Genomic DNA, 144,179 nt, shown 5'->3' on the forward strand with positions numbered 1-144,179 from the left:
AGACCCACACAAGTATAATCAAACAATTATAGGCAGGTCAATGGAGAAAGGATAGTCTTTCCAAAAAATGGTACTGGGAGAGCTCGAAACCCACATGCAAAAAGAAAATGAATCTATTCACAGACCTTTTATCTTTCACATACATTAACTCAAAATGGATCATAGACATAAATGTAAAATGCAAAACAATACAATTTATAGAAAACAACACACCAAAAGCCCAGTCCATGAATGAGAAAAAGTGGTAAGTTGGATTCATTAAAATTTAAAACCCTTGCTCTGCAAAAGATACTCTTAAGAGAATTAGAAAACAAGACAAACAGGTAGAAGGGATGTGGAAAACACATATATGATAAAGGACTTATATCCAAAATACAAAAGAACTCTCAAAAATCAACAGCAGGGGAAAAAAAAGCAATTACAATATGGACAAGAGATCTGGACAGACACCTCACCAAAGATGTACAGATGGCAAATAAGAATAAGAAAAGATGCTCTACATCATTTTTCATTAGAGAATTGCATATTTAAACAATGAGATACCACAACACACTTATTAGAATGGCCAAATTCCAGCAACAGTGATAATACCAAACATTGTGGAGGATGTGGCACAACAGGAACTCTCATTCACTGCTGGTAGGAATGCAAAATGGTACAACCATTTTGGAAGGCAGTCTGACAGTTTCATACAAAGCTAAACATAGGCCTACCGTTCAATTAAGCAATCACACTCTTAGTTCTTTACCCAAATAAATTGAAATTATACTCATACATAAACCTGAACACAAATGTTCATGGCAACAACGAAGATGTCCTTCAATAGATGAATGAATAAGTAAACTGTGGTACATTCATATAATGGGGTATTATTCAGTGATTTTTAAAAAAGCTCTAATTTTAAATGCATATTGTTAAGTGAAAGAAGCCAGTCTGAAAACATTACATACTGTATGATTCCAACTAATGATATTCTGGAAAAGGCAAAACTACAAAGACAGTGAAAATATCAGTGTTTGCCATGAATTCAGAAGGAGTGCAGAGAGGGATGAAAAGGTAGAGCACAGGACATTCTCAGGTCAGTGAAACTATTCTGTATGATGCTATCATGGTGGATACATGAATTTATCCATTTGTCAAAAGTCATAGAACTTTAGTTTAGTTTAGTCCTAAAACACCAAGACTAAAGTCTAAAATGAAGTATGGACTTTAATTCATAAATATCTATCAATATTGTTTCATCAACTGTAACAAATGTTTTCACATTAATGCAAGATATTAATAATAGGATGTATAGTGTATTGGGAAGGAAGAGAATAAATATATGGAAACTCCGCACTTTTAATTGCCCAATTTTTGTTTGAACTAAAACTGCTCTAAAAATGTCTATTAATTATTTTAAATGATCTCATAAGAAGTAGCACTTCAAATGGAAAATAAATTGAAATGATATGCTTTCTGTCAAAAAAATGAAAAATATGAGGATAAAGAAAAATGATATTGTAAGCCCCCCTCTTCACATTTTACTGTAAGTAAATGCAATTGGAATAAAGATTCCTGTTTTATGCTACATTGTTTTATAATAATTTTCTATTATAAATATATTTAAACTGCAATCTAGTTTAAAGTGGTATGCCAGGTCTAGTATTAAACAAATAGTAATTCATGGTATTAATTTCATTATGATGTATTTAGCAATAATTTTAAAAGAACACCTTAGCATATATAAAACATTTTATTTTTAAAGCTACTTCAAAATACAAAATGAAACAATAAATAGCATAATATCTGAAATGTTTTTTATTCTCTTCCAAAATTTTTAACTTAGGTGACCAGCAGACAAAAATCTACAATTTTCTCCTTTTAAATAATGCCATTTTTTTTGCATGTGTCAGTATATGTTTACTTCATACCTTTTACTTTAGAATAATTTTACAAAAACATCGAAAAGAAAGTTTTTTGTGTAGTTTTTACTCAGTTTCCCCTATCTTAACATCTTGCATAACCTTGGTCAAAACTCAGAAATTAATATTGGTATAATACTATTAATTAAACTTCAGATGTTATTCTTATTTTACTGGATTTTCTATTCATTTATTTTCTCTTCCAGAAAACAATCAGGATACCACATTGCATTTTTATTCATGTCTTTACATAGTCTCTTTTGATCTGCCACAGTATCTCAATTTTTCCTCATTTTTTATATTCTTGACAGTTTGAGAGAATATTAGGTATTTTTGTAGAACATCCCTCAATTTGTGTTTGTCTGATATTTTCTCATGGTTAGACTGAGGTAATAAACTTCTGGAAGAATACCCCAGAGGTGAAGTGCCCTCACCTCATGATATCAGTTGGTACATGATATCAGCATGACTCTTCGTGGTGATATTAGACTTGGCCTCTAGGTTAAAATGCTGTTTGCCTGCCAGGTTTTTCCACCATAAAACTTCTATTTTCCACTTCCATTCATTGTGTTACTTAAATGAAACCCACATCCAAGGGGAGATTTTTATATATAATTTGCAATTCTTGTATATGAAAATTTCACCCCTTGTCCCAATTTATCTATTATTTATTCAATCACTTATTTATAACAGTATGGACTCACAGATATTTACACTGTTCTTTGAGTTAGAATATATTATCATCAGTATTTATGTTCTTACTTGAATTATTCCAGTGTTGGCAATGGGAGCTCTTGCAGTTTGGCACCTGTGTCCTTCAACTATTCTCTTCTTTTTTTTTTTTAAATAGAAACTATCTCTGAAGATTATATTATATGGGTTGCACAGTTATGTTACCTTGCTATAATGTGCTAGTAGTTTACCTCAGCATGCAATTAATTTACATCATTCTGCCTACACCGTTAAGATACATTTATTGATCGATTATTTATTAGTTGATTATTTGTTTAATACATATGTATTAGGCACCTGCTGTGTGCCAGACACTGTTCTGAGCACTGTGGATAGATTAGAGGATGAGATCAGAGATATTAAAAAACGCTGATGGGGCTTCCCTGGTGGCTCAGTGGTGAGAGCCCGCCGGTCTGGGAAGATCCCACATGCTGCGGAGCGGCTGGGCCCGTGAGCCATGGCCACTGAGCCTGCGAGTCCGGAGCCTGTGCTCCGCAATGGGAGAGGCCACAACAGTGAGAGGTCCGCGTACCGCAAAAAAAAAAAAAAAAAAAATGCTGATGATGCAGAGCCTTGTAGACGTTTACAGAGAAATTTGGCTTTTTCATTACATAAAATAGGAATCCTCAAACAGTGCGTTAAGCAGATAATTGCATTACCTGTTTTAATATAAGGATTGATCACTAGCTGCTGCCTTATAAAGAGACTATAAATTGAACAATATTGACAAAGGGAGATCAGTTTGGAAAAGCAATACAGGTGAGATTGATGCTTTGAAGTTAGCTATGGAGATGGTGACAAGATTGTGTTCTGGATTTCTGATGGATTAGATCTTAGGTGTGGGAGAAAGGGAAATGTTAAGGGTAATCCCAAGTTTAAAGTCCTGAACAACTGGGGTGATAAAATTGACTGTGTGTGTGTGTGTGTGTGTGTGTGTGTGTGCGCGCGCATGCAAGTATATATACACATACATCCGTCTTCTATTTTTAATAATAAATATTGAGTGTGCTGGTGGTCTAGAGTAGGAAAATGATAACTGAACAATGTGTAAGTGAATCTCCAGCACATAATGTGTAGTCCAAATTTTTAAAACTACATTATTTTATTTAATTATAAAAGTAAAGATTAGTTTAATGTAGATATTTAGATTCCCCCATCTACTGTTGTAGCCATTTCCCTTTTCATGTTTTCATTGAAAATAACATCCCAGAATATTTTCCTGTAATATTCCTTTGAATCAGTGACACTGCAGTTTGGATTTTTGTCAGTTGTTCCTTCATCAGATTTACAGGTCTCAGAGTACCAGGAATCTTTCACAAATCCTTCTTTCTAATTTGTTTATCACTTTTCAGTGTTCATTCTGAGATTATTTGAATTTGCCATAACCTAGTTTTGTGATAAATGTGATGTTTAGTACTGATTTTGTATATAAACTTAATGATCTCCTTATGATGTAATGTGCAAAAAATGTTAAAATAAGGTTTACTTCCTTTTCCTTAAATTATAAAGTTCCTCTCTATATATTCCAATCTCATAGATGATTTGCCATTTTTCTACTCCCTGTATGGAATGAAGAACTTGTCTGCTTTCTATCAGATGTATATGTGTGCATTCAAAACATGGCGCAAATCTTTATCCTAGGCAGCATTTACCAAAAAATGTTGTTATGTAATAATGTACTAGGTATTTTAAAATCTAACTATAAGATAGCAATAAGCTAATTTTAAATACATCTACATGTGAATGTGTGAATAATAATATATGTGTTTAAAGATTAGTGTATCCAGAATTCAGAGATAAAACTCTTGTCTATTCTTATCTTACTTTGGAATTTCAGATACTACTGGCCATATTAAGAAGCAGAGATAAAAGGAGAAAGCTAGAAATAATTCCAATGCTGGTCAAGTAATCTACATTGCAGCAATTCACAATAGTGTGTTATATATAGAAAGAGATCAGTCATTGTTTTCAAGCCTGCTAAATAAAACTGAACTCTTGGAATTGCATGCCACTTGACCTTTCCAGGTTTCACCAGCAGTATTTAACTTGTTTGAAGGGAACACACTTGCAAGTGTCTCCTGTTGACAAGACAGATTCTCCTGGTAGTTCACACAATGTTCAAAAGGCACAAGTTCCTTGCTTCAGAACGCAAGAGAGAATTAACTTCCCCAGGAGCTACACGGTCCATACTGAAGAATGACCTGAGAAATTTTCACTCTTTGTCGCAATTTATACTCTCAGCAGGCCCTCTAAGATCAACTCCAGCAGTTAAACATTCAAAAACTACTCACTTTGAGATTGAAATACTTGATGCTCAAACCAGAAAGCAGATATGTATTGTGGACAAGGTGAGTTTCATTTATTTATTTAAAATTCTCTTTTTTGCCCCAAAGATTACTGATCACTTGCTTAATGCTGATAAGGCAATACCAAAATGTATTTCTGGATTTTAATATTAATTTTAAGATGAGTGGGATGGATACTTTATAATATACTTTAAAGTATACTTTATATACTTTGTTTCAGTAGAAAATATTCATTGAATTTTCATACTCAATTTAAATGGTAGCTAATAATTATTAGGTTTTGGTTTTCCTCCTAACATTGGCCATTGGCAGCAGGTAAAATTTTAGTGCTCACCTTCTCAGCCTACATGACAAAATGTCTTTCTATTCATGCACTTCCTTGCATATTCAAATTTTCAGTCTTAATAGTGTTTGTAGAAAACAGCAAGCAAAAGGCCCCAAAGTTATTAAAAGTAATATTTAGCATATGTGATAAAATCTAGTCATTTGAAAATTATTTATAATTGATTTACCTGTCTTGAAATATAACCATTTCACTTTTTATGAAAAGTTAACTCATTTCAAAACTACAATGTTTAAGTTCCTAAAAAAAAGTCTTGCTTAATATGCTGTTCCTCTATATTCATATCACATATCAATGTTTCACTAAGGAAAGATAAGATATATACTTCCTAGGTTACAAAATTAAAAAAACAAATATATGTGTGTATTGTAGATATACATGTGTATGTACAATATTCCAGTCATTTTCAGTTTTCCTAAAGTTTGAAAAAACATTAGTATTTCAATTTATTATGAGAAAGATTGACATTTTTAATAAGACATATCTTTATTTTGCTTTACAGACAGGTTGAATAAGGTTTTTTCTGTTGTTCTAAAATTAAAGTTCAATCACTGATTCCATTTATCTATGCTCTAGCTGTGTTTCTAGATAAGAGGAAAAGAGAAGAAATTGTTTACTTGCTTTTAATTGCCAAGAAGATAATAATACTTTCTTATTTAGTAATTATAACACTATGACCAGCCTATTACTTGTGTAATATTAACTTTTATTTACATATGGAAATGAAAAATACAGACCTTTTACAAGTTCATGTAGGTCATATGTGGCAAATATGAAATTCAAAACCATTTCTTTGCAACTCGAAATCATATTCTTTTCTATAGTACCACTGGGGCCATGTATAAATGATAAATATGAATTATGTATAATAGACCTTTAAATTATAAACTTCAGGCATGTTACCATTTAAGTATCTCAGTAAAATGTATTTTTATATCATACAGGAATAAGACTTTTTTTTTAATTGAAGTATAGCTGATTTACAATGTTTTGTTAGTTTCAGGTGTACAGCAATGTGAATCAGTTATACATATACATATATCCACTCTTTTTTATTTAGATTATTTTCCCATATAGGCCATTACAGAGTATTGAATAGAGTTCCCTGTGCTACAAAGCAGGTTCTTATTAGTTATCTATTTTATAAATAGTAGTGTGTATATGTCAATCCCAATCTCCCAATTTATCCCCCCCCCCCCTTATCCCCTGGTAACCATAAGTTTTTTTTCTACATCCATAGAATTTTAAAAATAAAATTATCATCCAGAGGTTGTTGATGTTTGCAGTTTCTCACTACTGAAAATTTAAAACTTAGAAGGAAAAAACAATGAAATGAAGGGGAATAAAACAATAAGTGGAATAGATATTATACTGGTCAAGGATTTCCAAAGACCAAAATTCTAAAATGAGGCTGGTTGTGTCTTTTCTGATATGTGTCTAAATGTTGACACAAAATCTCTTTAAAGTAATGAGAAAATGTTGGGCTACTAATTATTTTCCTAGTACATTTAACATTTCTGTTTTTGAGATTTTATTTGAAGCTAAGACATGGAGCTTTACATTTTTAGGTATTAATTAAACTGCACAAAATTTAAGCATGCAGAAAGCCATCATTCTTTCGAGGTAAGGATTTGGTTACACTTGAACTGTAAGAGTCCTGGTAATTGCATCTCCAGTGGCAAACCTTTAGGGAAACTCAGTAGACTAGCTAGAGATTAATTTTGGATTCCTCACAGACTTTATTGCACAATCAACACCATCTGATGTGCAAACTACTGCATCCAAATCTCTGACTTGTTAGCAGCACAAATTTTGTTTTGTCTTGTTTTAGCTTTGTAATTTAAGACTGTCTCATAAATAATGTCTCATAATAGTGTCTCATAATAATGGCAAGACATTTAAAAGAAAAAATAATCTGGATTAGTTTACTTTTTTTTTTGCTTAATGATTGTAAACATGAGAAACATTTTGTTTGTTGTCCAATATATTGTTTTTTTCTTGGACAAATTAACAGCTATATTAAGCGTAAGGTCATGTTAATTGCCTCTCATTAGACTTGGTTCTACCCAGTATACAAAAGAAGTGTTGCTTATAAATTAGTCCCTGTCTTTCAGTAACTATAATGTTATAAAGTAGTCAAGGTTGAAGGTCATATATTTTGGAACTAAGTATACCTGGACTGAATCCCTGCTACATCAGTCATATTTATCAAAGGCTTGGGAAAGTCACTGAATTGCTGATCCCCAGGACTCTTATTTAGAACATAGGTTAATAAAATCTATTTTGTAAGCCTATAGTGAAGAGTAAGATATGTAACACATTTAGCATAGTGTCTTGAACGTAATAGGGAAACTAATTTTTTTAATTTAATAATCACTTGGAAAGAGAAATTTAATCTGCATACAAATCCAAGAAAAAATAAGTGATGAAACTCGTGATACTGGCACAGTCTGTAAATTTGACTTCTTGACAATTGCCTATTGACATGATCTGGTATAATGCTTATGTTAGATATGAATTTTCAAATATGAGTAGGATGTATGTATTTTAGTAATATATGCTGATCTCAGAAATTTTGTTTGCATCTAGATATTATAACTTTAACTTCAGAATGGACAAAGTATTTACTCAAGATATTCATAAGAAAAAAACATTAAATGAATTCCTTGGATTAAAGAAAACATAATGAATCATGTTCTTTTACTTACACACACACACAAACACACACCCCAAAGAACCACAAATCCTTCTACTGCCTTCATTATCTTCTCCAGCTTCTATCCCATTTCTCTCCTTACTTTCATTGTGTTCATGTTGTCTGTACACATTTTCCTCTTCTCATTCTATACTGAACCCACTGTATTCAGGCATTTGCCTCTATCACTTCTCAGACTATGAACTTGCTGAGGTCACCAGTGAGGCAGTAATAAATACCTTGCTAAATCCAAAGGTCGGTTCTCATGCTTCACTTACTTAGTATATGGTCAACATCTGCCACTGCTAAGCACATCCTTCTCCTGAAAACATGTTTGCTCTTTGAGTTCCAGAATAACACACACATTTTTTAAAAACCCATATCATTGGCTTCTCCCTTTTCTCCTGCTGCTTCTTCATTATCTGACTTATTAGGTGTGGACTGTCACCAACTCAGTCATCAGGACTTTTCCACATCTTTAGTCATTTACTTTATGGAGTCCTATAGCTTTAAATATCATCTGCATATTGATGACTCATAAACATAAAACTACAGCTTATTCTTTTCCCCTGAAATACAAATCCATTTATCTATGTATGTATCTATCTGTGTATTTATCTATGTATCTGTGTATTCATCCATCTATCTATCCATCTACTTGGATATTTACTAGGCATTTCAAACTTGGTGTATCTAAAACTGAGCGCTTGGTCTTCCCAAAAAAATTTTCCACAGAGTTTTCCAAATCAACAAGTAGCAACTACATCTTTCAAATAGCTCAAACCAAACACTTAGAGGCATCATGACTCATCTCTTAATCTCACAGCCCACATACAATCCATCTTCTTTGATACTTTCAAATATATCCAGACTGACAAATTTTCACCACCTCTAATGCCCGCACTTCTAAATCTTTCCTCTGCTCTGTCCTTAGCACATTCAATATATTCTCTACATAGCAACCAGAACTAGCCTGTTAAAATCATGTCAGATAATATCATTCCCTACTCAGAACTAGTCAGTGTCTTCCTTTAGGTCTTTACTTACCTGTCACTTTTTCCTTGGGGCCCTTTACCTGTGTAAAATTGCAAAATCTGCCAGTATCCTCTATTACTCTTCCCTGTTCTACTTCTTTGCTAACACTTATCACTATTTAACATACTGCTTATTTTCCTTTTTTTCATTTTGGTTATTATTTGGTCTACCCCTATTATTCCAGTTTCACAAAATCAGGGCTTTGGGTATTTTCACTCCTGTATCTCCAACATTTAAAACAGTGCTTGGCCCAAAGAAAGGGTTTAACCAATATTTACTGAATAAATCGATGCCTGTTCAAGGGATATATGGATTTGATAATGCACTCATGTTTAGCAGTGACAGTTTTTGGATGGAGGAGTATGATATTTGAAAGTACTTTTTACTATTTTCTAAATCTAATTATCAATCAAATAAATGTAAATATATTCACAGAAAAGGACATTTAATTAAATCATTCTACTGAATGCCCAAATTCCTCTCGGCTTGCTCCCAACAAAAATGTATAGAATTCAACTTTGTACTGTGTATAATTTACTAACAAATAGTCATGTTCTGATTACAAAGGCTAACAAGCCCTTCATAAAGAAGGAAATGCAGATGGGAATATTTAACTGATGTAGTTATTTCCCATGAATAATTAAAATAATATAACTATAAAGAATGATGAAAATGGAGAGCATATTTTTTAAAAATATTGTTAAATATCACCTTAATTATTTTTTGGAACATCAAAAATGTATATGAAAAATACATTTTAAAAATTTAACAGTGTAAAATGGAATAATTTCCAGTTGCTAACTATTCCTGTCTCACTTCTATTTTTTAAAATGTCAGAAGCTTATCTAGTGACAAGTGGATGATTCAAGAGCAAGGAAAGAACTCTAAAATGTTAGGGTTGATAAACATTTCCAATATCATCACATTCTTTGTTCTTTAATCTTTTCTTCAAGGAACTTGACCTCAAGAGCCCTCTATCACCTATATACGCTAAGTAAAAATTCTCAAAAGTTTTTTAAAGGCTTCTTATGAATAAAATAAAGTACTCAAAAATTCTCCTATCCTTTTAATGATAAAAATACCAATGTTCACCAGAAAACTGTAGAGAGAATAATAGGGTAGTAAGATTTCATAAAAACTGTACTTTTAATACTTCGGTTAGAAAACTTGAGAATTCTTAATGTCTGAGTTTGCCACTTTTAATACTTCACCTTGTACATGCGATTTAGCATATTTATGCCTTAATTTGCTCATCTGTAAAATGAGAATAGCACCTGCCTTAAAATGGCCTAATGGCAGTTTTCAGAATTTCATGTGTAAGCAAGTAACAATATCTTCTTTCTCTTCCATTACTCCTTTCTCCTTCTCTTCTGTTTTTTATTCCTCGTTTCCTCCTCTGTTTTGTTGCTCTCTTCTTCCCATGCCTGTCCCCTTTTTTCTCCTCTCCACCCCCATCCCCTTCATCCTATTTCTTATGATGCAGAATGATATAATTGAAAATTTATGACCTTTGGATTTACATAGACTACAATTTTAATATAACTCTGGCCTGTTTTTTCTTTTTCCTTGGATATGGTCTAATACCTCTGCCCCTTATTATCTTTTTCTACAAAAGGATTTAGATATTATTATTCTTCCCCTGTGTAGATGAAGAAAAGGTGGCACAGAGACTCGAAAAGAAGAACTTAGTGTGTGTTAGAACCAAGCTTTGAACCTGGCTAATACACATTCTGTGCCTTGCTCTTAACTATTATACAGTATAATGTGAAAGATTAATGACCTCCATTAGCCAAGATTCTCATGTTCTATTTAATTTCATGATTAGGGCATCTGACTTCCAATACAATGTGTTTCAGGACAGAGGTAGGAAGGATCTTACACATTCTATTTTATATATATAAATATAAAATAGCATTATTTAATAGTCAAACCTAGAAATTAAAAATATTTTAAATTCCTTTTAAAATCCTTTTAATAATAAAGACAAAATATGCTCAAATTTTTGCATCATTAATAATTAAGAAATTAAAATAAATAGTTCCTCCCAAAAGAGGTAAGTAATGTAATCATTTTATATGAACCCAGAGGATCTCCAATGTCAACCTCTCTTTTATATATACTTGAGAATTCCGTAATACAGCATGTGGTTCTAACTTCAAAAAAATCAGTGTTTAATATTATCTGCTCTGACTTATATTTCTCTCAGAAAATGTAGACCTATTATATAGATTTGGTCACAATATATAGTCCAAATATATAATGTGATGAGAGACAATGTAGTAAAAATGTGTATGCTCTGAAGTCAGACATATTTGTGTCTGCACTTGAGCTTTGCAAATCATTAAAGTCTTATCACCTTAACATATTACTTAACTACTCTGAGTCTTGGTTTTCCAAGTAGGGTAAATTACAAATCAAAGTAGGGTAAATATCTATCTTCCAGGAGTATCTAAGGATTTTATATTTGTATGCAAAATGTAACACCTTGTCTGCCACATGGTTATTTTTCTGCTAATGAACATTGTATTTTAGATAGTGGCAATATATTTTAAAATATTATTATTCCATTAAAGTGGGAAAATAACTGAATTGATACTTTTCTATTATGACTATAAAAATTTAGGCATTTAAAAATGATAGCTATTATTATCCCTTTCTGAAATGATTAGGAAGCATTAGCATTAGAAAACATAGTCACAGGGACCCATCTTTGTAGTATCAGTTTCTAGAATTCTGTATCCTACTCTCATACTCCAAATAATATGCATTGGTTACTTATACTATGTTATACCATGAAAGATACCAAAGGATATACAAACATTTCATGTCAATTTAATAGTAGAGAAAAAAACAAATATACTCTAGAAAACTATTCATGAGGGGAATTTACAAAACTAATATATAGTATTACATATAATCAACTAAATTATGTCTATATTTTTCCACTTTCCAATTGTATCACCATCTAAGAAAACTGTTTTTATTTACAGTTAAGCTAAGAAGATGTACTTGCATTTTACTTTCTGCTGTAAAAGCTATGTAAAGCTATGTTATTTGCATGGCTACATGATATGAGCTCAAAGGTTTTGAGGCAATCATTGTTTGAAGTAATATTACCCTTAAAATGATTTCAATTGACTATTATCAAGTACCTACAAGAACGTCTTGCAGGGGCATAATCCTAGAACAGCACCTGCCTTCCATTTCTCTCCTCCCCTCCTTCCTACTTTCGTTTTTCCCTGTTTTTCTTCATATACGTTGAAGAATACCAGCCTTCTAGTTGGTAGGCCCTTTAATAGACACTAGGAACATCAGCATAGAAACCAATCCAAACCACACAAAATCTGTTCCCTCCTCTTCCAATGTTCACCATATTGTAATGGATAATTACATGTAAATAGTCCAACACAAGATGATATAACCTAAGCTAAAGTAGAGGTAAGAACAAAGTGCTGAGCACAGATGGATGATTTTTTTTCTTCTATTGAAGAAAGTGGCTTTAGAAATCTCTTCCTGTTATAAGGAGTCCCAGCACACTGAACGATCATCCTGGGGATGGCTCTAACAGTAAAGGGCAATCTCCTAAAGTAGAAATTATCTCCTCTAAATGCCTTACATCCTCGGCCTTTCAGGCTTTAACTGAAAGCATATTGCTATAAGCACACCTCTGGAGAATTTAGGAAGGAAGGCAAAGATGAACTCCCTACCTACTTAAGAACTTCAAATGTGTACACTTTTCACCATTAGTATACTATATTTTATTAGTGAATTTTTAAACTGACAGTCATTAAATAATTTTCAATCCCTGTTGATCTACTGGGATTCAACTAAGTAAACTGAGCCCACCAGTCTGTCACCACATAAAGCCTATGAAGCCTATGAATGTCACACACATTTATTTTCCTATGAGAGGTTAGTTCTCTTTTAGACAGATTTATTTTGAACTGCCTACTACATCTAGCTAACATATATTTCAGAATTGATCTTACTCTTAAACCAAGGAATGCTGTACTTCTGCCTTCTTATAAACTCATCATTCTAACATCATATTGTAAAAAGACTGAATTATTACCTCTCCTTTTTTTCTTATTGTAGTTTTTTTTCTCATTACACATTTTTACTGCCTCCCAAATAACCATGTAATATTACTTCATGTTGGGTGTCTCTGAATTGTAATTATTGGTTATTTGATTTTTTAAAAAAAAATCAAAATGTGAGGTAGTTAGTAATATCCTTTTAGAAGACATTTGATGAATTACTGCCTAACTGAGCCCTTTACTTGTCAATACTGATCTGTGTGCCATTAAATATATATTTATTATCTGCTTCTCATAAACTTTATTTAATAAAATCCTGTAATAGTCTGAATTTAATTTAATCACAACTTTAACATAGAATCCTGAGGCAATCATTCAGATATAGGCTACTACTTTTTTATAGATAGAAAAGTTTCAAAAAGCTCTCACTCTAAAATCCCTGAGAAACTATTTCTATCTAAAGAGCTATTTTATGTAGAATTCTTTTAACTCTTGACATGATAAGAACACAAACAGCAAGAATAGCCACAAACCCTGAGGTGTTGATTGCTAAAATAAAACTGGCTTTATTTCAAACTGGGAAGAAAGAAATCAAATAGGTTTTTTGTAATTATAAATAAATAGATCCATAAATTTACTTGTTTGCTTTTACTTTTCAGTTGGCATTTCTGGCATCGTATAGACATAATGTCTTCCTAGGCCTTTGTTGATAATAGAATTCAATAACTTAATGCTCCATGTCAGTTTAAGTACGTAAGTACAATTTGGCTAAAATACCTAATTTTCTAGTTAACTGATATTGAGGCTGTTCTGTATTATAATAGAAAAAAAATCTGGACTCAAAGGTTAGCTTTACTTCTGTATAGAAACACACTCATTTCCTCTTTGCCTGATTATGGCTCTTCTATTTACACGTACTACTTTTCACTAAAATGATGCATAATGTGTATGTGATGGAATGTGCAATTTTTCCATATCTGCTTATTGCCTCAAAGTTATTCATTTGGGAAGTTGAAGAGGCCAACAATCAGCAAGTGTTTGCAACATGATCAAAGTGTCCTCATCAATAGAGAATTCACCTATGAATATAATTCTTTAATGAACTGATGGAGAAAGTCTCACCTGAGCCAGTTTATCAAGCTGCTGACTCTCTAGAATCTCTCCCTGTTTTTACTACATGCAATCAATCAGTAAATCACTTCATTCTATACACAATATATCTCCTTACTGAACTGTACCCATCCAAGTTTAAATTACCATCATCTCTAACATATGGACTGATCTACACTCTGCATGATTCTTCACTGAACACCCACAGTATATGTAGCAAAACAGAGTAACTATACTATATATACTAAAAATATACTATTTCTATCAGATGTAGTTATAGCCCACAGAGTTTCCACAATATTGCCAGGTGAAATAGAATTTGGCATTTGTTATTGCAGGTGAAATAGTTTTGTTATTGCATTATCACTTTGTCACCTAGAGTCTGTTCAATTTACAGAAGCCAGAAAACATATGTCCAGAGGTAGAATTCCTTACCTGTAAAATACTTTTTATTCTTATGTTGTGGTGTATTTAATGAAAACATTTTACATTTAAAACTGTCAATTGGAACTACGAATTCTGTGCTTGCCTTTTCTACATTTAAGTCTGTGAGATGAGTGTACTCTAGAAGCCTATGCCCTGCATAACTACTGAAGACTAATTTTTCTAGTTTCAAAAGAAACTGATAAAAGTTTCAAAAAAATGTTAACTGTACAACAATGAGGAGAACGATAATGTTATCGTGCCTAATAGCTACCACTTCTGGACCATGAGGAACAGAGACTAAACTGCCTGACATATGCAGTAGGGAAGGAATTTTGATTATTATTTGCGATCATGATTTTATGGACACTATATATAAGATCACAATGGTGATAGAGGTAACTTTGTAATTCATGTAACAAAATAGTTGATTTTATATTTATTCAATAGCTGATGAGCTGACTATATTTTATTTCTGTCATGTGCTTAGGAAACTAATGTCTTTCTTGGTCAATGATGGAAAGCCTATGTCTTATGTAAAGCAGGGAAAATGAATTATATTTCATATTCTGTCTCCCCCAACCTGAAAAAAACTAAATTTTCTGGCCTTCCTCTCTTCTCTCCTCCCTCCCTCTCTTCTCTCTCTCTCTCTCTCTCTCTAGCATGTATAAAATAATGTTTGAAATATATATGTAACATTATATCTATATACCTCTATCTATCTATCATGAGAGTAAAATAACATGCATTGTGTATTCTTACTTAAGACACACAGAGAAACGATGGAAATAGTGCCTGGTTTTATGGCCTTCTAGAATATTCTAGATAATAAAATTTTAATCATTTTGGACACTGACTTTAGAAGCATTAAAAGCATTTTTGGTTTCTCAACATCCATGGGTAGGAAGTGGGCTCTTGGAGAGCAGATACCTTGTCTTTTAGTTCATAGGTCTCTGAGTTGCATAAGTACATAATACCTCACATCATTCAGACATCTTGGACATTGAGATTGATACCATAATTGAAAAGAATTTTTCATTGCTTCTGTGAGGACATGGTGTTGTATTTTGAGTAAATGATAGGGGTGAGTAAAGGATACTCATGAGTAAAGGATAGGGGACCAACTATTTGATCAGAAGGTAAATATTAAACTCTGGTAAATATTGGTGCTGTTTATTAAGATTTTTTCTTGTTTTCACACAGAACCATGGTAGAATTAAACTTGCCTACCTCTTCAAAGTAACGGATTTTGTTCTGTGAAATGAGAGTGAAAGACATGTATTTATTTCCTGAGGGAAGCTTTAAAAACCTAATCTAATTTCACTACCATTTTTCCCCCTAACTTTTGCCTTGGAAACAAGCAATTTCCATATGTTGTCTGCTATGTCAATATAGATCCTAGACTAAGGAAAATGCAGAGTAGTTGCATCAGTCAACCTGTGATATACATGTAGTGCATGTGAAAACATAGCATATGTTGTTTCAAACCAATGAGTTTTGCAACACAACCTAAACTATTCTGACAGGTGCATTCAATGAAACTTGAATTAAAGATGAGAGTCATGATTCTGTCATTTCAATATTAGTGATCCTTTCATCATTAGAAAAATATAACAAAGAGAAAGAGAGAGGAAAAACAGTTATACATATATATATGTATATATATACATGTATATGTGTAATGTTTCCTTTTCTATTTAAAACTGTAGGATTACAGTAAGGCAGGATTACTCAAACTAAAAAGCTTCTTCATGGTAAAGAAAACCATCAATAAAATGTAAAGACAACCTATGAAATGGGAGAAAAATTTGCAAACCATATATCCAACAAGGGGTTATTATCCAAAATATATAAGGAACTCATATACCTCAATAGCAAAAGAATAAATAACCCAACTTTAAAATAAACAAAGGATCTAAATAGACTTTTTTCCCAAAAACATACAGGTGGCCAACAGGTACATGAAAAGATTTTCAAAATCACTAGTCATCAGGAAAATGAAAATCAAAACCACAATATCACCTCAAACCTGTTACAATGGCTATCATCAAAACAACAAGAGATAATATGTGTTGGCCAGGATGTGAAGAAAAGGGAACCTTTGTGCACTAGTTGGTGGGAATGCAAATTGGCACAGACACTATGGAAAACAGTATGGATATTCCTCAAGAAATGGAAAATAGAACTACCATATAATCCAATAATCGAACTTTTGTGTATATATCCAATGGAAGTGAAATCATTATCTCAGAGATATCTGTACTTCCATGATTATAGCAGTATTATTTACAGAAGCCAAGTATTAGTTACAAAGCAGTATTATTTACAAAGTATTATTTCCAGTATTATGGAAACAACCTAAGTGTCCATCTACAGATGAATGGATAAAGAAAATATGTAAATATATTGTGTGTATATATATATATTCATTGTATATATATTCAATGAAATATTATTCAGCCTTTAAAAAGAAGGAGATTCTGTTATTTGCAACAGTATGAATGAAACTAAAGGGCATTATGCTAAAAGAAATGTCAGACAGAAAAATTAATACTGCATGGTATCACTTATATGTGGATTTTGTTTTTAAGTTAAACTCATAGAATCAGAGAGTAGAAAAGTGACTGCTGTTGGCTGGGGGTTGGAGGAAATAAAGAGAGGTTGTTAAAAGGGTATGAAATTTCAGTTATAAGATGAATAAGGCCAGAGGATCTATTGTATAACATGATGACTATAGCTGACACCACTGTATTGTATAATTGAAATTTGCTGAGAGTACAACTTAAATGTTCTCATCAAAACCAAAAAAGTAAATATGTATGGTGATGGATGTGTTAATTAACTCACTGGGGTAATGAATACGTATATCAAGTCATCGTGTTGTACATTTTAAGTATCTTATCATTTAATTTTTAATTTTACCTCAATAAACCTGAAACAAATTTTAAATAAAATATTTTAATAAACACAGAAAACTGTAAAACAGGTTAATAAAATATCTTATTATACAAAGAAGATAATTCAATAAATTGACTATATTAGATGCTCCACCTATTCACTGGATATTAATTTCTTCAGTGAATATTTAATGAGTACTTAGTGTATATCTAGTAGGAGATATTGAATAAAATAGGCAGCAGAAGGGGGATGATTCTAAATATAGGAGGTTGGATCAATAGAACTCTGAAATTTCTCAGATAACAAAGTTGAAAATTCATCATTTATAAAAAAGATTATAGTTTGAAAAACTCTTTGAATATTAGTGCCATTAATAGAATAGAAACAGTTCTTGGCTTAACCCACATAGCATTCAGTTCTGGATGTTTAAATTTGTGATCACTGTCAGATATCCATGTAAATGTATTAAATATCTAGTTGTATATATAAGTTTGCAGCTATGAAAACAAGTTAGTGCTGGAGATATACACCTGAGGGTATGAAAATACATGGCATTCAAAGTCATGAGAATGCATTAGATCAGCTTTACAGATAAAGCATGTCTTATTTTTACCCAGGACGTAATGTAAAATGATGTAATGAAGGTATTGAAGCTTCATGGCTCACTTAATCATCAAACATTTTTTAGATTTTCAGGCATATTAAATAATAAATGTTTCATTGTTCTAAGATGAAATATACTCAGAATTTGTTTAATTGTTGATGAATTTGTCCATGAACATGCAATACACAGTGAAATTTGAAAAGTAATGCAATCACTTTCAGTGGCTGGCACTCTGTAGTAGCATTTATGAAGGCAGTGAGCCAGTGATGCAGAAATAATTGTAGCATCTATCTCTGTGGTTTGATGTCAAACAATTAATTAATAATATAAACTTTCTAAAGTTGGTTTTCCTCCCTAATTATTTTTTTCTTGAAACTCATTTCACATTCTCCACATTTTAAAAACTGTAACATAAATCTTGAAGTAGCTAAAAAGAAGTTTATGACCATCACTTCAAAATTTGAAGTGATCTCTGATGTTTTGGAAGTCATATAAAATCTATCAAGGTTATAAGATATGGAGTCCTTCCACATCAATAGGTTTAATCTAGTTATCTAAAAAAAAGTCCCACAAATTTTTGAACAAGTAAAATTTATTTTATAAAACAAGTAAGAGTGACTTTCAGTCTAGATTAAGCAATGACTCCAAATAATCAATGATGGACAATAACAAAGGTTTAATTCTCACTCGTGGCATGCCAGTGTGGATGAGCTGTGGCTGTGCTCTGAGCTCTCTGTTCTGTAACCAGGTTGATGAAGCAGCTCTTGTCATTGTCATTATCATGTCAGTTTCCAAGTAGAGTGAACAGACAGGAGGCATCTTAGTTTCGACTACTATAAAAAGTGACATAGACGGGGTGGCTTTTAAACAACAGAAGTTTACTTCTCAGTTCTGGAGGCTTGAAGTCCAAGATCAGGGTGCCAGCATGGTCAGGTTCTGGTTAGGATCCCCTTTTGGGTTGCAGACTGCCATTCTCTTATTTTATTTAGAAGACTAAACGCTCTCTGGAGTTTCTTTCATAAGGGCACTAACTCCATCATGAAAGCTCCACCCTCATGACATAATTACCTCCCAAAGACCCCCAGCTCCTAATAACATAACATTGTGGGTTAGGATTTCAGCATTTGGATTTGGGGACACACAAACATTCAGTCCATGGCAGTTGGTGAGCTACACTCTGGCTTGTAAAGCTTCTGCTTGGACATTAAACATTTGTTTTCCTCTCATATTTCACTGGTCAATCTGTGTCAGGGCTGAGTTCAACATGGTAGAGATACCGATTATTCCCTCTAGAAGGCCTGCCCTCGGAAGGACAACAAGTATTTTGAGCAATTATAAATCTACCAGAGTAAGCAGACTCTTTGCAATGAAGTTATTTATTCCAAAATTCATATTCCAAACTTCATTCACTTTAATCATATATGGAGCCCCAATTTCTCATTCAAATTCTACTCACAGATTTACTTAGTTGAAACAATACTGGATGCCTGGTTTATAAGCAAAAAAGAGAAGTGACACTGTAGCAAGAGAATGAAGGGAAAAGTTAAGAAATGAGAGCCAGCTTCCAGAACATGTACTTGTCATGGTAGAATTCAGTAGCTCCCAGATGGTCACGTGAAAGCTCATAATGCCTTTTAGGACCTAAGGCATGAAATTGACATTGCCTCATCTGTCCACATTCCATTGTACAAAGCAAGCCAAAGAGCCAAGTCCAACACAACCAGCATCACTTTCTAGAGAAGTGGAAATGATGAATAGAACAAATATTTGCTAAAATAACTAATATGCCACAGATATTCAGTTTCTAAGAACCATTAAAATTATCCTTCTTTTGGTAGGGCAATAAATATATTTTAGAAAGAAAATTATTCAAAGTGGATGGATTTAAATATTTGATGCATAAAGAGGTAGGTAAAATCCTACATTTCTAGAAAACTGGCCACCCATAATAACTCTTTTCCCAAGAGATACTATGAATCTTAAACTGTGGATTTCCTTGAATCACCAGGGGGAAAAAAACCTCACGTTTTAAGATCTTATGCAGTATAAGATTTTGGTTATATTTTTTGTTACTGTTTTTTGTTTTGTATTGTTTTGGTTTTTGCTGAAATTCAGTTTAACTGCATTGTGCATCTTTCAAAAGCAAATACTAGGTATCTTGAATATTAAGGTTAAATATTTATGGAGTCATGAATAGTTTCAGATTTATTATAAAACTAAACATATGACATATTTCACAGTGGTACCATGTTAGTTTCATTTTTGCATATAGAATTTGACATTTGAGTGTATTTTTTTAAAGTTAATTGACATATCTCTTTAACATCGTCAGTAGAAAAAAGCCAAAAATTAATTACACAACAGAGTTAACATCGCAGGTGATTTACAAACCTGTACAATTTTAAAAAGTAAACATCACCCTTCTGAATTTGTTTGTAATCTGTACAATGAAATGGTTGAGCGATAAATTTCTTTTCCTTGTCCTCCTTAGATGATTAATGTTTTTAATAGTTCTTTACCACTTGAGAGAAAATACTCAAGAACTTAGCAACTTAAAATAAAGGCCATTTATTTATCTCATTATTCTGTTATTTGGTTTAGCTTATAGTTGTTCAGCAGATCTGCTGATGTCTGCTGGGCTCAAGCCCGCTGCCAGGTAGCTGGGTGATTGATCTGGGAGTGAGCTCTAGGAAAGGGTGCAACAGGGCCATGTGTCTGTCATCACTGGGGAAGCTAACTCGGGCTTCTTTATGTGAGGATGTTGGCAGAAAGAATAGAAATACATGACCTGTCGAGTCTTAGATTCATGACTTGCACAGCCTCACTTTCAACACATGCTTTTGGTTAAATCAAATAATAAGGCTAGCTTAAATATAATGTCCAGGGAAATAAACTCTAGTTCTTGATGGGAGGATCTGCAAAATATTGTGGCCAATTTTACAATCACCACAATAGTATAGAATAACATATACTTTTATTACTAATAAATATTATATACATATGTACATATATACAAAACAGATTAGAGATACTACTAATACTGAGCCCATTATTATTATCACTTTCATTGCTATTTTCACTATATTTGAGCCTTTATTCAAAATATATTTCATGGCACTTATAATTGAAGTATTCATAAACATCACCTTTTCCATTTACAACTAAAAGCAAAGCAACTTTGGTAAATGTTCTTGTCATTGTCACTGCAAATCAATAAATAGAAACCAATTATGTTTTAAGCAATAATTTTTCAATGGACTATAAATGCTTACTTCTTCCAAGACTTTTTATTCTGATTATCATTAGGCAATTATATCACTTAAATATGGCCCTGAAACATTTTACAAACTGCAATTAAGAAAATTCAAACTGGACACTGAGTCCACCATCTCCCCAGATTGCCAGAATTCTGATTAAAAACAACTTTCCTTTCTACCAAAAAAAAAAAAAAAAAAAAAAAAGAAAATTCAAACTAGATTTAAAATATATCACATGGACTTTTTATTTCCCCTTTATCTGCATTTATATTTTGATGAACAGTATTATTGATGTAGAATTTTTTTACTTATGGAAAAATCATCTTTTTCAAAGAAATGAATATAAATTAATTTGGATTATGCATAGATACATTAAGTCTTTTCCCTATGATTATGAAGCTGAATGATTAATCAATAGGTAGTAGAATATCATTCATTTGTTAACTCTTTTCTTCATATAGTTAATTTTCATGTAATAATATGTGTGACTATTTGGAAGGGAATATGATTGTCATTTGATCACTACAGGGTTTTTTTTCTTTTTAACATAACAAAAGACACCTTTATTACGCTCATCACTTAGGAAGTTCCAAGGGTTTTAGGAGCCAGAAACAAAAGGAAGACAAAATATATATTTCTTAATATAAATCACAATTTCACACAAACCAAAAGAGTTTATAAGAACACATGAAATAACCCCCACTGCTACACACATACATTTTATACCTTCTTAGTGGTAATTTGACTGACACAAAGATCTACCTACTTCATGATATATAAAAATAAGAAGCAAAGCTAGATATAGACTACACCTCATGACCAATGTTTGAGCCTCCTATATTACTTAGAAATTACCCAGATATCCAAAATTATACTTATCATTCATACTAGATTTTAAAGTTAACTATGGGCCTTGGGAATTATATTTAAGCTGACATATTACAGAACTTAATTATTGTTGCTATCAAAAAGTTTGTCAGAATTGTACTTCGGTTTAAATAAACATATAATTTTTTCTTACTAGTTATTTATTTTGTACATAGTAGTGTATCTATGTCAATCCCAATCTCCCAATTCATCACACCACCTCCACCACCCCCACCGCTTTCCGATCTTGGTGTCCATACGTTTGTTCTCTACATCTGTGTTCTATTTCTGCCCTGAAAATTGGTTCATCTGTACCATTTTTCTAGGTTCCACATATATGTGTTAATATACAATATTTGTTTTTCTCTTTCTGACATACGTCACTCTGTATGAGTCTCTAGATCCATCCAAGTCTCTACAAATGACCCAATTTCATTCCTTTTTATGGCTGAGTAATATTCCATTGTATATATGTACCACTTCTTCTTTACCCATTTGTCTGTCGATGGGCATTTAAGTTGTTTCCATGTCCTGGCTAATGTAAATGATGCTTCAATGACCATTGTGGTACATGACTGTTTTTGAATTATGGTTTTCGCAGGGTATATGCCCAGTAGTGGGATTGCTGGGTCATATGGTAATTCTATTTATAGTTTTTTAAGGAACCTCCATGCTGTTCTGCATAGTAGCTGTATCAATTTACATTCCCACCAACAGTGCAAGAGGGTTCCCTTTTCTCCACACCCTCTCTAGCATTTGTTTATTGTAGATTTTCTGATGATGCTCATTCTAACTGGTTTGAGATGATACCTAATTATAGTTTTGAATTGCATTTCTCTAATAATTAGTGATGTTGAGCAGATTTTCATGAGCTTCTTGGCCATCTGTATGTCTTTTTTGGAGAAATGTCTATTTACATCTTCTGCCTATTTTTTGATTGGGTTGTTTGTTTTTTTTAATATTGAGCTGCATGAGCTATTTATATATTTTGGAGATTAATCCTTTGTTTATTGATTTGTTTGCAAATATTTTCTCCCATTCTGAGGGTTGTCTTTTCGTCTTGTTTGTAGTTTCCTTTGTTCATAAGAGCTTTTAAGTTTTATTAGATCCCATTTGTTTATTTTTGTTTTTATTTCCATTACTCTAGGAGATGGATCAAAAAAGCTCTTGCTGTGATTTATGTCAAAGAGTGTTCTTCCTATGTTTTCCTCTAAGAGTTGTATAGTGTCCAGTCTTACATTTAGGTCTTTAATCCATTTTGAGTTTATTTTTGCATACGGTGTTAGGGAGTGTTCTAGTTTCATTCTTTTACATGTAGCTGTCCAGTTTTCCCAGCACTATTTATTGAAGAGACTGTCTTTTCTCCATTGTATATCCGTGCCTCCTTTGTCATAGATTAGTTGACCATAGGTGCATAGGTTTATCTCTGAGCTTTCTATCCTGTTCCATTGATCTATATTTCTGTTTCTGTGCCAGTACCATATTGTCTTGATTACTGTAGCACTGTAGTATAGTTTGAAGTCAGGGAGTCTGATTCCTCCAGCTCCGTTTTTTTTCCCTCAAGACTGCTTTGGCTATTTGAGGTCTTTTGTGTCTCCATACAAATTTTAAGATATTTTGTTCTAGTTCTGTAAAGAATGCCACTGGTAATTTGATAGGGATTGCATTGAATCTGTAGATTGCTTTGGGTAGTATAGTCATTTTCAAAATATTGATTCTTCCAATCCAAGAAAATGGTGTATCTCTCCATCTGTGTGTGTCATCTTTGATTTCTTTCATCAGTGTCTTACACTTTTCTGAGTACAAGTCTTTTCCCTCCTTAGGTAGGTTTATTCCTGGGTATTTTATTCTTTTTGTTGCAATGGTTAATGAGAGTGTTTCCTTAATTTCTCTTTCAGATTTTTCATCATTAGTGTATAGGAATGCAAGAGATTTCTGTGCATTAATTTTGTATCCTGCAACTTTACCAAATTCATTGATTAGCTCTAGTAGTTTTCTGGTGACATTTAGAATTTTCTATGTATAGTATCATGTCATCCAGAAACAAGAAAGGACACTACATAATGATCAAGGGATCAATCCAAGAAGAAGATATAACAATTATAAATATATATGCACCCATCATAGGAGCACCTCAATACATAAGGCAACTACCAACAGCTATAAAAGAGGAAATCAACAGTAACACAGTAATAGTGACGGACTTTAACATCTCACTTACACCAATGGACAGATCATCCAGACAGAAAATTAATAAGGAAACACAAGCTTTAAATGACTAAATAGACCAGATAGATTTAATTGATATTTATGGGACATTTCATCCAAAAACAGCAGATTACACTTTCTTCTCAAGTGCACACGAAACATTCTCCAGGATAGAGTACATCCTGGGTCACAAATCAAACCTTGGTAAATGTAAGAAAACTGAAATCATATCAAGCATCTTTTCTGACCACAACGCTATGAAATTAGAAACCAATTACAGGGGAAAAATGTAAAAAACACAAAAACGCGGAGACTAAGTACAGTGCTAAATAACCAAGAGATCACTGAAGAAATCAAAGAGGAAATCAAAAAATACCTAGAGACAAATTACAATTAAAACACAATGATCCAAAATCTATGGGATGCAGCAAAAGCAGTTCTAAGAGGGAAGTTTATAGCTATATATGCCTACATCAAGAAACAAGAAAAATCTCACATAAACAATCTAACCTTACACCTAAAGGAACTAGAGAAAGAAGAACAAACAAAACCCGAAGTTATAGAAGGAAAGAATTCATAAAGATCACAGCTGAAATAAATGAAATAGAAACAAAGAAAACAGTAGGCAAGATCAATAAAACTAAAAGCTGGTTCTTTGAGAAGATAAACAAAATTGGTAATCCTTTAGCCAGACTCATCAAGAAAAAGAGGGAGAGGACTCCAATCAATAAAATTAGAAATGAAAAAGGAGACATTACAACGGACACCACAGAAATACAAAGCATCATAAGAGACTACTACAAACAACTCTATGCCAATAAAATGGACACCCTGGAAGAAATGGACAAATTCTTAGAAAGGTATAACCTTCCAAGACTGAACCAGGAAGAAACAGAAAATATGAACAGACCAATCACAAGTAACAAAATTGAAGCTGTGATTAAAAATCTTCCAACAAACAAAAGTCCAGGACCAGATGACTTCACAGGCAAATTCTATCAAACCTTTTGAGAAGGGCTAACACCCATCCCTCTCAAACTCTTCCAAAAAATTGCAGAGGGAGGAACCCTCCCAAATTCATTCTATGAGGCCACATCACCCTGATACCAAAACCAGACAAAGATACTACAAAAAAAAAAAAATTACAGACCAATATCACTGATGAATATAGAGCAAAAATCCTCAACAAAATACTAGCAAACAGAATCCAACAACCATGAAAAGGATCATACACGATCACCATGATCAAGTGGGATTTATCCGAGGGATGCAAGGATTCTTCAGTGTACACAACTCAATCAATGTGATACACCATATTAAGAAATTGAAGAATAAAAACCATATGATCATCTCAACAGATGCAGAAAAAGTTTTTGGCAAAATTCAACACCAATTTATGATAAAAACTCTCCAGAAAGTGAGCATAGAGGGAACCTATGTCAACATAATAAAGGCTATATATGACAAACCCACAGCAAACATCATTCTCAGTGGTGAAAAACTGAAAGCATTTCCTGTAAGATCAGGAACAATACAAGGATGTCCACTCTTGCCACTCTAATTTAACATAATTTTGGAAGTCCTAGTCACGGCAATCAGAGAAGAAAAAGAAATAAAAGGAATACAATTGGAAAAGAAAAAGTAAAACTTATCATAGTGTTTTTAACAGATTGTTTTCTTAATGATTACTTATTAGTTTGCCCATAGGTAACACTATTTTATTTGAAATAGTCCTTCAGTATTTATACAGAAACCACTTCATTTAAATAGGATTTGAGCTTCCTTATTTCAGTAATATCATGTTTTAATATCATGTATTAAGTCTAAACTTTCCTGAATGCAAGGATTATTTTCTTGACATCACAAACCTGCAATAGGAAAGCATAATCAAAGTCATCTAAGAAGTAATCATACATTTCACCAGGCTTTATTTTATTCTTAAATATATGCTTTTAATTCTGTGGTCTTCATGATCCTCTCTAGTCCTAAAATATCCTCGCCTAGTTTATAAATCATACATCCTAAAAAATATTCCAGAAAGACCATTCACCATGGAAAATTGTGTGTTCTATAAAACCAGAATTATTTTCTACTTTAATAAAACATATTTCTTTTTTTTCTTTATTTTGATAGGGTATCAAACTCTAGTTGCAATGTTAAATTTTCTTTCATATTTTCCATATGTTAGAATTTCAAGTTATAAGACAGAAAACAAGTGTATAGAAATAACCATTTATTTAATACATATTATATAAAGACTACCATTTTCATATTGAATAGAAATGAAATGGCTTTGCAATAAATACTATAAATAAATATTCTAGTCACTAAAGGACATTTAATTTTATTGAAGGATTATAAAAATTAAATATTAGTTTTAGAGTGGCTACTGAGATTTTATTTATGTCTGCAATGTTGAAATAATATAACTATACAAAAATTACATATAATAAAATCAGATATTCAGTCATATTTTTCACCATATTTTCCCTCTACTCATATTTATAATATTTATATGATATATATGTATATGTAATAAGAAAATAAATAATATCTAGGCTATACTCCTAAATAAAATTTATATTTACACATAATTTACTGGGGAGTAAAGTATTTATTTAAAAGCTTATTATTCAAGGTAGTGGGAAGCAGCTGCATAGCACAGGGAGATCAGATCTGTGCTTTGTGACAACCTAGAGGGGTGGGATAGGAAGGGTGGGAGGCAGATGCAAGAGGGAGGGGATATGGGGATATATGTATACATATAGCTGATTCACTTTGTTATACAGAAGAAACTAACACAACATTGTAAAGCAACTATACTCCAATAAAGATGTTTTAAAAATTAAATAAATAAAATAAAATCAATATCATCAGGGTAATGTTATATTAAAACAATGTGCAAATAGATTTTTTCCAGTTATGAAACTTTAGGATAATAATAAAGTATCTTTTGTTTTTTATTTTAAAAAAGCATATTATTTCAGAAGAATATATTTTTGAAAATTTCTATGGTAAAAATTATAAAGAATTTATTAATGTTTATTTTCTTTTTGAATTAAAAATGAATTGACTAAATGTGTTATTGCAACATATAAAGAACCATTTGTTATGATACTAAAAATTGAAAAATATGTGTATATACGTACATATATTATTTTGACATAACAAAAACTCATTTTAAATAATCCAGTGTAGTATATAAAGAAATAAAATTGATAGGCTAAAAAACAATTATCTAATTTCTTAAATAGTAAATGAAATCCAGTTAAATTTAAAATGTTTAAACCTTATTAAAACTGATATTTCTGCATATCTATAGTATCATGTCAATTTCATTCATAGCAAAAATTCTTGATATTCTATAAAATATCAAACATGTTCTGAATTTATAAGAATGTTTTCATATAGATTGCTTATTTGTATCTTAGTTACAATCTGAAGGTTATTCACTAGTAAAATAATATATTTTTACTCAGAAAACTTCCTGTCCATTCTGAGTAATGTATATGCAACTATATATTCTATGTGTCTTTTTGTTTTATGTATACTATATAGTCTCTCTGTGTCTTTAGTAAACACATTTTTTTACAAAGTTCATTAACAATTTTTGGTTTGCACTTTGCAATTACTCTGTCAAACAAATTTCAAGTTGTTATTTTTCCTTACTATTTAATGTTCATTTCTCTAAGCAGGACAAACAGTATTCTGGAGATATCTGTTCATTTTAAGGAGTTCCTGAGAAAGTGGCTAAAATATAGTTTTAAAAATTAGTAATAGTGCAAAAAAAAAAGTTTTTTGTGAAATACTGCAGTATCTTCACAGGGGGCAAATTCAAGCAAATCCTAAATTTCAATTGAATGTGAAAAGCTTTATCTAAGTCCATCAACTTAAGTGTTGAATAAAGTAATGATGACCCAAAATTCAACTACGATCAGTTGAAATTCAGAGGTAAATTTCTGTTTCAAACATCATTTACCTTGTGTACTTAACATTTTAAGATTAATTTCCTCTAATTAGAAGGAAACATTAATGAAGAGAATTTCAGGATTTCAGATGACGGAATACTTATTTCTTCCATCTGCACAATTAATGGTGATATATAAAAGTGAATACATTATTGTAATGATAGTTTGTCCTTTTTAAGAGGTAAAACTGGTTAAAAAGTAGAAGTTATTACGAATAAACTTCTTGATGAAGCTACAGAGTCATCAATTTAGTAATCAGAAAGTCCTATATGCTCTGTTAATTATCATCTTTTCCTCTATTTGTGTTCTGAGTACAGCTAAAGTACTGAAAGAGTTGATCAAGCATAGTCTTGTGGCTAATTGAGCAACGCTGTCTGAATCATTTAATGGTTAATTATATTCTTTTCTGCTGTATTTGACTAAAATTGCTCCAGAAAGGTCAGTTCTCAAAGATTTATGCAAAATCAACATTTTAACAAGTGAAAGTCCAATGTAATTTAAAAAAATAAAAAAAAAAAATTAAAACTTTGTGAGAAAGCTTTTAATAACAACCCACTTCCCACATGTAGGTATTTTCAGGAGAACATAATCTTAGTCTTGAAAGTTTGTAAATTCAGGAAAAAATATGCATATATAAATTAGAATATTGTCATTTAATGTATGCTGGTTTGGGAAAAAAACATACAGCTTTTCCATAGTAATCTACTTGTGAAACACTTCATATCAGATCAAGGAGCTTCTGTTTTCATGTGACTTTGCATTCACAGCTTTACTTTTGACTTCAACAAAAGTGACTTAACACTTCCTTATATGCTATGTGGTGTGCTACATGTTGAGACACAAACTGCAATACAGAAGATCATTGTTTTCAAGAACCTGATAGATTGTTGGAACTGCCAGCGCGTAAGCACAAGATTATGTGCCCTCATAAAGCAGAAGTTAAGCATATAGCAAATCCTAACAGAGGGGTTGTTAATTATGAAAATTATTATTTTTTTAAAATTAGATGGCCCTTGAAAAGACTGATGGACCGGTATTTGTTACTGTAGAGATAGCACATGGATTTTAGGCATCCCTGTCAGAGGACTGCTTCGTGATTAAGTAACAGTGAGATAAAGCAATGAACATTGTTAAAACAAATCATCCCCTTTTAAAAATATAATTCAAATATCAAATGCAATAATCAAAATTAAAATGAAATATGACATGTTCACACAAATAAATATATATTACCCTCTCTAAAAACTTTTTCAAATATTTCCTAACATATTCCAGAAAAGGACAGTGCTATGAACAATTTAAAATTTCATAGTAACAGAATCATTTAGGGTTCTTTTGTTATTTAAAGCATAACATAACTGGAAATTAATATCATTTTTCATTGCCCAAATCTTAGAACTTTCTTGTTAGTAAACTATATAAATAGAAAAAATAAGAAAAAAATTCTGAATGGTATATCACACACTTGGTTATGGGAGGGAGTGGAATATAGTAAAAGAAATGAATTCATCATCATGCTTTTGATATATAATACAATATTAAATATAATATAATAATGTTAATAAGAACTGCCTCGAGTATTATTATGTGGCATCCCTTTATGCACTTTTTTTTCATTTTGTCCTCCAAAATAGCCATAAGGAGATTTTTAGTGTAGCAAAAAATAAAATAATGTATGCAATATTCTATACATGTTTAGAGAAAGGAAATAAATTTGACTTGCATGATCATGAAAATGTCTTTGATGTAGACTTTGAAGGATTGGTGGGTTTTTCATAAGCCAGTGAAGAATCAGAGGCAGAGGGGAATTTCAGTTGGCAAGTTTGATATGAACAAAATCAGAAAGTCAAAAAGTACTGTGATGGCTTGAGGTGTTTGGATAAAACTCTTATCATGAATTTTCCTATTTAGATGAAGAAATATTTTTCCCTTATGCACTTTTCTAACATTAGAAAGAGGTAATTTTAGTAGATTAGGATCAAATAACAATAATATACTTAAAGATTCCAAAAAAAAAGGTATCTAACATAGATTCTTGATGGACCTATTATATTTTTGGATGGAAGTTTTAAAAACATAACTAACTACAGGGTTTAGATAGGATATATTTTTTTTTTCTTATAATATTTTGAAGTAAACATTTCCCTCTTTTGTCCATGTAAATCAATTTTATATCCCTGGCCTCCTCTGATAAACTCTTTTACTATATATTTTTTCTCTTTTTGCATTTACTCATACTTTTAATTGATAGTCTCATCAATTTGGAAACCAGAAATTTAATAATATGGGCAGAGAAAATTCAAAAGTATATTTTGAGATAAAAATTTGGATGGACTCACATGATTATACTATTATTATTATATACAAATATAAAACTTTGGAAAAAGTTATACTGATGAAAATTTTCAAGGTTGTCAAAACAGTACTGCCTAAAGAGCTAAACAAAACAACCTGGCTATTTTGTACTTATTTTACATTTTGAATATATTAAATTATGTTTTCTTCTTAAACAAATATGTAGCAAACAAATGAACACTTTTTCCTTATAATTCTGTTTTATTTTTCAGGTGACACAAAAATCTACTATTCATGACGTGAAACAAAAATTTCACAAAGCATGTAAGTTTTATACACAATTTTGAATTTATATTACAGTCTTTTTTTTCTCAAATTGCTTAAGATTTACCTGTAAGAATAAGTTCAATATTACGCTGGAAAGAGTGTGTGGAAATCATATTTTTACATGGAACTCAGAAATATTCTATTCTATTCTAAACACTTCTTCATTGTGAACATTTTCATATCTAACTTTCTAATTCACATTTTAATCTTCAACACTCTTTCAGTTTTTTATTTGAACTTTTTTCATACCAACAAGAAACTTCCTATATGTGAAAGGCATTAATCAATATAAGATATTTCTTTACATTTAAGCAAATATAGAGCAAATTTTTACTTCAGTATTTATACTGGTCAAATATCTTCCACATAGAAATTCTTTAAACAATGCATTTAAATTGTTATTTAATTTTAATAGCTAGATTTAAGAGATCTCATTAAGAGATCTCCTGTTACTATTTATCGGGAAATAATTATATGAGATTTCTTTTATTTTTACAACTTTTCAATTAGTTTAGCTATAATTGTTAACATAGTGATAATGTCTATAATTATTAGGTAACAATTTTTAAGTAACTAAATTTTTAGAGCAGTTTTAGATTCACAGAAAAATTATGCAGAAAATACAGAGTTCCCATATACACCTGCCCCACAGGGGTACAGCATTCTCCACCACAAGCATACAGAGTCGTACATTTGTACACCCCCCAAACTTACATTGACACATCATAATTACCCAAAGTCCACAGTTTACATTAGGATTCATTTTTGGTGTTGTACATTCTGTGGATTTTGCTAAGGAGCATTTTTAATACTTTTGGATTTAGTTGAACAACATTTCTTTTCTGAAAATAGTTAAAGCTCACAATTTAATACATCAAATTGTTTAACAATACTTGAGAGTAAAATTGGTAGAACTGTTTTATTATTTTCATTATTTTCTTTCAGGAAAAATGTAGACTATTTGCTGAATACTTTTTGTGTATATGACATTATGCTAGGCATAATGAATAATCAAATGAAGATAGAAGACATCTTATTAGCCTTCAAAAAATTGCTCATGAAGAAGATTTTATATATATATATATATTTATATATATATATATATATAAAGAATATAAAAATAAAACCCAAGTAGTCAATGTATATAAAATTTATAAATATTTGGGGAAAGCTCTATTTAGAATTTTTAATAGGAACATAAAGCAGATACAGGATGAAACAGAATTATTTGAAATATGCTTAGCCAGTTTAAAATTCTTGAGGCAGGTGAGTTTTGATATTTTGCCATAAGGACATGTAGGATTTGGATATGCAGAAGAGAACCAGAAATGCATTATAGTAGAGAAAAAAGAATAAAACAAGTGAATTGCAGAGATCTCTTGTGGATTAATTCTCTAACTTTTAGCTTGGTAATTAAATTCTCTGTATATTTATGCCAATATTTTCTAAATTATTGAAAACTCAAAATTTCTACCTTAGTACATATGTGAAAGATGTTACCCTGGTTATTTCAAGTATTTCCAGTTTATTTACATTCTAAATGCATTTGTTTTGTTAAGCTAGCAATTGAATTTCCATCCTTTGAAAGACTTAGTAATTTTATCTAGTAAAGTTTCAGAAAGTTTAGATTGTAGTAATAAGTGCGAAGACATTTAAAAAAGACTTTTTTGCTATAAAGCAGAAAGATACAACAAAATTATTTCATTTAAGTTAATAATGACAATGTAAGAATATATTATTTCTATCACTGTCTGGAAACAAGGAAGTTAGTCAAAAGCTAATGTATGTTTAGAAAGAATGTGCCGTCACCTTGATGTGTGATATTATGACTATTTTTATGTTAGTTTGTATCTACATATAGACATAATTATACAGTGACTTAAAATTTTAGAACCAGTTCTACATTTATGTGGTCTAGAGCCTTTTCTAGTAATTAGGAAAGTGAGGTGTAATAGCTTGTGAAAAATCCTAGTAACATCCAGTTTCAGAACTGGACAGTTGAAAATATGATGATAATATGGTTAGTTTTAATACCTGTATCAAGACTTAAGGATTTCTTGACCCCTATTATTTTATTCACTTTTTGAAGCACAGTTCTAAACTTTATCAGCTTTAAATAAATTGTAACTTTTTCTACTTTTTCAAAATTACCTTTACTTTAAAAGTATACCCATCACTTAAAGAAAAATAAGATTCAGAAGATCTTGTATTTATTATAGTGTATTTCAAAGACGTATTGGTCTTCAGGTTTTACAAAGTACAGAAACACAAAAACTTTTTTTTCTGTATCACATTACAGAGAAATATCTAGAAGTGAATTAAATTGGACATTATGCTTAATGCATTTGCCAAACGGTGAAAGGAAATAAAAAAATATTGCTAAATCTAACAATATGTGACTGTATATATAATGGTAAAAAAATTATGTGTTGATTGCCTTAATATTTCATGTTTTTAGCATATTTTAAGATTGACCAATATTGAATACTTTATTCAAATTCATAAATTATTTTAACATAAAAATATATATTATATATGTAGTTTTATATCTACAGTTGTTTTATAACTACAGTTTTGTAACAGTAAGGTTTTTACAGTTACTTCTTTACTTTTTGACACCAAATCATTTTTTATTAAGATGTTTTGGATGATGTTTATTTTTAGGCCCTGGAGTTATAATAGGAATTGTTAATCTTGTAAAGAAAAGAAAATAATATATATATATATAACTCTTATCAGAAGACTAGGTTTCCTGAGGGGAAAATTCTCTCTACATGTCGTTTATCTCTATCCTTTCTTCTCTTAGGTGTTCTGACTAAACTTGATTTCTTGTCTTCCTCCTATTTCTCTGACTTGTGTTAGTGTAACATTTTTCTTAGCTCTATTTTAGAACTTTCTTTACTCTGATTTTTCTTGTCCTATAAAATGACTATCTTATGCTCTTCTAAGGCTCATAATTTTTCAGTTCTGCTTTGTTATGAGTCATATTTTAGATTACCTTGGTGACACCATAACAATCAGACTGGTGAAGAGGTGGAAAGGGGAGGAAACTACAGTCATAATATTAGCTGTTAAGGCAAAAGGGAAAGAGCAATGGTTTTCATGAAAAAGAGATAAAATTATAAATTATATATATGCATACACATACAAATATATACTTTGACCTATTTCTCCTCTTCTTATTTCATGTACCAAAATGGTGAAAAGCCCTCAGCTGCAAATCCTCCACTAGTCTTTCTTTATCTCCATTTATTTATTCATTAACACTTGTAATTATCATTCTTGTTTGTATCTTGAAGTCTCTCCTGGAAAGCTTCAGTGATTTTCATACTCATGTCTCTATACACCACACTCTAGTCATTCTCATCTTCTCACAAAGGTCTCACAGAAGAATTAAACCTTGCTTTGAAAACTGAGATGAAAAATAAAGAATTATACAAGTCCAGGTGACATTCTGCCTAAAACTATGTGGATCTTTTTTTAAGATTTCAGGAAACTTAAAAAAAACTTCCCGTGGGCTTCCCTGGTGGCGCAGTGGTTGAGAGTCCGCCTGCCAATGCAGGGGACACGGGTTCGTGCCCTGGTCCGGGAAGATCCCACATGCCACGGAGCAGCTGGACTCGTGAGCCACGGCTGCTGAGCCTGCGCGTCTGGAGCCTGTGCTCCACAACGTGAGAGGCCACAACAGTGAGAGGTCCGCGTACCGCAAAAAAAAAAAAAAAAAAAAAAAAAAAAATTACTGGAGATATACATTTGCTTGGATGAGCAATACACATTCTCTGGATACATACCTAACTGTTTCCATAATAAAGCAATATTATGTTTGTTTATTCAGCAATATTTGTTGAATGTTGAAAAATATTTATTGAACATTTACCATGTACTATGCATTGATGTATTCATTATTGATGTAATACATTATTGCAAAATTTACCCTCCTAATTTACAGACTCAAAACAATACTTCAGAATGTCTTTTTTCCCTTTTCTCAATAACCCTGGATATTCACAGATATCAATTTTTAGTAATTAAGGATTGGAAAAACAATTTCATTTAGTATTAGATTCCATGTATTGGATCACTAGAGAAGTTTTTCATACTCTTGTTTGTGATTTATATGTATTTTTTCTGGATATTGCCCATTCAAGGTCTTTACCCACATTTTTGTTTATTCAGATGTTTTTATTGCCTTAATAATATATGTCTTTACTAATTGGTGTACAGGCCACAGTCACTGTTTTTTATTTTCTTCTGGAAAAAATAAATCTTATAAATCTAAATTTGCTAATTACATATTTCATATTTTCTGTTTTATGTAGCTTAGAATTATTTTTTTCATCCTCCAAACTTTAAAAATGTTACTGATGTTTTATTTTTACACTTGTAAGTTATGGTTTTGTTTTTTACATAAAATATTTTTGGTATCTGGAATATATCCTGGTATAAGGAATGGATATAGGATTCTCACCATTTCAATTGTCTTTGTCATTTTTAAAATTTTAGCTTCTACTCACATATTATTAATAAATTTATAGAGCTGTTTTCTCTCATATAGATATTTTATATATTTTCTTTTTTAAATATCTAAATCTTAGAAATTTAAATCTTAGAGAATTACTTCTACTTTAAAAATGTTCCCATGGTCATTTATTTTGTATCATGATTTCTCTCTTCTTTCATTCATAATTCTCAGAAGATAACTTCTTGACATCCCTTTCATTTATTTTTAGGGTTCATAAATTTGAATTCTAAACATTTTCAGGGGCATAATGCTTTACAAAATTATAATCCCAATATTTATATAAATCAGTAATATTTAATTTTTAATAGTTACCAAATATCACCCTGAATAGCACTCTTATCTTTTCACCATATAGTTTATTTTATTTTTTAAAATAAATTTATTAATTTAATTTATTTTTGGCTGCATTGGGTCTTCATTGCTGCACACAGGCTTTCTCTAGTTGTGGCGAGCAGGGGCCACTCTTTGCTGTGGTGCAGGGGCCTCTCATTGAGGTGGCCTCTCCTGTTGCGAAGCACAGGCTCTAGGAGCACGGGCTTCAGTAGCTGCAGCAAGCAGGCTCTAGCTTGTGGGCTCCAGAGCACTGGCTCAGCAGTTGTGGTGCATGGGCTCAGTTGTTCTGCGGCATGTGGGATCTTCCTGAACCAGGGCTTGAACCAATGTCCCCTGCATTGGCAGGCGGATTCCCAACAACTGCGCCGCCAGGGAAGCCCTCACCATATATTTTAATGAGTACTAGTTCTCTCTTGAAATGAGTTAGAATAAACTGTCAAATAAAGCCACACTGAAACAGCTTTTATTCATAGTACCATCTAAATGATTATAGGGTAGCATTATGCGGTATTATATAAGTATTCTGTGCATTTTAATATACAGAACTTAGGGGGGGTGTGTGTGTGTGTGTGTGTGTATGATTAGATGTTAGGGCAAGGTGTATCATCAATTGAACATATTGTTAAAATATTTACCTTTTCCACCATAGAGCTGGGAAAGTATAGAGATGTTCTAAAGTCTTTTCAGAAAATTATGAAATGCATTTGTATGAATTAAGCAATCTTTCCTGGCTAACTTATTTAGTATAGACAAAAGATTTTCAGAAACCCCAAATAATGTATATATAATACAAATATATTATGATTAACACGTTACTACTTGTTATATCTATATGTTCTTAACAAGAGAATATCTTAATTCCCTATTACAGTATCACTTGAGTCTAAAAGCCTATCTTGGTCATTTATGGGCTGTACCTAAGTAATGTAGGAGAGTCAAAAGTAAAATGATTTAATCTAAAAAGAATATTTTAGATAGACATATCTATAGTATAATTTGAGGTTGACTGTATGTTCATCAAGTAAAATTCCTATATTTTGTCATAATCCACAGTACATCATTCATCTAGTTAACTTTTAAAATTTAAGTCATTAAATTTTCTTTCACATAAATCTTCACCTTCTGTAAGATTCATGTTATTCTAGTTTACTACACTTCATTCCTCTTTATTTTGTACTTACCTACATAACCTTTCTCAATTTTCTTTGATGGCTCTAGAATCTGACTAAAATTTCACCTTCATTCGAACTTCTGGCATTTCATTGAAAATTACACCTAAAATAATAACCATCCAGTATGCTAGTCCCAGAACTCCTTGATTTTCTGCTATTTTCACTTCCACTCTGCTTTAGCTACTTACCCCCTTATCAATACCATGAGATTTGTCATTAGTTAGAACTTAATTTCAATATTTGAAACTCTGAACAAATCTCTTGACCATCTATTATTCTAAACATCTCTCTCTTTTGCTTCAGGACTTCCAGTTTCTGGAACTCAGGGAGATACACAGTCTCTAGAACACCACCTGTCTTTGGATTTATCATCTCGCTTAACATTGATTTTTTTTTTTTTTGTACTTTACCTAAATTGCTCTCTTTCTGGTTGATCCATATCAAATTCTTAGCTCCACTGTGCAATCCTCTCTCCATATCGTTTAAATAAATGAGATTTATTCCTTTACTCTCATTCTCCTTATATCTTCAGATGCTTCCTCTTTATTCTTTTATCAAGAGTATCTCATGAATCAACTGACAAAGGATTAATCTCCAAAATTTACAAGCAGCTCATGCAGCTCAATATCAAAAAAAACAAACAACCCAATCCAAAAATGGGCAGAAGACCTAAATAGACATTTCTCCAAAGAAGATATACAGATTGCCAACAAACACATGAAAGAATGCTCAACATCACTAATCATTAGAGAAATGCAAATCAAAACTACAATGAGATATCATCTCACACCTGTCAGAATGGCCATCATCAAAAAATCTAGAAACAATAAATGCTGGAGAGGGTATGGAGAAAAGGGAACACTCTTGCACTGCTGGTGGGAATGTAAATTGATACAGCCACTATGGAGAACAGTATGGAGGTTCCTTAAAAAACTACAAATAGAACTACCATATGACCCAGCAATTCCACTACTGGGCATATACCCTGAGAAAACCATAATTCAAAAAGAGTCATGTACCAAAATGTTCATTGCAGCTCTATTTACAATAGCCAGGACATGGAAGCAACCTAAGTGTCCATCAACATGAATGGATAAAGAAGATGTGGCACATATATACAATGGTATATTACTCAGCCATAAAAAGAAACAAAATTGAGTTATTTGTAGTGAGGTGGATGGACCTAGAGTCTGTCATGCAGAGTGAAGTAAGTCAGAAAGAGAAAAACAAATACCATATGCTAACACGTATATATGGAATCTAAGAGAAAAAAAAAAAAAAAAAGGTCATGAAGAACCTGGGGCAAGACGGGAATAAAGACACAGACCTACCAGAGAATGGACTTGAGGATATGGGGAGGGGGAAGGGTAAGGTGTGACAAAGTGAGAGAGTGGCATGGACATATATACATTACCAAACGTAAAATAGATAGCTAGTGGGAAGCAGCTGCATAGCACAGGGAGATCAGCTTGGTGCTTTGTCCCACCCTAGAGGGGTAGGATAGGGAGGGTGGGAGGGAGGGAGATGCAAGAGGGAAGAGATATGGGAACATATGTATATGTATAACTGATTCACTTTGTTATAAAGCAGAAACTAACACACCATTGTAAAGCAATTATATTCCAATAAAGGTGTTTAAAAAAAAGAATATCTGTATAAAATAGATAACTAATAAGAACCTGCTATATAAAATAAATAAAAAATTTAAAATAATAAATAAAAAAGAATATCTCAACTTACAAACCACTTCTAGCAATACCATCACTCCTTCTTCTGTCCATCACTTAGCAGTCACTTCAAAATAGTTTTCTTTGTCAGCATGCCAAAGACCTGTCTAAGGTCACTGGCAGTTTCTGTTTTGCTGAGGCAATGGATCATTTTTGGTCATGTGTAACTTGAACTCTCAGTTGCATTTGACCTAATACACCATTCTTCTCTTTGATTGTCTTCATTTGTTTGTTGATTTTAACTCTCTGCCCATTTGATTTTAAGACATTATATATGACTTTTGTCATCTCTAAAACTTCTTGTTCCCAGACTCCTTTGAGGACCGCTCATCATTTTTTGGACTCTTAAATATTCATTACTTCTCAGATTCTATTTTCAACAATTTCCCCTTTTAATTCTACATTTCTTTCTCTTATGTTATGTTCTCAACAATTCCCATGGCTTAGAAAATATCACTAATGAATAAAAGAAATCAAAACTGTCTCCTTCTTAGAACTTTCAACTGTATATTAAACAGCCAATCTGGCATCTCAATATCTTGTACATATTGCAGACACCTAAGAGCAATTCATTAGAATTTTGACACACATACCTGGGGGAATAGACTCAATCTGGAAACATTCAAGGTTTTTTCCAAGTCTTAACAATTGGTGAAAACTGAAAAGAAGTAATCTTTGGGACAATATATAATAAAATGTACTTCATATTAAATCATCTTGTGATATAAAAATGTCATTTAAAAAGTTCTAGGGTTTATTGACATGGAAGATTTTCACCTTATGAACTGTTTATCTGCCTTAGCTGAAAACTGTGTTTGGATTTCTCAGTAATTGTAGTAGTTTGATAATGAGAAGTCATATATATCCTAAGCATTTTGTTTATATTTGAAGCTATTGGGTTTGGGGAATGACAAATTAATGTAAACTTTCCTAATCCCAAAAAAGGTGAAATATCTCAATTATAAGAGCAACTATTTGTGTTTGTTTGTATATAGGTCTGGCTGTGCAGGCATGTGTACATAAAGCCATATTAAAATTCTTAGATTGTGTTCAGAAATTACAATGCGATTTTCTGAAAGGGGCCTCTGATTAATAAATAAGTGACTACTACTGAAAAAATTACCAATTTGATACCATTGGTATATTTGAAATCTGCAAATCACCGTAATTCTCATAACCACAGTTTAAGTCTTTGTAATTTTTAATCTGTAATTTTTAATCTAGATACCTGCATAGACTCCTGTTGGATACATTTTCTCATATATTGACCTACTCTAGTATCTTGTCCTTACTACCTAACTACCTCCAGCATCAGGTTCAAGCTTCTTATGGCACAGAAGATTCTCATAATGTCCTCATACTCTGCGTGTATGTGTGTATGTTCATCTTGGTGGCGGCAAAGAAAAATCTATTTAATGTATAATTTGAGGTGTGGGGTGAGGAATGTTTCCTTGGTTTTGTCCCTGTTAAAGAGCAACTGTGTTTTGACTGTGACATTATTCATACTCTATTATTTATTTGCTCTATTAGTTTCTGTAACTCTAGTGAGTTCATATATGATTGATAAATAGGAGAATTATATTAGCATAGTGTGAAATTTACAATTGTTCTTACACATTTTTTATGAGCATGATCACTTTGCACCACTGAGAAACAGTAACTTACTGCAAAGTAAATAACATGAACACATGAAGAAGATGTAGGCAAATAGACACTGTATCACAGTATTTATTTCTTACCTGGCTCAATTTGCCCATGCACTCTGTCTTGGAAATGATTATAATCTATTTCCCCCTTATCTTTGTTAATTTCAGCAGTCACAAATCTTTCTTACACACATCACATCTTTCAATTAGTTGTTAAGAGTTTTTGATTATTTGCATGCATTATCTCGTTTAAGTCTCAAAACATCCCTAAGAGTTAGATAACTTTGTTATCCCTCCTCTATTTGTTTTCAAAAAATTTTGCTTAACATACGAGAAAAATAGGATTCAGAAAGGTAACTTGCTCAAGATAAATAAGACAACTAGTAGATTATAGTCTCAGGATTTAAACCCAGTCAATGTCCACAGACTTTGCAATTAACTAGTAACAAGACACTGATTCATTATACAGGGAAAAGGATTTATTATAAATAACTGATATTACATTTTATTAAAACTATGGTGCATATCTTCTGCCAATTATTCTTCAATAAGAGGCCATGTGTTTATTCAAATCTTATAAATTCACACATTCCTCTGTGCCAGGTAATCTTCTAATCTCCCTATATAGTGGTAATACAAATGACTATAGCTACCTATCCTCATGATGTTGCACAACAGTAAGGAGGAATGTATACTAAGCATCTTAATAGCTACATAAAATCATTTCAGATAGAAAGATCAAAAAGCAAGGTAATGGGAAAAAGTAACTGGGAAGTAGTACTGGGGTCTGCTCATTCTGATAGTATAAGGGAAACCAGGGAAGTGATAGCATCAGAGGAAAACCATTCAAAAACTCAGATTCAGACACAGAGAATGGAATAGTTGAATACAACAAGGTTTAGCATTTTCTAAGTAGTGAAGTAGTTAAGATCATTGATTAGGTGTGATTACAATTATGGATACTAGAATTGAGCCTAGAGAAAAATTTAAATGTGGGAAAAATAAAAAACTTATCATAGTGAAAATAGTAAGATAATTTTTGGGAAGTCCTTGGAGAATCAAAAATTATCTGAGCTAGAAATACTAACTTAATTAAATAGGAAGGAATGGTAGTGATGATGAGGAAGTAGGAGGTTGGAAATATGTGTTTTGGAGGCAATGCATTTATTGGTGAGCATGAGACTCTGGGAAAGAGTGAGAGAGTAGACAGAGAATATTTGGATGAGTAGATCAAGGCACTAAAGGACAGGGAATTTAAGTGATATTAAAATCACCTACAGTGGTACAATGGTAAATGAATAGTGGTAGAGAGGTTGCTCTGAGTTAAGTCCTCAGTGACTTAGATGGAAATACCTGTGGATCATAGATGTCAACAAGAAGAAATAATGCTAAGTAGTAAAGTGTGTTGATAGGCATTACCTGAGGAGAATGGGGAAAAATGTTTTGGATTTAACAGCAAGGAGGATTCCTAATATACTTTTAGGCACACAATTGGGTTTGGCATAAAGAATAAATACCAGTTGAAGAAGATGCAGAAAAGTTTTACATTAAAGTAAGAAGATTGAGGGATTTTTTGAGTGGAAGTTGTTGATTTAAAAGTTGTTGCTGATGACAGACTATAAATGCCCTGAAGTACATTGGAGGAGTCTGAGAAAACATGGATAGGTGGACAGTTAGGTCTGATTAGTTGTTGTACAAAGCCAAATTGGGAGAAGTATCACTCTGATATTGGATGCTCTGAGACACTTGAACAACTAAATGATATCTAAAGTAAATGGGAGTATAGGCATGATGATCAATCCTGGTGGTTCCTTAGAAGTATGGTGGGTAATTACGTGAACAAACTGGTTATAAACTTAAACCAGGGAAGACAAAGAAATAGTTCAGTTGTGCTCTGTATGCTCTTCTTCCTGTCCCACATTTTCTTGCTTTGTGCCCTGTATTTTACTGTGAAATTGGCTTGTTACTTTATGTCTCTTGCTTTCATATTCTTTATTTTATAATTCTGAATATTTGTTTATGCAGCTTTTAAATATTTTTAGAACCATGTCTGTTTTCCTACAGAAGGCTTGCCTTGTGGTTGCAGATTATACAGCATTATAACACTTTGTCTTTCTTACTTGAGAACTTTGTAATAGCAAACTCTCTAGCAGATGCATTTTCTTTTCAAGGTCAGCAAAATTTATACACATTGGTTGATGCTGGTTTGAGTGTTAAAACTTGTTGTTATTGGGTATAAGATAGGAAATTGTCCTCTTATTTTTCAGATACATAAACACTATCACACATATTTTTACTGGTTTCCTTGATTCCATTTTAGCGTTTTCACTTAATTGCGTAGGCGGCATTTATGGTGTACAGGGAATAAAATGGTTCATTTATTTCTAGTGAAGTACTATAAGGAAGGAATCATTTCTCACAAATAAAACAACTGATTCAACAATATTAAATCACCAGAAAGTATTGTAGTACATCAAGGAAGGGTTTTGTATGATACTTGGTGTTTATTTCCAATGAGAAAAGAAACAGAAATCATGTGTTTGCCCATTTGTTCAGGCTTTTAGGCTTTTACTGTTTGGAAAGAGTATAAAAGTACTACTAAAGCAATGTAGCTAAAGTGATAATTCAACGTACACAGGACATTCTGTAATGCTACCGTGTTTCCTATTTAGCATTCCATGGCCTGGTCAATATTTCCTGTCCCTTAATTCTGTTTTGTACACATGAGAACTTCCCATTGGAGCAGGGCTTTTGCTGGACAGGAAAGGAGAAAGTTGTGTACATCTCTGGATGCCAGAATAAGGAAAATAGTTTGCCATTATTAAGAAAAAGTTTGGATTCCCAGATGTACAAAATTTTACTAATAAAACTGCTCAAAAAATTTTAAAAACGTTTTATCAAAATCTGAGATTAACTACTACTTTTTACATCCTTCTTAAATTTTATAAGGTATTCAGAATGCTTAAATCCAAAGAATACTTTCCACTTTGTACATTATTGCTGTCCAGTATTTTGTTTTTGTATATGAATGTAAATTATTACTTATTTATCATTATTAATTTATATTTTCAAATTATATAGATATTCTGCTATCTTATATAAAACATCTACTTATGTGCTAGTTTCTTTGCTCAATATTGTTTAGTTTATCTCATCTCAGTCCTAGAATCAATTTCTTTTTCTCAAAGTTGATCCTTTGGATGTTCATCTACTAACAGACAACAAGGGTCTATTAATGGTAAGATTTGTCAGTCTAACTAATAATGTTACTATTTTATATTTCCTTTAAAAAATACTCCATTTGGAAGCTATTTGAACAATATCTCTTGTTGCCATCATTTTGAAATCTGTTCTCAGTCTAATTGCCCTTCATGAAATTTGAAAATATCAAAAAATGTGAGGTAATTAAAGACTGGATAAAATAGTATGTCTCCAGAGATTTACTTTTGCTTCTTCAGGCAGTAGGGCTGGACTTTGGAACTTACAGATCCCTTGAATCCAAACAAGTATTAAGATGATTCAAAATTCAGCTTCATTCTTTGTGAGAACTTGTGTTTCTGATTTGTCCTTATTTTGTGATACCGGTTGAAAAAGTGGGCTTTTACTAGGACTTTTCCTTCTTGATTGAGAATAAAATCTGCTTTTCTGTTTTCTCAGGCTTGTGAGTCTGTGGAAAGCCTTGCTCAGCTGTCTCTTTCAATATAAGCAGATATCCTGAGAGGAATGTGGCTTCAGTTGCTGGGCTCAGCTTTCTGGGATTCCCTTTCTCCCAGATATTAGCTTCATAATACTTCATTTTTGTTATTAACTCTATGAAGATTTTGATAAAATATTTTGCCATACTTTCTTAGTTGTCCTCAATAGGAAGAATTGGGTAGAACATATAGTTTACTATTGCAGTTAATGGAATTCTTTGCATATGCTTAAGGATGTCTAATGTATGGATTATCATTCAATTTTCTATTTCTTTTAATGTTTTTTATATTCTCTTATTCCTTTTAATTTTCTTCTTCTTGAGTAATTTCTTCTGGTTCATCTTCCAATTGACAAATTCTCTCTTCTGCCTTGTAGTATTGACTATACCATCATTCCATTACATTTTTATTACTATAAAATTAACTGTTTGTTTTCTATAAATTTTATTTGGTATTTTATCAAATAAAACTCTAAATGTTTATAGTGCCATATACTTTTCTCATGTTTTTGATTCCTTATTTTACATCTTTACTCATTTTTTAATAAATTTAGGTGATTAAGTTTATGAGACACTTTACATATCTGATGCTCTCTGGACTTAATCTTGGTCTTTGATCATTTATTGTATTATATGCTGCATTTCAAATGTTAATTTTAAAAAGTACTGATGATTGAGTATATTAATTTGACTATTCATATCATAAACATACCTTGGAAGATTTATTTATTATCAGTGTGAATACACTGAATCATGATCATGGAAATATAGTTTCCAACCAAATGCAATCATTGACTATGGAAAGTCACAAAACTATTTATCCCTAAATGGAATCCATCAGCTTTGTTATCTGCTATTTTAATTTGTTATTTTTAGGGAAATAACATATTTTCTACAAAGTTACATTTACTTCAGTGCATGTATTGAAGATACACACACATATTGGAAGGTAAATGATTCAATGTATCTTTTTAATTTTCCACATATATTTCTCACCTGACCTTTCCTATTTTCTTCTAATTAGTTATATATTATGTGTTAATAAAGTCTCTGCCCATGAAATACTCCCATGCTTTTCCAGTATTCAGTCACTTCAGGCTTCTCTGAATTCCAATGTCTCTTAAAAATGACATTGTAAAATATGTTATGTGCATCATTCTGAGTCATCAGTTGTTCTTTTTAATTTATAAAATACTGAAGAATGGTAATCATGCCATATAGATTCTTATCGTGTATAAGTGGGCACTTAGTATGTATTAAATATAATTTATAACATTGCACTGCATTTCAATTCCTGCATAAACAAGAAGACACAGATAGGGCTTCCCTGGTGGCACAGTGGTTGAGAGTCCACCTGCCGATGCAGGGGATGTGGGTTCGTGCCCTGGTCCGGGAAGATCCCACATGCCACGGAGCGGCTGGACCCGTGAGCCATGGCTGCTGAGCCTGCACATTCAGAGCCTGTGCTCTGCAGCGGGAGAGGCCACAACAGTGAGAGGCCCGTGTACCGCAAAAAAAAAAAAAAAAAAAAAAAAAAAAAAAAAAAAAAAAGACACAGGTAAATGATCATATATTTGGCAAACTTGCAATAAGTTTCCATCCAGAGAGAGTCCACAGATTATGCAATACAAACAGTGATATGCCATTTAAACCATTTATAACTGACATGATTCTTTTGTCCTTTAAATTTGCTACTGAAATGTTTCAATTTCAAAGACATTAATATGCATAACAGAAAAAAAGATAAGAGGAAACAAGAATTTACTTCAAAATTTATAGCAGCATTATTTACAGTTGCCAAGATATGCAAGCAACCTAAGTGTCCATCAACAAATGAATGGATAAAGAAGATGTGATATAGATATATGCAATGGACTAATACTCATCTATAGAAACGAATGAAAATTTGCCATATGCAGCAACATGGATGGAATTGGAGGGTATTATGCTAAGTGAAATAAGCCAAACAGAGAAAGAAAAGTACTGTATGATATCACTTATCTGTGGAATCTAAAAACATACAACAAACTAGTAAATATAACTAAAAGGAAGCAGACTCACAGATATGGAGAGCAAACTAGTGGTTACCAGTGGGGAGACAGAAAGGGAGAGGATCAACATAGCGGTAGAGGATTAAGAGGTACAAACTATTATATATAAAATAAGCTACAAGGATTTATTGTACAACACAGGGAATATAGCCAATATTTTATAATAACTATCAATAGAGTACAACCTTTAAAAATTGCAAATCACTATATTGTACATTTGTATATAATATTGTACATCAACTATATGTCAATAAGAAATAAATAAATTAAATAAAAGTCCCAGTTAAGGCTTAGAACAATCAAGGGATTGAGGAATAAGAGTGGCTACATATATTCATTTTCCTGTCCTTCACTTATTGCTTTCCTTTTACTACTCTTTGACATGCTATTTACTGATTTAAAAGAATCAGAAAAAAAATAAAACACGGTATATTAGAAAGTTTAGTAAATTGAGAATTGAGAGTCTTGGGTGCTAGACCAGACTTAACCATTAAATCATTGATTTAATTTAGGCAAATAATTTCATCATACTTGGCCTTATCTTTTTCATTGTTATGATTAATAGTAGATATATTTTGAAGAATTTTACAGTATGAATATTCTATGATGAAAAATTTTATGTCTGCTTATTATACATACAAGCATTATGCATGTTATGTAGTTTATGCTTATTATGCCAATTATTTTTCTTAATTTAATTTACCTTAAGCAAGGATTAAAAATATATATTATTAGGATGATTGACAAAACCTGATACAAAGTTTCAGATATTCATTTTTTAATAATACAGAATTATTAATAAATGTTTTTTTGAGAAGTGATATGTATCTTAAAAGTTTTTCAGTCCACCTCCCCACAAAATAGAGGAATTTATGCTACATTACCTTTTAAATATTCACATTACACATATCTATGAGAGGAAGCCAGTGGTTAACCACTTTCAGTGAAATTCTTACCTTGCACAAATACTCTTTCTTCCAGTTAACCCTAAAGGTGTTTTTAATAGTCCTTGTTTTTATTCTGCTTAATAATTTTTCAGTATTTAAAAATTACTTTCATTTTCCCCTAAATCTTTTTCTTTAGATAAAATATATACAATGTTTCAGAATCACCTCATGAAAAGCAGCATTTCAAGACCAATCATCATGCTTGATGTTTTCAACAAATGGCCTCTTGCCTGTTATCTTTTCTTCAAAGTGCTGTGTATAGATGTATGTTCAAAACTCAGATCTGGTGTCATAGAATTTAAGCACAGGAGACTACTACCATCCCTCTTCTGGAAAATTAATTTCTTTATTTTACCTCATGCTTATAGTTCCTTTAATTTATTTCTCATTACACTCTGGTTTTATTTGCTTGCCTTACAAGGTTATCTTGAAATGGGATGCCATTTGAAATGCACTTAGCAGCTACTGGTTCACAATTGTTTTTCAATTACACTTGCAGTTATTTTAGTTCATTTCAGGAAATCATTTTAGATTAAATCAAGTTGATTTCATAAGTTTTAGAGATTTTTTAAAAAAATGTTTCTTTCCTATAGGATTTTAATGGTCTTCTAATTATGTTTATTTTAGCATTTATAGTATTACTGTCATTTTCTGGGGTAAGAAAAAAGTCTATTGAAGGTGAAATGCAGTGTTCTATGCTCAGAAATTTACCATGAAAACCTCTTCATCAAATATTGATGATATCCTTCCTTTATTAATTTTCATATAGGGAATATCATTAAGAGATTTTGCATTATATTAACTTTTAGTACATATTCACATTATGCCAGACTTTATTATTCCAGATAGAATTCTAAATGGTTCTTTTGTATTAATGTCTTGTTATTCATCTATTCATATAACTATTTTTTCCATTTTTTATATTTTTAACCTTAAAATGAATCTGCATTGTTTTATACATATATACACATAGTCCTTTTATATGTACTTGTATTTAAAAAAAGTTAATATATAACATATTTATATTACATATAAACACATTAATTATATATAGTTCACTTTTCAAATGGGTTATTGAAAATAACAATTAATACACTTTAAATTTATGATGCTACATTTTTGAGGCTTTATTACCTAAAGGTTTTGTTGACATGTCACATATTTATTTTTCTGAACATTTCAAATGTATTTCCTAATATCCTGTATATATCAATTATTTAGAAAATATGGGCCTTCTTTGCTTCTTCCTCTCTGGAACTGTCATCTCCCAGATTAACTCTGACTGCAACACTTGTATCTAGTGGTAGGTCACAGTGAACAACCCAGACAAATTCACTTGTTTTCTCCTACATGCAGTTATGGAATTTTGAGGCACTGAACTGAGCCGCATAGAAACTTGTACAACATTGTTTTATCTTACTTATGCTAAATTCTTGAACACAGCCAGCTCTGCATAGCATATTCTTAAGAACTGCATTCTATTTCTCTTTACTCTTCATCCCATCTCACCGCACCAGCCACAAAGAACCCAAGATGTAAACAACAAAAATAAATCACTGCTTTCTTTCCCCAAACGTCTCTGTGGTCCGCTATGAATATTCCACCATGTTAATTAAGTGGTTTCTTTAATTAATCCTTAACTGTTCTCAGAATTTCTCCCTCCTAGTAGGACTGGTGATCAAGAAAATGGTAGAGGTTAGGGGGCAAGTTTTACCTAGAGTCTTATGTAAGGGAGTCAAGTTCTAGGTCATGAAGGATACTAATTATTTCTGAAAAGTTCCTATAGTACTTTTTCTTCTAAATTTCTCCTCTTTCAGTATTAATATGACACATATGTTTCATTTAAGTATTCAATACCATGTGTAATCAAGAACTAACAAGAATAATTTTAATACCTTATAAACTATACCACACTAAATAATTTAATCTATGCATGCTTTAGTCTGTATGTTGTAACTACTAATTGGCTCTATATTTTCATATACACAAAGATAGAACACATGCCATCAGTGAGTCAAGAATAAAATATTTCTCTATTGCTGACTTTTGTCATTTCTAAAATTGAATACCTGGAAATATGAATGGTGCATTTCAGTTAAAATTTATACTGTTGATCAATATTCTATAAGAGGAATTCCAATCATAATAAAATGATGGCAGTCAACATGTTCTTAGGTACATCTTGGCATATGTACTTGAGTGTATGTAGCTTATAACATATTTTAGATGATTTATGTCCAATATAATTATATTATTGCCCTCTTCCTTTATGTTTCAAAATTTTAAAACAAATCTTTTTGAAGAAAGAAAATGTTCAAACCTTTAAATCTGTTTTATTTATCTTACAGGATTTAATTCAATCACTGATGCCAATTTTTATAAAAAACTCTATAATACAGAGCTTTAGGAAATGTATTTTATTTTATAATAAAATACAATATATATATATTAGATCCATATTATTCAGAATAAAGAATGAACATTAATCTTATAAAAACACAAATGTATCTCTACAATTTAAGTTATTGAAACAAAAATTCAAGAAACAATACTGAACCTGTCTATCCAGAGTTTATCCTAATATATGACATCCAGTGCCATGACAATCCATTTCTGCTTTATTCTATTCTACTCCTTTATATAATGCTGAGAATAACATTAATTCTATTTTTCAACTTACTAATGGGTCACAAGCAGTTTAGAAAACCCTATCTTACTAAAATAAATATATTTGAATTACATGCAGACATTACTTATTTAGGATGTTACTACATAGTGATATGAACACTTCCATTCATCAAGGATAGAACGCGAAGTCATGCCTAGAATATGACAGGAGTTACACAAGTCAAGTTCAATACCTTAAGTAATTTAAGATACTGGCAGATGCATTAGATCTACTACACAGTCATAATTCAGCTGTGAGCCAGTTGTCCAAATTCAAATGTACTCAGCATTATAAATAATATTCTAGACCATTCATATATGCTAAAAAACCTTGTACAACATGGGTCCTTTATCCCTTATAAACTGTCTTTTTCTCTGCTGTTCTTCCAGCCTATTCCATCTCACCCCAACAATCACAGAGCATTTCAGAAAATGTATGCTTTGCTCTTTGAAAAGATGACTGAAACTAATCTATAGCTTTAATAGGCAGTTATTAATTCTCTTTCACTAGGACACAGTATTCAAAGATCACCACCATTAAGTGCCGGGTTTATTTCATAAGTAGATTTATAGTTTATCCTTGTTGAGAGAGTTGGAAGGACATGGTTTTCCCTGAAGGTGTTTAGAGCTTCTGACTCCTCTGACTGATCATTGTGGATTCAGCCAGTATTGATTCATCTAGTTCATAGACATATCTATTTGCCTAAAATGATAGAGTAAGTTTTGCGTTGGCATTTCCACCATTAAAGGCATCATAAAGTGCTATTAAAAATGATGTTTTACATGAATATTGTTAAAATGGACAGAACTTGACAGCTTATGCACACTAATCATAAGTGCTCAATGACTATTTGTCAAATATAAATGGAATGTTATAAGTTTTGTCTTTTCTTCAATATCCATAATTGGAAACAATTAAAACTGTAGACATCTCTTTGCATTTGTTTCCATTATGCTTCTTTGGCAGCAGATTTTCAGTATGAATAATAAAGATAGCTATTTATAAATGCTTTTCAACAGATGATGTTAACATGCATTTCAGAACAACAAATGGCTATATAAATAATAACAATTATTAGTAAATACAAAACAAAAATAAAGTCTCTTTACCTGCATATTTTCTAATTAAAAAGAATCAAATGTCAGAGTTAAATGTCTGTGTCTTCCGCATTTGCCTTGCTATTACTAAATTTTGTTTAGATATAATCCTAAATAGCTTTTAACTTGTGATTACAAGTTTTGACTTATGAGTTTTTTGTCCATGAGAACTTGCATGTATAGTTGTCTTTTTGCAGTAAATTTAGAAAGAATTGATCCCAATAGTCTAGTTATGCCATGTTATCATTAATTACTCTGACACTTTAGAAAGTAATGTTTTGAGAATGAAATAACAACAGTGGAATATTCTTTTGATGATTTCTTCTTTTATTTTTTATTAACTGAATGTGCTTAAAATTGTACTTCAAAGTTAAGAATTAAATTTTCAATAGAGACTTTAAAATAGTAACATAGAATTCATTTTAAGAGAAAATAATTATATTCTGGTAATTGTGAACCAACATTTTTTTTATGGCAGTGTGTAATAAAGGTATTTTGATTTTCCTAACCAGACAGAATTTTTAGTAATCTATGTATTACTAATAGTAGTATAAGTAGAAGATACTAAAGTGATGATTCTGCTATAATTAATATGCCCATAATACTAAAAGTCGATGGTATATATTATTCTGATAGAGTGTCTTACTCCTGATAGAGAAAATAACTCACTTTCACATGCTAATGTTAAATAAATCTTAAATGAAGTCAGAGTTCTCCAGTTTTAAATGAAGATGTTTAAGATTATTTTTTGAAGAATAATTTTCGAAAAGCACACAAGTCATAGGTCACTTATTTTAGAACATGTCCACAAATTGAATGCAACTACTTAAAAAGTCCTCAGATCAAAAAGCAGAAAAACACCACTCCTAAAGCTCCCATCATGCTTTCTTCCAGAACTATCCACAGTGCTTCTCAGCACCCTGCAAAGGATAACCACTATCTCCATTTCCGGCACTGAATGATAATTTTTATTCACTTCCTGAGATCTAATCTGTCTTCCAATGGAAACTATTGCTTTTAAAATGTGTTTAGGGCTTCCTGGTGGCACAGTGGTTAAGAATCCGCCTGCCAATGCAGGGGGGCACAGTTCAAGCCCTGGTGTGGGAAGATCCCACATGCCGCAGAGCCCGTGCACTAAAACTACTAAGCCTGCTCTCTAGAGCCCGCAAGCCACAACTACTGAGCCCACGTACCACAACTACTGAAGCCTGCATGCCTAGAGCCTGTGCTCTGCAAGAGAAGCCAACGCAATTAGAAGCCCGCACACCTCAACGAAGAGTAGCCCGCTCTCACCACAGCTAGAGAAAGCCCCTAAGAAGTAATGAACACCCAATGAAGCCATAAATAAATAAATAAATAAATGTATTTATTTAAAAAATAAATAAATAAAATGTGTTTACACCTGTGCTTACAATTAAATGTTATTTTTCATTGAATAGGTCCAAAGTGGTACCCTTCTCGAGTGGGCCTGCAGCTAGAACGTGGTAAGAACCAATTTCACGAATCTATTTATTTAATTGAGTCCCTTTGCTGTCTCAATAGATAATATTTATTTATCACTTACTAAATGGCAGGTATTGTAATAAATACTTTAAATATATTATCTCATTTGATCCTCCCAAAAAGGTAATGTTCCCCTTTTATGGGCAAGGAATTTTAGTCTTACAGAAATAAATTTCACACATTCACTGTCAGTGTGTATTGGAGACAGGATCTGAACTAACATCTGTATCAAAAGCTTTTACTGCTATATTCCTGCAATCTACTGCTTCCTGATATATACTCAGGGATACAGCTTAGCTCTGTTTCCTTTTTTTTTCTATTTAAAAACAGAATAAGGGAGGTAAGGAGGAACAGAATGAATGAATTATAGGGAAAAGTATTGTATCCATTAATAACCCTCAAGTATTTCAAAATTTCAAACCCTATTCTCCATTCAGAAAATTTATAAATATACACACTAAAGCGAATCCTGTTTAGAATGATTGTTTTTGACATTGCATCAACATGACCTTAAATTTGGACTTGTTAAATAAAAACTGTGAGTAGAATGTAAATTTGGGGGGGCTACTCAGTTCAGGTCCATGATAGTAAGTCTACAAGAGGCATCTATTAAGGAATTTCAATATCTAAATTTTTCCATTCAATTGTGAACTGAATTTTATTTTTCTGCAGTTTTTGCTTTTCCTAATATTCAGTGTATCATTTCTTAGATATCACATTCACTTAAGGACAAATGATGATTTTCTTGGATTTCTCTAAGATATTCTGTTTTCATTGTTATCTTAAATATTCCATCTTTCTATGAGATGTCTATGTTGAAAACATAGGAATCCACATCATTCTTAAAAGTCACACTTTCTTAAGGTCTCACATTTTTCCAAACTCAATTGTTCAAGACAAATTCCCATCTGGCTAGAGTTTAAAAGAGAATCATTGTCTTGTTTATTTTTGCCTCTGCAGGGCATAGTATGTGCCAGGCACATAAATACCTTTCAACACACGGATACTGAAATAACATAAAATGAAATAGTGGTTTTGTTTTCTGAACTTGACTCTTATATAAAAAAAACTGAGAACGCCACAGGCATCAATGTCAAGTGTAACTTCAATTTGAAGGACACTATATGGGACTGGGGGATTTCTGTTACTTCACCCTTTCTAGTGAATGTGACTTTTTACTTTCCCCTCACTTATATACCTGGTTAAGTGTTCCAGGGTGTGATCTGAATAAAGTATAACCCTCCAAGTGTTCTTTGATAGGAATATGATGGCATATTTTAAAAAACGAATCAATGCATTTAGTAATACAAGCAGGACATGGTGCCAAGAAGAGGTTATTTGCAGTAATGCAGAATTTTAAACCTGACTCTTCTACTTATCTTTAGAGTCTTCTTTTATAAAGTAGAGCTAATAAAGAACCTAACATGTTTTTTTGTGTGGGGGGGGGTGGGAAGGTTTGTAAGTATTAAATAGGATTATGTTTATAAAATGCTATAATGATTTGTATGTGGTAGATGCTTCATTGAACATAGTTGTAACTATTAATATTAAGGAAAAAGACTTAACACCAAAACAAAGCAAGGCATGAATATTTACATTATAGTTGCTGCCAGAATACATTTGCCAGAATGATTGCACTATAAGTAATGATGCCATGTGAATTTAGAGTCCTTTACAGTTTCCTGACACAAAAGACTGCTAAAACACAAATAAAAGAGTAAGCAATTGATTTTTATGTGAAAAATAGCAAAGGTTTATTTAGCTCAGTGCTTCTGCTAAGCTGGGCTGAACTTGGCTTTGCTTGGCTAATCTCACTCAAATAGCTACAGTCAACTGGCGGATTGTTGAAGACTGACCTTTTTAAGATGGCCACGACTACAGTCACTCCTCTCTGCTCTATGCTTCATCAGAATATTCTGGGCTTGTTATCATGGTGGCGTCAGAGGTGCAAATAAATGAGCACAAGCACTCAAGAATTCATGAGATTCAGGCTTAGAACTGGGATATGATCCCTTGTCCCACATTCTATTTGTCAAAGCAAGACACTAGGCTAGCCTATATTCAAGGGGTGGGAAAATAGACACCAACTCTTAATAGAAGGAACTAAAAGTTATATTGCAAATGGTGTTGTTATGGTAATGGTGAATAATTGCAGTCATTATTGCAATAAATCTGTCATACAAACTGGTAACTAAAATGTGCTCTCTCTTATTACTGCGATTAATATACTTCACAATGTCCTGGAAGTACAGTGTTGAATTTCTAATTCTTAGAACCATTAGATTTGTTCAACAGAAAGTTGAAGCATGGGTAGAGTTGGTCCTTCTCTTCCCATCCCTGACTCCAACCATCCATACCCATTATAAAACAGCCTTGACAAACCCGTAAGGTTAGAAGTATGCACCTTAGTGTCTGGCCCATTCTTGGGAGAAAATGCCCCCCAAAAATGTATTACTTGAGTTAATTCAGGCAGAAAATTCAGTGGTCTTAAATGGTCAAAGTATCATATAGATGGATGGGCTTCCATTAGGCATGGTCTCCTGGGCCCACATATTCTGGGGGGGTCGGGAGCAAGAGCAGGGTGCTGCGCATGCCCCCTGCACACAACACCACCTAAGAGGTGGGCAAAACACCTAAGCCACCCCTCTGGCCCTATCTCTGGACACACCCCTACCCTCACCCCATATAAGGAACAAGCACTCCCTCGCCTCAGGGAGCGGGCATGCAAGGAAATCTTTTGTTTGTTCTCTCTTCCCCCTGCTGTAGCAGGAGTCCCAATAAAACCTCACCTGAATTTCTTGTCTGGCCTCTGATAAATTTCTACTGATTAAGGAGGCCAGAACCCTAGTCTGTAAAACTAGTATCAATATATTGAAGCTCTGCATCCCTCTTTCTGACTCCTTCATGCAGATTTAAAGAATTTGTTATTAACTCAGGCCCACCTAGATGATCTCTTTTGAAGCCATATATCAAAACCTAATCAAGGAAGTGATAGCCTATTATATTCATGTTGTATTTATCAAAATTAATATATAACAATTTTATATTTTTATGTTACGTTAAAATACCTATAATTGTAAATCTATGTCTTGGATTTTGAAAATCATCTAATGATAGTCATAAATTAACATCTTACTCTTTCTTTCAATAATAGAGAATAAAATGAAACCTGTACATGACTGGAGATAATATAAATCACAAATAGATTAACATAAACTACAATATAAATAAAAACAACAACAGCAACACTAATAGCATTATACTTGTGAGATACATCCGTGTTGGTACATATGGCTCTAATCTACTCATTTTTCTTTCTGTACAGTATACTGTACAGAATAAATTAAAAAGATTTATTAAAAAAATAAAACAAAATATAGTTATCCATATCTCATTTATGAACACAAGATTTTTTACAATGTTTTGCTATTACAAACAGTGCTAAAAAGGACATCTTTGTACATATTCTTCAGGACACACTTGCCAGACTTACCTAGTGTTTATTTTTAAGAACAGAACATTTCCCTTACACATCTTTTGACATGTTCTGTTTATTTTCCTCCTATTTAATGAGAAATTCCTTCTCAGTAATCTTTGCGGTATATATGTCTTCTTACTTCAAAAGCCTGGAGTGCTAGAAATCTCAGTCTTAGTTTCTATCTTTCCTTTTCAAACTGAATGCATAAATAATCTCTTCATGCCCCATGGCTTTAACTGTTAATGACTTTTAAATCATCTACAGAGCTACCCAACTGCCTACTTGACAGCTCCCACTTGCAGGTCTAATAGATATCACACACTAAATACACCCTAACCGAAATTTTCATTTTCACCCCAAATCCCACTCTTTCCTCAATCTTCTTCATGACAGTTAATGAGAGTACAATGCACGTTAAGTGCTCAGGTCAAAAATATAAGCACTGCCTGTATCTCACTGAATCCTTTTCTCTCAAGTTGAACCTGCTCTAAGTTCAAAATATGTCTGGGATTGATGAAATTTTAACATTTCCACCAGTGCCATGTTAATCCAAACAAACCTCATACCCTGATTGACGAATTTTGACTTCCTCCTAAGTAATCTTGCTCCTTTTCTTCCCAGTTACCACACAGCACCCATAACCATCTTTTAAAAAGGTGAATCATGCCTATCCCCAGGTGCTTTGCAATGACTTTTAAAATCATTCTACTCCAAATAATTTATCTTATAATAAAATCATTTATAGAACGGATATGTGTATCTACTGACACACAAAATTATACTTTAAAAATACCTTGTATCATAGTTGATTATGATATCACCTAATATTACATTTTCTCAGAACACAATATGATAGTAGCTAGTGGTAGTCTGTACTTTGTTTAAATAGCATTGGGAAACCACTGTGTATTTGAAAATTTGCCAGATATATTTTATAAAATGGGTTTATTCACGTTATCTTACTTTAAAGATTTACTGTAAATTGCAATTTCTATGTAAAATTCATCCTTAGCTTTCACTGGTTTCGCATTAAAATTATTTACCATTATGCCTTGAAATTGTATTAAAATGATATTTCCTTGTCGTTTAAGGTGGGCCCTTTTTGAAGGACTACATAACCATTCAAAGTGTTGCATCTTCCTCCATTGTCACACTTTATTTTACAGACCTAGGTCAACAAGTCAGTTGGACTACAGTAAGTATCGATTTGAAATGCAATAAACATGTCCCACATTTTGACATAATTTGTTGACATAGAGGACATTTTCTGTCAAATAAATTCATAGCGAAACAAAATATTGCACTAAAGGTATTTTAAATTTTCCATTCTTACTATGATCAGTGGCCAAATTTCCATTCAAGAATTGGAGAAATGAAAATACATGGTTGGAAGGAGGATAAATCCCTTTTTAAATGTCAATCTATCTTATGACCGATGGCTTTCTGCTTTCCCTATGCTTTGTCAGTTACATAGTGTTTCTTCAACTTTTCCTTCTAAGAGCCTCGGGATAATGAAGACCCATTTGTTTGGAAAGAGTGGAGAGAGAATATTCAATAAAAAATGTTCCAAGGCAGTGGGGAGGACATTTTAAAGACTGAGAGTGAAGTAGTAAGACTTCTTTGTGTTGTGAGGGGTGGGGCATTCTTTTGACTTTCTTGAAGGAGGTGTTTTCAAAGTGGTGGCAACTGAATCCAATAACATTAGAAGAATGAAGACCATATTAAAAAACAGGAGGACTAAGAAACATAAAATACTTGACACTACTTCACAAGTATTGACATATTCATGAGTAATGGAATAGATGGAATATCTTCAGTAGAAAGAAGCTATGAAGCTATGTGATATTTAGTGACAGGCAGTTAAGGAGTTAATCTGATAAATAATTTTGACTAGTACAATCATTCTATTATTCAATTAAATTAAACCTATTTTTATATTGTTCAGATTTTAAAAGTTTTTTTCTGATTACCTTCTATTTAATATTTGTGATATGGTTACTTTCAATATTTTCTATTCAAAATGGCTTTCTTTTGCCAGCATAGTGCTTTGAGTTTTCCCTTTATAGTTAAACAATCAATTTTTAAAATTATTACAGACACATGATAATTTATACATTGTTATTTAATTCTCAAAAGGAGAAATTCCAGTTTACATTCATTAATCAAAATGTTGTCACATGCTTTACTTTTCCAGCAATTTCTCCTTTAACATACATTATCTTCCTGTATTTAGATAATTCTTTTAGTGTGTTTGGTTAAATGGTTCCTTTAGTTTCCAAGATTTTCTGAGCCTCTGAGTACTAATTTGTTGCACTAAAAACTGAGTTTATAGTATTCTGAATCCTTGTGAAGTATATCATAATGTTTACAAAACAACCTACTAATACATGCATCAAATAAGCAAAGGGCTTAGTGTTTAAATGTGATATCTACAGACCTTTGCTAAAAGAGATTTTAGTCTAGCAGATTTTGATTTTCGAAGGTTAAAATATTCACAGAGTCTTTGTCCACATTTATAATGAAAAGGGAATTCTGTCTACAGAAATAATATCAGAGTGAGTGACAATAACTGTGAGTTCATAAGAAATTCCAGCTGCAGCATTTGGATAAGCACTGAGGAGAAAAAGTGCTAAGGTAGAATTCTATGATAATTGTACTAGAAAATTATAGCTTATTTGGGAAGAAAGTCATTTAGGTGACAAAGAGAACTCTGAAAATAGGCTGGATATTTTAAAATCAACCCTATGGTTCACACACTCTTTTGCTCCAAATGAGTCAGTCCTATTAAATGCTAAAAATATACACATTATATTGCAGTCACACCCACTTTATATCAACCAAATTATACAATAAAAGCAATATTTTTACCACACATAACGTTCTTGCACATTCATAAAACATTAAAATGTACTCCTATAATAAAAGCATTATCATAAGTATTCTTTTTTTTTTTTTTTTTTTTTTTTTGCGGTACGCGGGCCTCTCACTGCTGTGGCCTCTCCGTTGCGGAGAACAGGCTCCGGACGCGCAGGCTCAGCGGCCGTGGCTCACGGGCCTAGCCGCTCTGCGGCATGTGGGATCTTCCCGGACCGGGGCACGAACTCGTGTCCCTTGCATCGGCAGGCGGACTCTCAACCACTGCGCCACCAGGGAAGCCCTATCTTAAGTATTCTCTTTGTAAGAAATAATCTCTTCAATTTAGCAAAGTCAAAATTAAGATTTTAATAATTTTCATGAAATAAGAGTTTGTTACAGAATATTGAGAAAACTCTTGCCTCATGGAACTTATTGGAAGACTTAGGAGAAAGGTTTATTATAATAATATAATAATCCCCATCACACAAATCCTATTAACTAAAGATCTTATTCAGTTTTCACTATTTTTATATTCATTCATGTGTGTATATAGTCCTATGCAACTTATCTCTTGCATAGATTCATGTATTCACCACCAAAATCAGATACAGAATTATTCATTCCCACAAAGGAACTCCCTCATATTACCCCTCTGTATTCACACACTCTTTTTCCTATCCTGGGGCAACCACCAATCTGTTTTTCAACTCTATATTTCTGTCATGTGGCAATTGCTATATAAACAGAATCAAATATTTTTTGATTGACGTTTATTTTTCTCTAAGCATAGTGCCCTTGGGATCCATACTGGCTGTTGCATGTATATCAATACTTAGCTTCTTTTTATTGGTGAGTGGTACTCAGTTGTATGTATGTAACAGGGTTTGTTTAATGATTCACCCATTGACAGACATTTGACTAGTTGTCAGTATTTTGCTGTTACAAATAAAGCTACTACCTATCTGAGTGTAGGTGTTGGTATGAACATAGTTTTTTATTTCTCTGGGACCACTGTTGAGTTTTAAGAGTAACATTTATATTCCACATACAAGTTCTTTGTCTGATACGTGGTTTGCAAATATTTTCTCTCAGTTTTAACTAGTCTTTTCACCCTCTTAACAGGACTTTTGTTGCTGTACAAAAAGTTTTCAATTTTAATGCAACCTAATTTAGTAATGTTTTCTTTTAAGGATCTTGCCTTCACTATCATATGTAAGAAACTTTTGCCAGGAGTTTTTCTTTTATGAGTTCTTCTAATGGTTTAATAGTTTAATATTTTACGTTTTAATCATAGTTTTTTATTATAAAGAATTATCTATTTTTTAATTGTCAAACTTAATGTTTATTTTTAATTTGCCTCATGTGTCCTATAATCTATTGTTGGCTATTTTTTTTTTTTCTTACTCCATATGGATTAATTGTCATACTATCTTTTCTATTAGCCTCTCTGGTATTTTGGTAGTTATATCTTATTTTTCACTAACTCTAGTGATTACCCAAGAGATTATAATGTGCATCTTTAAAATATTAAATACTAGTAAAAATTGTTTGTTTATTAATGTGAAAATACTTCACAGAGAGTTGAATACCTTTAAGGTATTTAGGCTCCTCCTGAATTTTCTATTACTGTGATATATTTTAATTATATACTTTAAAGTTAAAATCCACTACTATAATATCACGTGGCCAATCTTTATTTAAATTTATCCTTTTCACTGCAATTTCGTTTTTCCTTCTAATACTGAGCTTACATCTGGTATCATTTTCCTTCTTCCTTAAAAACACTTTTAATGCTTTATTCTGGTTCTGTCTTTGATGAGTTCTCTCAATTATTGTTCATCTTAAAATGTATTTATTGAACTTATTTAACTTCTATTCTTTGAGAATATTTTTGCAGAAAAAAATACATGTTGGCAGTTATTTTTGTCCTTACTTCACAAAACTGCATTATTTTGACTTCTGACTCCCATTGTTTTTGTTGAAAAGTCTACTGTACTCCTTAAGTCTTTTCCCTGGCTTACTTAAAATTCTACTTTTGTTTGATTATCAGAAGTTTGATTATGGTGTACATAGCTATGATTGTGGTTTTATTTATCCTGCTTTGGGTTTATGTGTTATCTGAGTCTATGGTTTGATATATATTTAATTTGAAAAATTAGCATAATCTTGTCATCTTTTGATTGTCTGTTATTCTCTTTGTATTCTCCTTCTGGGATTTATATTACGTTTTCATACTTTTCAGAGTTTTCAAATATCTGCCTCAATTCTCAATCTTTTATTTTTCTTTGAACATTAAAAGATTGTTTTCTAAATCTAACTGATAATTCTGTTATGTGAATCTTTAGTTCTCCTGTTTTCAATGTCCTTCGTTATGGTCATAATATCTTCACTCCTTGTATACCTTCATATTTCTGACTTAGTGTGGGAAAATTTATGTGAATAAATTTAAAGATAACTTGAGGCCTAGGATGATGTTATTGTCTTTCAAAGATAATCTATCATTCTGCAGATGGACTTATGGCACTATTGTGTACAGGTCATCTCATTCCAATCCATGATTAAAATGATTTCAGACTGAGCTTCAGTATCTATGAAGACAGATCTATTTCTGCCTCATCTTCACTCCTAAGTTGTAACTCTTCTAGATCCCAGCCCAAATCCTGGAGATTTTATAGAGCCACCTCTGTCTTTGAAAGATACCAAGCAATAATTTTTGTACTTCCATTCTCAAGCACCCTCAAAAGTTTTGGTCTTTTTATCAGGCTGTTACCAAGCTTCATATCCCAGGTCAATCACTTCTCTGGAGCTCCATTTAAAACATCTTGACCTTCTAATTCTTCAGTGACTCAGTAGCTCTTTGGAGGCTGAAAAACATTTCGATCAATTTTTCTTGCTGATCTCATTAGGATGGTTTGTTTGAATAACATGGGAATAGAATTCTCCATTATATGTTATACATATAATAGTTTTTTTTTTCTTTTAAGAAAACCCTTCTAGTATCATATTACCTTCAATAGTATTCACTGAGTAAAAAGTGATATTACTACTGGGAAATGTTTTTGTAATTTTACTTAGTAGCTCTCCTATCTTTGGAAAATTAAGGTTGGCACTACTTTATTTTTGTCAGCAATTTCCAACAACTGTGAAATGTGCAATTTATTTTGCTTTTGACTGTCAATTGCTATTTTAGAAAATAAGTAAAGCCAACACCACCCTAATAATGACAGGACTAAAAAAAAAATTAAGGGAGAATGAAATACATTAAGTGCAGTCTAAGTACAAGGGTCTTAATCAGTTCACAACAATTGCAGCTGAATGTTTCAATTTATATTCTCTAAACAGCTTATTGCCTTCTTCCTTTTCAATTTAGATATATACCAATTTGAATATTCCACAGAAGCTCCAAAAATCCCAATTACATAGCTTGCCTAGTAGAAATAATGGATTTTACATTTAAAGCAACACCTAAGTTTAAAACAGAGAACTTTCTATAAGGAGATGCATGAAAATAACTTGATGTCAGAAATAAATTGGAATTTAAAAGTAGTATATATCTTCAAAGTAAAAAGAAAGTGCATCTGTTTATTTTGAATACAGAATCTCTATTAAACTTTTAGATTATGGAATTCCCAGTCTTTGTAAATTCACCTGCTTTGCTTAGGCTGTATACCTGTAAATACATATGTTTGTATGTTTACTTTGGCTTTAGTCTTGTTTTTACTCTTTTTTGGTAGAAGAAGAGCAATTCCTGTTTCAGAAGTCTGTTTTATTAATATTTCTCTGCATGGCTCTTGTTTTTCTTTACTCTAAATCTATTTTCTGATTACTTCCTAAATATAATCAAACATCTATATTCCTTCTATCTGCACCCAAATAGACATTTTGCTTGAAAGATGCATTGTCTAAAAGTTATTTGTTATTATCCTCCAGTTCTTTCAGGTCCGGATGTATCCTTCATACTTCGGTACTATTTTAACCCCCATGTTTCAGCATGAACAATATTTGTGATAAAATGCTGGGTCTTCTAGAACATATTATTGTAAGTTAGCAGGCTCCCCTGATTTTTTTTAGGAGATGATGGAGACAAGATTGTAGTTTAATTTTCTCTGATCCAAAAAAGTTTCATATTTGTGATAACATTTTTACTAACTTAATAAAGAGTGACATTTGGTCAGGTTAACTATTGTTTACAACATTTTTCATTTCTGATATATTACAATAGAACTTGCTCAAAATTGACTTGACTAGGTCAGAGGCATTGAAATAGATATTTTAAACTTTTTGTTGTAATAAAACAATCACTATCCTAATTATTCTAGAGTATTATTAACTAGATTATATTATCAGATATTCAAAAGTGGTAAACAGGGCTTCCCTGGTGGTGCAGTGGTTAAGAGTCCGCCTGCCGATGCAGGGGACACGGGTTCGTGCCCCGGTCCGGGGAGATCCCACATGCTGCGGAGCGGCTAGGCCCGTGAGCCCACTGCGTGCCTGCTGCGTGTCCGGAGCCTGTGCTCCGCACTGGGAGAGGCCACAACAGTGAGAGGCCCGCGTACCGAAAAAAAAAAAAAAAGTGATAAACATTTTTATTCCATATATGAATAATCAGGAATGTTGTATGCCATAAATTAATATAGTCTCTTCTCTCAGTAAAAATGTTGCTTTAATACAGAATTTATCGGATGTTGCACTGTTCTTATCCTCACATAGACGTCTTTCTTGCCTCATGAGATAATAAATATCATTTAGAAAAAGTATAACTGAAGAAACCTGCATGTATAAATATCTATTTATACGTATGTATATATACATATATATGTAATTATATATGTATGTGCATATATCATATATTTTAACCATGTAGCTATACAAAATTCTCACCAGAGATAAGAGCATAATTAATAATCAATGTGAACACCTGTATTTTTGAGCAAAATATGTACAACTTCAAGTTTCCTACCTTAGAAAAATGATAAAAATTGGCAAAGACAAAGCAAAGTAGTAATGGCGGTCGAATTAATCATTGTCATGTTTGTATTCTTTCTCTTCTCTTTGAACACCCATAGAGGAAATTATTTTTGCTTTTTTGCCTGAAATGTTCAGAATGTGACTTTAACCTGGTTTTAGCATCAAAACAAAACCAAATAACTGACAGTCACCAGCTTCAGAAAACTATTAGAAAACAAGTCAATTATCTTTCTGCAATCACAAGGTCTCATTTTCAATTATCTTTCTAATTTTTATGATTGTGTCTCTGTAGATTGGATATCTCTCTCCACATACATAGTTGCCACTTAGCTCCAGAATTCAGAAGTCAATCTTATAAAACTACTCACTCAGACTCATTAGAATTAATCTAAAATTTCCAAAAATGAGAAGTAAATTATTTCAATCTGAGTAAGTGTCAAATCAATTGAGTTCAAAATGACATGGCCATAAAAAGATTAAAAGAAAGAAAGAGAAACTATTTCCCATTCCATTCAATGACAAAGACAGTTAACACAGAAGATTCATTTGTATGGGGCTGGAGAGACATGAGAAATGCATTTATGATTGTTTGATTAAATAAAAATTCCAGTGTACTATTTATGAAGAAATCATTATGTTCAATATTTTTAGTTAAATTAACCATTTATGACTGTCCTTTTCCTTAACACTTGGCTAATTCTTCCAAGGAAGACTTCTTGCTATTTGTGATAGCACTTAATTTAGTTCTTTTTCAAGAATAGATGCTCACCTGTCCATTTCACCAATTTACGTAGCAGGCTAAGTCTGTGGACATGCTTATTATGGACCTAAGTAAATCTTAATCATATCTATAAAATGTACTGTTTAATCTAAATCACCTTCTTTTTTTAGGTATTTTTGGCTGAATACACAGGACCTCTGCTAATATATCTCCTCTTTTATTTGAGGATCCCATATATATATGACATGAAAGAGAGCTCTAGAAGATTACGTCACCCAGTAGTACAGTAAGTAATACATATACATGGATCATATAGATTAAGGAGGAGACAAACTAGTACACAGATATTATGCTAATAAATATTTTTTGTAAACACAATTATAGTGGATTGAATTTTAGGGTAATATATTTTAGATAACAAGAAGTATTGTATGCATGCCAACTTTTAAGTTTATAAACAGGAACTATTACTTAATATAATTAATACTTTAAGTATACCTTAAAGCAGAGGTAATTTCAGTTAATTATGATCACAATCAACAAGAGAAAAGCTTAATATTACAAAGTTGAGAGGCCATATATAGGACTCAAAATATTAATACTTCCCTAAAAACATGGGCAACATTGCGTAGAAAAGAAATAATGACTGAACTAATAAACTGGAAGAAAAAGGTTTTAAAAATTACAAAATTAAATTTTACTTTTAACCAGGACAGTTATCAAAGCAGAATATATAACTATAGTTCTTCACGTATTGTGGAAATAGTCTCCCTCTCTCTCTCTCTCTTCATATCAAATAACAAATTAAAGAGAAAGAATAATCATTCAAGATGCTACATAGACATGTAGAGTTAGAAATTTGTTTTAAAAAAAAAAAGGAACCTGGGCAAATGACTAAACTCTAAGTGAATTAAAGAAGCAAAATTCAGGTCATAAGGATGCTAGAAGACAGAGAATAATTTGACTCCTGGATTTCTCATCTCAGATTTGTCTTTCTTTCACTCTTAATTCTGTACTCCAGCCACAATTACCACCCTTGTCCTGATACCTACCATGCCCTTACACACAATCCCTCTTCCTCCATTGCCTCCCTTTTCTTTATTTTTTTCAAACTTCAAATAGAGCTCAATATTACTTAGTATTAGCCATTCCTATTCCTTCAATGAGAAATACGTTACTAAAATGTTTTTCCTTTATACAGTTTATTACTTTAAAATTATATATTTACATAGTCATTTGTGTCTTTCCCTCTATAGAGTTTAATTTCTATAATGGGTATCTTTTGGTGCTCAGTCAATTTTGCTGCTTAACACATTACCTGATTTATAAAAAATACTCAATAGTAATGTTCTGTATGAATAAATACATGAACCAGTTACATGAAAATTTATTTTATATTAGGCACTTTTAGAGTATAAAAACAGAGGAACCTGATCTGGATGTGAGTTCTGAAATGGGCTTTTCTATGAAAGTTATGTTTGAACATTTTTCTTTGTTTTCTGAAGGGACGTGTCAGATTTTAACTAGTAAATCTGAGGAATCTTCATATGGAAATTATCTGTGGTACATAGCAGTTTGATGCTTTGTAGGAGCAGACAGAAAGCTAGGAGAGTAGAGGCACAGAGAAGCAAGGGGAGATTGGATCTCAGGGATCATAGTCAGGTCAGTATCTGGCAAGTTGCTCAGGGCCTTTTGGAATGTTAAAGTCTACCTTTCTTTTTCTTAAGTTAAGAGAATGCCCAATTCATTTAGAAAGTCTGGGATGGAGTGTTCATAGGTGAATGTAATTGCCCTCATTTTTTAGATCAAACATATAATGTGTACCAGATATATATCACAGCATGAAAAAAGAACACGTTTTTTTTTCCCCAGCAGCATTCTCAAAGGAATTGACCGACAGTTGGTTATTATTCTTAAACACAAACACAGCATGTTTTATAACTTCTCAGTGATAAATGTATCTGTTCCACATTCTTCCTAAGGAGCAAATATGTGAAGTTTATATTAAATCATTCAGAGGAGATACACACAAACACACAAACTACTTTTGAAATTTGAGTGTCTAGTAGAGGTCAGGTCATCCCTCATATACCACACTCCATCTAAAAAAAACTCTAAAATCTTCTTTTTGTTGCCTTTCCTGAGCCCTTCTCAAATCCTGGAATCCTTCCACTGTGCCCTCTGCAATTCAAAGTCCACTGTTAGCAAATTTCTTATATTGTCAACCTTTTATCTGAGCATTGCCTTCATATTCTTCCTCAACAGAAACCTGGTACACTGCCTCCCTTGCAGCTCTATAAAGTGTCTTTTTCACAGTCCTCATACCTTGAAACTTACTTGATGAAACGTAAGATATTTTCAAATATTACATTTGGGAAAAAGAGACCCAAGCCTATTTATGGATGTTCAATTAGTTTAGCACTGGAAAGAGAAAGAGTTGATGTTTGAAGGGAGGTCAACCATAATTAAATAGAATATTTTGGAATGAAATCAAACTTGGTAAGTGCAAAGTCCAATAATGTGCAAAGTGGTATATATCCAGATATTAAGTCATAGCTAGCTGCTATGCTAATATCTATGCCCTAATGGTGAAATATAAATTAAATATGTGAACTAATTTAATCATAGTTTAAATTAAAATTTCTCATTCAGTGCTCTGCTACATTGCTGGGCATAAGATAATTTTCCTGCTTTCTTACAAAATGGAAAATTCTACTACTCAAGTATTTATATAAATATTCTTCAAAAGAACCAAGAAGTTAAGAGAGATGCTGATTCTCTTACCAGTCCTTTGAACCCACATGCAACCTCCTATATCAGGATGTTTGTTTTTGCTTCTCTTACTGTCTAGAAAGCTCTGTCCCCAAATATCTACACTTTGTTTTCTCACTTCTTTCAGAATTTGTCTATTGTTCTTAGATATACACATCACACAGAACATGTCTCTCCCATAATAGGTGCACAATTATATTTTTATGAATTAATGAATAATGATCTATTCCCTAATGATTTAGCCAGGTTGGTTTGTTTTTGTTTGATTAATTATTTGTTTTCCCTAAAGTCATTCTTATTAATACCAGAAATCATTAATTCATTGTGTTTAATATAAACTTACAGTGTAGACTCAATGTTTGATTTTACATATTGTAAATGAAATGCTTATTTTTATGCTTAACCTTTATACATTTAAGTATATGATCTTTGATCCTTATTGATTTTCTTGAAAAACAATTATAGTTTTTGAAGTTTTACAGGTTTATTTATAATAAAAAATGCATATTTTAATAGAAAATATTTTAAATATAAACAAGAAAACATGCTTCTATAAATCATATTTGACATTTACTTTCTAAATATTAGTTATATAAATGACAAGAAGAGGTGATATGTTAGAATAGCAACAAAACAAAGCAACACAAAATACTGCAATATGTTAGGCAGTCAAAGACCAAACATAAAACAAACTAAACAAAACAAAAGCTGCATTGACTCCATAGGAAAGGAAATTCCAACTTTTTCAGTCTATGGTACTTGCTAAAGGACAATCAGACAATGAAAAAAGTATTTTGGATATTATAAAATGTCAAATGCATTGTAAGTATGTTTTGAATACTTTTAAAGTTGTAAATTTTCTGCTTCAGTCTTAAGGCATTTTGAAATGAGCATATTTACAATTATTATATTTATATATATATTCCTTGGGCAGATGTAAACATACAGTTAATGACTGTTGTTATGAAATATTTTGAGAGTCATCAGAAGTAAATTTATAGAAACTGTTGTTACAGTACTTTTATTATTAAATAAATTTAGAAATTTTCTAGAAAATAAAAATATCAAAAACACTTGTGTTTTGGTTACCAGAAACAATATTTCCTGATAAATAGAAAGTTGTAGCATACAAATGAACCTATTTACAAAACAGAAATAAAGTCACAGATGAGAAAACAAACTTACGATTACCAAGGGGGAAAAGTGGGGGAAGGATAAATTGAAAGATTGGCATTGACATATACACACTACTATGTATAAAATAGATAACTAATAAGAACCTACTGTATAGCACAGGGAACTCTATTCAATACTCTGTAATGATCTATATGGGAAAGGAATCTAAAAAACAGTGAATATATGTATAACTGATTCACTTCGCTATACAGCAGAAACTAACACAACATTGTAAATCAACTATACTCCAGTAAAAATTAATTTTAAAAAAGATGTAACTTCAAAAATAAGAAAAAGGGACTTCCCTGGTGGTCCAATGGTTAAGACTTTGCCTTCCAATGTAAGGGATGTGGGTTCAATCCCTGGCCAGGGAGCTGAGATTCCCACATGCCTCGAGGCCAAAAAACCAAAACATAAAGCAGAAACAATATTGTAACAAAGTCAATAAAGACTTTAAAAATGGTCCACATAAAAAAATAATAAAAGAAAAAAAGAAAAAGAAAGTTGTAGTAAACTAAAAAAAAAAAAAAAATTAAAACATCTTATATATAAGGTGACCCAGATTTTTTGGAAGGGAATTTAATGTGTTTGTGTTTTATTTTCTTTCTAGCTTGGCCTGCTTCTGTCATTGTATACACTATATCCGATACCTTTTGGAAACCTTATTTGTTCACAAGGTTTCCGCAGGACATACACCTTTGAAAAATTTGATAAAGGTGGGAACTGATATGTTTTGTAATTTTAATTGTTATTGAGAAATTTTATGTATTGGATCATCTACATCATCATTAAATCATGTTTATTTCTCTCAAGCTTAGATTTTTCTATTCAGCTTTATCAGCATATCTTAAACATTCCGCTCCTGAAATGCCATTTCCTGAGCGATCTAGTTCATTGGAGCTGCCCTCAACCAATAACATTACATAAAATATTTGGCATGACCTTACGTTACAAGTTACATACTTTTAGGCACCTTTAATTTTGGAAATACTTAGCACTGAATTCAGATTAAGTGCCACTTGAAGAGGAAGAATCTCATATATAAACCCTCTTATAAATATACATTTGTGTGATTAAAATGATGATGCTACACCCTATAATTGTGATTAGTGTCAGTGTAATGACAATATCTTTGCTCTTCCCCAAAATGGTAAATACAAATGTTATTAACCATCAATTAACTATCAAGAAAACGGGAAATGTTCTGGAACATTGAAATGGAAATGTACATTAGATAACATGGTGTAATTCAGTTTTCCAATTCAAAGTAAAATTTATTTTAATTTTTTTCCAATTTAAAATTTAGTTTCAGAATGAATTATTTCTTTACTAAAATATTCCTGAGTTTTAGCAAATATCTGTTTTCTTAGAATTTCAACAAGCAGACATTCTATTGTTGTCATTATAATGAAACAGTAAACTCTAGAACTTTTACAAACCTCAAAAAATCATTTAGACTAGCTTCTCTTTTGAGAGAAGTTATTAAAATTCGTCATGTAAGATCAGCAACATAGCCTAGTACACCTAAAATGAGGCCATTTCCCTCTATAATCAATCAAGAAACATTATTACTAATGATTAAATAATTCATTCTTTTACTCATTTACTGTTGGAAAATAGCTGTTTATTATTTTTATTACTTCACTCCTATATACTACTTGATAGACAAAAGCTATTCTTGAAAAATCTTCATAAAATATATTGTTACATTTCTCTAAATCCTCATTTATATTAACAAGTGTTGAGCAAAGAAATGCATTTTCTTAGTGATATCAAATAGGTACTTTTAAAATGCTACTTTACTGAATGAAGAAGCATTCCATTTAACTAGCTTAGAAAATTTATAACATTTTTTATACCAAAATGCTGCAGTGTGGCATATAAATGTATGGGGTGACTTCAAATGATGTGATATATATATTATATATATATATATATATATTCCCTAACTTTTATTGTGTTTTATTTGTAGAGTTGTGCCTTTTATTGGGGATTCACTTCTTGGATTGCCTACTACATTAATCACCCACGGTATACACCACCATGTATGTAGAATTTATTCTTCTATACCCATACTAAATTGCCAACATCAAAACTCTGTTCTAAACTACATAGAGATAATGAACAACATGGCACATATAGAGGAATAAGAAAATAATGTCAATTTTAAATTGCTTTCATAATACTCCATTAAATTTTTATGTAGGCTTAAAAGACCAAATTTGACTGACATATTTTGATTTATTTTCTTTCCATAGAAACTCTAGCAAAAAATGTAAGTTGATTATAAACCTTGAAAATGACAGACAGTAAAATGAAAGAGTAAAGATGAAAAAGAAACATGCCATATAATCACATAATCATGTACAACCATCAGGATTTTTAAAATAAATAATTAAATTATTATTTTAAATATAACTTCAAAAGAAAAAAATAGAGGCTTTTTTTTCCTGTGACATATTGTTCTCTATTTATAACTTTATTAAATGTCTTGTCCCTTGACTCAGATGAAGCAATTTAGTGAACTGCACACTGGAACCAAATCTAAATCCTCAGCTCCTTATCTTGGGGGAAACATACCTGTCCTGATCAAAGAATTACATTTCTTTTATCTTCTGTGGACCTTTCTCTTCTCAGCTTTTACTGTAGCTCACAAGACACACACAGCAGAGCCCTATTGTTATGTGTTGACATTTCATATTTAACTGAGAGTTTTTTGTTTTTTGTTTTTTTGCGGTACGCGGGCCTCTCACTGTTGTGGCCTCTCCCGTTGCAGAGCACAGGCTCCGGACACGCAGGTCCAGAGGCCATGGCCCAAGGGCCTAGCCGCTCCGCAACATGTGGGATCTTCCCGGACTGGGGCACGAACCCGTGTCCCCTGCATTGGCAGGCGGACTCTCAACCACTGCGCCACCAGGGAAGCCCCTGAGAGTTATTTTTTGTGGTCTATTTCTAGTTTATAAAGTTTGAAAATAAATGGATATAAATGATGTATTCAAGCTTTATTTTAGATTTTATAAAATAACATAAATCTTAAAGACATTAAAATAAATTAATATCTTTTCTTGAAGCACTGACACAGAGAATTACATTATTCAGGGTTTTTGCCAAAATCAGCAAATCTAGTTCAGCAATCACAGTAAATGATTGCAATGTTCAGAACTTTAACTCTTCTAAATACTAACAAATTAACTATGAATATTGAAGGAGAAAATTCCCTGATCTCACAAAACTCTAGCTGATTTTTAAAAATATTTTAACAGAAGATGTACCTTCTAAGTTTAGAACATGAACAGAAAAATTTTTTAAAAGATATTTTTTATCCATAGTATGTTTAAAAAGAGGAGCCTCTGAAAAATGCTACATTCATATATCTGATACAAAATAATAGAGGTTAACTGTGTCATATATGCAAAATATTTATGGAACACTTATTGTTTGTCAAGAACTGTAAAATTGCTATTTCTTTTGTAATTAGAAACAATATTATTATATAGGTGTTAATATTCCCCATTATATATTAGGAAAATAAGGCTCTGAAAGTTTAATTTTACTGTGCTTAAGACTCTTAAATGAATATGATGTAAGTAGGACTCAAATAATGTGAAAATATATAGAGCATTACAATACCTATTCCAAGTGGAGGGTGAATATCATATACATGCACTGCATGCTTTGCATGGCTCTGATATGCATGGATTTCAGTTTTTATGGTTTATTTAAATAATACCAGCCCCTAAAACCATGCTTCAAATTCAGTTACCACATACGCTAATTGTAATTTCACAATTGCAGCTAGCTCTTTAGTCCACATATCACTCTATAAATAATGGATGCACATCATGGTCAGTGACATCTGATGGTGGTTGATAACTGCACATCTCTTATTCAGTTCACTCACAACCAGCAAATAACTGGAACAATTGTGGAGTCTGGGAAGTCCAAGATCAAGGTGCTGGCAGATTGGGTTCCCTGGTGGGGACTCTCTTCCTGACTTGCAGATTGCTCCCTTCTCACTGTGTGCTCACGTGGTGGAGAGAGAGAAAGCAAGCTCTCTGGCATCTCTTCTATTAAGGACACTAATTCCCATCAAAAGGGCCCTAACCTCATGACCTCATCTAAACTTAATTACTTCCCAAAGGTCCATCTCTAAACACCATTATATTGAAGATTGTGGTTTCAACATCTAAATGTTGAGAGGCACCATTCAGTCTATAGCAATAGTGGTGAGGGGCCTAGGATAATTAGCCCACATTGCAGGCAAATAATGGGATCTAAGTTGTCATGTGATTATGACATTTGTTAGGTTTTATTTTTTCCTTAGAATTTCACTTTTCTGCATAAATGCTACAAAAAGTTCGATCCTTGCATTTATTATCTCTGCCTAAGATTTTTAAAGATTGTTCTTCCCCTTTTATAACTCTTTGATTAGAATTTATAGAGTAAAATTTTTGATTATATATTAGATTGTAAAAATCCAATGCTGTTCCTTCAAAGTAGAACTAGTACAAACTACACTATCTTTATTTTTTAATTAATTTTATTGAAGTATAGTTGATTTACAATGTTGTGTTAGTTTCTGCTGTGCAGCAAAGTGAATCAGTTATACATATACCTGTATCCACACTTTTTTAGACTCTATTCCCTTATAGGTCATTAGAGTATTGAGTAGAATTCTCTGTGCTATACAGTATGTTCTTATTAGTTATGTATTTTATATATAGTAGTGTATATATGTCAATCCCAATTTTCCAATTTATCCCTCCCCACATTCCCCCTAGGTAACCATAAGTATGTTTTCTACATCTGTGACTCTATTTCTGTTTTGTAAATAGGCTTATATGTGGAATCCAAAAAAAAGAAAAAAACGGTACAAACTACATTATCTTTAGATGAGATGAACTAAACCTGAAAACATAGATAAGTATAAAAAATTTTTAAATAAAAATTTTAAAACTAGATACTTAAAAACCTATTCCTAAATAACTATTGAATTTAAAAGTAAAAATACATTACAGAAAAGACAATGACAAAGTGACAAAAGAGTAACCAGTACATATCAGAGCTTTTTTAGCCAAGTAGTTATAATCTTATTAAATAATCATATTTAAGGAAAATGAAACAAACATACTAATTAAACAAGTTAAAAATTCCTTTATATTAAAACACTGTACTCAAATTATATGCTGCATTAAGTTCAGGTACTTAAGAGTTGTAGAATAGTTGAGCCAATTTTTAAATTATTTCCCTTGAAAATTTTCTTTAAAACCTGAATGCTTACAATGTAATCTTCCTTCATTTCATCCTCACAATTAGAAGAAACAGTGGTTGTATTTTTTATGCGTGTTTAATTTTTTCATCATATTTTTCTGTGCTTTCACTTTGTATATGTTCTTTTGACTTACATACTCAAGTGTTTAATTCAGGATATTTTGTCCTTACTACAGATATGATAATTAATTTTCCATTATTTTTATGTTGTCATAATTTACATTGTGCTTTGCCCCTTACATCAATTGGGTTTTTTTTTCACCTCTTTCTGTATTCTCTACACTAACAGTTTCACATTTTTTATAGCCCTATTCTCAACAGATCTGACTGCACAAAATAAATAGCATTTGCACATTTACACACACAAAGTACTTAAATGAAAAACAACATATTGGTATGTATTTCCAACGCATATACCATTAGGGAGGTCACTTTACATACTTGAACAATATTTAAAATAAATAAGAAAAATATATTATCATAATTGGACTGCCCAATGGCAGGAATATTCCATTAACCATAAACTGGAATGAATATGTTCAGGAAGTTTAATACAAAAATATTTAGTATCAAAAACAGTCAAGGAAAAATGACCTATATTTTTGCCTATCTAAATGTGAAATATTATACAAATTATAAAAACATTATATAAGGTTTTAATGGTATCTAACATTTTTTCTAGAAAGTTTATTTCAAATTATATTATCTGTAACTTTTTTTGGAAATAAATATAAAAATACTTTAAAATTACACTCTTTGGCCCAGTACCTTTATACCACATCATTATTTTTTCTCATGAAAAAATTGAAACAAGGCATATCTTCACAGTCTTGATGAAATGTTCTGAACCCTCTCATCCCTGTGTTAATATCTATTCATTTTTTTAGATAAAAGTTCAGTCATGTACTCAAAGTTCTCCCTGATCTCCCTGATTACAACAAATCTTTCTTTTTAGCTCTTATATTAAATATTGCATAGATCCTTCTCAGTAACACATTAAAGTTGCATGCTTTCATTTGTTAGCGTGTGATGAGTATTTGTTTCCTTGTCAGAAAATAATTTCTATTAAGATAAGGGCTGCATTTGTGTTTATTTATAATTAATTTATCCACAGTCACACAGCCTGCCATATAAATTACTAAAAACTAGTGTTGAATTAGTGAAGTTTAGTCTAGTAGTAGATACAAATTTTTAAAAATTATGCTCTATAGGGATGAATACCAACTAATTATTATGATTTAGCTAGAGAAAAATATTTAATTATATGGCAAAATGTGTATAACATAATATTAAGGGACTAAGTGATTATAAAATAATTCTATCAAATATGGTAAAAGTATATAACAAATATGTATATTTCCAAAGGGAAAAATCTGAATATTAACTGGTTTTCCATGGATTAATTTTATTTTCCCTTTACACTTTTATGTCTTTCAAAAATGTCTCCATTAATATATTTTATTTTATAATAATATATATGTACTTTATTAAAAAAAATTCCAATACATGTACATGTTTTACATATATCCATGCATAAATACTTATATAAAATTTAACTATATTACCCTCTTAAGTTTCTAGCCCATGGAAATAGAACTTAGATAAAAGATTTATATGGAAAGATGTTTGAAACAGTACTATTATTTATAAAATTAAAGTAATTCTAATTATGCAGCAATTGGATAATATTTAATGTTTTAAGACTAGCCACATTATACATTGTGATGTAGTTTCTATCATACCTTTGACCACGAATATTTAATAATATCGTAAAAGTCTTTAAATATATTCTTATGTAAAAAACCCGATTCAAAATGAGTATTTACATTAATTTTTATTTGTAGATGTGTTTATATAAATAAATGCAATTTACATAAAACTAGAAGAAATGCAACTGTTAATACAGATAATGAGCTTATTAGATAATTTTATTTTTCATTATTTTTGTATATTCCAAATTCTCCTCTATAAACAAGGTGAATTTAGAACTCTGTTTCAAATTCCATTTTGTTCATTACTCTTTATATGATTTGGCAAGTTATATAAAGTATAATTTTTTACTGTAAGGTGAGAACAATAATATTTGCTTCATGTGTTTGTTTTTATGGTGAAAATATATAAAACACTTAAAATATTGCCTGTTGCAAAACATCAATGCAAAAATAAAAATTACTATTATTAGCATTTTTCTTTTTATTGTTGAACATTTAAAAAGAAGAGATATTATTGAGTGCAATTACACACTAGGTCATACTAATATGCTTTTAAAATGACAAACAAGGTATATTAAATCTGTTTTCAAATAGTTTAATAATAAAAATTATAAATAGACTCCATTTATATTCTAAATATCATTAGGTCACTAGAAGATAAGTATACATAGAAAGCAAAATATTGTCATCTCTTTAGATTGCAAAAGTGTCATTCCAAAAGGTCAGATAGTACATATCACATATCACATAGTACTGTTTATTAGAGGGTAGTGATATCCAATAAACCTTTCCTGAATTATATCTATAGTTTGCCAATCCAAAAAATGAGTGTTTACATAACATCTTCTTCTGCTTTCTAGCATTTGGAAACAGGCAAGTCACAGTATCTGCTATCAATTTTCTGGTATGTATTATTTATATAATTTGCTATTCATGCTCTAGTTGTGACATTATTAAGCATTCAAATAGATTGCATTTAAGGATTTGTCATGTAGAAAATATGATTTATTTTTATATTATATGCATAATGGCATTAAATTAAATAAATCAAATAACTTCCCATAATCAAGTCATTAGCTCTCTAAATCTTTTCATCAAAATGTTCTACTCATCTATAAAGGATGATTAGAATTATTTGAAATATAGTAAAATTTGGGGGAAAAATTAAACTCAGTAATTCTTCCAATTGTCTGCACATTTACCAACTTACAAACTGCTAAAAGCAGAAAGTTTTACAAGTCTACCTGATGATTATGCAGAAAACTCTGGCGTAATTATTAAGTAATTCTGAATGAAAACAAAGTCTACTTTTGTGAATGAAACAGGGCTCTATACTAATTGTCCTCAGTCCAGTTCTTTAGATCATTCTATTTAACTTCACATATGCATTGTCTGAATCTGATACAAATCAATCTGACTACAAAATATTCTTTATTATTTCTGAAATGCATTATTTTATTAGATATATATTTAGCTCCACATGCCATATAACTCCATGATTTCATTCTTTAGTCGTGTTTTCCCTCATTCTTGCCCTTGATAGATTAACTTTCATTATTCCTGTCCCTGATACATTAATAAACACCCATGACTCACGTACATGACAAGATCCTTTGTGAAGTTTGTATTGAACAACTTATACCCCACCATTTCATACAAGGAACAGATTATACACTACACTTTGTAAAAAGCTCTCATATGAACCTCTATGTGTATGTGTGTGTAAATACACATAGATATATATGTATATAGAATTAATAATTTAGTTAATAACATCCACTACTGTGTTGGCTCTGAGAGGGGCAGGTTATGCTTTTATCTTTTTAGCACCTAGTATTGTACAAGTGTACTCACCACTTGCTTGAATAAATTACAAATTATTTTATTTAGAATTTTAAAGCAAATAGTTTGTAAATATATCACTGCCTTTTACTTTTCCATGTGTGCATATTGTTTATAGTCAGCAATCTTGCAATTCATTTATTTTGATGCCTTCATTGTTAACCTATGTTGAACCAAGTCTAATGTTCTCTGTGTATTAACTACTCAGTAAATGTGAGCAAATGGAAGAATAAATTGATGAGTGAACAAAATAATAACCACACACTTGCTATTTATTCAGATATGTATTTAGATTAATATCTGATTGTTTTATTTTTCCTCCTTAAGATATCTCCTACTTTTTTTTGCAACTCATTTACTGTCATTTATTTCATTGTAAATATTTACACAGCTCACATTTTATATAATATTTTTGATTTCTTCCCTTTTCTCAAATGTGATATGGTTATAAATCCATGGCTCTGGTGTGAAAGAAAAATTTTAACTTTTTAAAACACTATATGTCATAATAGTTATAATATTTTTCTTAAAAAGTGAAAAGATACATAATTGGAAATAATCAAAATTCTAATAGTTTGCTATGTACATTTTCCCCTAAAGATTTTTTTAAAATATGCCCTTTTTATTAATATACTAGTTCTTCCTTCTCATACATGCCTTTATTAGTCAGTGCTATTTTATACATTATCCACTGGAAAACATTTATTAAATAATAACAAGAAGAATTAGGCAAATAGGAAAACTTTATCACAGTTGCTGTCTTATAGGAGCCAAGGCACCAAACTACACAAATACCAATTAATAGTAGCATAGACTATGTCCAATACAGACGTACTAGGTAAATGTAAGAACTTTAATTCCACATTTCAAAGCAACATAAGTTCCACTGTGACTCTGTTAAAATTGTAAATTGTGATGACAAATTTAAAAGGCCTTCTAGCATAACCCTCCCAGACTTCAGACAAGACTACAAAGCTACAGTAATCAAAACAGCATGGTACTGGCACAAAAACAGACATATAGATCAATGGAACAGAACAGAGAACCCAGAAATAAGCTCCCACACCTACAGTCAATTAATCTTCGACAAAGGAGGCAAGAATGTATAATAGAGAAAAGAAAGTCTCTTTGGCAACTGGTGTTGAGAAAGCTAGACAGCGTCATGTAAATCATTGTAGTTAGAACACTCCCTCACACCACACACAAAAAATAAACTCAAAATGGCTTTAAGACTTAAATATAAAACATGACACCATAAGACTCCTAGAAGAGAACATAGGCAAAAGATTCTCTGACATAATTCGTAGCAAAGTTTTCTTAGGTCAGTCTCCAAAGGCAGTATAAATAAAAGCAAGAATGAACAAATAGGACCTAATCAAACTTATAGGTTTTTGCACAGTGAAGGAAACTATAAACAAATGAAGAGACAACCTATGTACTGGGAGAAAATATTTGCAAACAATGCAACAGACAAGGGCTTAATTTCCAAGATATACAAACAGCTCATACAACTCAATAACAACAACGACAACAAAATCAAAAAACAACCCAATCAAAAAATGGGCAGAAGACCTAAATAGACATTTCTCCAAAGAAGACATACGGATGGCCAAAAAACACATGAAAAGATGCTCAACATTGCTAATTATTAAAGAAACACAAATGAAAACTACAATTATGTATCACTTCACACCATTCAGAATGACAATCATTCAAAAGTCTACAAATAACAAATGTTGGAGAGGGTGTGGAGAAAAGGGAATCCTCCTACACTGTTGGTAGGAATGTAAATTAGTGCAGCCACTAGGGAAAACAGTATGGAGGTTCCTTAAAAAACTAAAAATAGAGGTACCATATGATCCAACAATGCCACTCCTGGGCATGTATCTGGAGAAAACTCTAATTCGAAAAGATACATGCACCCAATGTTCACAGTGGCACTATTTACAATAGCTAAGACATGGAAGCAACCTAAGTGTCTATTGACAGATGAATGGATAACAAAGATGTGGTATATAAAATGGAATATCACTCAGTCATTAAAAATAAAATAGTGCCATTTGCAGCAACATGGATGGACCTAGAGATTATCATACTAAGTGAAGTAAGTTAAACAGAGAAAGACAAATATCATATGATATCACTTTTATGTGGAATCTAAAATATGATACAAAACAGAAACAGACTCACAGACCTAGAAAACAAACTTATGGTTACAAAAGGGGAGAGTGGGGTGGGGGAAGGGATAAATTAGGAGCTTGGGACTGGCAGATGCAAGCTACTGTGTACAAAATAGATAAACTACAAGGCCCTAATGTATAGCATGGGGAAATATGTTCAATATCTTGTAATAAACTATAATGGAAAAGAATAAAAATAAGTAAATATAATTAAAAGGCCTGCTAATCCTGGAACTTCTTAATGTAGGCAAGACACATTGAACTTTTACTAATAAAATATGATAGTAAGATATACATTTTAGGAAATTGATTCTAATACAGAATATAACAACTAGTGAGTTTATTGAGCTTGTATATAATCACCTAAATTGAAGATTCCTACCATATTCTTATGAGCATAACACCCTATAGTTCAAGGTTAAATTTTTCATTCATAATAACTGAAAACATATGTGTGAGTTTCAGGTTTATCACAAATACATATGTGCAAACAGTTTAGAAAAAATAAGCAAACTGTTTTTAAGTCTAATCTATTTTAAATTATTTTATATTAAAATTACCAGTATATAGTAGAATCAATTATATAGAAGAAACAAATGGGAAATTCGTGGGTCAATCTTGTATAATATAAAATTCAACCAGAAAATGTATCCTATTTGCAAGTGCTAATGTTTTTGCTAATAAAATGTTATGTTTGCAAAACTTCATGTTCTTCATTTATTGATCTATACACTCTTTCAACACAGAAGAAGAAAAGTATTATTCATTAAAGTTGGTTTACCTTCTGTAGTTATGTAGAGCCAGATTACCACTTGGTAAGAAGATAATATGTTAGAACTGTGCTGAATATGATTACAGTTAATTCTTAATTATTAATGGATGAATCATCCCTTTTGCAGACTAACCATTAACAATTATAACTTTTTCTTCTACTCCCTCCATTTTCTTTCTACTAATATTCTGAGTTCCCTAATACACTAAACAAAATATGTCAAGCAAAACAAGACACTTCACAATGTGTACATAATATATTCCAAAATTAGGTAATGATTCTTTGTGGAAAATCTGATTTTGCTGAGTTTTGACATGTTTAAACTATGTCATGTTTAAACATGTTTAAACTATGTCATGTTTAAACATGTTTAAACTATGTTCTAAGAAGTATTTTATCACCCCTCTTTTTGTATAAATTCTTTTTGACTTGCAACACAATTTACTTCCCTTGAATATATTCTGGTATCACAAAATCTACAAGGAAAAAATCAAATATGGAAAATCAATTATATGCAACTCTGTAAGCACTTTAGAATATCTCTCTACAAAACTTTTAGATGTAATTTTGATTTTTCTGCTGCAAATATTGTTGAGACACACTATAATCCAGGCTCTTCATATTTCTATGATTCCCCTAATTATCCTCTGAACCCAACTTCACCCACAAAACACCAAAATTACCATTGCAAAACAATATATATTTTACATAAATAATAATCTTGTTTCCTTTATCCATTCTTTCTTTCAACTTTATTTTTGCTCTCCAGAAGCAACTGATTGTCAATTCTTTGTACATTGAGCATTACATCAGAAAAGAATTTTTTTTCTTGCTTTTCTTACTCTCTTCAATAATGTACAAAATGGGAGGAATAGATAATAATGCATAAGACATGGTTTGAAAAGTGGTGACATTAATTTTTCTCCGTGGTTTTACCTCTGTGTCCTCATTCTCACAATTAGTTATTCACTCATTTAGGTTGAGTTTGTTTTCTCATTATTAAAATGCAAATACTCTTAGAGAAATAATAAATTAGGCTCTTATCAAGAAGCCACACCTGCTCTTGTAGCATTTAGCTGAAAAGGACATTGTACATAGTACAATGATTTTTGATTAGGGGAGAGGATTCTGGGAATGATATATCATAGCTTTTAATAAGGGTGGAGGAGAGTGGGTTCCTGCTGTGGAAACCACAGAAAGGCTAGTGAAGTGCTTGTGAGTATTTAGTATTTGTGGATGAGATGAATGAGGGGAAAAAAAGATGTACCACAGTTAAATATTTTCAGCAATTTGCTCAGATTTGGTCATGACAATTTTTTTCTGATCCTCTGCCAACTCTTGAGAGATACGAATAAAATGATTTACATTTACTCCTTACTGCAGACTTAAAATCTAGGACTCTGTTTTCTCATCATTTTCACTTCTTCTCAAAGCCCCTGAAATATCTGACATAAATAATAACATAAATAGGAATCAACATTTATACCTAAATTTGAGCTCACTTCTTCTTAAATAACTTATTTAGAAAACTAGTTTTAAGAAATTAATGATATAAAATTAATACATATTATATTTTGCTATTTCATTATAATTTGTTATAATTGTTGTTGTTTTTCAGCTAAAACTGACTTACTCCTAATAACAGTAGTGATTTAAAATAAAATCAGCAGTTACTATAACCATAAAAATTATCATCTTGATATATAATTATCAAAATATATAATTATAAATTATATATAAATATATAATATCAAAGCTAATGTAAAAGAATCCCCAAAATAATGACAAGTGTTTTAACAATAATTAACTACATAGTATATATTTATTTAAAAAAATAATATTTATTTAAAAAATTCTACTCTATTGTGCTATTCTTATACTATATTGTTATGCTATATGTGCACACTCTTTTGTTATACAATATTTCATGAAAGCTCTATGGATTAAAACAATTCAGATATCCCCAAAATTGTGGTAATGAGATGGATCAGAGAAATAAAATATTTTTAAACATTAAATCAATTCCAAAATCAGACTTCGGGTTACAATTTATGAGTGAAAATATCCTCTCCTATAGCAAAGTTTAGGCAATAAACTATTAGTCTCATGCAAAAAATAAATTACTAAAAGAACTAGTAAAATTTATCATTCATATCATACAATAATATAAATATGATGTCTGGAATTTTTTAAAAAATCTTTCAGTTTTTCATTTTCAAAAGTATATTGGTTAAAGCAAAGAAAATACGATGGAGCAAAGACAGTCATAAGTGGTGCTGAAATGACTAGACATTCACATGCCAAAAAAAAAAAAATCTAGGCCTAGAACTTATACTCAACACAAAAATTGACTCAAAATGAATCACAGACCTAAATGTGAAACACAAAACTATAACATCCTTAGAAGATAACATAGGAGAAAACCTAGATGACTTTAGGTATAGCAATGACTTTTTAGATACAACACCAAAACACAATCCATGAAAGCAATAAGTGGTAAGCTAATTTATTAAAATGTAACACTGCTATGCAAAGACAATGTCAAGAGAATGAGAAGACAAGCATAGACTGTGAAAATAATTTGCAAATGACACATCTGATGAAATACTGTTATCCAAAATATAAAAAAAAAAAACTTTTAAAACTCAACAGTAAGACAAACAACTTGATTAAAAGATTGACCAAGACCTTAACCAATATTTCACAAAAGAAGATATACAGATGGCAAATAAGCATATGAAAAGATGCTCCACATCATCTGTCATCAGGGAAATGCAAATTAAGACAACATGATACCACTATACACCTATAGAATAACCAAAATCCAAAACACTGATAACACCAAATGCTGGTGAGGATGTGGAACAATGAGAACTATCATTCACCGCTGATGAAAATGGCACTGCCATTTTAAAAAGACTGACATTTCTTACAAAACTAAACTTACTCTTACCATGTGATCCAGCAATCATGCTCCTTAGTATTACCCAGAGGAGTTGAAAACATATGTCTATACAAAGCCTTGCACAGGGATGTTTACAGCAGCTTTATTCATAATTGGAAAAATTTGGAAGCAGTAAAGATATCCTTCAGTAGGTGAATGGATAAATTGTGGTATATCCAGACAATGGGATAGTATTCAGTGTTTAAAAAAAAAAAGAGCTATCAATCCATGAAAAAAATATGGAGGAACCTTAAATGTATATTTAAACCAATCTAAAAAGCTTATATACTGTATGATTCCAACTCTATGATATTCTGGAATAGCCAAAGCTCTGGTGACAGTAAAAAAAAAAGTCAGTGGTTTCCAGAAGTTGGGGGAGAAGGATGAACAGGAGGAGTACAGAGGATTTTTAGGGCAGTGACAATACTCTGTATGATACCATAATGATAGATAAATGTCACACATTTGTCCAAACATAGAATGTATAACACCAAGCAAACTGTAATGTAAACTGTGCACATCGGTTGATAATGATGTGTCAATGTAGGTTCATCAAATGTAACAAATGTACCAGTCTGATGGTGGGTGTTGATAATGAAGGAGGTTATGCATGTATTGGCAGGGAGTCTGTAAATCTCTGTAACTTCTCCTCAATTTTGCTGTGTACTTCACACTGCTCTAAAAAAATTGTCTTAATGAAAAAAAATCATAGGTTGGTATTCATATACTTTCTGTTAAACCAATAATTAATATATTGAATATATTTCTTCTGAAACACATGTATATTATCCTTTTTAAAAAATGGAATAAACAAATGGAATCACATATAAGTGGGTTTCATAATTAAAGAGTAGAGATTAGGAATTAGAATAAAGTTCTATAATTTTATGATCATAGTAATATAAATTATCATAAGTTATGACTTAATGAATGCTGAGACAGTATATTGGCTTATAGTATCAAACAGTATTTCAGTGTATGTGATATACCTTATCCCTTAAAGTAGAAACTAACTCTCCAAAAAGAAAAAAAAAGAGAAACTAACTTCCCAAGATCAGAGGAGTTGATATATTTTACAGGTGAAACTTTTTGTAATTATATATTTAGCCTAGATTTTCCTTATTTTTGAAATGTTTATTAAGGTAAAATAAATATAACAAAATTATAATTATTGTTATTATCATTATTATAGAGAAAAAATAGCCGAAACTCAAGCTTAAGAGTGTTAGAAATATTTTAGCAGATTCTGTTTCATATAAATTAGTAAAATGATTATCACATTGCTTAAATGATAAAGTTATAAGATATCAGAACTGCCAATAATTAATAATAATGCATATAAAAATGTAGGGATAACATATGCAGAAAAAAGATAGATTATGGTCATCCTCTAAAAATATTATGAGATCACAGAATAAAGGTTACTTGTTTTTGCTGTGGAAACTAAAAGTATTTTAGTTTGATAATATGACAGCCTGACTACTTGATTGATGGCTACAAATTCTATATTAGGGCATTTGTCTGCTGTTGTTTGTTTTTCTAAGACACATCACTTTCACTATTTAAAGCAGAGAATGCTTAACATGATGAAACTTGTTAGGAAGAGCAAGATATACATCTCCCTTCAAGTTGGTCTCCCTGGAACTTTTGTTTTGGTCATTGGCCACTGGCATCTTTGCTACAATGCCAACATGCTATGACTGAGTCACAATACAACCATCTCCCCTTATCTGTGGGGGATACATTCCAAGGCTCTCACTGAATGTCTGAAACCTCATATAGTACTGAACCCTATATATATCATGTATTTTTTCTTAACATACATAACTATGGCTAAGTTTAATTTATAAATTAAGCACAGCAAGAGAATGTCAGAACAGATTAGAATGGCCTGAGATTTCATCATGCTGCTCAGGATGGAGGGCAATTTAAAACATACAAATTAATATCTGTAATTTTCCATTTAATATTTTTGGACCTCAATTGACTGTGGGTAACTGAAACCACAGAAAGTGAAACTGCAGATAAGGGGGAGGGGCTACTGTGCCTAGTATTAAACAATAAGAATCTTACTGCTGAAATTTTATATATTCTGATACAATCATGTCTTTCAACCTGAAAACAGTAGAACTTAATCAGGAATATTTTCAGAAAAATCTGTGGAGTACAATGTGATGCATGATATGTCACTTCTAATATATTAACCAAAGTGCTTTGTGGTTTATTAAAATTTAACATTCCCCACATTGTACATTGTTAAATGTTTAGGCGTACTGATTAAAAATAAAATTGTAATCTCAACGAACTGAGAGTACAAAGGGTGCTGAAAGAAGTAAAAATGCTTTCATTACATTCTGAATCAAAACATTTTTTAAATGATGATTTTTTCCATGTAAAAACTGTGATTTTTTTCAATTCTGTTAGCTGGAAATTTCATATTTCTTATTTATTCACCTAATGATAACTCTGAAGAAGAGAGTGGACTATTGAATCATTTTTCAAATGAATGCTACTGTGAAGCAACAAGTAGTCAATAAAGTTTTTATAAAATCAAGCACAAATGAATATTTTAAAATTTACTTTAAGCCACGCATATGCATCCAGGTACAAGTCTATTTGAATTTTTATCATTTACCATTCTAATGTTCTTTCTCACTTAAAACATTTTACCTAGTGGCTTCTTTTACTTTTAATTGTGGTAAAAATAAAAATATCATAACATTTACTATCTTAACCATTTTTAGTGTACAGTTCAGTAGTGTTATGTATATTCATACTGTTGTGTGATAGCAATTTTAAAATCTAGCCCATCTTGTTCTTCACAACTAAAGAAATTTTGGTAATATCTGTGGGTTGCTTATATTTTGGATAGCATAACCTGCTATTAATAACGTAGTATTTATATATTGAATACATACTTTGCATTGAATCAGGTAAGGTGTATATGACAGACAAAGGAAACAGTCCTATCTTCAGAGGCTACATGTTGCAAATTCAAACAGTATTAGCCCAGGAGATATTGTTAACCCTGAAGCTTCTTAGAGGGTCATAGTAGTCTACTAAACAGGGACAACTAGTGGAGTGTACATGATTAAGGGGTCAGGTGACAGACAAGCAACAAGTGACTTTGTGGGGCAGTACTGCTTACAATACATTTTCTAAACTGAGCTGAAACCAACCAGGAACCATACTACTACCCTTGCAGTGGAAGGGTTGCTACTGTGTTAGTAAACCTGGAATATATAAACCTATGCCAAATATATCTTTCAGTGATACGGCTTGTCTCTTCATGCTGTGAAAATTTACCTATTGTATCAAATACAAAGCAGATAATCAACAGGACCAGATTAACGAGGCAATTTGAACATAACTATCAAAAGGGATCAAGAATACCTTCAAAATCTCTACCTCAATGTAACTCATTCCTTTGATTCTACATATGTCCACAGCAGCTTCTTTCATTGTTAAAATACAAAATTTCTTCTTCTTACAGTTAGAGTAATAGTATATTTTTGGATCTTTAGAATCAATATGTTACATGGATATCTGTATATCTAAAAATGTATTTTTAAAAAAGACAAGTATATCACACTGAAAAGGTTGAAATGTTTTGCAGATTTGTGAAGCTGGAAATCATTTCATCAATGTAGTGTTGGCTCATCCCAATCACACAGGTTAGTCACTTTTTTTAATCTCCTCTAGAGTGAATTATGCTAATTGTTATTTTTTAAAGCAATAGTTGGAAACATTTAAGATTAGTATTCCCCAATTATTGCTCTTTTATGCCTAAGTTTTCAAAATATTTGAACTATGTTATATTCCCTAATTATGGTTTCTCTAAAGTGAAGTGTGCATGTACAAACACAAACACACACACACACACACACACACACACAATCTCTCTGTCTCTCTCATTTAAATATATGAAGAAACAAACATGATTAAGAAGTAAAGAAGTATGAAATCCTTTGATGAATATCCACATTTCTTAGGTTAACTTTCAATTCTTAATCTAATTTGCACAGTATGTTACAATCCCACTGTATTTCAAATGACTTCTTAAACTTTTTCTAATAAAAGTGAATTTTCTCTGACAAATTCCACGTCAGTGAAATAGCAATGTTTGGGAGAACATTTTGAATTTACTGGTTTGCCAAAAGATTTGAAAAAATTTACACTGTCTATATAATTTAAAGGTATTTTTGGTAAATCAATACTCTCATTCAGGTTAAATTATAGGTAGGGATTCGCAATGGCTTACTGTACATTGTACATAATTTAACTGTAATTTCCAATAGCAGTGGTCAACATTTGGATTTCATGTTTTTATCAATCTAGTTGCAAATATAAAGTTGTGTCTGTCTCTTCAAGTTTGTTTTAACTTGAATCTACCTGAATTTCTTAACATTTTCTTGTCTTGAACAGTTCTGGCAGGCTGGGGAAATATATGAAACACTTTCCAGAATTTTTTTTTCTATAACACATAAAATTACAAAAGAAATTTATTATATTAGAATATTTGTGAACACATAAAAGCTGTAATATTATATATAACATAAATGTTTTGATTCCTACATTACATAACACTTTGATCAGTACCATATTGATAACCATAAATTATATATATGGAAATCTAAAACAACTGTAATATTATTTGAAAATATCTCTGCCTGAAAAAAATTAACAGAATAATGCAAATAGTATTGTGTTTTGTTGTCTGCATTTGTATTGAAGTAAATCTTGCATTTTATTTAGAGGTTAAATGCCATTTTTATCTAATCCAAATTCATAGATCTACTGATTTCTCTTTGGAAGTATGTGAAGCCCAGATGAAAAACTTCTGATAGTCTGATTTTTTTAAGTATAGAAGCAGAACACAACACAATTTTACAAAAATGCTAACATTGCCAAAGTTATGAATATCACAACTTTTAGTCTTGACCCTGACTCTCTAACTGTGACTTTGCTCAAGTTTCTTCATCTATCTGGTATATGCAGTCATTACTTGAAAATGAAAATTTTAAATCATCACGTTTTCAAAGTCAAACTTTGGAAATGTTTATGTGAGAAAGACTTTTCTATGTGTGTGTGTATGCTTTTACTCCACCCTTTACCTTGCTTTGTATGTTGCTCTTGCCAAGTCAGAAGCCAATCTAATCTTCCCTCCTTGATTAATTGGCTTGGTCTTTTGCCTCTAGACTCAAGATACTTTTTCTTTATCACTGAAGTCTATTAATTTTGTACAGAGTTTTGCAGGATGTGTCTTAGATTTGATAATTCCAGATCAATTTTCCCAGAGACATGATGTAATCTTCTAGTAGGTTGACTCATGTCTTTGTTTTAATTCTAGAAAGTTTTCTTGTATTATAGTTGAAAATTTGGTTTGTTACATTGTGGACTGTGTGGAGAGGGTGGGGTTACATTACACGCATGTTACATCTGCCTCTATTTTATATATCTATCACTTTCTGTTTTTAACTTTTTAGATTTTTTTTCACTGTTTTTGTTCATCTACTTAATATCCCCTATTCTACTGAACATTCTACCCTTAGGCAAACTGAAAATATGTACCATATTAGTAATGTGATTTTTTTCCTACAATTTAATTCTTGAGAAGAATCAACTATTTTTTTGTTCCTGTTTTGTCCATACCTATTTTGAGTTCTGGGATTTCTTAACAGTTATATTCTTTGTTATCTGCAAATGCTTCTATGCATTAAATTTTTTCTCTGTTTTAATTTTTGGGGGAGTTATTTTTATCAGTTGGAAAAAGTTCTGGCTTTTGTTTTTATTCATATAAAAGCCTTATGTGAATACTGATCAACTTATATTCATTTTAAGAGTGTAGATTGTCCCTGAAGAGAAATAACAAGTGTTTTTACAGATGGGGTGATTGAAGTGAAGTCTATAAAGAATAAAGTGTGCTCTGGAGGGGATGGGGTGTTTCATTGTGTCTTTTGATCCTCTATACACTCCTTTGTTTTCTAAATTCCTTAATTCCCAGAAATACTACCTTCTTTCCCTTCCCCTCTAAGCCTTCAAAGTATTTTCTCCTTTCTTAGAAGCAGTGCCTTCTAATATGAAAACCTCTGGACTCACTACTCTCAAATCATTTCATTTCAGTTCTCTGTATCCAGTGTCCTGATAACCTCAGGTCTCAGACGTTTTCCCAGAGTAAACCCTCTTCTTCTGATCATGCATTCTTGATATCTGCATACACAGTGCACTCTTTTTCCCTACATAAAATCCTTATCCAACTCTCAGTTCCTGTGTCACCTCTAAATGAGTCTCTGTTGCTCTTGGATTTTTATTTCCCCACTTACATATTAATTCAAGTTTGTAGTAATATCTGTACCTTAGATATGCTTTAGGCATGAATTATGGATTGGGGGACCATTTTATATTGACTGTTTAAGCAAGATGTCACAAAATGTGTTCCCCAGAAAACACAATTTGATATAGAACACATTTTTAAAATGCTTATTACAAAGTACTGAAAAAAAGGGAAGAATTGTGCCTAGTAGGAAACTGAGTTGTGATGTCTGAAGGATGGCCTCAGTCATTTCTCTAGGGTTATCTGAAACTAGGAGAACACTTCTGAGTTACCCTAACTTGGAATGACTAGAGAAAAGGTAGGTTGGATTTGGGGCTCCCTGGAAATGGGGAAATTATCTAGGATAAGGCAGTTCTCTTTTGTCAAGGCCATCCTTTCAGAGGGTGTAATAGGTGAAAGCTTTCTGCTACCAGAAGAAATTTGAAAGAGACATATTTGTGGGAAATTACACAGCCTTCACTGCTGCACATGGCCTTGGTCTAACAACTGATTTGTATCATCTTCCTCCTCCACAAACTTCTAGATTCCCTTCACCCTCAACTGACACATTTAACAACTCAGGGATTATCTGTGGTATGACATGGACCCTCACTTGAGGGTCCTTATCAGGACATGGACATGGCCCCTGTCCATGGGTCAAGGGAATACCAGAGATGTCCAAATACTAGAGGCAAAATATACTCTTCTTACCCCACTGTATAACAGCAGGTTTACCTCCTTTTCATGATAGGATCAATTACTCTGCCAAGAGTAGTGATTCATTCCCCACAACACTGGGGTCTTCAGGTTTTAAGATCCTTGTTTCCAAGTGGAGAATTTTCTGTCATGGGACATGGGTTGATTCCTATTCAATTATAAACCTTATCTTATAGATTTAAAGGTGTACTTTGACCCTAAGTCAGCATTTCAACTGTGCCTTCAACAGATTAGCAAATTAATCCATCAGGTTGGCAACTTTTTTTTTTTTTTTTTGGCGGTACGCGGGCCTCTCGCTGTTGTGGCCTCTCCCGTTGCGGAGCACAGGCTCCGGACGCGCAGGCTCAGCAGCCATGGCTCACGGGCCCAGCCACTCCGTGGCATGTGGGATCTTCCCGGACCGGGGCACGAACTCGTGTCCCCTGCATCGGCAGGCAGACTCCCAACCACTGCGCCACCAGGGAAGAGGTTGGCAACTTTTTGATGATGCTGTATTTGATATGAGAAATTGTTCCTTTGGTTATGGGCCCACTTCTGTACTTCCTTTTTGAAAAATGGATTTCTTAAAGTAACAGTGTATTGTGGATGGACCTAGAGTCTGTCATACAGAGTGAAGTAAGTCAGAAAGAGAAAAACAAATACCATATGCTAACACATATATATGGAATCTTAAAAAAAAATGGTTATGAAGAACCTAGGGACAGGACAGGAATAAAAACTCAGACATAATGAATGGGCTTGAGGACACAGGGAGGGGGAAGTGTAAGCTGGGACGAAGTGAGAAAGTGGCATGGACATATATATACTACCAAATGTAAAATAGATAGCTAGTGGGAAGCAGCACATAGCACAGGGAGATCAGCTTGGTGCTTTGTGACCACCTAGAGGGGTGGGATAGGGAGGGTGGGAGGGAGATGCAAGAAGGAGGGAATATGGGGATATATGTATATGTATAGCTGATTCACTTTGTTATAAAGCAGAAACTAACACACCATTGTAAAGCAATTATACTCCAATAAAGATGTTAAAACAAACAAACAAACAAATAGTATATTGTGGAAGAGATGTGTTAATTGATCAAATACTGTGTAAATCCTCAGATAATAGGACTGACTCAGGACCTAAAGGAAGGAAAGGGAAATCCATTCACAGAGTATGTGTCATTTCCTGCAAATATGAATTGCTGCCTCTTTAAAAATAGAAGGTGTTCAACAAATCACCTTGCCATCAGGTTACTAGATCATATCTGTGCAGAATGGTGCCTTGTTACAGTCTAACTGGTGTTCTTTATTGGTGACAGTTTAGACACTTGGTAGCGGCAGTAGTTATATCTGCCCTGGTAAGTGGGAGCTCATGCTATTGAGGCCAAGTATAGCTTCCATCCCTGCCACCATACTCCATTCATGCACCCATACTAGCAATAAGTAATCCATTACAGAAACAGGCTGACAGTGACTGGCTAAGTCAAATTTTCTACCTGTTTGTCTCTTCCATCATTGATGCTCCCTTTGGGGCATTAACATGTGGTACACATATCTTCATATTTCATGGCCACTCATATTCATGGGCAGTCTTGCAATCCTTACTAGTTTGTCCATTTGACACTGCCTGTTATTTTATGTATAATGTAGATTGGATATATTTTGTTCAACTACAGAGACTCTGCCCACTGGGAGAATTTACCCCTCACTACTGTCTTTTAGGGTGTGACCCCTAAATGTGACTCTATTGTAGCCGCTGTGCATTTTGGCTTCCTCCCACATGCCAGCCAACTCATCCCTGAACTAAGCTCAAGGTCTTCCTCCTTTTCAGCTGGCCTGAAGGGATACCTAAGGTTTTCATGCATGTGAGTTAGGAGACATTTTGGCTCAACAGTGGTGTGTGACATGTCTGGATGCCTGGTAATGCAGCCTGTTTGTATCCTATTGCCTATTTTCAGTTTCATTCTGAATATATCACTTCTATCTTAAAATGAATTATTACTAGTCTTACCTAACCTTATGACTTGGTACATCTAACAGAACTCAGCTTATAGTGCTCAGGTAGGACCACATGGTCACTTGGTGTGCCTAGAGTAGAGTCTTAATTATACCAGGATTCAATAGCATTCCAGGACTATCTTGTCAAAGAGATATGATTCTGTGCTACAAAGCCATGGCCTGCTCTAGAATACCAAGGTTCAGGATTGTGATTATTCCATTGGGGCTAACCATAAGTTCCACATATTAAGTTTTTCCACCACTGATAAATTTAATATGTAGAGTCTACCTGATTATAAGTCCAAGTGCAGGAGTACTTGCAGTAAAACTTGAACCTGCTGCAATTTTCTGCCTTGTGCCCTACTAAACTTTCACAGCTTTTTGTACTCCATGGTGTGCAGTTCAGAGGAGGTTTCCCTGGTGTATAATATACCTGCCAAACTAGAAGAGGCCTACAAGGCATTTTGCTTCCTTCTTAATGATATGGGTTTCAATTTGCCACACATTTTCTCTGTTTTGGAAAGGTTGCCCCACAATCATTTGGCCCCTAAATCTTTGTAGTGTTTATTAGCAACCCCCCTTCTGTGGACCACACATGTCTTAGTAAGGCCACCAGCATACTAAACACTTCTTACTCATTCAGTATGAATAGCATAATGTTATTGATCGAGTGATTTTCAGTGAGATGCCCAACCAACCTGGGTCTTCTTGAGCTATTTTTTAGCAAAGGGTGTGAGTATTAAACAGTTAAAGAAAAAACAAAACAAAACAAAAAAAAAACAACTGAAACTCTATGCTATTGCCCATTTTAAAGAAAAGTAAACAATTCTGGCCTTCCTTTCTACTAGAGATGGAAAATACATTTGTCAATTCAGTGGCTATATCCATAGACCCAAGTTTGGGTTAATCTGCTTTAGTAAAGATATCATATCTGGTAATAAATTGCAATGGTGGATAATGTGTGATCAAGTTTGCAGTACTCCACTGTCACCCTCCTAAATACATCTGGCTTCTGCAGGACCTAAAGAAGTGAATTAAATGGAGATATAATGGAGAATATCATACAAACATACTTTAGATCTTAAATGTAGCATTAATCTCTCATTGGGATGCAGACTGTTTATATTTACAAAAGAATGAGTGCAATTTCAGAGGCTTCCACTTGGATTTCCCCACTAGCTCTTGCCCCAAAGGCCAGTAAATCAATGCACAATGGGATTATGCAAACTACAAAGTATGTATATTCCAATTATTCATTCAGTGTCTGGGGAAATAACCCCTATGAAGCAGTGGACTAACTGTGTTTAGCAGTCCTTAAAATGTAGGGATAGTCTACTCTCACTAGTATACAGTTCCCCAGATGACCGTAGATAGTTTAGTGAAGTTATTTTAATGAATGATTGTGAGAATCCTTATATGTATACAGTTGTTTCCATGTTGCAGTCTTTCTCCCTGGGGTCCCAGACTGTTCTTCCATCAATGAGTTTAACTAGTTTAAGTCCAAAAACTGGGAAAGAAAACTAGGTTTTTCTGTGTCACAAGACACATTGGTTATTTAATCTGCAAACCACATCTGGAAGAAATGTGTGTTTGTGGATCCTGATCATTCCACTACCTCCAGGAATTGAACAGTCATAAACTGGCTTTAACCCAAATTACCTTGTGTGCACATTCTGCACCTGAAAGTCACTTACTATAACGTGGGTAGGTTCCTCAATTATCTTTCTTTTGATGAATATATGGAGGCTACACAAAGATGTTTACATAAATGTTACCAAGAGAATCTGTACTATTAAATGGCGTACATATTTATCCTTATCTTGAAATGAGCAATGCATGAAATCTGCACATTGCCTAATATATTTTTCACTGTGATACTTCAACAATAGTTACAATTTTGAAAACAACATACTGACATTTCATTATGACTTTAGAATTACAACTAAAAGAGATTAGTTGATGTGTTATCTGATTAAATCTTGCTATGGAGAATAAACAGTAATTTTATAATTCATATTTACTTTTACAAAATGTCATAGCTCAAAGTTCAACTTGAAATCATTATAAATTTGTTATCCAAAATATTTCTCAAAAAAATTTGAAAGGCAAAAAGTAGCTAACAAAAATCAAGTGACAATATGCTAAGTATAATGAGAGTTGTAAATAACAATCCTGATTACTGAGCAGAAATAATTTATATGGTATTTCTGAATATTAACTATACTGATATTCACTGTAATCCTCCTATGAGCGATTTTCATACTTTTCTGATATAAATGACATAATTATGAACTTCTCTTTGGATTTTCAGTAATTTAATAGAAAGAGGTTTGAGGTATTTAATATTCTCAACCAAAAATATATTCTTTGACACTAAAAGGAGAATAGGAAGAGGCATGCAATTGTGAAAACACATTTATGAATCTCAGTATGCAATACTGCTGCTCTACTTTGATAAAGTAATATCTATATATTGTTTGATTTTAAAACTTAAACAATTGATTATTATGGTGGTATTCTGTAATTTTACAGCAACATAGCTGTAGACATGGTCAGAAAATGATAGGGATTCTATTTCAGTCAAAAGGTTATAACATTTGAAACTGGGTCTCTTCTGAGTAATTTGTGAAATAGGTTTCTGTAAATATATGATGACATTTCATGTGGTATATAGTTGTTCTAGGGAATTTAGAATTATACAATAAATATGTGATCAAATTTGCAATATGTAACATCATTGACATTTTACTCTACTTTTTAAAAGGAAATAATGCCTGTTTTCCAAGTCCAAATTATAACCCCTTTACGTGGATGTTTTTCCTGGTTTCATGTCCTAACTACACCTATGAGGTATGCTCGCTATGTATGCAAGTAACTGAACTTTATCTGATAATATACTAAATACATGTGTTTATGTACTTACATGTATTATAGATTAATATATATATATGATAATATGTGTATATGTTTTGTCTGTAGATATAGGTATAGCTAAAGATATAGATGATTATATAGATTTCAATTTAAGTTATAGGCATAGGAAAATGGAATAGTTCAACCACAATTTTCCCTGCAGAATATAGAATATATGTGCATATATTTATCTAGATTTAAAGAAAATTTTATAATCATCATATAAAATGTCTTGAGAAGCTTCAGGATTTTATTTTTTATCAAAAATTTTGGAATAATGTCTCATTTTCTTATGAATATGATATTGTTTTATGGGATTGTTTAATAACTTTATTATATTTAACAACAAAATTATTGTCTTTAGGAAATTTATTTCTACTTAGAATTTTCCTACTGTTTAGTTTTTAAATTACCTATTTAATTTCACAAGTGAACAAATTTCTAGACTGACTATCAATATTTGTTAATTTATGTTTTAATCTAACAGATTGGATCATGGATTAGTTTCACAGTCATGACGCAAACATTGCCAGGTGAGATCTGTGTTTACTGACATTTAATTGAAGTAGATACACCTTTAGGAGAAGTGATTTCTGAGAACAGATTGTATGGTACTAAAATTAGGCATGTTTGTAAAGGGATTTTTTGCCTTTATTTTTAGTTTGGATTTTTTTAGCAGTATTAAAATATATTGGAACATTATTTACTATGCATCTCTATATAATTGTGGCTTAATCCAAGCTAGAAAATGTAGTCCAAATATATTTATTAAGCAACAAGCTTTTGTTAAAAAGGAGTGGTAATAATAATACACTTCATTTTAAACCCTCTCTTGTGCATGTGCACAGACTTGCATGTACTGTGTCTTCAAGTGTTCATATGCATCTGTGAAGGGAAAGCTGGGAGCATGAATGTGTAATCTTGAACGCTGGTCATTTTAACACACAAGGAAGTTAAATTGTAATGAACTCCATGTATTAAAGGGATATGTATCATATCCTTTTCATCAATTCTTTGTTCCACTGTACAAAAATGTGGATTAAAATTAATGCTGCTTGTCGTATGTGTGTATGTGTGTGTAGAAGTATTTTATACACATATGAAAAACTATTATTGAAAAATTCAAGGATATTTTTAAATTCCTTATTTGGGAGTATTTTGTGGCAGTGGGATGTAAAAAACATAGATTTATTTTGATCTCTATATACTTTTTATGTTTATTCAGCTATGCAATAAATATTGATTGAATGTATATGATGCTAGGCAATATACATGAGTAAAGAAAATTGATAGAGAACTATGCAACACGAGAAATATTTTAAGAAGTATATATGATTTTTTTTCTAATATAGCTTGCTACATCCATAATAAAAATAAGAAATAAAGAACAATTATTTCTTTTTTCTTCTAGTTGGGATTTTTACACTTCTGATGAGTATCCAGATGTCTTTGTGGGCACAAAAGAAACATAAGATGTATCTGAAGAAATTCAGTTCTTATATGCATAGGAAATCAGCAATGATTCCATTTATACTGTAAGAAAAAATAAGTGATCTTATCTCATATACAGAAAGCAGTATATAAACTCACTAAATCAAACTTGATAAAGGATAGTTGCCTATTATGCTCCAGAAACTCACAAACAACAGTATTTTTGCTTGAGTAAAAATACAAAATGGTAGACTCTAGCTGAATTTAGAGTAATAAACTTGAGGTAAATGAAAAGTAGAAATTATCGATATAACTAATGGTAAATAGCATCCAGTATGTTTGCAAGAGACTGATCCTTGAATGAAATGTTCTTACTGCATTAAATATTTCATAACTATTTGCTTAAGACCATTTAGAATATCTGAATTTTAAAAAGTAAATATTTTAAAAAGTTGTAACATTTAAATCACTTGAATCTTACATATTATTTTGATAGTAATTTAATTTTTTTCTTTATTGTTCAATATGTTATTGAGAAATATCAAATGTCTTATGTCAGTAGTTCAATTTCCTATATTAAAAGTTAAATATTTTTAATTAGCCATGAATCTTATTCATAACATATACATTGTATATCATTCTGAAATTATAACAATCAAAATATTTTCTAGACATTACTTATTAAATCATTTGAATATACTATATTGAAATATATATTTATACATACATCATATTTATATATGCATATATATAGAAATATATATATATTTCAAATGGATTATATGTGATGATGAAGAGAGAGTGCATTGGAACTTTGAGATTTAGAGTGGAAAGATACTTTGCTTTATTTTCATATTTTTAAATTCTTATGTCTTCTCAAAGTCAGTGTGGTATGTGTATGAGTGTGTATGTAAATATGCATATATATTTTGACAAGGAGAGGGATGATATTACAAAAATTAAATACATATTAGGTAAATATTTTTTAAAATCTTAGTTTATTCATATTTAAATTGGGATTATTTACATTGGTTAATTTCTAGAGCCTTTCCAATTATTAGATATAAATGTATCTAGATAAACGGATAGATAGATGATAGATGGATATACATATATCAATATATCCTCATTAAAGCGTTTAGATATATACATATATGACAAAATATCCTTGGTAAAGGTAGGTCTATATGCATTCTGTGGGTGTTTACTGTTAATATACGTGACCAACTTTCAAGATATAAAAGAAGCACCCATTCAAAAGCTTTATCATTCCCAAATGCACAGTATTAATATATCTCACGGGAAGACAACAACAAAGTTTAATTCACTAATATTCATTCAGCAAAATAGTGGAATCATAGTTATTTGTTGATGTAATAGGCTATCCCAAATATGTTTCATTATACTATATTCCCGAAAAATGTGACTACTCTCATCTTATAAATAAGATGCAATTACATTATCAAATTCTAAAGTTCTTTTGTGTGTATTTTCAACAATTGTGATTTTTATGTCAATGTAAAGGTTATGATGATATTAGCAACTCATAAATTCCCTGCTTTCAATAGAGAAAGACAAATAGGTCTTATTTCTAATTTAAATGAGGTATGTCTATGCATGATATCATCATCAAAGTAATATGGGATTGGTCAAAAGAAGTCTTGTAGTATGGGAAAGGAACAAGTTAAATGCTATGATTGGCCATATCAACTGGGAAACAGTACTAAAATACTGCCATTTAACATTCAAATTTTCATACTCTATTTATTGATAGATTTATTAAAGGAACTAAATGTCAACTGTAGACAAACAGTAGATGAGAGCAGAAAAGGGAATAAATAATGCAGGCCTTGTTTTTTAGATAGTTTACTTAGTTAAAAGACAACATAATTCTTAAAGATAAAATGAATTGTTAGTAGCATTAATTGAAATTAATTAAAACATGTATGAAGACAATATTAAAGTTAGTCTTTGTTCTTTTATTCCTTGGGCTACATGGGATATAAAGGAATGGATATTACCTCAACCTGTATATGCCTGTTAAAAATTATCTGCCCTGGTTGTATTAAATGTCCTGGTTCACATGATCAGTCTTCTCTCAGGCCATTTCTCCATGATAATATATTAGAATGCATTTGCTCTCCATTTCTATCACTTTTGCAGAACATACCATTAATAATCAAAAGAAACAAAACCCTCAAAAGTTAAAAAACTGAAAATATACCATTACTGGTTGGTATATAAAAATATACTATGAATATTTCTTCTGGAAAATGCATAGATATATGAATTAATGTCCAATGATATCTTCATAGATTGAGTTATCCATTCATTTACTTTGTGTTTAGTAACTCTCTTCTACATATTTATATGTGAATCAGTTTAAGGGGTCTTCAGGAGGAAACTACTCAAAGTAGACTGGACCAAGTAAGGAGTGAGTTTTTCACATAAATCTGCCCCTCATCCAAGTAGAACTTACTATATCTTTACTAATAAAGGTCCCATTCCAAACAAATGCTGGAAATAATCTTAAGCAGGAGTGGAAAAATAAAATCACAGGACACAGATATTAGCTTCTGCCTCCAAATCATTTAATGTAACAATTAGGATGCCTGGCAAGCTACAGTTTTGCATCTTCAATTTAAATTAAATATTAGTTTAAATATTAGGATGGTAGCTAATAATGTATTTAAATTTTTTGAAAATAAGTATTCAAGATTTAATAAATTAACATTAGAATTTTCTGACAGATATTAGATTTGTGATTACATATAGTATTACAAAGAAGCATCATAGTTAAATTAATTTAGGCATTGATAGTTAATTTTTAAATAATTGTCTAGAATGATTTTTTTCTATCCAAAAATGAAAACTGAAAACAGTGCTTTTAAAATACCACATCTTCATCTTTTATACATTTCTTATAAAAAGTGCTAGAGAGGGAGAGAAATCAAAAGAAAAACAAAAGTACAAAAGTTGAATCAGCTGCTATACCACCCCGTATTATCACAGCCTCTTGCCTCACTTCCCCACCCCTTCATCATTTCTCCCTAAAGCTACTACTTTAAAGGTGTTTTTGGGTTTTTTTGCATGTGTGTTTTTTTTTTAAATTTCTGGCTAAATTTAAATAAAAATAGACTCAACACATTTTGTCTTTTAGCAAGAGTTTTGTGGAAAATTATTCTCTAACTCATACGCAGACACAGACACAGAAATTTTAAGCAATACCATTTCTTAAAAGAGACAATACAAATATGGTAGCATTAATTTTTTTTAAAATAAATGAAATATATTCTTATTTTTTAAATGTGCATGTTCAATTATATTTCTCTATGAAAAGATATTATGCCTAATACTGAGGGGTAATCAAATCATAAAATTCAACATTATAGCTGAATATCTTGTATATTGACCTTTAATCATCTTCCAGTAATTAAACATATTTTCAAGATATTTTAAGCTCAATTTTGAGTAACTATCATTCAATGCATGTTAAATTTTAGCAGTTGCTGTACTTCATTTATAACATTTGTGCTCATAAAATAAAATGACCTGTGAATCAATAATGAGGGTTACTTATATTTTTATTTTAATAAAAAAGAAAACTGTTGTAGTTGCTCCTGAATATTAGAGGTGATTACAGCAAATGTTACTTTATAAGTACAATTAAAGGCATTTAGGCAGCTTTTGCATAATGATAATAATTAAAAACCATTTTAAAGGCTGCTTAAAAGTTAATTTTCACCCAGGTGCATATTGAAGCCTATAATTAGCTTTCCCTCAGAGGAGGTTTGATCATGGAAATGTACAAAAGCATTTTTGGAGGCAGAAGTTCCCTGCTAAAATGGGATTTTGGCTTTTAGCTGTAGTTCTATAATGGTGCTTAAAAAATGTAAGAAAAATATGCTCAGAAATATTTTTTAAAATGAATATAATCATAACAGATTTGTTTCCTTGAGAATATAGAAGACGTATTTTCATGTTATTTGACTGAGTAATATGAGGGGCAGGATGAGTCAGATGGTGAGATTGTGAATTTTCTCTCTAATTGGGTGACCTTTCAACTGACACTTTTAGGGTATTTAGCCAGGTGAATGATTACTGGAAGAATGTTTTAGACAAATAAAACTGATTTATATAAGGCACTGGGACAGGAAAACCTTGGTGTGCTTGAGGACCAGCAAGTCACCCAGTGTAGTTGGAACATACTGAGTAAGAGAAAGAGTCATTTATCCTGGATTTGGAGAGGTATTGAAAGGACATGTCATGCATGGCTCTTAGACCAGTCTAGATCTATGTTACTTTGATATATTATTTTAGAATATTCAATTTTGTCATAGAATACAAGAAAACGAGGAGTTGGAGGAGACACATATGAAATTGCATCAAGATAATTTCCAAGAGGATAGTAGAGAATTTATATTTTATTCTAACTGAAAGAAAAATTTTATTCAGGGCAAATAAATATTATAATGTAATCTGATATGCTTTTTAAAATGTATTATTCCATCTCATCTGGACAAATTGTTATGGGTAAAGAGATGACATAGGAATGCATTTAGAAGAATCCAGTAATATCCAAGGGGAGAAACATTTAGTTGTCATGAATGCTCTGGGTTTTGCTTTTGCTATAGAGAGAAGAAAATTTATGGGATCCCCACCACCATCTATGAGACATTCTAGTTTACAGGGAAGGATTGGAGTGAGGGCAAGATGGGCCTAGATTTCAAGTATTATTTAAGAAGCCCCTTTATTGCCCTGAGTAAGCAGACCAAAAACCACTTCAGTGTCAATAACCCCTCCTTCAAAGGGTTAGTAAGAGCTTCCCATGCCCATTCACATACATACATTTGCCAAAAATGCCCCAGAACAACATTCCTAGTTAGAATATGTAGGATTTTATCAAAGCCTATGAGCCTGCACAAATGCATCTTTCTGAAAAGGCTGAAAGGACCCAAAACCTGATTTTTCCAGATACACAAACTGGTCTTGAGGAAGATACCACTCCATACAATTCTGATGAGTCCCCCACACAAACAATTTTATATGTACTGACCAGTCTGAACAGTGTAACCATCAAGATAAACTGTCCTGATCTTATTAGCCATATGAGACTGCTACATAAAAAGCTGGACACACTGAGTACAGAAAGTGCTACAGCAGGTTCAGAGGTAGAATAAATTCATCAACCTTCATTAAATTTTAAATTCTGATTTTAGATCCAAAGAAATCTCCAATAATTTTCCCACCAAAATCAATCAGACTTATTACACCCTAAAATTATGATACACAGTTGACCTTTGAAAAAGGTAGATGTTACTCTGCATATAACTTATGGTCAGCTCTCCTTATCTGCAGTTCTTTCACATCCCTGGATTCAACCAAGTACAGACTGTGTAGTACTCTAGTATTTACTATTGAAAATATCCCTGTATAAGTGGACCCCATGCAGCCCAAACCCATGTTGTTCAAGGGTCAGCTGTATATTCAAATTTAGCACTGTGCATCAAACACTATTTTAGTATCAAGAATTTTATCTAGAAACAATTGAGACAGGCATGATAATGTATATATGTATGCATGATAATGTTCAGGCAGACATCAGGTGTGGACTGAATGGTTAAAGGATCCAACAAATCAATTTATGTTATAGCTAAATAATGGAGTTATTTGTAGCCTTTAAAATACATATTCTAGGAATTTTAATTGGCATAATTAAATCCTCATATGAAAGATTAAATAAAATGTAAAAATAGGTAAACAATTATCCTGTAGGTATTTTACAAAACTAAAATAATAAAAAAATAAACCTACCAAAGAAGACAAAAGAAATTTATTTACATATTAAATCATAATATAAAAGCAAGAATACCACAAATGATATCAAAATATTCACAATGATTTTAGGCTAGGAGGATTAAAAAAACTTTTTTCCTGTCTGTTTTATGCTTTCCAGATAGTTTTCCATGAACAAGTATAATCGATTATAAATTTTTAAACAACTTTATTAAACACAACAGATTCCTTAAGAACTGGTTCCTGCATTTTTTTTCTAGTGTAATCTCCACACATATTTTCTCATATTCCCTACGTTTAAATAATAACTGATCAACATAAAATGTATTGAATTTTTCAAGTGATTTTATATGGCCAAATTTCTGTATATGTTCTTCATTTTATAATATGAACTCTCTTAAAGATCTTTTTTATTTTACTTTATATTAAAATTCACCTTTGTACATAAAATATATAGCAAAAAGTATACATTATTCTAAGTATAATCTGCATATAGTCAGATTATTTCAGAAACAGAATGTTCCAGCATCCCAGAAGCCCCCCTTCTTGCTACCTTGTAGTTACTAACCTCCCCAAAAGTAAAACTAGTATGACTTCTAATATAGATTAATTTTACAATTGCTGTAATTTATTCTTGTTTTTTTTTTCTTTTTTACTCAAAACATGCAAGATTAATATTGTTCATGTAGTTTTGCACACAGTTTTCTAATTTTGTGACATCCTCATCCCTTTCAATATCTTCATCAGAACCCTATGACACTGGTACCCTGATCCCAGCCTTTAGAACTGGCAGAAATATTTTTCCCCCTAAGGTACTCAGTCTATTATGGTATTTTGTTATAGCAGCCCAAAGTAAAGAAGACACTGAAATTCTTATTTCCCAGCCATAACAGGTAAAAACAGAGTTTCTTTTAGTTTTGAGGCTCCATTTCTTTGACGGTAGGTCATAATCACCTGCAGTCTAGATAAGATGCAAAAACAAACAAACAAAAAACAATGTGGAGTATTGTTTATATTAAGTAGAGAACTGTAACAACCTTTTTCTTCTTGGCATCTCTTTTCCAGCTCCAACATCTATATTCTTATTTCCCTAATTATTTATTCAATACACACCTATATTTACTACTGTTTCCATCATCTAATTAGCATATCTTTATTTAACAGAATTATTCAGAGTTTTCCAGTTTCACAAGAATAATTATTGTTTCCTCTTGGGGCTTTGCCATCTCCATCATCTCAAAACACAGAGTTGTACCCACCCACTTGCGTAAATCATCTTCTCATTCTTCCATTTCCCACAAAAATCTAACATAATCACAACTTTCTTTATTCGTAATTTATTTTTCAAACAGGTAAAAAATCATATATGCATAATTTATATATAATAAAGTAATCCTTTGTGAAATATATACCTCTATAATTTATATATATTTCACAAAGAAAAAACACATCTATATATTAACATGTATTATGATAAAATCAAAACAACGCGATAAGCTAACATTTATTGACAATCGGGAACTACATATTTTCATTCAATGTGCTCCAAATCTTCACAGTATTACTGAAGACATTGAATTTTGAGAGGGTATACATCAGTGGCTTACCAACAGGGTGTTTTTCTCCCACAGGAAATATTTTACAATATTTGGGACATTTTTGATTGCCATGACTGGGAGGTTACTACTGGCACCTAGAGAGTAGAAGCCAGAGGTCCTGCTAAGCATTCTACAATACACAAGATACACCTCCTCCAACACCCCCAACATATGTACAATAAAGTATTACCCAGTTAAAAATGGTAATAGTATTGACATTGAGAATCTCAGATATATAGGATAGGTAACTTGTCCACAATTATACTGTCTGTAATTAGTAGAGCTAAAATCAACTGTTTTATAGACTCTGTGTACATATATATATATTATAAGTCAACTAGAGAAAGAAGAACAAACAAAACCTAAAGTTAGTAGAAGAAAAGAAATAAAGATCAGAGCAGAAATAAATGAAATAGAGATAAATAAAACAATCGCAAAGATCAATGAAACTAAAAGCTGATTCTTTGAAAAAACAAAATTGATAAACCTTTAACCAGATTCATCAAGAAAAAAATGGAGAGGACTCAAATTAATAAAATTAGAAATGAAAAAGGAGAAGTTACAATGACATTACAGAAATACAAAGGATCATAAGAGACTACTACCAACAACTCTATGCCAATAAAATGGACAACCACAAAGAAATGGACAAATTCTTAGAAAGGTATAATCTCCCAAGACTGAACCAGAAAGAAATAGAAAATATGAGCAGACCAATCATAAGTACTGAAGTTGAAACTGTGATTAAAACACTCCCACGAAACAAAAGTCCAGGACCAGATGGCTTCACAGGCAAATTCTATTAAACCTTTAGAGAAGAGCTAACACCTATCCTTCTGAAACTGTTCCAACAAATTGCAGAGGAAGGAAAACTCCCAAACTCATTCCATGAGGCCACCATCACCCTGATACCAAAGCGAGACAAACATACCACAAAAAGAAAATTACAGGCCAATAACACTGATGAATAAAACTGCAAAATTCCTCAGCAAGATACTAGCAATCCAAATCCAACAGTACATTAAGAGGATCATACACCATGATCAAGTGGGATTTAACCCAGGGATGCAAGGATTTTTCAATATCTGAGAATCAATCAGTGTGATACACCAGATCAACAAATTGAAGACTAAAAACCACATGATCATCTCAATAGCTACAGAAAAAAAACTTTTGACAAAATTCAACACCCATTTATGATAAAAACTCTCCAGAAAGTGGGCATAAAGGGACTTACCTCAACATAATAAAGGCCATATACAACAAACCTGCAGCTAACATACTCAACGGTAAAAAGCATTTCCTCTAAGATCAGGAACAAGACAAGGATGTCCACTCTTGCCACTTATATTCAACATAGTTTTGGAAGTCCTAGCTATGGCAATCAGAGAAGAAAAAGAAATAAAAGGAATCCAAATGGGAAAAGAAGAAGTTAAACTGTCACTGTTTGGGGATGACATGATACTACACATTGAAAATCCTAAAGAAGCTACCAGAAAACTACTAGAGCTCATCAATGAATTTGGTAAAGTTGCAGGTTGAAAAATTAATACACAGAAATCGGTTGCATTTCTATACACTAACAACGAAAGATCAGAAACAGAAATTCAAGACAATATATTAGTTCAAAATGTATCTCAAAACTTATTTCCTAAAAGTATGTCATAAATTGTTCTTCTCCTTATATTCTTTTGTGTTTATTAACTTTCACACTCTGTGGCATTTTTGAAACTACTCCTAGTTGATATACATTTTTTCAACAAAACGGATAGAGTGAGTTACATCAAATGGTAATCTGGACATATCTCTCTTATTTAAAGCCATTAAGTGGTTCTCCATTAATACTAAAATTAAGACCAAGCTGGTTGCTTTGTGGGTTTTTTGTTTCTTTTACTTTTTCCTGTTTTACTGAGCTATAATTGGCATGTAACATTGTGTAAGGTTAAGATATACAACATGGTGATTGGATACAATTATATTTTGCAAAATGATTACCACAGAAAGGTTAGTTAATACATATATCACCTCACATAAGCTTTTTTAAATTGGTTTTCTGTTTGTTTTTTGTGGTGAGGACATTTAAGATCTACTCTCTTAGCAATTTTTAAGTATAGAAGCAAGCTGGTTACATTGGTACACAGGTCTCTCCATAATCAGGCCATAACTATCTCAATTCCACTCAGCCAGAACAATCATTTATAGTTCCTCAATCATAATATTCTATTTTCAATATGTCTGCTTTCATTCATGCATTGTCCCTGTTTGTAATACACTTGATCTCATCCCAAGTTTTTCTAATACCCAAGATCCAGCTCAAGGTTTATGGTCTCTAGAAATTCTTTTCCAATTTTTTCTTCTCCAGTAAGTTTTATATTTTCCTTCTCTCTTCCCCTAATATCATGTGCATATCTATTTATTTGCTTTGTATTTAAAGTCATGGAGCTAAAGATAGGCAGACAAGGCTTCAGATTGCGTCCTCATATATATTAAATATGTGATATTTTATAAGGCAGATTTTTAAGTCTCAGTTAAAATGAGGACAAATAACAAACTAAATAACTTTGGCAAAGACATTGTAAATATAGTCCAAATAAGAACTAATAGAGAACATTAAGTCAGTTATATAAACAATTTTCTGGAAGCAAAATAGGATACTTTTTCTCATTCAATATCTGTCTAAATGTAGATAATCTGCCTCTGTATAACTCAGTTTCTTCCACAAGACACAGATATACTAATTTACTCAAATAAATTTATCTTATAACTATCTTGTAGGCCGTATCAGGGTATGGTTTTGATATACAACTACTGTAAAATATTATATACTATAGGAATTATGATTTGAAAATTTAAATATAAATTCTAATTCGCACCAAATTAGTGTTTAAATTAGTATTAAATACTAAAGATATATTTAGCATTTACTAAAGTTAGTCTTTAAATACTATAAAGATGATAATTTGGAAATTATAAACTAGTAAACTGGTCTTAACTGTTCTGAAATTAATTACAGGTTATATGAGAAAAAGAATGTAATTGTTATAGATTTTAAAATAGTCTTCTATTACTACTTAATAGTCATGAAAAACCACGTGTGTTTAGATTGTGTTTAGAATTCAAGGGGGAAAAAGATATCTGTATCCACAAATTTTTCATTTGGAAAATCTCTCCAAACTACTTAATTCATAAGCATCAGCAATAGGCACATCACGTGCATTTGGTGACTTTCTATGTTGGTACCACTGTGCAGTTTCACTTTGACTTTTCACTTCATGAGCGAAAAGTTATTTTACATACCTATAACCTATGCTATTCTCAGAGTACTTTCCAGTTTTTATAAATTATCCTGCTAAGCTAATTCTTAACCCAGTACCTGAAGTCATCCCACAACAGCAGCAGATCTTGATTACAGTCTACCTTCTCATTTCTGCACACTCCAAGCCCTTGTATCAACTGGAACATTTCCACATTATTCACCAGTGTATCCTCTGTTGGTCCAGAAAATCTGTTTATTGATTCATTTGTGCACCTTCAGCATTTGAATACATATAATCTCCCTAAATAAACTAACTTCATTACTACCCAACAAAGTTTCATCAAGAGAAAAAATGAAAGCAAATGACTCTTTTAGCTATTTTGCTATTTAACATATTTTATATTAAATAGCTGTTTCTCCAACTGATTCTCCACACCTGTGATTAATTGGAGGAGAATAGGATCATATATACTTTTAAATGTTAAGGCCCTGATTATTATTACTTGTCACTATTTATTAAGCACTTACAACTTAATTAACATGTGGATTTAAGTCAAATTTAAATGTAAGTGAAAATAACATTCTGCCTTCGGGTAGTACTGGCTTCTGAGCCAACCGAACAGTATTGGGCCAAATTTTAATATTCAAAATGTCCCTTGGGGCTTCCCTGGTGGCGCAGTGGTTGAGAGTCCGCCTGCCGATGCAGGGGACACGGGTTCGTGCCCCAGTCCGGGAGGATCCCACGTGCCGTGGAGCGGCTGGGCGCATGGGCCATGGCCGCTGGGGCTGCGCATCCGGAGCCTGTGCTCCACAACAGGAGAGGCCACAGCAGTGAGAGGCCCGCATACGCAAAAAAAAAAAAAAAAATGTCCCTTGAAGGTGTTTGTCTAATCTGGCTTTTAACAGCCTTCATCTCCATTACAATTAACTCTGTGTGTGTGTGTGTGTGTGTGTGTGTGTGTGTGTGTGTGTGTGTGTGTGTGTGTGTGTGTGTGTGTGTGTGTGTGAGAGACAGAGAGAGAGAGAGAGAGAGAGAGAGAGAGAGAGAAAGAGAAAGAGAGAGAGCGTGTGTGTGTGTGTATGCACACACATGTGTGTTTATCCAGAAAGGGGAAAAATTTTATTTCATAAAGCTATGAAATCATCTTTAAAGATGAACTGAATTGACAGCTTCTCTATAAAACTTTCCATAACCTGACCCTTTCTTTTTCTCTTCTCTTCTGGCAGGTTCAGGTTGTTGTTTCTTTTGGGCACCCAAATATGCTTACTATACCCTGTTATACTCAAATATACTCTATTAGAGCAGGTTATCTATCATATCATATTACATGTACTTATTATCTTCCTGCATTGGTAGATAGTATACTCTCTGCTTTTCTTAAAGTCAAGAATCAAGCTTTAATCATCCGTGCATCTGCAGTGATGAGTAATTATTCAAGAATACTATAGAGGTTTCAATCTAGAGATGACACACTTATAAAAGCTCAATTTTAGGGTTCTTTCTTTCCCTTTCTTTTTCTCTCTCAGTTGGAAATGTTGAATCTAGAGTTCTTAATGTGAAATCAGTTTTTGTTCTACGACAGTATGATTCAGATGACATCTTTTCTGGCAACTGCTACATGGGGAAAAGCTCAGTTTTAAAAGACTGACAATTGGACTATCATTCAGTAAGTATTTAGAGAAAATGGTCACTTTTGTCTACTTGAACTCAGTTCATGTAAGAACACCACGTCTGTACACGTGCGACAGGCTACTGGGAAATGCAAAGCAAAGCAAGCAGCTTTATGTTCTAAGGACTATAAAACATATAGCGTGTGAGAAAAAAAATTGTTTTAATTTTCTCATTCATAGAGTAGGTATAGTGAATGATCACACTGCTTCTACACTATTATTTATGAATAGTGCATTATAAAACATGATGACAAGACATTTACCCCTGAGAAGCACTGGGAATGTTATTTTTCAGAAATATTTTGAAAATGTAATTACAATTTTATTTCTCTTGTTGACATATACAATCTACAGACAATAACACATGCTATAATTTTATAGCATCAAAATAAATGAAAGTAGACAAAGGAGAACAGTCATTTAGGATTTTTTTTGATAGATTAAATAAACTAATGGGCTGGGGATATACTAGACAGATTACTAAAATTTGCCAAAATACTATTAAATGTTTGTGGTATTGAATAGAAAGTCTAGGCAGCATTAAATAAAAATTAAACTTCAATTAAACATTTACCTTCAAAAATCAGTGATGTGGAATGGTAAGGTTAAATAAATCTATGGATAGATGTTTCTAGTCTACCAGAGATTAAAATAACATATTTCATTTTGGGAGCTTTATTTGAATTGTGTATTTTTCTGAGTCTTTTTAAGTCTTCCATTTCATGGAAGTGTAGCTGATTATTTTTTTTCCTCCCAAAGGATGATGGTGTAAATGTAAAGGTAGATTTCACACATGTCTTTATTGGCAAAATATGTTCATTAGAAACTATATAGTCTCAGATTGATTAGTTCTCTTTTTAGTCCACTGAATAACATGGTTTCTCTGAAGTACAGAAGACTATTTTAAAAATCAAGAGAACATTTTTAAGAGACAAATGGAAATGTCTTTGGTCATATGAATTATGAAATATATTTGAAAAGGCAGTACCATTTCACATAAATTTAATTCAAAAGTACGGTGAAAAACCTGAATATAAACATCCAAAAAGTTCAAGGAACTCCATGCAGGATGACCTCAAAGAGGCTCAAACCAAGACATGTTATAATCAAATTGTGGAAAGAAAAAGACAAAGAGAGAATCTTGAAAGCAACAAGAGAGAAGTGATTCGTCACATACAAAGGATCCTCAGTAGTTTTCTTACCAGAAACATTGAAAGCCAGAAGACAGTGGGTGATATAGTTAAGTGCTACAAGAAAAAACTTCCAAGCAAGAATCTCATATCTGGTAAAAATATCCTTCAAAAATGAGGAAGAAGTTAAGACATTCCCAGATAAACAAAGCTGAGGAAGTTTGTTATCGCTAGGCTTATTCTGAAACAAGTTCTAAAGGGATTCCTGCAGGTTGTAATAAAAGGATACCAGACAGTAACTAGAAAGCCATATGAAGAAATAAAAATTTCAGTAAAGGAAAATACATGGGCGATTATAAAAGCTAGCATTGTTGTAACAATGGTTTATGGCTCCATTTTTTGTTTTCTACATGATATGAGACTAATACCTTGCAAAGTTATTGGTCTAAAAGCTAGTATTATTGTAACTTTGGTTTATAACTCCTTGTTTTTTTTTTCTAAATAATTTAAGAGACTAATGCATTAAAAATTATTACTTTATGATTTTGGACACACAATGTGCAAAGATGTAATTTTGTGACGTCAATAAGTGAAAAGAGTAGGGACAGAGCTGTAAATGAGCAGAGTTTTTGTGTGTTATTGAAATTAAGCTGGTATAAATTCAAATTAGAGTGTTATAATGTTAGGATGATAAATGTAATCCCCATGGTAACTAAAAATATAGTTATAGAATATATACAAAAGGAAATTAGAAGGGAATTATAATGTTTCACTAGAAAAAAATCAGCTGAACATAAAAGAGACAGTAATGCAGGAAATGAGGGACAAAAAAGTTGGAAGGCATATAGAAAACAAATAGCGAAATGACAAAATTAAGTCCTTCCTTATCAGTAAGTAATTTAAATATATATTGATTAAACTTTCCAACAAAAGAATGATATTGGTAGGATGAATTTAAAAAAAATTACATGAGCCAACTATATGCTATCTACAAGAGTCTCACTTTAGACCCAAAGACATAAATAGGTAGAAAGGGAAATGCTGGAAAAAGATATTCATTGCTGGCATGGCTATACTAACATAAGACAAAATATACTTTAAATCAAAAATTTTACTAGAGACAAAAAAGACATCATCTATTAATAAAAGTTTCAATATATTGAGAAGACATAGAAATTATAAACACCTATGTCCCTAATAATAAACCATCAAATTATATGAAGCAAAAAGTTACAGAATTAAAGGGAGATATTGACATTTCTACAATAATAAATATTTCAATATCACATTTTAAATAATGAGTAGAGCAAACAGCAAGCAAATAGAGTGCTTGAACAACGCAACCAACTAGATCTAACAGACATATACGGGATACTCTACATGTTGAGCAGGAAGTTCCAAACTACCAATCACAAGGGAGGATTCCCACGGTGTGGAAGATGGCAAAAGTCATAATGCCAACCTCCAGAAGTAGGTGCTTGCAGAATAGGTCCATGGCGTATTTTACAGGTTTGGAATCTCCAAGAAAGACTCAACTCACAAGTCACTGGTGGAGCAATGTTTTACTTACAGAAAGGAAAAGAAATAAAACAATTCAGTGTTTGTAGTGTGTGCAGGTCTCCCACTAGCCAGCAGGCCCTCCCCATAGCTGATTCAGGGTGATGGACAGCATGTACCCCTCTTGTGATGCAGGTGAAGATACCATTCCCTTCCTGGAGGGACAGATATATTGGTGGTGAGACTGGCCAAAAGCCATATAGTGCACACTCTTAAGCAATACAAAGAAGTTCACTGTGTACCTAGAAAATGGGAAAGGTTTCCCCTAAGATGTAAGAAGAATCTGTTGCCAAGCAGCAAATAAGCACTCAGCTTTCATATAGTGGAATGTTCCAAATTTGGTGGGTTTTTTGTTTGTTTTGTTTTGTTTTGTTTTACATATAGGTAGGGATTACAATATGTACAACTAACCTTTACAATCTATTTAGAGTTGTTTTATTATTTCAAATAAAATATATAACACTTACAAGTCATGTAAGTCCCTTTATTCCCCCCCTTTATGTTATTGGTGTCATATATATTTCACCTACATAAGTGAAAACCCCACCTATGTTCTAATTTTGTGTTAAACAGTAATATATAGTTTAAATTATTTAAAAGAAGAACATTAGTCCTTTATATGTATCCAGTTATTCACCATTTCTCGTTTTCTTTTCAGTTTGGTGTGTAGAATGTCATAATTTTTTGAAAATATTTTTGTTTTTAAGTTGTTCTTTTTTTCTACCTCCCATGTTTCTGGTGATAAATCTACTGTAATTCATATTATTGTTACCATATGTAATATTTTATTTTTCTCTGCCTGATTTCAGGATTTTTAAAAATTTTCAGTAGCTTGTTTATAATGTCTTTGTATTCTTATATTTGTTCATTTCTTGTTTATTGAGCATTTGCCTTTTACCAGATTTGGGAATTGGTTGATGTCATACATTTTTCTTCTCTGGGAAGTCTCTGCTGAAGGCTACTATGACATGAATGTTAGATCATTTGACATTGTCTCATATGTCCTTGAGTCTTGATTCATTTTTTAAAAAATATCTTTATTCTCCATTCTTCAGATTGAGCAATGCTCATTGATCTATCTTTCCAACTACTCTCTCTTTCATCAGTTCTCTATTTTGCCATTTGACTAGTAAATTATTTGTTAAATTTGAAGTATTTGTTTTTCAAATCTAGTAAATTAGATTTTTTACTAGATTTTTTACTAGATTTACTAGATTTTTTCAAATCTAGTAAATAAGATTTTTCAAATCTTAAAATTCCATTTAGTTATTTTTTATAGTTTCCATTTCTCTGCTGAAAATTTAATGTCTTTTCATCATTTCAAGGCTGTATATGTTTTATTACTATCGCGCCCAAAATCTTATTGAAATTAAAATAGTCAGAAAGGACAATGGTTATTATAATATGTATATTTTTATTTTGCCACCCATCAATTTTGCTAATTTATCCAAGATCCCCATGGATACCAAAATCTTCTGATGTTCAAGTCCCTTACAGTCAACCCTCCATATCCACGAGTTACACATCTGCAGATACAGAGGGCCCACTGTATAAAATTTGGGTCCCGTCAGTCTTCTAAATAGAGCTACATAGAAAATCCATGGTTTTGTAATTAATAATTTCACACACACATAAATATTTGTATTTGAGATTCTGTATGTTCAAATCTTACATTTATGAGTACTTTCTAATCCTATTTAATTTTGAGATAATTTTAACAGAAGAATATTTTTTTCATATTTCCAGTTTGGGGGTAAATTTCTAAAATCTCTAAAGATAACATACTAGATTTTCAAGTTTTTTCAACATTGCATGGAAAGTGAATGTTTAATTTACACAGAATTTGTGCTTCAGATTTGATTTTTATTTGGAGAAGAAAGGATGGGCCTGCCAAGAAGAAAGGTATTTGAGAATTTAAATAAAACTCACTTAAAACTCTTCTTAAATTGGAATGTAGCAGTCATTTTTGTCTTCCCCAAACATGCTTAGTTGCAGAAGAACGTTAATTGACACCTTCCAAGTTGATCTCTAGATGGGATTTTAAGTGTCCTCATTGTTATCAGCACATGGAATCTTTAAAGTAAACATATCTTTGATTTCTTATTTATAAAAATGGGAATTAAGATACTAAATTATTAGATTAAGTGAAACACTATATGCATTATGCACCTGCCACATAATAGGAACTCAATAATACTAGTTACTTCTCCATTCATCCCCACTTAAGTCTGACAATTGATAAATTTCCAGAGCCTTAGCCAAGTAAGTTTTAATCTCTTACCTTAATCTCCACATTCTGTTTCTAAATCATGTAATAAGCATCATCTTTATTCATGATTTATATTCATTTTATTTTGGTCTTAAGTCCTGCCAGAATGTACAGCCCACTTGTTGTTACAGAAAGTATTTATTGAACTCAGAGTACTTGGGACCTTCAGTTCACATATCCAAAGATTGATTATGTATTAAGTTAACCAAATGGAGTGTCTGGAAGCTACGCTACAATGCAGCACATAATAAATATCTCTATAGCCTCAAAATTTTGATGTTCATGTTCTTGCATTCCTCTGCCAAGAGAACTTAGTAAGCCACAGAACTAAGTCCACTGGGTTGAATGAAAAGGTTTGCGTCTGCACGGGAAAGTTTTGAAAATAAATATTTTCATGTCAAAAATATTTGTACTTCAAGCTGGTTTTTTCTTATATGAAAAGAATCAAGGCAATTTAGCCAGGATTTGAAGGGTGTTGTGCTTTAGATTATAATACTTTCTACTTCTTATCTAATCATTAGATTCTCAATCACAGGTAACCCTTGAAACTAGAGAAAATCACTGAAATGGAAGGCAGAATTTTTATTTCAGTTAAGTAATATTGTCCTTTAATAAGACAATTGTTACATCTCTATTTTCTTATAAATAGAGACGTTTGAACTAAATCAGTTATTTTAAAAGATCAAGCATTTTTTCCTAACAAGATCTTATGATACTCTTGGTAATTTGAACAAAATTATGTAATTATAAAGAAAATTTTCATGGTTTTTCTACTTAAAAACTCTTAAATCAGATATCTAAATATTATTGTAAATTAATTAACATATTTTCTGGGTTCCCTGAAAATGCACAAAGTAGAGGATTGCATCTCATAATAGAAAGCAAAAGCACCTAAAAATCTAACTCATTCATTTATTTTTTCAAAGGCTTCTTTATAATGGTAGCTCATCTCACAAAAATATCAATTTAATCTTCTCTGTTTCTCACGTTCTAGATCTGCCATTTTTCTTCAATAAATAAATCTGATTTTAAATGTAAATTTGTTTAGATGTTCAATTTATATACTCATTTATATGATTAATGTGTATACCTTCCACCTCACAAAATTAAACCATATTTCACAAAGTTCCTAAAAAGACTAATATTAAGACAAAAAATCTTATAATTTTTCCAGTAAAGGTAATCTAAAAGCACATTCTAACTGACCATAAATGACTACACAGAGAAATATGTTGTAGTTATTTTTATCTCTTACATTTATAATTATTTTCCCTGGGTGTTTTGTATTGTTTGTATTTCTTAATTGCTCATGTTTTGTTTGTTTGTTTGTTTGTTTTTGCGGTACGTGGGCCTCTCACTGTTGTGGCCTCTCCCGTTTCAGAGCACAAGCTCCGGACGCGCAGGCCCAGCGGCCTAGTTGCTCCGCGCCATGTGGGATCTTCCCGGACCGGGGCACGAACCCATGTCCCCTGCATCAGCAGGCGGACTCTCAACCACTGCACCACCAGGGAAGCCCGCTCATGTTTATTTTTAAATGATGTGATGAAGGCAACTTTCTCATTACCATCCTTGAACTTACTTTTAAAATATTGACAGTTGTAGCTGAATATCATGTTTCTAAATATAAGCAATTATTTGTATCATTTCACTGAAATAGGAGTGGTCAATTCTTCTGGTATGATCATACAAGCAAAAAGATAAAGCTTCCAGAACTAAAATATCTGTACATTTTTATACTGGATAAATAGTCAAGTGTTAAATATAGTTAAAAAATAAGAGAAGTTGTGTTATTCTTTTTCAGCAGACTCTCAGTTTAGAAGCATTCACATATTTATTTCAATTCAGAATATTCACGTCTCTGAATAGACCTCCACCGGGGTCTATTTCTCCTTTTGCTCTATGGCAGTGAAGAGTGGATCATCCCACCAATTATAATATTTAGCAAGTATTGTTCTTAGGTCAATCCAATAAGCCTGGAGGAACAGATGGGTTACCTGCCTCATTAGCATTAGACACTATGCCATAGTGTTTTCACTGTACATTACTGAGACAAGTACACAAGCCCAAATTCTGCTCAATTAAATTTACCTAGTAGCTGAAGTGAAAATATCTGAGTAGCTGATGGCTGAAATTGACCTTAGGTGTTTAATAGCTTGATTCCACTGAGAGGGTATCACCAATACTCATTATATCCTTTTTAATCCATTATCCTGATCAATGCAGTATTGTTTTCATGGTTCATTTGCTAGAATTTTATTGAAACTGAAATCACAGCAGTTTCAAGCTAAAAGAGATTTTACAAATGATAAAACTAAAGAATCAGGAAGGTTAAGTGTCTTCGTTTTAAGTCATTCTTCTGAAACTGGTTTCTATTTTATTTTTAACTTGAATGTTATGTAAGGATAACTAGAAATATGCCCTATTTGCTAGTTCTCTTCTAGCCTAACCCAGACCGATTTTTTAGATGAATATGCTCCAAATACATGATTTTGTGGTTTAAAAATTCATTGAAGGAGAAAGCCTAAACAACAAAATCAAGCAACCAATAAAAACTTGTCTGGGACTTTACAAATGGTATATAGTAGAAAACAGTTGGTGCCCTGGCACAGACCCAAGCGTGATTACATCAAAACCTTGAAAGAAGTTCTTATAGCTCTCCTATATCATAGGGCCACATGTCATTATTAGAAGCACAGTGAAAAATTCTGGTTTACAATATATTTGTCACATAATGTTAGTTATTGATTGATTTCAGCAAAAGGCATTGATTCTGCTGTCATTTCTTTTAAGTCTTAGGCAATGCCTTTTTGTGTGTGATATGAAAATTGTCTTTAAGTGTTAATTTAAAGCCTTTAAATCCAGAAACAGAATTATTTTTAGAGTCTAAGTTTTCACAATAAAGTTAAAACATGTTGTTATTATATGAAAAAAGTGGGGAAAAGTTATTTTTTTATCCTAATGTCATAGCAATCATCTTCCTGTTAATGATCATTTTGGTTCATAGTTCCAGTTTTTAATCTACTAATATCTACAGACTTTTTTTCACCAGAAAAAAATCACATGCACAAGCATGCATACAATTTAAGGGAATTTAAGGACACCAAAATATGTCCATGTATCTCAGTTAAAAATACCTGCCTGAATTAAAATCAAAGATGAAAATATCATCAGTTACTTGAGAAAAAGGATGACATTCACTTTAAATGCCTAAAATTTAAGCTCAGTGTAAACTGAACAATCAACAGCTATAGTTGACTGACAGTTCTTTAACATTTCTAATAATGCCATTTCACATAGGGGAAAAAACAAATCTTCTTAACCAGTCACGGTTCAAAGTCAAAACATAGTGACATAAATATTCAATAGTATTTGAACTTTTGTGTACAATTAAGAATAGATTTTTTTAACTTGAAATGTAATTTTTCTCTCAGAGAAGCATGTCATATTACTCAAAATTCACATTAGTAATATTTACAGATGAATATTTTTATCATTTGAGTGACAAAAATGTGTGTGGATTTAATACAACTAATGATTTACTTTAAGAAGTTCAGTTATGGAGATTGGGATTGAGACCTATACACTAATATGTACAAAATAGATAACTAATAAGAAAATATATATATATATATATAAAAGAGGAAAAAAAAGTTCAGTTATGGCATAAGAAAGAAACAGCTGGCTGTCAGAAATGTTTACTGTGACTTTAACAGACTACAGCAGCTACAGAATGTAGAGTCTTAATGAAGGAGAGGCTCTAAGCTGCCTGTGGATAGAATTACAAACGTTTCTGGAATGTCACAGTAATTTGTTTTCTTCTGAGGGTAACCAAATAAATCTGAGATTTCATTGCCTAAAAGAGGTAAAGTCCACAAGATGTGAATGTTAACAAGTTCTTCAGGCTCTTTGAACTAGTGTTTCATTTATTCTTTCTATTTTTCACTCTTTAGGTGTTATATTATTAGCAAGGAGCAAAGGGAATAAATCCTCACATTTGCTTTACAACCTGAAGTTCAGTATTATGGGGCTTAATCAATTTAAATTTCATGTACCACTATTTCCCTTGACATTTTACCATGGGGGATCCCACATATTTACCAGGTTTCCATAACAAATATGAGAGGATATTTGGAGCATAAAATGAGCTGATACACAAGAGATTGTGAGAGTTCAAGTCTATGTAATTTGTCAACTGATATGTGGAATTAGACTTTAATTGGAAATGAGCTGTACATTTCAAAAGTCAAAGTGTCATATCTAAGATATTTAGAGTCAGAAGAAAAATGCATGTGTGATAGAAATTAGGGAGTAATGAATGGTTAAGCCAGGAACATGTAATAAAATATGGTTTGCACATAGCAGTGTTGTAAGTTAATTAAGTAGAATCCAAAGTAGAATAGATTCTCAGATTCTTCTCTTTTTAGTTGTTTCAACCTGATTCCATAGACCATGTTCAGCAAACTATGGTCTGTGGACCAAGTCTGGCCTGTTAACAGTTGTTTTGTAAATAAAGTTTTATTGGAACATAGGACAATCATTTTTTATGTACTGTCTATGGCTGACTTAACACTGCACCTGCAGAGTTGAGTAGTTGTAACAGAGAGTATAAGGCCTACAAACTCTAAAATATTATCTCATCCTTTGCAAAAACAGGTTGCCAACCCCACTCTAGATGTATGAAAATCCTTGTAGGTTAAATATACGTTGTTTGCTTTGCAAATTTTTTTTATGTTCAAGATCTCTTATCCAATGATGTAGCCTCTAATATAAGCTAGAGAATTTTAAAAAGTTTATATTTCCCAAAGACATTTTTTTATATAATAGGTGATAAATTCATGATTGTATTAATCAGTGTTTAATTAGGACATAACTATTTGAAATGTTATAGGGCTAAAGAGTTTACTGTAGAAATTAGGACTTACACAAATGTGAGTGAAATTGTCTAAATGAAATAAGAAAGATGGGAATTGGTAATAAGGTACAATCACTGTCAATAAAAGCCTGAGTCACAGAAACAGTTGGGCAGATTTGAGCTTTAAGGGAAATCCTGGAAGTCACGCATGTCTTGCTGTCAAAGTGAAACCACGAAGGGAAATCTGGTGGAGATACCTGTGGAATTTGCTATTTTTCAACTTCAGTGAAGGGTTTGAGAGCTGTCTTGGGTCCACAATTGGCTGCTGGGGCCAGTAGTCTGAAAGATCACCTGGATTCTGGAGTCCTCTAGGCACCTCTATGTCTAGCTCTGACCTGCTCCTAAGGTCTTTGTAAAGTAATGCTTCTTTATTTCCAACTTTTAATTCTTATTCATTTTCCTGTTTTGGTCAACTCTAACTTAGAAATATATATGAAAGAGGAATATGGAAAATATAGTTTCCAGTTTTAGCTAAGTTGTCAACTATTTATTATGCTCACAGATTCTGTGAGCCAGAAATTTGGACAGGACACAGTGGGGAAGACTTGTCTCTGCTCTACTTGGCATCTCTTATTGCAGTTTGAAGGCCAGGACATGGAATCATCTCAGAACATATTCATTTACAAGTCTGGTGGTTGGTGCTGGGAAAACTCAAAGAGCTAAGGGCCAGTAAGGCTGAAGCTCCTTGGGCATATTTATTTTATGTGGTGTCTACATGTGACCTCTTTAGCATAGAGGCTTCACAGTATTTGGACTTTTTTGCATGTCCACTCATGTCTCCCATGGCACCTATCATTAGAGAGTGAGAAGTCATGTGGAAGGTCTATGCTTTTTATGACCAAGCCTTAGACTTGAGAGCATCATTCTAATATCCTCTACTTAAATGAATAGTCCCAAGTTTCTGTTGAGATTCAAGGGAAGCAAATGAAGACCACACCTCCCTTTGTTGGGAAAAGAGTCAGTCATGCTGTTGGAAGAGCACATATTTCTTCAACCAGCTTTAGAAAATAAAATCTGCCACACTAAAATTTTGTCATTCTTTTTGTAACTTCCTACAAGCACATTTAAAAATACATTTTTAGTGTTTCCAAATTTTTTGATATTAGCACTCAAGAATATACATTTTCCTCATGGAAGAGCTCAAATTATTTTAAAATTTGATTATTGTTTCTTCTTTGAATCATGAGATATTTACAAATAGTATTCAGAACTGTAAATTTTTTATAGCATAGCTTACAGTATTTTACAATTTAATTGCTATACTTTAACTCATGTGTTATTTACAATGGCATTTACAAGTTTCCAAATGTATAATTATGTTCTAAATATATCTTTCTTCATTATTAATGTCTATCCAAATTCTGCTATTATCAGAGCATGTTATTTAATGATATCAGTGATTTAAGTTTACAAACTTTCTTAAATGGTCCAGTTTGCTCTTAAATTATATAAATATCCTTTGTATGTTAAAAAGAATGCATATTCTTCAGTTGTTCATTTTATTTTTTTAATACACATATGTACTAAATTATGCTGTTTAAACTTGGTCATGAAAGAAGTACTTATTGGTACCTTCTATATCCTGAGCCTTGGGCTTTATACTTAGAAAATGTGAATGAAGAAAATTGACAAAACTTTTAATGAGTTGAATTCTGTAATGACAGGTATGGAATGATCAACATACTAACTAAATAATTAAGAGATGATAAATTGCATGAGGGAAACATGAGGTAATGTGTACCATTAACGTTACCTAACATTTGCAACGCTATATAACCTGATTAACGTTGACCTCATTGAAAGGCAACTTCTGTACACAGATGTCTTAGATGTGAGGGAGGGAGCCAAACAGATACTCTTTCCAGTCAGAGGAGACAGTACAAATCCCCTTAGTTGGGAATATCCCTGGAAGTTTTGAGAAATAGCAAACATGACCTTGTGTCATGAATGAGGTAATGAAACCTGAGTGAGAGTAATAGCAGATGAAGTCAGAGAAGAGACATGGAACTAAACCATGTAGTAAGAGTTGGGCTTTAACTCATGTGAAATGGTGAGTTATGACATGCTCTGCTTTCTGTTTTAATGGGATTATCTGCTCTTTGAGAATATACTCAGTGGAAAGAGGCAATCATGAGGCAAGTGGAGAAATCCAGGTAGAAATGATGGTGACTAGAACTAGGGTCCTAGAAATGGAGATTGAGACAAGTAGCCAGGTTCTGAATATATTTTGAAGACAGATTTAATAGAACAGTCTAGTAGGTAGGAATGGGTATGAGAGAAAAAGAAAGAGGAGGACTCGACAGTGATTTTTTTTTAGTTTGGCCAACTGGAAGGATGATACTGTAATTAACTAAGTAAGGAGGACTGCATATATAGAATGTTTTGGAAAATACCAGTGGCTCAGTATTTGGATATTATAAGCTTTGGATGAAATTAGACTTCCAAATGGAGATATTGAGTAGGAAAACTCTGGAATTTAGAAGAGTTTATGGCCAAAAGATATACAACTGTGAGCTGAAAATATATACACAGTATTTTATAGCAAGAGACCAAATGAGTGCACCCAAATAATATTTGTAAATAGAAGAGAGAAGAAAATATCTTGGTTCTGGCACACTCCAACGATTGTTTGTCAAAAACGTAAGGTGATTCAGCAAAGAAAATTATGAAGGGCTTGCTAAATTTTTTTAGAAAAGGAAGAGCACATGTGTTTCTTAAAAGCCAAGTTAAAAATATTGATATATCAATGAGGTGTGTTTGCCAATGTTAAATGCTGCTTATAGGTAAAGTAAGATTAATGAGATTTAAAGAAATATTCTGTTTTCTCTGCTTGGCAATCCTTATGTGACACATGGGTATAGAAATATCTACTTCTTATAGTAAATTTCTTTCTTTTTCTACCAATTTATAAGATTTTTATTTTGAAAATATTTGAACATTTGTTAAAGTTGAAAGAATTTTACATTGAACACATGTATACTCATCCCCTAGATTTACTATATTTAGCTATACCCGTTTATTACATATATGGCCATTTGTTAAACTTCATATAAATGGAAACATGCAGTATTTACTCTATGTAAAAGGTTGATCTCAGTCAGCATAAGGTTTTGAGAGTCATTCAGTTTGCTGTGTGTTTTCCATGTCAGCACACTCTCCACCTCACACAGATGGATGACAAAGTTTACAGTTTTTGGCTATTAAAAATAAAGCTTCTATGAACATTGTAGTATGAAGCTATTGTGAAACACATGTTGCATTTTCTTGGGTAACTACCTGAAAGTGGAATTTCTGGGTCATAGGGTGAGTTTTATAAGAAATATTTGAAATATTTAGTTTTATAAGAAATGGTTAAAATGTTTCTTAAAGATGTGGGAATTTTTACACACCCACAAACAAGCTATAACATTTCCAGAAGCAAATGGAAATTTACCAACATTTAGTAATGTTGCTGAGTGTAAAGTAGTATTCTATTGTGGTCTTACTTCATATTGCCTGATGTCTAATCATGTTGAGTAATTTTGCATGTGCTTGTAGGGCATTTGAATCATTGATAAAATATCTGTTAAAATACTGCTTATTATTTAACTAGATTCTTTCTTTTGATAACATTGACTTTAAGTATTCTAAGTATATGTTGTATATCAGTATTATATATATGCATAGTATAGTAGTATATGTATATCATAGTACATATAACTATGTACTGTAAGTATTTATCATATATATTATCTATAAATAATTTTATACCAGTATGTGGCTTGTATTTAAAACTTCTCAAATAGTGTAGGTTGATGAGCCAAAAGGTTTTAATTTTGATGAGGTCTAATTTATCATTTAAAACAAAAGAAACATTATTTCCTTCTGTAATTTTTCTAGATAAATTTTACGTATTCCCAAATCACTAGGACCTTATGTTTTCTTTAAAAGCTTTACAGTTAATTTATAGTTAAATTACCCTCAATTTTTTTGTTTGTTTGTATATGGTATAAGGTAGAGTCAATGTTTTGTTTTATTTTGTTTTGTTTTATTCTTTGTGGGTATCCAATTATGCCAGCACAATTGCTGAAAAGGCATTTCTTTCTCTATAGGATTGATTTGGTGCCTTTTCTAAAAATCAGATGATCATAAAACTGAGGGGCTCTCTATTCCAGCCTACTGATCTATTTATCAATATTTATGCTAATACTACTCTGTCTTGATTAATATCATTTTATAATAGGACTTGAAGTGAGGTAGTTTAAGTTTTCTAAGTTTGTCTTAGTACTGTTCCTTGTATCATTATAAACAATGTTCCTCTTTATCTCAGGAAATACTTTTTGTGTTAAAGTTTATCTGATATTAATATTGCCATCTCATTCTTCTTATTCTTTTGGTTTGTATAATATTTTCCTTCCTATTTGTTTTGAAAACAACTATTTTTTTATATTTAAAGGGCATTTAACATACGCAGCATTTAGTTGGAACTTGATTTTATGTCCTTTTCAAAAGTTTTAAGAGTAAATGTAATTATTGATATGAAGAGATTTACAACTACCATTTTAAAATTTCCTTTCTTTATTCCCTCTATTTTTTGTTTCTGTTCTTCCTTTTCTGCCTCTTTTGTGATTATTACTAATATTTTTTTTAGAATTTCTTTTTAGTTTGTTTTTAACTATACCTATTTGCTGCTTCTCTCTTCCTCTTTTTCCTTGGTCTTCCTTCCTCTTTCTCTCCTTCCTCTCCTTCTTCTCCTTCTTAATTGCCCTAGGGATTATAATATGCATCCTTAAATTTTCATAATGTATTTATAGTTAAATTTTTCTGCTTTATGTGAAATATGGGTACCTTACCACTCTACAGATACATTTTCCAGTCTCACCGCCCTTTATGCTACCTATGTTATATGTATTACATCCATATGTATATTATGTTATTAAATTTGCTTTGAAAGGATATATGAATGTTATTGGAACTAAGAGAGAAAAAACAAATATTTTCTATTTACCACAATACATGCTATTTCTGATGCTCTTCATTTATTCCAGAAGATTCGATTTTCCCTCAAGTATGATTTCCCTTCATCTGAAGAATGTCTTCAGCTTTTTTTATAATGTACATCTGCTGGTGATGGATTCTCTTGATTTCCTTTCATTTGAAGATGTCTTTATTTCTCCTTAATTCTTGGTTGATATTTGGCTCAAAGCTTAGTTCTTTTTTTTTTTTTTTTTTCTTTTTTCCCCTTCAGTAGACTCATTGTTGTGTGCTTCATGCTTGTATCTTTCAGGGATCTACTAGAAATGTGGGCAGTGACTTCTTATTCTCTACTAATTCTCTACTAAATCTAGGCCAGAAGACTGTAAAATACCACAGTTTTATCTGCCCCATACAGTGCTGTGGCTGAGGCCTAACTTCAGGCTAGAAATCAAAGGGAAACAAATTCATCCTATGACAATCCTGTCTTCAAATATTTCTTTGTATATGTATAACAGTATTATTGAGTTATACTGCAATTCATAATCCATAATGTTCACCCTTTTAAAGTATATAATTCAGTGGTTTCTGGTGTATTGACACAGCTGTACAATCATAACCACCATCAAAGTTTAGAATATTTTCATTATTCCAAAAAGAACCCCAGTACCTATTAACTCTCATTCTTCATCCACCCTTCTTTAAAGTTTTCACAGCCTTCCAGAAATTGGCAGCTTTGGTTCACTCTCCAAAATCTTAAGGTTGTTCTAATTGTTTTTGTATTTAATCTAGACTTTCAGTTATTGTATGAGGGACAGCCAATCAGTTAGGCATTTATTCACCCATATCAGCAGCTGAATCAATTTTTGCTTTATAAATATTTAAGACAATCATGTAAAGAGCATACAAGTATATACCGTTCTTTCTTCCTGTTGAATTAATTTTCCCTTATCTGGTACTCTGTCCATTATTAATAATATTTTGTGTATAGAAGTAAATGTTAATGACATTAATAAAGCCATGTAAGACTTTTTGCATTTATATCTGCCTAGAATATCCATTTAAATGGATATTTAAGGACTCTTATTTTTAGGTGTATGTACTGGTGATAACCAGCACACGGCTGGATTTTATTTTCCAGTAAACAATTATTTTTACTTTTCTGCATTCTGTACTTAGTCCATTTGCAATTGTAGTGCTTATTAATATATTTGGGCTTCTTTCCATCATATTAATTATTTTGTTTTCAATTTTGGGCACTTTCTATTTGCCTATATTTTTCTCTTTATGAGTTATATTTTGAATTTGAAGTTTATCTTAATTTCTCTTTATTCAAATTTTTCATTTTCTTTGACATTTATACTCATCTGGTTTGAAATTTATGCTCTGCACTCTTCCTTTTGTAAGGTTTAAACTTGAAATTTGCCAAGAATTTTAAACAAATGTTAAACTTCCAAATTAGATAAATTTATTGTTATTTTATACATTGAGTCATTTAAATAAATATAGATGCATGCTATTTCATTCTTTCTTCATTCCTTCTTGCCTTTTAAATTATCTTTCAGGAGTTATCTTCCTTTACTCTGAAATGCATCCTTAAAAGCTGCTTCTGGAAATGTCTATTTGTGCTGTGTGCTCTCAGTTGGCATTAATTTTTCATTCAATCTTTTTTTTCAGCATCATAAGTGATATCTCATTCTCACATTTTTCTGATTACTAATTAGTTTCATCATGGTTTCACACTATTTTTAGCTTGTTGTAGACTTTAAGTCCATAATGTATTTGATTTCATTCTGTGGTCTTTATGTCACTTGATTATTTTCATACATTTTGGACACTGCTCCCTTGTCATTTTCACACATTACAGTTATCTTCCAATATGTCATATGTTCATTAACTCTATTCAGTGTGTCCTTCAGTAAACAGAAATACTTGTTTGTGGTAACTAAATTCATTTTTTTTGCCATGACAGTTATAAAGAATTATTTATGAAGCCCTTTTGCATATCTATATCATAGAAATATTCTCCTACATTTTCTTTTATTGATTTTCAGATTTAGGATCTATCATTAATTCATATGCATTTCACTTATATATGTGGTATTCTGAAAGGATTTAGTGGTTTTATTTGTTTGGGTTTCCTCCTTATTTTCAGCCATTCTTCCCAGCAACACATACTAATAAATCTTTCTTTTTCTTCTATTGAATGATAGTAAAAATTATACCACACAGTTATAGCCATTTTTTCTTGTTAGGTTATGCCAAGGATATTTCTACATTACTAATCTTTTCAAATAATTTGGTTTTATTAAACTTCTTATTCTCTACTCTATTGCACTTATTTCGGCCTTTTTCTTTAATATTTCTTTCTCCTTATTTTAGATTTCCTGAGATGTTCTTTTTACAATTTTCTGAGTTGACTCTTCAGCTCATTACTTTATAACCTCATTTGATTCCTGTTAAGTTTATATAAAGTTATTTTATCTAAGTCCTAATTTAGTTTTATCTCATGAATTTATTTTTAAATAAACTGTTGAAGCAATAACGTATCTAAAGAAAAATCCATGACGCATTAGTATATATTCAATGAAGTTTTAGAGTGAAAATAACCATCCAACATATCAAGATGTAATATATTATTTGCATATCAGAAACCATGATCATGTCATTTCCTGCCTCCAAACTGTTCTTCAAGTTTCTATCACCATGTATTATATTTGCTTGTTTCTGAACTTTTTATAAAGAATGAATCATACAGAAATAGATTTTGTGTCTGACATCATTTGCTCATTTTTCTGAGAGATGTAACATACTATTTATTGTTGCAATAATTAGTCATTTTTCTTGGTATAAAATTTCAGTGTAAAAATGTATAAAATTTATCTGTTCTACTGTTAATGGCCACTTGAGGTATTTCTGTACTGTGGGTCACAAAGTCTGTCCTGCTTTCCTAACTAGGGTCAATCATTATCCAAAGTAATTATAGCAACTTATACTCCCATTTCACTGTATATAAGCACAATTACTCTGCATCCTTTCTAAATCCTGATTTTTTATTTAATTTTCTGTGTTATATATCATTTAATTTGTATTTCTCTTATACCTATCAATTTTTAGTATACTTATATAAATATGTATATATTTATTGGCCATTTTATATCTTATTTTGTAAAATGCATTTTTAAAATTTTCTTTCCATGATGGACTAGGATGAGGGCATTCAGTTGTTTTCACTTTCATTTGTGCAAGTTCATTAAATATTCTGGTTTCAATATTTTTGTGAATGCATGATTTACAAATATAATTCCCTAATCAATGGCTTGCTTTTTTCATACTCTCATATTATATATGATGAACAAAAGTTAAAAATGTTGAGAAATCAAATTTATCAATCTTATATGGTTAGTGTTTTTTATAGTGGAAAGTAGCATTTCTTCACTCAAATCATTAAGATATATTTCTATCTTATATTTTAAATATTGTATTGTTGTATCTGTTTCACTTAGAGCTGCAATCATCTGTAATTTTTTATACTGATATATGTAGAGATTAGGTTCCCTGATTTAGTCCATAAGGATATTCAATGGGCCTAGCACAATTTAATAAAAGCATCATTTTCCTACCATTCCCAAGCAGAAACTTTCTAGTAACGCAAATGATCAAATATATGTGTGTGCATGCACATGCATGTATGTGTGTCTATATGTTCCTGCTTCTGGACTCACTATTCTGTAACACTGGTCTATTAGTCAGTCTCTCCTTTTGCCAATAACGGACTGTCACTTAAGGGAATGGCTGGGAATGGATGGAAGAAATGGGTGTTAAGGATGTTATAGAAATAATTGAGAAGGAATGACACCTGTCTGAGTATCTTTCTTTGTTTCTTTCCTACTTTTGGAATTTTGTTGATGTTTTACATCTACAGCCCTTCCTTCCAACAAAAACAAAGTCAACCAGGATGGAGGCCTAAAATGGAAATCAACAGAAAATAAAACAAATAGTATTTCAAATGAATAAGAAAACTACTCTAAAGAAGGAAGAAAACAAAGATTGACTCAAAGTAACTTCTGAACACAGTACTGAGCAACTCAAAAAGCAATATCAAAAGTATTCTATAATTTATATAACCAAAGCTGAACTTTGAAAAGACCAATAAAACCAATAAGCCTCTACCAGTCTAGATGAGAAAAAAAGAGTGAGGACATAAATTACTAACATCAGAAATGAAGGGAACATCTCTACATGTCACATTAAAAGGATACATGGCCATTAAAAGGATAATAAAAGAATACTGTGAAGAACTCATTGCTCACAGATTTGTTAACCTGGATGAAATGGACCTATTCTTTGAAAGACACAATTTGCCAAAACTCACACAAGAAGAAATAAGTCATATTAATAGGGCTATATCTATTAAATAAATGGAATTAATAAGTAATAATCTTCTGAAACAGAAAACACAAGGCCCAGGTGGGTTTTGGAGATTTCTACCAAACATTTAAGCAAGAATTTATAACAATTCTCTACAATCTCCTTCAGAGGATAGAAGCAGACTCTGTTTACATTTATCATAATCACTGTTGCATTTTGATATAAATTCCTGATTGATTTTTATAAGCCATCTCAGTGTTAGGAGGAAGTTCTTAACTTGAAGTTTCAGTGTATTAGTGAAATCAATACTTAAAATTTTAATACCTAAGATTATAGACAGTTGTTAATCTATGTATAAATATTAGAAATTTATTCACATAAATTTACATAAGTGACATTATTTGTAAATATATGATTTTTTCTACAAATTTTAGTATGGAACACTGTCATCTGAGAAGTTTGCTAAACAATCATGTAATAGTAGCCTGATTCAATCCACCTTATCACAATATAATTGGGTGAGGATTCAATGTTCGTATTCTTAAGAACTTCAGCTGATGGTTCTAAATAATGCCAGAAATTGAGTTCCATTACACAAGTAGATTGCTTTGTTTTTGCTTTATTAGGAACTTCTTGGATATAAACTGTCAAAAATATATTCAGGATTCCCAAACCTTTAATTTGTATTGTATATGTTTAGTTTCAAAGCCTATTTTGCCTCACCAAGTGAGTTATTTCCCAATGTAGTCATAATATTTATCTGGTTTATCAAGATGACTTTTAGCATTATTTTTAATATTAGCAATCAATATTTGTTGAGATCATAAATGCATTAGACATATACTGAAACCATTTCATGGTGATATTATATAAATTTTATGATTTCAAAAACATGCCTGTCTGCTATCTGTTTATCATTTATCATCTGTTTATTTATCTTGCCCTTTAAGCTTATGAGTTTGGGGGAAAATGGGTTCTAATAAGAGTCCCAAGCATACAATACAGATATAGGTAGGAATTATCCTAATCACCTCCAAGATTAAACTGATAATAAAAAAGAATTACTGTAAGGTATGAATTTGTGTGTGTTTATAAAGGCTATCTTAGATTCCCAAGAATTGCTGGAAGTATTGTTTGATAACCTGTGATTTAAACATACACACACAATCTAATATGAATTGTCTTCTTATACCGCAGATTATCTGAATAAGTTTTTTGGGAATGTTTTAATTTATTTTGGTTGTATTTCCGCATACGTGTTAAATGATTAAAATGTTTTCATTTAAATAAAGAATATATTAAATCTGTAATTCAGATTGGTTTTAACTCACAACGCAACTGTTTTACATTTCAATGGAATGCTGTAGTTAATATATTTTTATGAATTAAGACACTTTTTATTAGTCAATTATTAACAGTAATTTTATAACTGAAATACATATTATGAATCACGATAATACTAATATGCTCATAGACTAATAGATTAAAAAATAATTTATATTATTAAGCACAGTTATTATATGAAAAGAATATAAGTGAGTGAGTTTTTTTTTTTTTTAAAGAACATTTCTGGTTTATTTGTCTCAGCATGGTTTGTGAGTTTCGTCCATATCCTTACCTGCCATTGTAGTGCATTCTTTTGTTTTTTAAACATCTTTATTGGAGGATAATTGCTTTACAATGTCATGTTAGTTTCTGCTGTATAACAAAGTGAATCAGCTATATGCATACGTCTCTCCCCAAATCCCCTCCCTCTGGCGTCTCCCTCCCACCCTCTTTATACCACCCCTTTAGGTGGTCACAAAGCACCAAGCAGATATCCCTGTGCCAGGCAGCTGCTTCCCACTAGCTATCTATTTTACATTTGGTAGTGTATATATGTCAGTGTTAACTCTCTCACTTCATCCCAGCTTAGCCTTCCCCCTTCCCGTGTCCTCACGTCCATTCTCTACGTCTCACTACAAATAACTCAATTTTGTTTCTGTTTATGGCTGAGTAATATTCCATTGTATATATGTGCCACATATTCTTTATCCATCCATCTGTCAATGGACACTTAGGTTGCTTCCATGTCTTGGCTATTGTAAATAGTGCTGTAATGAACATTGTGGTACAGACTCTTTTTGCATTATGGCTTTCTCAGGGTATATGCCCAGTAGTGGAATTTCTGGGTCATACGGTAGTTCTATTTTTAGTTTTTAAGGAACCGTCATACTGTACTCCCTAGTGGCTTTATCAATTTACATCCCCACCAACAGTGAAAGAGGGTTCCCTTTTCTCCACACCCTCTCCAGTATTTCTTGTTTGTAGACTTTTTGATGCTGGCCATTCTGACTGGTGTGATGTGATACCTCACTGTAGTTTTGAGTAAGTCTTAATTAAGATATACCAATGATTTCTTTTTCAATGATTACCTTTAAAAATTGAAAGGCTACATATTTGTAAAATTATTCTTTATTTGTATAAATTGGATTATTGTTCATTATTCCTTCATTGTTACTATAGAAATTTAACCTTATTATTTTTAATTATTCACACTGAATATAAATTTCTTTAAGTTATATTTCAGTTATTTGCATATAACATATCTTAATTAAACTATGTTTCCTGGAGTTTGGGAGAAATTTTTATCTCAGCTTTGTGATATACAAATCACCTGGTAACTTAGTGAGAACATAGTAAATAGAATATGCATTTTCCTTTGATTATCAGTTAGTTTATTCAGGAGCTACATGCCCTGAGCATAGTTTATTCAGGAGCTATATGCCCTGAACACAGTTTATTCAGGAGCTATATGCCCTGAACATAGTTTATTCAGGGCATATAGCTCCTGAATAAACTAACTAATAATCAAAGGAAAATGTATATTCTATTAGACTTAATTGACTTACCTAGAAATCCTGGATAGTAAAAGATATCATTTTATAATTCAAACATTTAAATGTTTTATGAAATAGTATAACTCAGGGTGATGTAGAAAAATATTAACTGTTACATATGTCTTGATCAAAATATAGACCTAAAGAAAATAGCAAATAGTGGGACATGAGTTTCTGTATTAGTTTCAAAGGGCCACCTTGTTATGGTATCAATACTTCAGGCTGCATGGCTTAAATGACAGAAATGTATTGTCTTAGTTCTGGAAACCACAAGCTTAAAATCAAGGTGTTATCTAGGTTGAGACTTTCTGAAAATTATGAGGGAAGGATCTGTTCCAAGCCTCTTTCCTTGTATATGGCTCTCTTCTCCTTTCGCTTCTTCACATCACATTCCCTCTATGAATGTCTCTATACACAACTTTCCACCTTTTAAAAGGACATCAGTCATATTGGATTAGGGCCTTCCCTAATGACTTCACTTTAACTTGATTACCTCTGTAAAGACCCTATGTCCAAATTAGATCACATTCTGTGGTTCTGGGGGTTAGGACCTTAACATATCAGTTTTGGGGTGACAATTCAACCCATAATTGTCTCCTATTTTATATTTGCATTTGATAATGAACTTCCATAATCTTGGCCATCAGTGTGTTTTATGTGGTGGATAGTCTTCCTCATCCATTCCATCCTTTTTCCTGTGTGCCCTTCACTGCAGAGCCTGGAAATCTTTAAGCACCTTTTGCAGGTTGGATTATAAATGCATATTAAATTCTTGCAAGCAGGTGCACTCGAGTTTGTGAAGTAGAAGTGAGTTTTAAATGACTTCATTGTTGCTTATTTAGTTTTTCTTGCTTGCTGATTGCTTGCTATTCTTTTTACTCACTAGCTTCACAGGTACAAGGGACACTTGCAACAGCCATCAGATGGCTATAAATTGATATTCAATTTTTAAATTTTTTATTTTCTTATGATTAGTAAATTTGAGTTGTTTTCAAACAAGTTAAATAAGAATATGCAGTTTCTATCTTGGAAATTAGTTATTTGAGTTATGGGCTTACTATAATTCTCTTACCTGAGTTTCCAATTAAGTTTACTTAGCTGTTCTTTATCATTTTAAAGCATCCTAAAATACACTAAATTATTATCCTCCCCCCAAATATGTGTTTATAAAATTAATTCCATGAGGTCCTCTGGGGAAAATGTTTTTATGTTCATTAAATTTTAGAAACATGAAAGTCACAATGCACATTAAATACTGCTGCTGAATCAAGCAGAAATAAGTAAATGCATTTGTTTGTTTCATACAGTTCTTTCTAACTTTACCAAGAACAAGAACAATATGTGATGCCATACATGAAACTTTCAATACAACTAATGAACCATGAGACATATTTTGGGAAGTGTACTAGGTTATCTTTCCCTTGTTAATTTTACTATATCATCTATTTCTTGCAGTTGTTCAAACTATAAAGAAAGACCCCATGTTCTAAGTGGATATTACATGATGTCATTAAGAAAGCAGTCTATATTCCATCACCATTCAAGATACTAACATTTTCATTTTGGTGAAAACAATGTATTTACTTTTATTATGTAAGTGTAAGATTCTCCAAGTTGCCTTTTTTGCCTCCTGATAATTAGTTTAGATGATGTAAATAGAAAATTGAAAGGTAGGTTGTGGACACGTTATTTAGCTTATCAATAAGTAAATATTAATTTTATAGATTTTTCTCTTACAAATATACTTCACAGCTATATTTGTTATTTATATTAAATTGAGTAAATATATTTAAAATATAAAAAAATAATGGACAGATTCAGTTTGTATACACAAAAATATAATGAAGATAAAGTATATTTAAAACTCCAATTAAATTTTATCCAAACCAAAATCTTACCTAGTGAGTAATTTTTATAAGCATTAATGCCTTTCTTAGAAAAGCACACTTTAAAAAATCAAAATGTTGGTGGGAATGTTAACAAAAATGATTTCATTTTAGTATTGTAAGCCAGAAAAAATTGCATTTTATTTTTAGAGTTTGGAACATACTGATCTGTTTAAGTCTGTTAGAGGGGAGGGGTGTAGTAAGCGGGGGAAAAAGGAAGGTCAGGATGAACAGCAAATGAAGCTGTCATTGCTAAGTTGCATCAATGGAGGAAATGCCACGAGACATTATTCAGCTAATCAGGGATAACATGAACGTCCTCATTCTGTCAGAAAATTGTACAAAAATGACCTCTCCTTTTATCAGGAACAGTAGGATACAACAGCTTGGTCAGTATTTCTGTATAGATAAGGAGTTTTTTTTTATCGTGTTCTTTCTTTCTCAGTGATGCATCCTTACAGCTTTTTCTTATCATCTAGTATTCTTCAGGCTTGAAACATTTTGAATAAAATATTAATAGAAATTATAAAAATCATCGCTTTTATTGTAGTATTTTTTCACTAATCAATTTTAATATTAGGTTTAAGGCAATAGAATGGCATAAAACTTACTCTTTCAGTGAGTTTTTAAAGCAAACATAAGTATATACTATTGCAAAGCCTTAATGGCAAAAGTATCCTAACTTAGCATCAATTTAAAAGCATGTCATGGAAGAACATGTGAATCCAACAATGTTCCACCTTATGGTAAAATTGTCATTGCTTTATACAGTTGATATATAATATTAATAATGTCCCCATTGTTTACATCAAATTATGAAATATTCTCTTCTTTATAGCATAGGTTAAAAAATTTTGTCCTATCATTATATAAGATTTTTTTTAAACTTAAAAATCTAAGTAAGTATTTTTTTAGAAGGGATTTCTTAAACTTTTCTCTGTTACTCTTTAATTTTGAAAGATAGGAAAAATGTAAAGTAGGCATCACCCTCTGAATACAAATTCCATTGCTGAATATTTTTATATTTATTTTTGCATATGTTAAAAATACTTTATTTAAAGTTCGTAATAAGATAATGTTAATTGGTCATCAGGATCTAGTAAAGAAATATTTCATGTTTATTGGTACTAAATTTTCTTTCAAGTAACACAAAGATAATAAATGTTTTCCTATTTTCCCCTGGGTCTTAGGAAGGTAAAAAGCACATGAGAGATAAATTATTCATTTAATTGTAACAGCCTCAGCCCAAGGCCCTTGGAGAAAACTGATGTTCAAAAGTAGGATTCTTTCTTCCTAAAGAACAAGAAAAGCAAAACCTCAGTCAAGGGTGGGTCTGCTATGTTGCAAACTCTGCTCTTTTGTGAACAATCTCTGCCTCCTCTGATGTTTTGTGACTAAATCTTATATCACCAACTAATAAAAGAAGTATTCAAAAATGGAAGCCTAGCACAGCTAAGTATTGTTTTAAGGGAAGATATTAATTCTTTATTATATTTACCTTTATGCATAATCTTCTTGAGGAAGTTTGCAAAGATTATGGCAGTAATTTGTATTAATGCCTTGATGGTGAAGAAGCACTGGAGACTGACACCACTGCTAACCTTTCTTTGTTCTCACTTAGCTATTACTGGCCATGTCTTACAGGCTCATTTTGTAGTTGGATAAAGGAAATAGATGTCACCTAACCTTAGCACACATACAGCATTATAGCTGAGGCTATGTATGGTCTTCCTCGGTGTTCAGAGGATGGTTGCTAGAATACACAGAGAATCTGTTTTTCAGTTTTTTCCCATTTAGCATCAAAAATTATTAACAGACAAATGAAAACACAATGAAATAGGAGGACCATTTTTCTTATTTTTTAATGAAGAATTAGGATAAAATTTTACTTCTGTAATATAAATAAAGATATGAGTCACAATGCTACTAGTATTAGAATGGAAGGGTACTGTTACCAGAAATCACTTTTTTATTTTGTTAACTATTATATCCTCAGTATTTATATCAAGAATAGTGTCTGAAAGAGAATATCAACAAAAATATGTTGATTGAAATTGTTGCTGAATGAAAGAATTCTCACATGCATTGCATGAAACAAACATAAAATTGGTTGGAAAAATGTAAATAAGAAAAATAATCATGCATGTGCCCAATATGACCATCAATTTTTCTCTTAATTTCTACTACTCTTTTCTTATTTTAATGTTGTCCATTAAGTTGTAACATTAGCTGTATTATATATTATTTAATCATTCTGTAAATTTTTAAATGGTTATATATATATATATATATATATATATATATTTTTTTTTTTTTTCCCGGTACAAGGGCCTCTCACTGTTGTGGCCTCTCCCATTGCGGAGCACAGGCTCCGGATGCGCAGGTTCAGCAACCATGGCCCACGGGCCCAGCCGCTCCGCGGCACGCGGGATCCTCCCGGACTGAGGCACAAACCCGCATCCCCTGCATCAGCAGGCAGACTCTCAACCACTGTGCCACCAGGGAAGCCCTAAATGGTTATATTTTAATATGCTAATCTCTGTCTTGTGTATATTTCACACAATATTAATTTAAAACTTTTTGTGTTTGTTGAATAATATTTTTGACTTGAGGTAAAACCTGTTCATTTTATGTTTTTTAATTCAAAATCTTGACAGTATTTCAAAGACCAAATTATACAATGGAGTCTTATTTAACAATCTGTTTACTTTTTATTCAAATATAGGATTAGGATTTTATTTTATTTACTTTTTTGCAATTATAAACCCAGCAAACTCAGAAATATGTTTCAAGTTAGGAATGATTTAAAATTAAAATGAGAAAGCCACAATTCAAAATAAGTGTGATTTATTTGACATTAATTGTATAATATAAGCCTATCAACTCCATATAAAAAGCTTCACTTATTAGTATTTATCAACAATAAAATGGTAATTATATATTCTTCCTATAATTTGTACCCTTAAATTCATTATCTGAATGTCAATAATTTTAAAAAAAATTAAAATCACTTGAAAACTTGTTAAATTATGTTTATAATTCCATAATACTGGTGTCTTCAATTTTTTTCTTGCATAATTTTATAATGCTATCTGTTTACCTTCTATTTGATATCTGTTTGCAACAGTAGTACTAAAATACATTATTATATGTATTTAACACTTTATCTTACAGAAAGTTACTTTTAACATTTTAATCAACATCTCATTGAAAATTTATAATTCAGGTTATTATCACTTGATCTCTTAAATATTATCCCTTTCTAGACAGTTTCCAAACTTCCAGTTCCTTTATCTTCCAAAGTATGAAACACATAAGATACACATAAGAACCACAGTGAAGTATTTAGTATTCTACTTTGGAAAAGGCAGACCAGAGTTTAAGCTCTGGCTTCTAGCCTTTTGACTGAGTAAATTACATAAACTCTCTAAACCTAAGATTTCTAGTCTGAAACATGAACTAGTTACCCCTGTTTCATAGGAGTTTATTAAATATTAAATGAGACGATACATGTAAAATACTTAATAAAATGTTTGACATGTTAATAATTCATTTAGTGGTATTATTGGTGCCAGAAGGACTGCAGTTTCTTTGGCTCTCAAATATTAAACTAAAATCAAATTCTAATGGCTTCCATTATTTTAATGAAACTTATATTTTTGAATTTTAAATAATAACCATTTTGTTCAAGCACCTATACTCCAGAACAATAATACCATATGTCATTTTTTGAGATCTCAAGCATTGGTGCTTGAGTGCATCCGTTATCTAACATGATTGAAATCTTAGCTTACTTTCAGAAAATTGAAAATAAAACATTTTGCTTTAAACTTCAGTGCCTATGCCAATCAGAATTAATCACTTTTTCTTCTGTTTTGCAGTATTTTATTTATACCTCTCATATTTATTTGGAAGGTTTATATTAAGTAACAAGTCACTAGACAGAAAATTTTTCTTTCACTCGCATGTTCATATTAATGAATGAGATTTTCTGGTTCAGGAGAGATATTCAGAGAATAGTAATCAGCCCCATGGTTTAAACCTACTCAGCTCAATTAATTGTTCAATGGAGCAATACTGGCCTAAATTCATCACATTCAAAGTCAAAGCATTTTATATATTTGTCACCTACTATATTAAATTTCATTAGAAATCCTACTGCCTGAATATGGTTTTATTTCATACAGTATTACAAGCTGTTTAAGAGCAGGGACACTTTCTTATTTATTTTTCACATTATATATTGCCTCCCAGACTGAGGTCTTTAAAAATATTTGTTCATTAATGAGTAAATAAGAAAAATACATTTAAAATTGTTTGAATTAAAAACAATGAGAGAAAAGTCTTAATTTAACATAACAAAAGGATAAACTCTCTGGACATTAAATGTAACATTTTTTTTTTTTGCAACATAAATGAGAAAACCTCCAAAGACACACAAAGTAGACCTGAAAAAATTTTATTTTCTACTAGACTTTTTGATAGAAGGACATGTCAGAAAAACATGTCAGTTCTCCCCAAAATCATTTTCTACTCTCTCTGGAAAAAGATACTACATCCCACACATTGCCATGTGGCTTGAAATGCTTCACTGAGGGAGGAGTATACTTCTGTACTCTATTAAAGGTAGGCATGACCATCTTTGGTTACATGCTTTAGCCTAAATAAATAAATAAATAAATACGGTTAAAAAAAACTGAGCTGTGCTATTTTGCAGCAGAAACTGTAGGAGCCTTCCCTTGGTTTTACCATGCACTTTTCTTCTGCTTCACAAATGAGATAGAAATTGTATTCTCTTAGTGTATTTATTCCCATAATAAATAACACATGGAACATAGTCAAAGTATAAATTGACATGTGAGTGAGATTTGGGGATTGTTAGACACCCTCAAATTCATGTGTTAAAATCTAATCCCAATGTGATGATATATGGAAGTGGGCATTTGGGATGTAATTAGGTTATGAGTAGAGCCCTTATGAATGAAATTAGTACCCATTAGTTCGGTGCTTTGTGACTGCCTGGAGGGGTGGGATAGGGAGGGTGGGAAGGAGGGAGACACAAGAGGGAAGAGATATGGGAAAATATGTATATGTATAACTGATTCACTTTGTTATAAAGCAGAAACTAACACACCATTGTAAAGCAATTATACCCCAATAAAGATGTTTAAAAAAAAAAGAAGAGGCCAGAGAGCTACTTCTTCTGTGAGGATACAAAGAGAAGCAGCAGTCTGCAAGTAGGAAGTGGGCTGTCCTCAAACACCAGATCTGCCTTCACCTTGATCTTGGACTTGCCAATCTCCAGAACTGTGAGAAATAAATGTCTGCTCTTTAAACCAGTTTATGGTAATTTATTAGAGCAGCCTGAACTAAGACAGAAATTGGTACCAAGAAGTAGGGTGCTATTGTAACAAATACCCCCAAATCTGGAAGCAGCTTTGGAACTGGGTAATGGGTACAAACTGGAAAAGTACTGACATGTATGCTAGAAAAAGTTGATATTGTTGTGAAGGGAATTTGGAAGGCAATTCTGGTAAGGACTCAAAGAATAGAAGAGAGCTCTAAAGCAGCAGTCCCCACCGACTTTGGCACCAGGGACTGGTTCCATGGAAGACAATTTTTCCATGGCGGGGGGTGGGGAGGGTGGGGAATGGTTCAGGCAGTAATGGGAGCAATGGGGAGCTGCAGATGAAGATTTGCTTGCTTGCCTGTTGCTCACCTCCTTCTGTACAGCTTCTTTCCTAACAGGCCGCAGACCAGTACCAGTCCATGGCCCGGGGGTTGGGGACCCCTGCTCTAGAGAATCCATCTTCCTAGAGAAAACATAAATAACCACACCCAGAATGGTGGTAGAAATATGGATATTAAGGGAGATCTGCTGAAGTCTCAGATGGAAATGAGGTGCATGTTACTGAAAATTGGAGGAAAGGCAATGCTTGCTATAAAATGGCAAAAAGAAATTCACTGAATTGTGTCCCTGTTCTAGTGATTTGTGGAAGGTAGAATTTGTGAGAAATGAAATTAAATACTTAACTGAAGACATTTCTAAGTGAAGTGTTGAAGGAACATTGTGGTTCCTCTTCTCTGCTTATAGTAAAATGTGAGAAGAGAGAAGTAACCTGAAGACAGAATTGTTAAGCAAAAAGGAACTAGAACATAAATTCAGAAATTCTTACCCTATCCATATTGCAGAAAAAGAGAAAGCACATTCAGAAGAGAACGTTAGGAATAAGGCCAAGCAACTATTTGATAAAGAAATTAAGATGGGTGTGAACAAGGGGCTTAATCAGCAACCCAGCAGAAAACTTCCAGTTTGAACTGAATGAAAAGAAGATCAGAAAGAATGAAGGAAGTTTGTCAGACATTTTGGATTTTTACAAGATAGGACTATAGAGTTACTTGGCTGTAAAAATCATTCTTCTAGACAAGGGAAGAATAGCCCCTAAAGGCAATTCAAAGATGGTCAGGACTGCCTCATTTGCTTCAAAAGATGGAGCTATAGGCTTACTTCCCACAGGCCAGATGACCTCTGCCTAAAGCCACTAGGGGCTCTACCATTGCCCTACAGAATTCTGGGGATAGGATACCCAACCAACAGAGTTGCTGGGTCCAAACCACAGCCCTGGAGGGTCTAAAGAGCAAATATGGAGCCAAAGAGGATTTTTAAGTACTAAATATTCTCTAAGAGGGAAACCTTCAAGATGGCAGAGGAGTAAGATGTGAAGCTCACCTTCCTCCCCACAAATACATCAGAAATACATCTACATGTGGAACAACTCCTACAGAACACCTACTGAACACTGGCAGAGGACCTCAGACCTCCCAAAAGGCAAGAAACTCCCCACATACCTGGGTAGGGCAAAAGAAAAAAGAATAAACAGAGACAAAAGAATAGGGATGGGACCTGCACCACTGGGAGGGAGCAGTGAAGTAGGAAAAGTTTCCACACACTATGAAGCCCCTTCGCAGGTGGAGATGGGGGGTGGTGGGGGGGAAGCTTCAGAGCCACGGAGAAGAATGAAGCAATATGGGTGCAGAGAGCAAAGCAGAGAGATTCCCACACAGAGGATCAGTGCTGACCAGCACTCACCAGCCTGAGAGGGTTGTCTGCTCATGAGCTGGTGCAGGTGTGGGCTGGGAGCTGAGGCTCTGGCTTAAGAGGTCAGATCCCAGGCAGAGGACTGGGGTTGGCTGCATGAACACAACCTGAAGGGGGCTAGTGCACCACAGCGAGCCGGGAGGGAGTCCGGGAAAAAGTCTGGAGCTGCCTACGAGGCAAGAGACTATGGTTTCACAGTGCGCGAAGACAGGGGATTCAGAGCTCCGCCTAAACAAGCTCCAGAGAAGGGTGCGAGCTGCAGCTATCAGTGCAGATACCAGAGACAGGGATGAAACGCTAAGGCTGCTGCTGGAGCCACCAAGAAGTCTGTGTGCAAGCACAGGTTACTATCCACACCTCCCATCCCGGGAGTCTGTGCAACCTGCCACTGCCATGGTCCCATGATCCAGGGACAACATCCCCAGGAAAATACATGGTGCACCTCAGGCTGTTGCAACACCACGCCAGCCTCTGCCACTGCAGGCTCGCCTCACATTTCATACCACTCCCTTCCCCAGGCCTGAGTGAGCCAGACCTCCCTAATCAGCTGCTCCTTTAACCCTGTCCTGTCTGAGTGAAGAGCAGACGCCTTCAGGTGACCTACACAGAGAGGCAGGGCCAAATTCAAACCTGAACCCCAGGAGCTGTGGGAACAAAGAAGAGAAAGGGAAATCTCACCCAGCAGCCTCAGGAGCAGCAGATTAAACCTCCACAATCAACTTGATGCACGCTGCATCTCTGGAATACCCGAATAGACAACGAATCATTCCACAATTGATGTGGTGGACTTTGGGAGCAACTGTAGACTTGGGGACTACTCTCTGCATCTAATTTGTTTCTGGTTTTATGTTTATCTTAGTTTAGTATTTACAGTTTATTATCATTGGTAGATTTGTTTATTAATTTGGTTGCACTCTTCCTGTTTTCTTTTTATATGTATATAAATATATATATTTTTCCTTTTTCTCTTTTGTGAGTGTGTATGTGTATGCTTCTTTGTGTAATTTTGTCTGTGTAGCTTTGCATTTACCATTTCTCCTAGGGTTCTGCCTGTCCGTTTATTTTTCTTTGTATAGTTTTTAGTGCTTGTTATCATTGATGGATTTGTTTTTTGGTTTGGTAGCTCTCTTCTTTCTTTCTTTCTTTTACTTTCTTTTTTTAATTACTTTTTAATTTTTTTGTTTTTAATATTTTTTTTTATTTTAATAACTTTATTTTATTTTTTCTTTCTTTCTTTTTTTTCTCCCTTTTCTTCTGAGCCGTGGAGCTGACAGGGTCTTAGTGCTCAGGCCAGGTGTCAGGGCTGTGCCTCTGAGGTCGGAGAGCTGAGTTCAGGACACTGGTCTTCCAGAGACCTCCCGGCTCCACATAATATCAAACAGTGAAAACTCTCCCACTGATCTCCATCTCAATGCTAAGACACAGTTCCACTCAATGACTAGCAAGTTACAGTGCTGGACACCCTATGCAAAACAACTAGCAAGACATGAACACAACCCCACCCATTAGCACAGAGGCTGCCTAAAATCATAATAAGGTCAAAGACACCCCAAAACACACCACTGGATGAGGTCCTGCCCACCAGAAAGACAAGATCCAGCCTCATTCAACAGAACACAGGCATCAGTCCCTTCCACCAGGAAGCCTACACAACCTGCTGAACCAACCTTAGACGCTGGGTGCAGATACAAAAAACAACGGGAACTACAAACCCACAGCCTGCGAAAAGAGGACACCAAACACTGTAAGTTATGCAAAATGAGAAGACAGAGAAACACACAGCAGATGAAGGAGCAAGGTAAAAATTCACCAGACCAAACAAATGAAGAGGAAATAGGCAGTATACCTGAAAAATGATTCAGAGTAATGATAGTAAAGATGATCCAAAATCTTGGAAATAGAATGGAAAAATACAAGAAACGTTTAACAAGGACCTAGAAGAACTAAAGGGCAAACAAACAATGATGAACAACACAATAAATGAAATTAAAAATTCTCTAGAAGGAATCAATAGCAGAAAAACTGAGGGAGAAGAGCAGATAAGAGACCTGGAAGATAAAATAGTGGAAATAACTACCTCAGAGCAGAAAAAAGAGAAAAGAATGAAAAGAATTGAGGACAATTTCAGAGACCTCTGGGACAACATTAAGTGCACCAACATTCGAATTACATGGGTCCCAGAAGAAAAAGAGAACAAGAAAGGGACTGAGAAAATATTTGAAGAGATTATAGTTGAAAACTTCCCTAATATGGGAAAGGAAATACTCAATCAAGTCCAGGAAGAACAGAGAGTCCCATACAGGATAAATCCAAAGAGAAACACACCAAGACACATATTAATAAAACTATAAAAAATTAAATACAAAGAAAACATATTAAAAGCAGCAAGGGAAGAGCAATAACATACAAGGGAACTCTCATAAGGTTAACAGCTGATCTTTCAGCAGAAACTCTGCAAGCCAGAAGGGAGTGACAGGACATATTTAAAGTTATGAAAGGGAAAAACCTACAACCAAGATTACTCTACCCAGCAAGGATCTCATTCAGATTCAACAGAGAAATTAAAAACTTTACAAACAAGCAAAAGCGAAGAGAATTCAGCACCACCAAACCAGCTTTATAACCAACGCTAAAGGAACTCCTCTACGCAGGAGACACAAAGGAAGGAAAAGACCTACACTAACAAATCCAAAACAATTAAGAAAATGGTAATAGGAACATACCTATTGATAACTACCTTGAATATAAATGGAATAAATACTCCAACCAAAAGACACAGACTGGCTGCATGGATACAAAAACAAGACCTTTATATATGCTATCTACAAGAGACCCACTTCAGACCTGGGGACACATACAGACTGAAAGTGAGGGGATGGAAAAAGATCTTCCATGTAAATGGAAATCAAAAGAAAGCTGGAGTAGCAATTCTCGTATCAGAAAATATAAACTTTAAAATAAGGACTATTACAACAGCCAAAGAAGGACACTACATAATGATCAAGGGAGCAATCCAAGAACAAGATATAACAACTGTAAATATATGTGCACCCAATATAGGAGCACCTCAATACATAAGGCAAACACTAACAGCCATAAAAGGGGAAATCGACAGTAACACAGTAATAGTAGGGGACTTTAACACTCCACTTTCACCAAGGCACAGATCATCCAAAATGAAAATAAATAAGGAAACACAAGCTTTAAATGATACATTACACAAGATGGACTTAATTAATATTTATAGGACATTCCAACCCAAAACAGAATACACTTTCTTCTCAAGTGTTCATGGAACATACTCCATGATAGATCATATCCTGGGTCACAAATCAAGCCTTGGTAAATTTAAGAAAATTGAAATCATATCAAGTATCTTTTCTGGTCACATGCTATGAGACGAGATAACAATAACAGGAAAAAATAGTAAAAAATGCAAACACCTGGAGGCTAAACAATACACTACTAAATAACCAAGAGATCACTCAAGAAATCAAACAGGAAATCAAAAACTACCTAGAAACAAATGAAAATGAAAACACAATGACCCAAATCCTGAAGCAGCAAAAGCAGTTCTAACAGGGAAGTTTATAGCAATACAATCCTACTGCAAGAAATAAGAAACATCTCAAAAAAAACAACCTAACCTTACACCTAAAGCAAATAGAGAAAGAAGTACAAAAATATCCCAAAGTTTGCAGAAGGAAAGAAATCATAAAGACAAGATCAGAAATAAATGAAAAAGAAATGAAGGAACAATAGCACAGATCAATAAAACTAAAATCTGGTACTTTGAGAAGATAAACAAAATTGATAAACCATTAGCCAGACTCATCAAGAAAAAAAGGAAGAAGACTGAAATCAATAAAATTAGATATGAAAAAGGAGAAGTAACAACTGACAATGCAGAATTATAAAGGATCATGAGAGATTACTACAAGCAACTCTATGCCAATAAAACGGACAACCTGGAAGAAATGGACAAATAATTAGAAAAGCAAACCCTCCCAAGACTGAATCAGGAAGAATTAGAAAATATAAACAGACCAATCACAAGCACTGAAATTGAGATTGTGATTAAAAATCTTCCAACAAACAAAAGCCCAGGACCAGACAGCTTCACAGGTGAATTCTATCAAACATTTAGAGAAGAGCTAACACCTCTCCTTCCCAAACTCTTCCAAAATATAGCAGAGGGAGGAACACTCTCGAACTCATTATCTGAGGCCACCATCCCCCTAATACCAAAACCAGAAAAGGATGTCACATAGTAAGAAAACTACAGGCCAATATATCTGATGGACATAGATGCAAAAATCCTCAACAAAATACTAGCAGACAGAATCCAACAGCACATTAAAAGCATCATACAACAAGATAAAATGGAT

General features: G+C 32.2%; 1 protein-coding gene across 1 annotated transcript; it reads left to right on the top strand.

Annotated features, from left to right (window-relative positions):
• Positions 1-4,666: 4,666 nt before the first annotated feature.
• On the top strand, positions 4,667-98,501 carry TECRL (trans-2,3-enoyl-CoA reductase like). Its single transcript, XM_082652848.1, has 12 exons — positions 4,667-4,984; positions 30,955-31,006; positions 52,306-52,350; positions 56,939-57,042; positions 64,563-64,678; positions 68,951-69,056; positions 70,313-70,385; positions 76,184-76,227; positions 86,678-86,735; positions 94,835-94,920; positions 95,471-95,516; positions 96,395-98,501. Exons 1-12 carry the CDS (start codon positions 4,751-4,753, stop codon positions 96,520-96,522), a joined length of 1,092 nt encoding a protein of 363 aa, XP_082508974.1. The 5' UTR covers positions 4,667-4,750; the 3' UTR covers positions 96,523-98,501.
• Positions 98,502-144,179: the final 45,678 nt, after the last annotated feature.

Source organism: Grampus griseus (assembly GCF_964374135.1).
Source record: "Grampus griseus genome assembly, chromosome: 4".
Classification (NCBI taxonomy): Eukaryota; Metazoa; Chordata; class Mammalia; order Artiodactyla; family Delphinidae; genus Grampus; species Grampus griseus.

Bases quoted from the DNA above. Each gene is read 5' to 3' on its own strand.
- TECRL (XM_082652848.1), top strand. From the start codon at position 4,751: ATGTTCAAAAGGCACAAGTTCCTTGCTTCAGAACGCAAGAGAGAATTA. The intron at 69,057-70,312 runs GTGGGAACTGAT...TTTTATTTGTAG, and splicing joins CTTTGAAAAATTTGATAAAG to AGTTGTGCCTTTTATTGGGG. The intron at 70,386-76,183 runs GTATGTAGAATT...TCTGCTTTCTAG, and splicing joins CCCACGGTATACACCACCAT to CATTTGGAAACAGGCAAGTC.